This window comes from Halichoerus grypus, chromosome 3 (assembly GCF_964656455.1).
Source record: "Halichoerus grypus chromosome 3, mHalGry1.hap1.1, whole genome shotgun sequence".
Classification (NCBI taxonomy): Eukaryota; Metazoa; Chordata; class Mammalia; order Carnivora; family Phocidae; genus Halichoerus; species Halichoerus grypus.
In genome coordinates this window covers 61,856,051-62,000,229 of record NC_135714.1, presented here as the reverse complement: position 1 = coordinate 62,000,229, position 144,179 = coordinate 61,856,051, and the positions used below count along the sequence as shown (strand labels likewise).

General features: G+C 36.5%; 1 protein-coding gene and 1 long non-coding RNA gene across 5 annotated transcripts; one reads left to right on the top strand and one right to left on the bottom strand.

Moving 5' to 3' along the window:
* Positions 1–25,471: 25,471 nt before the first annotated feature.
* On the bottom strand, positions 25,472–26,438 carry LOC118543592 (uncharacterized). The gene is made up of 2 exons (XR_004921150.2): positions 26,039–26,438; positions 25,472–25,785 (listed from the first exon to the last, which is right to left on the bottom strand). It is a non-coding gene; the product is annotated as an uncharacterized LOC118543592 (long non-coding RNA).
* CNOT6L (CCR4-NOT transcription complex subunit 6 like) lies at positions 26,333–139,447 on the top strand. Of its 4 annotated transcripts, none has more exons than XM_036104728.2 (12): positions 26,333–26,647; positions 68,373–68,494; positions 71,533–71,719; positions 73,204–73,289; positions 94,939–95,028; positions 103,455–103,523; positions 106,165–106,322; positions 108,570–108,724; positions 120,239–120,390; positions 124,794–125,021; positions 127,137–127,339; positions 132,052–139,447. In XM_036104728.2, the coding sequence occupies exons 2-12, from the start codon at positions 68,383–68,385 to the stop codon at positions 132,262–132,264; spliced, it is 1,653 nt and encodes a 550-aa protein (XP_035960621.1). In that variant the 5' UTR covers positions 26,333–26,647; positions 68,373–68,382; the 3' UTR covers positions 132,265–139,447. The 4 variants fall into 4 exon arrangements, with proteins under 4 accessions (XP_035960621.1, XP_035960620.1, XP_035960619.1 ...); XM_036104727.2 differs by lacking the exon at positions 26,333–26,647 and adding an exon at positions 26,819–26,925; XM_036104726.2 differs by lacking the exon at positions 26,333–26,647 and adding an exon at positions 26,838–26,995.
* The last annotated feature ends 4,732 nt before the right edge of the window (positions 139,448–144,179 follow it).

Here is a 144,179-nt window from a genome sequence, read left to right as displayed (position 1 = left end):
CCTCTCTTCCTTCAAAGTATACCTATCAATACCAGTACTTTTTTCAGTAAGAACCATTTCATCAATTTGAAAATGTGAAATTCAATAAAATACGCAAAGAAACCTCAGTAATTCAGATCCATTTAAACTTTGTTCGTATTCTCTCTCTCTCTCCTCTGTTTCTCTCTTCCTAGGCATGGAACAGAAGGAAATTATATTTTGGCACTGGAGAAGAAATGTGAGTTTGTGCATTTAAAGAGTGCAAAGCCAAGAAAAAAAAAAAAAAAAGGAAAGAAAAGGTGCAAAGCCTAGCTAATAGCGATCATGATATTTACCATAGATAAGTTATAAACCAAGACGCTAAACCAAACCTGTAGCAAACAGACATTTCTTATCTGGCTTAGTCTTTCATCTTTTCCGGCCAAGCATTAACAAATGACCCACTATTACTGCCATGGGAGAAAGCTCTGCAATTCTACCTCTTTGTTCCGGGGAGACAACGGGGCTCTGGGACAGTCAAGGGAAGGGCCAATGAACACCAACTTGTCTTTGCCGCTCCTTACCTTCGGGATCTTAAGCAAAGCATTTATTCATTCATCCATCCATTCATTTAATCACTCCCTTTGAACTCAGATAATAGCACCAGAGGAGTAGCTGTGAGGAACAGCTAATTAAATAATACACAAGTGCTTTGCCAACATAAAATGCCTTATTTAATCATTTCTTTAGAAACCGAGATATCATATACGACTTAATTTGTTAAGTCAGATTTTTTTCACAATCAATTTATTTGTTAAATCAGATTTCCCTGAAGATAAGTAGGAAAATTAAAAAGATACCTTTTAGAGAATATTATAAAATCTTTAAGGTTACTAAGGAAAAACAACAACAACAACACTGTTTCAGAGCCCAAATTGGTATCCTTCTGTTTTAAAAGTTTTCCTGATTTCAAGATAGAATAGGATTAAGGTTTATTTAATATATTCCTTCAACAAACATTTATTGATCACTTGCTATGTACCAAGAATATATGTATCAAGTCTGTCCCTTGACAAAATAAACACACAGAAATCTCTGGATACAATAAAATAATCAAATACTTGTGAAGAGAAGGAAGCAAATGAAAACAATTTTCTTCCAACTATCTACAAACTTAAGCCATAGTGGTAAAATCTACTCCGGAAATTAGAGAATAATTCTTTTCAGCCTGAGAATGATACCCATTGCCTGAAATGTCTGGATGACAAGACTATTTTCAGTTTAAGATTGTTAATATAGCACATTAAAATTCTTTTTTTTAATAACAAAAGTAATATAAATCCAACGAGTATAAAAAATATGGAAGTCTCTCCCCAGCAATCCCATTCCCCAGGACTCACCACTATTAACATGTTTATTCATCCAGACTTTGTTTTTCTGTATACTAAATTACAATAGATGACCCAAGAAAGTAGAAATTCCCAAAGTACTGGAAAATTTGACAGTCAAACCTCTCCTACAATTGATGAGAACCCAAGAGAACCTTAAGTTACCCAAAGATTGCCAACAGTATATTTCCAGTGTTGTATGCTTCTCCTAGTTGATGAGTGGTCTATTGTGCTTCCTTGCCACACTGGTGTATGAGTAGCAAGATACAGAGAATTTATATCTTCAGCCCCTTCCTAGTCCTTGGATGACCATAAAAGTAAGAGCTGAAAACTTCAGGATAATCACAGTATCAAAATTTGGTCATCACTCTTCACAGGATTTTAGCTGGTCCTTAATGATTCCTAGACTTGAATCACCTCATGTTGGATACTTCCAGGAGGGAGGACTATAACACGCCCCCTTTCCCAGCCAGTCCTCTCATTCTACTGATATCTGTAAGACCTCCATAAGTCTGGCCAAACACACATGTGAAAACCAGGCTAATATTTATTCCTTCAATGAGTGTTTCTGAACACTTGCTTTATGTCAAAGAATATTTTTGAAGGAATACCCTGAGGGGTGTCTGGGTGGCTCAGTCGGTTAGGCGCCCAACTCTTGGTTTTGGCTCCGGTCATGATCTCAGGGTGGTAGGATTGAGCCCCATGTCAGGCTCTGCCCTTGGTGCAGAGCCTGCTTGGGATTCTTTCCCTTTCTCTCCCTTTCTGCACACTCTCTCTCTTTCTCTCAAATAAATAAAATCTTAAAAAAGAAAAAAGAAGAGGAAGAAGAAGAAGAAGAAGGAATACCTGAGAGGAACTTAAGGCCAAATTTCTCAGAAAACTGAGCTCAAAAAAAAAAAAAAAAAAAAGAAAACTGAGGTCAAAGAGGTGAAGAGATTTTTCCAAAATTACACAGCTGGCTGTTAAGCACGGGACCTGGGTCTGTCTGTAGGTTAGAGTGATATAGCAGGGAAAGAAGTTTCCAGGAGATGTAAGCTTCCCAAGAAAATAAAACAAAATTTGAAAAAAAAGGGTAATATTTTAAGATGAGTATACAGAATATAGCATGATTAGGTGCTTACCAATCCTTTATGACTTACATGAAATTGCGACTGAGAGCAGAAAAATAGAGCAATGTACAAGAAACATCAAAGGCAAGATTAACAATTTAGTCTCCTGAGTAAAACATTCTATGTGCCCCACGTAAACTGCTCATAAGATGTTTTAGATAAAAAGACTTTCCAACAGCCAGAACAAAACCCAGCACTAAATTCTAGGAGTACATGAAGAGACTGTTACATCTACTAAGTATCTTAAATCAGGTTCTATTCTCAATTATAAGGATTACATTGATGCATATTTCTGTTCTAAGGCTCTCTTTGCTTTATGCTAAATCTTAGTCCACAAATGTATAATCTTAGGAATATGATAGAAAAATATGATAAAAATACAGCTGATAGAGATTTTAATCCATATCTTAAAGGACCTTACTGAATTTTCTTATCTGATTTTGGTTGTCATACTACTTGAGTGACAAACATCCAACTCATGAATACCCAGGATGCAAAAATAGGCTGTTAGACCACTATTTTATTTTATTTTATTTTTAAGTAATCTCTGCACCCAGTGTGGGGCTCAAACTCACAACCCTGAGACCAAGAGTTGCTTGCCCTCCTGACTGAGCCAGCCAGGTGCCTTTAGACCACTATTTTAAAACTAAACTTTTGGAAGGAAATTTTTTTTGTCACTTGGGGTCTGGTGTTATGTGAGAGGCATGGGAAAGAAAAGGCTTTAAGAAAATTTGTTTACCATTGGCTGATTTGCAGTTTGCCTTTCAGTGTGGCAGGCAGTTAAGTGCATGAGACTTTTGAGACTTAGTTTTATACAATTTAAACATACGTAAGACTAGTGAAGACTTTTGGAAGTAATATTATCAAGTCTTATATTTTTACTTCATTTTTAGTTTGTCATTTCCATCTAACCTTTCTATTCAAAAACTCTCTGATGATTTCTATTCATTTACCTTGACTTTAAGAAATTGTCAAGCTGCCCCATGCTGTTTCACTGAGACAAATATCTAATGCTACAGAATTTCATTTGAATGAAAAGTCAGATCTTTTTTATACTCATTTAATAATATAATATCCCCTTAACTCTCCAATATTTTTGATATTTGGAGCTAATTCATTGACATGGACAATTGGGTCAGTGTTTTCACTTTATGCAGTCTTAAATAGGGCTCATTAGAAAGCGGTCTTTGGGTCTAATGCAATTATGCAATTATTTAGGTCCATGGAGTTCATCTCCTGGGTTTCTCCAGCCCCTATGCTTCAAATAGCACTATCTCCATTAGTAGTTACTAAGGTCCACATTCCACATAGTGAAAAGTCTAGTCCTACCTGTTAAACATATAAATAATCTATACTAATTTTCTACACAAGGGTTTAGTGAAAAATATTTATAGAATAGAGGTTGTGGTTCAGAAACTTCAAGAGAGAGTAAAACCACATTTAAATTTAAATGTAAATGACCTGATGAAATAATGTATAGCATTATTATTAGAGGCAGAAGAATCAGGTCCTAAAGGTAAGAATGGCTGAATTTGAGATCTAGATTTGCCACATACATGGAGATGTCATCTGGCATCTCTGAATTATCTTATCTGCTAAAAATGACAGTTATGATGATATAACTCTGATTTCTTCAAAACAATACTGTTGTAAAGATCAAATGAGCTGATTGTACATTACAAAGTTTTGTAAATTGTAAGGTGCTATGCAAAATCAGAAACACAGTAATAAAAATATTTGTTAAAAAATGCAAAGTAATATCTCATTTTCCTTACCAAACTGGAGAAAACTGGAGAGGTTTAGAATGTCTTACCTCTATTTATTGGACCTTTGCTGCACACCTCAGATTTCAGGTAACTATGCTTATTGTCTTTTATTATAATGAAACAATATTGTGCCTATGTCCACCATTAAGAATTTCAACCAGCTTCTGTAATATATTATGAGTTAAAGGGAAAAAACACCTTAGGCACAGATTTTTCACTTTACTAATAAAACATTTACCTAATATCTTCTGGGGAAAATATAAAGAGGGCTATTCTATTAAAAGTTAAGAATGGCCAACGTAAAGTACAGAAAAACTTTTTAAGAAATGAAAAGCAACCTAACTTGAGAGATAATCAAAGAAAAGCCTCAGGGAAGTCTTTTCCCCAGTCAAGAAGGATGTATTTAAAGCTTACTGAAAAGAGAGAGGAAAGAGCTATTAGAACAATAAGAATTGTTGATATGACAGAATCTAAGAATGGTGTCAAGGTAGTAAATCAGGCAAGGAAGATGAAGCACAAAAGCACAAGTATTCTTACAGGAGAGAGAAATTGAAAAATGCTTACAAAAAAGAGAGAAAGGTAATGAGCTAGGGAACTTCAGATATCCCTGAAGATACACATAAAAAAATAGTTATTTATGTCTGTGTCTATCTCAGCCACTAGATCTTTAGTTCCTTAAGGCAAGATGCCATGTCTTATTCATAGTTGTGTCTCCTGGAGCAACTAGCTAAGTTCCTTCTTCATAGGAGGTACTAAGTAGGTACTGAGTTGAACCTGAATAAAAGTTACCTGTATTGTATGTTAGATGCTGGTTAGGAAACACAGTAATAGTCACAAAGTAAGACAAAGCTCATTAAGTATATATTGGCTCAATTATTCATTCTACGAATTCTCAGTAAGCACCATGTACTAGGAAGGCTCTGACGATAAAGCAATGAATCGTGTGTTAGGATTCTGTTTTTCTTTACAAAAATATAACCCAGATCTTCCAAGTTTAACATTAGAAGAATTTCCAGATGATCAGGAGATAGTTGGACCATGTGGCCATGCCTTTTTCCTCTGGCCTTCCTTTGGCATGGGGATCGTTAAACTGATTGTCATTGAGATAATCATACTGGGGAGGGGGTGCAGATCCTGCTTTTGGCACTCTGCCCCAGGCGTGGGCAAATGACCCTCTCTGGGTTTCCTGTAATGCATTTAGTTTATTAAAGAGGGGCGCCTGGCTGGCTCTGGAGGTAGAGCATGCAACTCTTAATCTCAGGAATGTAAATTTGAGCCCCACATTGGGGGTAGAGATTATGTAAAAAAAAAAAAACTAAAAAAAAGTTTATTAAAGATTGAGGAATAACAAAAGGTAACCTAAACAATAGCTAAATAATAGTGTGAATTTGGATAATCTGGATTGAGGTTATACCATCCCTCCAAAGCTCATGTGCTACCCTAGAGGGGGGGAAAAAAGACAATTAAAAAACAAAACAGATCTTATCTGTGTCCTTCCTTCTTTGTTCTCCTTTTGTTACCACATGGTGGATCATGGGAGCCATCTTTAACAGGAATCACTCAAAAATACACTTCCAGGGGTGCCTGAGTGGCTCAGTCAGTTGAATATCTGACTCTCGGTTTCGGCTCAGGTCATGAGATCACGGTCCTGGGCTCGAGGCCCAAGTCGGACTCTGTGCTCAACGTGGAGTCCGCTTGTCCCTCTCTCTCCCCCTCTACTTGCGAGGGCTCTCTCTCTCTCTCAATAAATAAATAAAATGTTTTAAAAAAATACACTTCCAAACATTCTGATTCTTTGACCTTTGAAGATCAAATCTTACTTCATATCATTTTTGGCCCACCCACTCAGAAAAATGCTCCTGTCTGAGGAGCAGCCCCTTTCCTTGGCAAGTATCAACGTGGTTGCTCAGACTGCATCACAACACGAGAAGCTGAACATTCTCTCAAGAGATACATACATACCGTCATAGTACAGGTGGGAAAGTTAGTTCTGCATCATGAGGATACTAAACTGTAGTTTCCTCTTTCATCTGTAATTAGGAAAATGGGCTCTGTGTTTATTAAAATAAGAATAATATAAAAACTAAGTTTGTTGATTGATTCTGATATCCCACCAAGTTCCATACGCAGATCACACAGAAAGGAAAAAAGCCTGTACACACACAGGTTCAAAATGTGAACCTTCATTACTTTGGCTCCAAGCACTCTGTGAAGGGGAAAAGGCTGTGAGGAAAAGACAGGAAGAAAAGCTATTCTTCAAATGTCTTCTATGCGCTAATATAGTTCTAGCAACACCCATAAATATCTCATTGTATCTTCCCAACAACCCTGTGAATTTGGCTCATTTTATAGGTGTGGAAAACAAAACACAAAGGATCTAAGTGAAGAAGTCTGTTCATGTTTAGCTTGCAATTATTGTGCTAAATCAGATTGAACTCAGCTTCCTGTAGTCACTCAATGGATATTTACTGTGAATTTACTATGTACAAGCATTACAATGTATCGAAGGGGAAACAAAATGACATACATTCTCTGTCCTCAGATTACTTCCATTCTAGTAATGGAGGAAAAAAATCACTCCACTAATGAGGAGGTTATTCATAACCACTGAAATAATGTTTTCAGATGACAATAGTGGGATTAAAGCAACCATCCAGCAGTTTAAAAAGTGAATGGCTAGGGAGGAAAAAGAGGCAATAAACATGTAATAGGATACTCCCTGGACATGTTGGTTCAGGTTAAAAATTCTCAAGCTCCTTTAAAAATTAAATTTGCTCAGTTATATTGAGTCATTCATTCAGAGACTGCCTGGGGGTAGGGACATTAATTAGAACCAATTGTAGCAGATCCAAATCCAACACAGATCTTCACTTTATTTTATTTTTATTTTTTTAAAGATTTTATTTATTTATTTGACAGAGACACAGCAAGAGAGGGAACACAAGCAGGGGGGGAGTGGGAGAGGGAGTAGCAGGCTTCCCGCTGAGCAGGGAGCCTGATGCAGGACTCCATCCCAGGACCCTGGGATCATGACCTGAGCCGAAGGCAGACGCTTAACGACTGAGCCACCCAGGCGCCCCCAGATCTTCACTTTAAAAGGCCCAGGGAGGAGGGAGTGGCAAACAGGCTCATATTTCCAGAAAAGAACTGTTCTAGAAAGATCAAAAAGGAGGGCGCCTGGGTGGCTCAGTTGGTTAAGCGACTGCCTTCGGCTCAGGTCATGGTCCCGGAGTCCTGGAATCGAGTCCCACATCGAGCTCCTGGCTCGGCGGGGAGCCTGCTTCTCCCTCTGACCCTCTCCCCTCTCATGCTGTTTCTCTCTCTCTCTCTCTCAAATAAATAAATAAATAAAATCTTTAAAAAAAAAAAGAAAGATCAAAAAGGAAAGGCGGGGGTGCCTGGGTGGCTCGGTCAGTTAAGTGGCTGCCTTTGGCTCAGGTCATGATCCCAGGGTCCTGGGATCGAGCCCCGCATCAGGCTCCCTGTTCAGTGGGGAGCCTGCTTCTCCCATTCCTCTGCAGCTCCCCCTGCTTATGCTCTCTCTCTGTCAAATGAATAAATAAAATCTTTAAAAAAAAAAAAAAAGGAAAGGCGATTATGAAGGGAAGCTGCATCAGAAGGTAAGAAAAGCACTGAACAGAAAGAGAATGGCTGCTCTAAGAAGTAATAAAAACTGTATCTGATGGGATGCCTGGGTAGCTTAGTCGGTTAAGCATCTGCCTTCAGCTCGGGTCACGATACCGGGGTTCTGGAATCGAGGCCTGAGTCGGGCTCCCTGCTTGGTGGGGAGCCTGCTTCTCCCTCTCCCTATGGCTGCCACTCCCCCGGCTTGTGCTCTCTCTCTCTGTGTCAAATAAAAACAACAACAACAACAAAAAAACCATATCTGGCAATATGTTGTTCTAGCTAAGCACATGGACCTAAACATTAAAAAGACCTGGATTTGGATCCTGGCTCCCTTGAAGAAGGTTTTTTGACATCTTTGAGCCTCAGGTTTCTTATCTGTAGAATGGGGGGAAATAATACTATTACTTACCTTTATATGGTGGTGAAAAAGGTTAAACAAGCAAATGCAAATAAAATGTCTGGGACATTGTAAACTCTCAGTAAGTGGTTTCTATTACGATTATTTGGTGATTTAAGGAGACTGTGTCCTTGAATTTGGTGAATAGTTGGTAATCCACTAGTGTCATATTAATTCAATGGAATGCTAAGCAATCTTTTAAAATACATTCTACAACTGTAGTTCTTAATTGGTGTGTCCATGGATATGGGCATTTTGAGAGTTTGTATGAAAGGTTTTTGGACAACATAATCATGGGAGTGGCAGTGGGGAATGATACTTGGGATTAGTGGACAGGGGCTGAAGATACTGTATGTCCTAGAATTCTCAGGAAACTCTTCCACATAGAAAGGTGCTGCCCATGCATCCTACACGATTTTTTCTTTTTTTAAAATTTTATTTATTTATTTATTTATTTTTAAAGATTTAATGTATTTATTTGTCAGAGAGAAAGCACAAGCAGGGGGAGAAGCAGGCTCCCCGCTGAGCAGGGAGCCTGATGCGGGCTCAAGCCCAGGACCCCGGGATCATGACCTGAGCCAAAGGCAGCCACTTAACCGACTGTGCCACCCAGGCGTCCCACCTTTTCTTTTTTTCTTTTTTTTTTTTAAGATTTTATTTATTTATTTGAGAGAGAGCACGAGCAGGGGGGTGGGGCAGAGGGAGAGGGAGAAGCAGACTCCCCGCCGAGCAGGGAGCCAGACTTGGGACCAGGACCCTGGGATCATGACCCGAGCAGAAGGCAGAGGCTTACCCGACTAAGCTACCCAGGAGCCCACCTACATGATTTTCAATGTCCCTTTTAGACATTAGTGCAGGTAAAAAAGAAAAAAAAAACCCCAAAACCAAAACCCTGTGTATAATGATGTGAACCTAGAACTGAACTCCATTTTACTTAAAATATAAAAAGATTTTTTTTAAAAAAAAGATTTTCTTTATTTATTTGACAGAGAGAGACACAGTGAGAGGGAACCCAAGCAGGTTCCCTGCGGAGCAGGGAGCCGGATGTGGGGCTCGATCCCAGAACCCTGGGCCCATGACCTGAGCCGAAGGCAGATGCTTAACTATCTGAACCACCCAGGCGCCCCAAAATATAAAAAGATTTTTTTCCCCACGGTTAATACGAATTTTCTAGGAAAGCAGCTATTATGTAAATAGAGGGAAAAAATGAATGTTGTTCTGCTTGGAATTTTACCAAGGAGAGTTCATCATTTTGGGAAAATCCTGTCACTCAACAGTGTTACTCCTATGACAAATCAACACATCTGAATATCAGTCTGCTTTTTTGGCCATGACATTCGAATTAAAGCTACATATAGGTACAAGCATCTAACTTCTTCATTCTGCCTTCTAATGAAGTCATGTCTGAGCACTTCATTATATTATTTCATTATAAATTGCTTTGCTTTTATTATCCTATACTTTACAGCTAATGCATTGTATTGCTTTTAAAAACTTGAGTTCAAGGGGCGCCTGGGTGGCTCAGTCGGTTAAGCGTCTGCCTTCGGCTCGGGTCATGATTCCAGGGTCCTGGGATCGAGCCCCGCATTGGGCTCCCCGCTCGGCGGGAAGCCTGCTTCTCCCTCTCCCACTCCCCCTGCTTGTGTTCCCTCTCTCACTGTGTCTCTCTCTGTCAAATAAATAAATAAATAAAATCTTTAAAAAAAAATAAAAACTTGTTCAAAAAATAAAACTTATTTATGTTCATTGAATATATTACCTATGCATTTCATCTCAGGATAATAAGGAAGGCATTATAAAATATTTGCTATTAGAAGGGAGTATTGGGCCTAATGGAGTTGAAAGCCATGCTCTAGGATTATATTTAATGGCAAGAAAATATATTAATAACATAAGGTCACCACAAAAGACCAAGAATAGCTAAAGCAATCATGAAAAAGAAAAGCAAAGCTAGAGGCCTCATCTGGATTTCAAGTTATATTATAAAGCTGTAGTAATCAAAACAATGTGGCACAAAAATAGACACAGATCAATCGAACAGAATAGAGAGTCCCAAAATAAACCTATAATTATAAGGTCAATTAATCTTTGACAAAGCAGGAAAGAATATGCAGCGGGAAAAAGACAGTCTCTTCAACAAATGGTGTTGGGAAAACTGGACAGCAACATGCAAAAGAATGAAATTGAACCACTTTCTTACACCATACACAAAAATAAATTCAAAATGGATTAAAGACCTAAATGTAAAACCTGAGTCCATAAAAATCCTAGAAGAGAGCAAGGCAGTAACTTCTTTGATGTCAGCTGTAGCAACTTTTTTCTAGATAGGTCCCTTGAGGCAAGGGAAACGAAAGCAAAAATAAACTATTGGTACTTCATAAAAATAAAAAGCCTCAAGGAAACGATCAACAAAACTAAAAGGCAACCTACAGAATGGAAGAAGATATTTGCAAATGACATATCTGATAAAGGGTTAGTATACAAAATATATAAAGAATTTATACAACTCAACACCCAAAAAACAAATAATCCAATTAAAGAATGGGCAGAAGACATGAACATTTTTCCAAAAAAGACATACAGATGGCCAACGGACACATGAAAAGATGCTTAACATCACTCATCGTCGGGAAATGCAAATCAAAACTACAATGAGATTATCACCTCACACATGTCAGAATGGCTAAAATCAACAACACAAGAAACAACAGGTGTTGGCAAGGATGTGGAGAAAGGGGAACCCTCGTGCACTCTTGGTGGGAATGCAAACTGGTGCAGACAATGTGGAAAGTAGTATGGAGTTTCCTTAAAAAGTTAAAAAATAGAACTACCCTGTGATCCAGCAATTGCACTACTGGATATTTACCCAGATAATTCAAAAACACTAATTTGAAGGGATTTATGCACCCCAATTTATAGCAGCATTATTTATAATAGCCAAATTATGGAAGCAGCCCAAGTGTCCATTGACTAATGAATGGATAAGGAAGATGTGGCATATATATTTTATATATATATATATAATGGAATATTATTCAGCCATGTAAAAAATGAAATCTTGGGCTCCTGGGTGGCTCAGTCGTTAAGCGTCTGCCTTCGGCTCGGGTCATGATCCCAGGGTCCTGGGATCGAGTCCCACATCGGGCTCCCTGCTTGGCGGGAAGCCTGCTTCTCCCTCTCCCACTCCCCCTGCTTGTGTTCCTGCTCTCGCTATGTCTCTCTCTGTCAAAAAAAATAAATAAAATCTTTAAAAAAATAAAATAAAATAAAATAAAAAATGAAATCTTTCCATTTACAATACATGGATGGGGCTAGAGAGTATCATGCTAAGAGAAATAAGTCAGAAAAAGACAAATGCCGTATGATTTCACTGATACAGAATTTAAGAAACAAAACAAATGAGCAAGTAGAAAAAAAAGAGAGAGACAAACCAAGAAACAGACTTTTAATTACCAGAGGAGAGTTGGGTGGGGCGATGGTTAAATAGGTGATGGGGATTAAGGAGCACACTTGTTGTGATGAGCACTGGGGGATATATGGAATTGTTAAATCACTATATTGTACACCTGAAACTAATATAACACTATGTTAACTGGAATTAAAAAGACTCTTAAAAAAAAAATACAGGATCAAGTGAAAAAAGAAAACTTCAAAGCATTACCTATGGGTTGATCCCATTTTTTTTTTTTTTTTTTAAAGATTTTATTTATTTGACAGAGAGAGACACAGCGAGAGGGAACACAAGCAGGGGGAGTGGGAGAGGGAGAAGCAGTCTTCCTGCTGAGCAGGGAGCCCGATGTGGGGCTCGATCCCAGGACCCCGGGATCATGACCTGAGCCGAAGGCAGACGCTCAACGACTGAGCCACCCAGGCGCCCCGGGTTGATCCCATTTTTATAAACAAACAAAACCCTCAAGAACTCACACTCCTTCCCCTATAATAACTTATGGAATCACAGTAACCCAACTGAAGAGGCCTCTTATAGTTTGGTAGCATTTTGATCAAATAATTTGTGTGCTTTATTTTAATTAGAGAGTTATAGAAATGTATTGTTTAGGTTCCCAGGAATCACATGGGAAACAAAATATGTGTTCTAATCTTGGCTTTATTATTTACTCCAAGTCATTTAATTTTTATAAGTGTGTTTCTTTATCTGAAAAACCTAAGGCCTAGGGATACATTATCAATAACAAGAATTCCAGCTTTCTGGTCCTATAATTATAAGCATTTCCCCAAGTATGGTCCATGGAATACTGATACAATAGGACATTTACGGGTCTTAAGTAAATAGAGTTCGGTCATCAATGTATTTGAGAAAGCACTGGTTTAAATGAAGTTAGACATGTTTCCTTAGGTAAGACTTTTCACTTTTTTTTGTTCAGCTTAAGGGTATTGTGAGTTTTCAAGAGAAGTACAGTTGTAGCATTTCCTGTACATAATTTGCCACAGATTTTCCTCTTTCCCTAAACCCTGAGAATTTCATGGAAGTAGTGTTCTATATAGCAGGTGTTGGAATATACTAATTTAAGGCAATGTACATTTTATTTTTTTATTTTTTAAAAGATTTTATTTATTTATTTGACAGAGAGAGACACAGCGAGAGAGGGAACACAAGCAGGGGGAGTGGGAGAGGGAGAAGCAGGCTTCCCGCGGAGCAGGGAGCCCGATGTGGGGCTCGATCCCAGGGTCCTGGGATCATGACCTGAGCCGAAGGCAGACGCTTAACGACTGAGCCACCCAGGCGCCCAAGGCAATGTACATTTTAGAAAAGTTTTTATTTTCAAAGTACTGAGTCCCTATGGTTAATTTTCAGGCATTGTAATAAGCAATGAGGGAAATTGTTTTGTGTAGTGATTCTCTTAAATCACATTATATGTTGGAATCCTAACTTGCAAGTTTAGGCTGACTAAACACTGAAGAAGAAACTGAAAAAATTAACAAAAGAACACAAATTAAAAAAAAAAGAACACAGGGGCGCCTGGGTGGCTCAGTCAGTTGAGTGTCCAACTCTTGATTTTGGCTTGGGTCATGATTTCAGGGTCTTGGGATTGAGCTCCACGTTGGGCTCTGCACTTGTCCTCCTCCCTCTCCTCCTCCCCCTACTCGCACTCTCTCTCTCTCTCAAATAAATAAATAAAATCTTAAAAAAAGAAGAACACAAATTAAAATGTGTGATGAGCATGAATCATTTTAGAACAAGAGAGTGAAATAGAAGCTCTTTTCACACTAAAAGACTGTTCTATTTAATAAAATCAGTCCAAAAAAAAACAGGTTTGGCTGGTCTATTCAGTTTAAAATATTATATATAGAAAAATAGGGCGCCTGGGTGGCTCAGTTGGTTAAGCGACTGCCTTCGGCTCAGGTCATGATCCTGGAGTCCCTGGATCGAGTCCCGCATCGGGCTCCCTGCTCAGCAAGGAGCCTGCTTCTCCCTCTGACCCTCCCCCCTCTCATGTGCTCTCTCTCTCTCATTCTCTCTGTCTCAAATAAATAAATAAAAAATCTTTAAAAAAAAAAAAAAAAAAAAAGAAAAAAAAAGAAAAATAATACAATGTAGATATGGAGCACAGTGCAGGTATGCACAGAATATAATATTATGGATGAAAAACAAATAGGACAAAAATTAGATGATTTGAAATAGTAGATATATTGTGCTTTCCTGGTTATTTGGGGGATTGGGCCACCAATATAGACAAACTAAATAAAAAAGTGGAGTGTAATTCTGGAAAGAACACAAATAACAAAATTATCTCTGCTGCAGAAAATAGCATAATCTCTTTAATGATTATTTTAAAGGTCAACTGGTAGAAGTTTGCCAAAATTGTTTTGTGTGGGTGTATCAGCAGTTGGTATTAGTTAAAAAAAAAAACCCAAACCAAAAACCTGTTGTTTAGCACTTTATTTTTTATTTATTTTTATTTTTATTTTTTTAAGATTTTTTATTTATTTATTTGAGAGAGAGAATGAGATAGAGAGAGAGCATGAGAGGGGGGAGCGTCAGAGGGAGAAGCAGACTCCCCGCTGAGCAGGGAGCCTGATGCGGGACTCGATCCCGGGACTCCAGGATCATGACCTGAGCCGAAGGCAGTCGCCCAACCAACTGAGCCACCCAGGCGCCCTACCACTTTTTTTTTTTTTTTAAGATTTTATTTATTTATTTGACAGAGAGAGACACAGCGAGAGAGGGAACACAAGCAGAGGGAGTGGGAGAGGGAGAAGCAGGCTTCCCGCTGAGTGGGGACCCCAATGCGGGGCTCGATCCCAGGACTCTGGGATCATGACCTGAGCCGAAGGCAGACGCTTAACGACTGAGCCACCCAGGTGCCCCTGTTTAGCATTTAAAGAGTTATTCTAGATTACATAAATGTCAAATTTCAAAATGTAAATTATTTAATGTGTGGAATATCTGATGCAAAATTTTAACATCTAGTTTATTTGCTCTGCCATACAATGTACTTCTGGGCCACAGTTTCCCACAGGAGATGGTATATCAAAACTAATTTTAATAATATACAAAGTAAAACTTAATCATGAAGGTAAGTCTACCATCCAAATAAAAACAAAACAGTCAGATAATGGATTCTAAAACCAAATTAATGATTTACTAACATAAAATTCTTAAGGATAAAAGCAATACTGAAGTCTACATTTTACCAAACAGTTATTAAGTCTCTACCTCACAAGTCATTAAGCTACATTTCTGGGTGGGTGAAGGGAATGTCATCACTCTAATCCAGGGTCCACATCAGTATTATTTATTGTGAGTCAACAGACAGTATGTGTCTTCTGAGGAGAGGCAATATGGTATTCAGAACGTACCTATTAAGTATTCTAGCCAGAAATACTTACTTTGAATTCATTAAAACCTTACGTATAACAGCCAATTTACAAAAAAAACACAGGGGACAGTGGAATAAACCAAATGATAACACAAGGAAGAAATTAGACAAATCATAAAGTGTGACATTCTCCAGGATAATTGTCCCAGTTCCTTCAAGTCAAGGTCATAAAAAAGGGACAGTACTAGATAAAGAGAGACTTAGCAATATCAACTCGATGTAATGTGTGGTTCTGGATTGGAGACTAGTTTGGACAAACAGCTCTAAAGGACATTTTTGTGTCATTAGGGAATTTTTAGGACTATATTCTATGTGTTAGATAAAAGAAATATTTACTAAAATAGGTGGACATCATTGGCTGATAAAAGCAGGCTACAAAACAGCATACACAGTATGAATTGATTTAGTTTAAAAATATAGAAAGAGAACCAGGAAGACATACATCACTAAGGTGTTAAATGTAGTGGAAATGTAACATTTTTATTTTGTTTGTCTATATTTTCTACAATGCAATTCATTAATAAAGGGCTATTAACAACAACAAAATATATGGCCCTCAAGGAAATGAGTCTCCCAATGACTTACCAGGCTGTATATTAGGAAGGGAATTTGACAAAAGCTAAGTTTTTCTGGGTCTCGATTCTACAAGTGAATGCTGGACTTCTAGTCTCATGTAAATGTTTCTGTCTCACCCCATTCCTATCCCCCATTCTTCTATCAGTCAAGTATTTCTGAGAGCCTTTCACAATTTAAGAGTAAACTCTTCTTGTCTCCTAAAGACACACAGAGAAAAGGATTAGGCTTCTTTCCCCACTTTAGGAAATGGTGGATGAAACCCTTTTTCTGTTGGGCCCCTTACTCACTGGTGTCCTGAGGACACAGGAGTGGCAAACCAGATGGGCTAGAGCTTGACATTCTCTAGAGCACAGTTTACTGGTGGTAGGGCTGCTGGGTCTACAGTGTAACTCTGCACTTTTAGTTTTTTTTTTTTTTAATATCAGATGGAGGAGATCGGGTTTCTAGCTCTGATGTGCTAGCTGGACATCTGGGCAGAGCCTCCTCAGCAACACACACCATGAAGACATGACCTGTTACCCTCTCTCTGTTTTACCTGTAGCTGCCTGTCCACCATTCTCTCTCTTGCTGTTCCAGCTTCTCATGTACAATGGGGTAAGCTAGCCAACCAGCCATCTTCCTTTCTGTGGGAAGAAACTTTGGTCTCAGCCCAATAGTGTAGTTAGTGCAACAATCTCTTCGGCATAGTAGGGGACACATTTTTAGAGGCTATACTAAATGTACTTTGTTGACAGGAAAAATCCCAGAAAAGTGTAATTGGTTTCTAAAAGAAATATAAAAATGCTTCATAGACATTTCATAGAAATTTTAGAGCACATGAAGTATCCATTCCTCACAACACTTTAGGAAAATTACGGTACTATGCATGTTTTCAGAATAACATGCCAGGTAGTATAATCTTGATAAAATGTACCTGTTTTTCTACTTTTTCTTTTTTTTTAAATTTAATTTAATTTTATTATGTTATGTTAATCACCATACATTACATCATTAGTTTCTGATGTAGCGTTCCATGATTGTTTCTTAATTCACTCCTACTTCCCTATCGAATATTCTGATATTTTAATTAAAAAGCATATAATCAAAACAAATAAATCCAGAGGTTGAACATCTACATTCTCTTAGAAATTTGGAATTTCATAGAAATTTCTTATCTGAAAAATCACCCCTTAAGCACAATATACTAAAAATCACCCCTATAGCAACTGACTATAACTTTTATTAACAGATTCACATATCAGTGTGGGGCCTGGATTGACATTATATAATCTATGATTTCAATCTCTAGCTCATGCTTGGTACACAGAATTGCAGGTTGCCCTGAAAAACGAGAACAAGAAAAACAAAAAAGCAAATCCTCCTCAACGCAGTTAGCATGAGAACACAGTGACATTTGGTATTTTTGGTAAAGCAGTTATATGGGTCAACCCATGCATTAGCATATAATTTCTTCTATCCACGAAAAGAGTTGATCAGGTAAAAATATTAACTTAATTGATCAGACAATTATAAATTCTGCACTATCAAAGGAAACAAGTAAGGAAGAAAAAGGTGAGGTTAGGTGGGTGGGTTTGTTCTGGGGAACTGATTAGGGTGTGTTATCAGAAAACAAGGCATTATAGCTCATAAAGAAGAAATTCATTGCAGGAAGAGAGCCAAAAGAGACATAACTTCTTTTAACCATTTATTTGTCTTTGTTTAATAACATAATTATAAGACATAATAATACATAGCATTTTTTTTATTATTTAGTATTTTTCATAATATTTACACTTGGTATCCTCACCATTAGGTTGTTCAGGGTATATAATGTCTTGATTTTACTCCACTGTTTTTGATAGATAAAGAAGCTGGGAAATGACAATCCTGGCAAATTGCCAAAGATAGCGAAAGTATTTAATGACAATATTGGAAGTAGAACACATCACTCCTGCCTCCTAACTCAGTGTAAACAGATGTGTGCATTTCCACAATTTTTCAGGCTCTGGTTACCTGGAGATTTCTGGTGAAGAAATTTCTTGAAGTAAACACATGGTTTAAGTATTTTCTACTTGTGATTTTGTCTTTTAATTATGTCAGTGTGTTTTTTTAAATGTGTTTTGTTTTTATGATTTTTACTTCTGATAAAATCTAATGGAAGAAAGTATATTAACTGCTCCTTGAAGGTATCTTCGAAAAATTCACATTATGACTCAAAATAATATAACTCAGCACAAACCTGTATACTATATTTATTAATTTAGTCAAGAAACATTGAGTGTCTGACAACAGTTATCATTTCACTTGTTTTCATGCCAACCTTGCAAGTACATATTATACTTATGTTTCAGATGAAGTTAAGCAATTTGTCTGGCATAGTGAGAGGCAGAGCCAGAATTTGTATCCTGTCTTGACTCAAATCTGTCTTACTCCAAAAGCCATAGGATTTTTACTATACCAAATAAAACGTCAGAGTCCCTTCTCTCAAAGTGCTGTGGGTATTCAGATGGGGAGGGAGATACTTCTGGTTGTGGAGGGTACATCAAGTAAAGCTTTACAAAAGAAGGAGCACTGGAACTGGTGTTTGAAAGATGTGCTTGTTTTGATTATGTGGAGATAGGCTGAGAAGTGGAAGCCAAGAACAATGCCAAACAAAGGTACAGACTGGGAGTCAGGGAATATGCAGGGAACAAGTTTGGATGGAATTTAGGGTGCGTGAAGGAAGAATGTGCTGAGTTTGGAAAGGTGTCTGAATCCATTGGCTTAGACATACAGGTATGAATACAAAACACACAGTCCTAAAACTTTAATGGTAACAGGGTGAGGAGTATCACCTTCTTAACGGGACATTTTTCTTTTTTAATTTATAAAGGGTAAGAGAATCCTTCTACTCGACAACTCAGAATTTATATAAAGAGTGTTCAGTGTACCAAAAATAAACTCTACTGGTCTTTTAGAGAGAGATTGATTGATTGGTTTCAAAAAAACAGACCATGAAAATTTTATTGAAAGTGTCTTGCTTCAATTTAGATAAACATAAGTTTAAGTTTGCTTTGTTAGAGTTTAAACTTTTAGTTATGAAACTCAGTACAATGCCTTAGTGTATTTCTTTGGACTCATCAACTATCCAATATTGAAATGATGGATTGTATGTATGCTACACCTATCCTGAAGCTTCCCAGTGTATTTATTTATGGTGGCAGTACGGTTAACTGAAACACTCTTTCCCAGCTTCCCTTTCAGCTAGTTGTGTCCTGTCATTAAGTTTGGGCCAAAGAAATGCAAGGAAATAGGCCTTCCAGGAAAGTGCCCAGACATGGGGGTAATTTTTGCCCTTCTAGGAGAATGGGTGGGATAGCTGGAATCTCAATGGCCATATCCCAGATAACTTACTCTTTGGTACCTTTGAACAGAATAGAAAGAAACACCGTTCCTTGCAGATGAATTAGAAAAAAGTGCCTCTTCTGGGCAGCTGCATTACCTTGCAGTATATAGATCCCACTCACTTCTTGGTCAGGTGCCTTTGCAGTAAACGAAGTGCACAGCCACATGAGGTGACCCTGACAGCTGTATTGGATGCTGAGGCTGGAAATGGAGCCATGTTCTAAGGATAGCAGGGAAGAGACAAATCCCTGCTGAACATGGATGTGCCATTTCAGCCCTGAATTCACTACTCCCATACTTCCTTTATGTGAGAGCAAAATAAAATTTATTTTAAGTTACTGTTATTTCTGATTTCTTGCATAGCAGCTAATTGTGAGTAAATTAAGACCAAGTGGTTTAAGAAGTGCTACCAGTAATTAATTAATTATACAGATGTTTCTTGAGCATTATGTATCACTCTGTGATGTGCTAGGAATAAAAACAGGGCTTAAAATCTAGGCTGTGAAAGACAGATGCATACTTACATAGATAATGACAGTATATCATGACATGGTTGCTCAGTTCGCATTTTGCACATAGACATCTGGCCAAAAAGTGAGTGCGGGCTGGGCTCTGATAGACTGCATTCACGCAGACAGGGAATCTTTTCTAGTTCATCTCCACAAATGAGATGTCTCTTTTTAAAGACTATGATTCAACCAAGAATAATGCCTTATCGTTCAATGATTTCCAAATTTATTTAGCAGCAGTTAGCCTTCTTTGAAAGAACACTCACGCAGAAACAATGTGTTAGTCCGGATGTTTTGGTTGTAGAGGTCTAGCTCAAATTAATTTAGATGTAGAAGAGAATTTACTAGTTAATTTAACCACATACATTGTAATCAAAGTGGGCACAGTGTGCTAAAATACACAGTAGGGCTTTTAAAGATGGCTCCACAAAAGAAGTGATGCTTGAGCTAAAGCTTGAAACATGATTTCAAGAGGACAAAAATGGGAAAGAGCATACCATGCTGACTAAGTAGCTTGTGCAAAAACTCTAAAAGAGCATGTCCTGCTTTGGAAATAAGTGGTTCATTAAAAGCAGGGGTGAGAGAGAGAGGCTAATAGTTAATGGCTCCAGGTGGTGGTGGTAAGGGAGAGGCAGATCATTAAGGGCCATATATGCTTGTGAAATTGGCTTTTCATTTATAGATTATGGGAAGTCATTGAAAGATTTTGAAGAGCAGAGTAAAATGAATAGAATATGTATTAGAAGGATGTTGGGATTATACTTAGTAGGGATGCCTTAACAGACAAAATGCGAAAACTCAGGCAAGAGACAGGCTGACTTAAGACATTAGCAGTTCAGGGGCACCTGGGTGGCTCAGTTGGTTAAGCGACAGCCTTCGGCTCAGGTCATGATCCCGGAGTCCTGGGATCGAGTCCCACATCGGGCTCCCGGCTCGGCGGGGAGCCTGCTTCTCCCTCTGACCCTATCCCCTCTCATGCTGTTTCTCTCTCTCTCAAATAAATAAATAAATAAAATCTTTAAAAAAAGACATTAGCAGTTCACTGGGATGGAGGGAATAGATTAATGAAAGTGTTTAGTAGGTCAAATTGGTAGATTGTGGTGATGATGGGAGATAAAAGTTAAGGATGATTCCTAGGGTTCTGCATTGGGGAACCATTCCTATTAGCATGGTGGTACCATTTTTTTCAAAAGACTATTTATCTACCTAGAGAGAGAGTGTGTGCAAACAGGGGGAGGGGCAGAGGGAGAGGGAATGGGAGAGAGAGAGAACCCCAAGCAGACTCTGCACTGAGAGCGGAGCCCCACAAGGCGCTTGATCCCATGAACCTGAGATCAGGACTTGAGCAGAAATCAAGAGTCACTTAACCAACTGAGCCACCCAGGTGCCCCATGGTGGTACCATTTTAATAAGAGAGGGTTCCCCAAGGCCAGGAATAGATGTTGGGAGGAAAGACAATGAGCTCAGTTTTAAGCATACTGATCTTGAAATACGTACAGACTGTTCAGGTGGAGAGATCCAGGAGGAAATTGACAACGTAGGTCTGAATGTGTGGCGAGAACTCTGGATTGGAAATGTAGATTGGAAATTTTAAGCCTAAAGATGGTGTTAAAACCTGTAGCTCTGACCTGTCTTAGACTCAAAAGAGTGTGTTTGGGCCCAATAGAAACCACATCTAAGAGGCTTAAAGAGGAAAGGCATCTATTATGGCCTCCATGCAGCCAAATAGCTTCTCACTAAGCAGTCAGTAAGTGAAATTGCCACTGTTGTGATTTATTCTTTTAGATTAAGGTTGTTTCTCTAAGTAATTCCCTCTTAAAAATATCATTGGGAGGAATTAAACAGGTGACAGGATAGTGTAACAAAGAGAACAACTGAGATCAGTTCCTAACATTGACTTTGCCATTGACTGCCTGTGTGATGTTTAGCAAGTCACTTTGCCTTAGGTTCCTCGTGGAATATGAGGAATTAGGACAAGGTGACCTTCAACGTTTGGTAGACTATGATTCCACCAATTATAATGTCTTATTATAGTTTAGTTCAGTGACTTTCAAACTTATTTAGCAGCAGTTAGCTTTCTTTGAAAGAACTTTCATGCAGAGACACAATGTATTAGTCAGGATGTTTTGGTTTTGAGGTCTGACTCAAGTCAGTCTAGAAGTAGAAGAGAATTGACTAGTTAATTTAACCGTACTATGTGAAAAGGTGCAGCTGGACCCCATGGGTGACTGGCACCTCAGACTGGTGCACCACTAGGACTTGCTCTACTTTCATCTCTGTGTAATGGCTTCATTCCACAAAAGCAGCATGTGGCCACTTGCCATTATCAAGACTCCCTTCTTTCCTCAGACTACCACTGTAGTGGGATAGCCCTTCTTTCCTTATTTCCACCTGAACACCTCCTGGGAAAGAGCTCTGCTTGCTTTGGCTTGAGTCACATGCCCACTCTGCAGCCAAGAAGTTGGGGGACTGAGCTGCAGCTGCCACTAAAGTCACCTGTTTATAGAACAGGCAGGAATAGTTTCTCCAAAAGAAAGGAATATTGTCTGTAGGAAAAGGAAAGTTACCAGGGAGACAAATAGATGGTCAATATGTAAAACAGAAACTTTCTAGTTGAAGTCCCACCTACCTGGTCCCCTCTGTACCCTAGGTGGTTTCTGGAGTATACCTTTCAAAACCCCATGAGGATCCTTGGAATATAGCATTAAAATAATCGATTGTATTGATTGGATAGCATGCCAGGTGCCTGCAAGTCCTTGATAAACTGAAGTACTAGATATTTACTGATGGTGGTAGTGCTTAATTAGAAAATTTCTGGAATAAGGGAAGTACTAGAAAGAGTGGTGCTGATGTTGATGGGGCTGGGGTGGAGATTCTGAATATTCAGGGATCAAGGAACTTGAGATGGGAAGTATAGAAAGAAAGAGAAGGCAGGAGGGCACCAAGATGAACTTTGTCTGCTTTGCCATTTTATCTAGGACTAACATATCATATGGCACACTATATAATGGTGGAAAATGTTCATCTTTGGCCAGGGTGGTGTGATGGTCCTTGGTGTCATCCATAGTCATTCTAGAGAAAGGAATAAAGGGGAGGTTGATAGTCAGAGAGAGTTGGTGGACCTGGAGAGGGGCAGAGGCAGTGAGTAAAGACACCTTTCTTGGATGGATATACCCATGGTAGATGGTAGCTCAAAAAATATTAGAAATAAAGTAATGAGGATACAGGGAGACAGAATAGGAATAAGATGAGTTAAGATGGGAAGATGGAGAGGAATGTGGTTCAGTAAAGGGTAGAATATGTCACTGGAATATAGTTTGGATGCCCTGTCCGGAGGTCTGGGAAGTAAAAATTCAAGATCATCTTGATTAATACTTGTTTAAAAGTTGTACTGAGTATCAGGTAAAATTACATTTAATTATTTTACCAATTACATCTTACTAAATAAATGTGATACTTTTCTTGAAAAATTATGTAGCTACTAATATAAGTGTATTGAAATCAGTAAAGTCAAATTTAGTTCTTTATCAAATAGTAATGATGTTCTTAAATAAAAAACTTTAAACCTTTGCCTTTTGAGCAAACTGTTCAATAGAATTTCAGAAAACAGATAAAAGAACATAGCTCTCAGGGATCTTATAGGTCCAGTTACCTATACTACTGACAGAAAAAACATGGAGATCAGATATACTCAGATCAAATATTAATTGCTAATTTGGAAAAGACACAGGTGGTCACTAGAACATCAAGTACTTTTTTTTTAATTGGGAAGGAATGAACAATTCTGTAACAATGCAAATAAACGTAAGTGTTGTTTCAGAACAAATTGTACCTACACAGTGCTGCTATTACCAACTTGGTCAAAAAGGCCTTACTTAAGCCAGAAGCTTTCAGTGGGATAAATCACTTTTTTTAAAAGAGAGACTTTTCTATTGTGTTCTTATTTTTAATCTTAATAAAAAATTGCAATGTCTGACAAACATGAAAAATTCCCACCTAATGAGACATCAAAACAGGTTACCATTCTGTTGCAAACTTTGATCTACTATAAAACTGCTTTTTAAAAATGGCTTAAGTGCTAATGTTTTGTTGTTACTGCAATGTATTTTTAATTGGAATCTTAGGAGTTTTTTAGTATCAATGATGATTTAATTTCTCAGCATCTATACAATGCCAACTATTTGGAAAATTATTTCTCTGATCTCAATCTCATAGCAAATGAGAAAAACAATCTGTTTTTGGGATGATATAGTTATTTTTATTAATATATAAAAGTTTTGCTTTCCTTTTGTTTTCAGTGAGTCAATACATTTGCTATGGTATAGAGAGAACATTCCTGAGAGTAGAGGTTATTTAAACTTAACCTGCATTCGATTGGTTTTTTTTAATTAAAAAAAAAACAAACAAACCCACCTACTATTAACTCTGAATGTCACAATTACAATTATTCAATGGATTGTGATCATTTACTATATAAAATTCAGAGACCAACAATGAACATTCCCCATATAAACCTGAGCTTCAAGACTAGCAAACCACACCATTTATTAGTGCTTCCTTAACATCCGCAAAGGCTATCCCCTCTTTCCTCACCCCAGTCGCTACTTGCTAGTCAGCCTGTGAGAGTGGTATCAGAGAGACATAGCATATGGTTCCAGTAAAAATGCTAGTGCCATCAGCCTTATCCTCCTGGGTATTGTTGTGACTATTAATTTTGTGTTACCTTTCATAATTTCATTTCTGGTTGTTCTGTGAGAATTTCCTGTTTAGAGTCTGTTTCCCCTACAACCATTGTGAGCTACATAAGAATAGGGACTATATATGCTTATCTTTGTGTTTCTGAGGCTAAATACAATGTCTGGAACATAATATCCCCTCCATAGATGTTTGTTTATTATATATAAACGAATAGCTAGGAATTTATATATCTATAGGTATTTCAAGAAGCTTAAATCTTTTGAGGATATGCCATCATCACATTTATATTTTTCAGGTGTTTATTTTCCTCTTTTCTTCAGCAGTTGGTAGTATTTCTCCTTGGGGGAAGAGTGTGTGCCAAATAGAAATGCTGTGGCAAAAGGCCATTCAGGCAGGTTTACTAGTCTGGGCTCCTGAAGTGCCTCGTTTCTTTGTTACTTACAAAGTTAGAGATCACTATTCATATATGTCAGCCTAGAGTGAAGATAGTTGGGAATGAGTGAGGCTTCCTCCAAGATTAGGCCATTTGACACCTATTACAGAGGCTGGAATGGGGGTGCTAGAGAGGGAAATAGAAACTTAACACGGAAAAAAAAAAAAAGAAACTTAACACGGTTGGAAAACAAAGTAGCCCACAGTCTTCTATATCTTAAGGGGCTTCTTCACTCACTCACTCACTTTCTGGTGACAAAAATGAAAGTGGTGCAATTGTTCTTTTGCAATGGTGGACTCAATATCTGACCAGTTCTGGCTAAATGATGATTTGTATGTACCACACCTTCCCCGCCCGCCGCCCCCCCCCCCAGGTAATGAAGGCCTTTGGCATTCAATAATAAAGGCCTAATTAATTGCAACCAACACAACATGCTTAGAATGCTGAACAACACCCCTGTGGGGGGAAAAAATACTCTACGCTGCTAATATACCCTTATGCTGCTTGTTTAAGTACGCAAGCCCGGAGCATGCATCGAGAGATTGTGCAAAACTGCAAGCAATAGCAGTATTCTGCCTCTAGAGCTGGTATAATTTTTGGACTACCGGTGGTAAAAAGCAGAAGTTGATCCACAAAAACATAATTAAACCCCAGAAACTTAAAATGTCAAGGCCACATTCACCAAGTAAACATTAATCTTTCTCGTTTCCGTTTTGATCTTTTCATTCGGGTGGGGGAACTGCCAAACAAACGTAATTCTATCGCGAGAGGGGAGAATTAGCAAATAAATAGGAAGGGGATTAACGCAGAGCGTCACAGGTTCTTTTATTTACCTTTCGCGACACAACTTACAGATGTTTTATGTAAAAAAAAAAAAAAAAAACAACCCATCGAAGATGTCAGGAAACCTCTCCTTCGTCACTTCACCTCACCTGGCGTCTCATTAGCTACCCAGACCAGCGCTCAGCTTCGCAGTCAGGCAGCCTCTGGCGAGCATGCAGTAAACAGCGCCGAGTCCAGGCACGAACACAGGGTGAGGAGGGTTCGCCAGTCTCTTCCCCACCACGGCTTTGTGGACGTGGATTTTTGATACCCTACCAGTCTTCCCAGCTCTGCTCGTCACTGAAGCCAAGAAAAGAGAGCAAAAAAGCGGTAAGGGTAAAGGAGAAAATAGGTAAGACCCCTGGCAGCCACGCGCGCACGCGCGCCAAGACCAAACGCCCTGACCAAGGGGCGGGGCCGAGTCGCGGCGCTGGAGCTCCGCCTCCTCCCCCCCACCCCCGCGCAGGGGAGTGACTGACTCTCGCCAGCCCCTCCACGTCAATCAACCCTCCTCCTTCTCGCACTCTCTGCACCTTGTTATTAATCTCAATACCGATATCGCGCGGACGCCTCTCCCCCGGCCTTCGGGGGTGTGAACGTGTGTGAGCGAGAGCGAAGGCACCGAAAGCTGGCGTCTCTGTGCAGCAGCCTTGGGCCCGGCAGCAGCAGCAGGCGCAGCAGCAACCCCCGCAGCGGCGGCAGCCCCAGTGCCAGGAGGCCAAGGCCAAGGCCAGGCTCTGCGCGGCTCTCGGAGTAATAGCCGTGGCTTCGGAGGCTGCGGGGGCGTAGCTTCCTCCGGCAGGGGGCTTTCGCGTCGGCGGCCGCGGGGCCTCTACTGAGCGCCCAGGGTCACCGTCCCTGAAACCCGGCGGCGCGGCCCTCGTCCCCCTCCCCGCCCCCAGTCCGTCTCCTCGCTCCCGTCAGCCGTCCTCTTCGCCGCTGCCTCTGCTGTTCCTCAGGCGGCCCGGCCCGGCCCGCCCGCCCCGCGTCCCCTCCGGCCGGTGCCTCTCCCCCCGGCGGGCTGCCTGCATGTCTTTGCTGCCCTCAGCCCCGCCGCCACCGCCGCCGCCGCCTCCCCCGCCGCCGCAGCACCAGCACCAGCAGCAGCCGCCCCGCCGCCGCCGCCGCCGTCGCCGCCCGGACCCCGGCGCGCTGAATGCAGGTGAGGAGGGGGCGCAGGCCCTCCGCGACCCCAGGCCCGGGCGCCTTGCGCGCCCGTCCGCCCGCGAGCGGGGTGCGGGCCCTGCCTGTCGCGGCGGCTTCCCTTCGGGGCGGGCGGGAGCGAGGCCCGCCCGTGGGTGTTTGTGTTTGCGTCTGCGGCTTCGGAGGGGAAGCATCTGTGGGGGCCTGGTGCGCGCGCGCGCGTGTTTGTGTGTGTGTTTCCCCTGCCGCGGGGAAATGGCTGCTGTTGCCTCTCCTGGGCCAGAGGAAGAGAATGAGGTAGAGTGTTTTTGTGCCTCCGAGTAGATCGAGAGTGGTGGCAAGAGGAGCGCGTCCCCGGGGAAATGAGGTGGGAGAGGGACAAATGTGCGTGTGGGTGTGCGAGTTGGGACTCTGGCGGGCGGGGAGGCGGCCTGAGGACCCAGAGCGAGTGGGTGTGTGTCGGCTGTGGGGCTGACCCGCGTCGCTGTCGGAGGCGGCGAAGGTTCCGGTGTGTGTGTGTGTGTGTGTTGGGGGGTCCGCGCCCAGGGCCCGGGACTCTGGGGGCGGATTTCGTGTGTCTGGGACCCCCCGAGTGGCGTGTCCCCCCCCCCCCCCCTTTTGTGGCCGAGGCTCCGGTGCCTCGCAGGTGAGAGCTGCTCGGCTTCGGCCCGGCCGGGGAGGGTAGTGTGTGTGCGGCACGCGCACAGCAGCCAGGCCGGGAGAGCCGCGGGTCGGGGCCGCGCCGCTGTTCCCGGGGCCCGGCAGGAAGCGCGCCGGCCTGCAGCGCGGCCTAACCGCCTCGGCGCCCGCCAGCCAGCGCGCCAGCCTCCCGCCGCCCTCCTCGGACGCCTCCCGGGACGCCTCCCGGGACGCCGGGCCCGCGGGGGCCCAGGGCGCTGCCTCGGGCCTGGGCAGGTGAGGGTCGGAGGCGGGACGCGCGGATTGCCGTCGCCTCGGCCGCCTCCGCGTCTGCTGAGGAGAGGCGAAGGCAGATTTTGGCGTTGGAACTGCAAGCTCTTCCCCTAGCCGGCGGTGGGACCTGAGGGAAAGTGAATCAAAGCAGTAAAATCTCGGGAATACGCGGTGTTGAGATCCCTTCCCTTCATCTTTCCCTGAAGGCTGGGTGGAGAGACTAAGTACACGTTCTCAGTTTTCGTTGCAAATATTTTCTCTTGGATAATATGTATGCAATTTTTAAGATAACATTTTTCTTGAGAGGCGGGGTAAGAAATGGAGCCTGGCTTCCCTGTCCTGTGGTGTTGGTGGGATTGGATCGATTTTGTGCATTTGAAATTGTTTTATCCTGCCTCCTAGGGGGAAAGGCGTGTACGCGCCGAGCTGAGGAGGTCGGTGAGGAAGAGGAAGTTACTGTAGCTGTCATCGTCCTTAACTCGGCCTATTTAGCTGTTTAGATGGATTGTGTTCAGGGAGTTTAGCGGAGCCGTTTGTACACGTTGGAAGCACAGTACTACATTTTACTACCGTATTGCCTCTACTTATCTTAATTGTCAATCAGGATAGTCACGTACAAACAAACAAGTTTTCGCTCAGAATCTCCAAAACCTAGATCAAGTAGCCTTTATTGTCTACCCAGTGTGTGCTCCTGGAAAGCTATTTTGAGAGTAGTCTAAGCAAAACGGAACTATAAAGATAAAGCTGCCAATAGGTGTACAGTGCATTGTAGACCCAAATATAAATGGTATTTGGATAATTATTTGCTCATCTACTTTACTCCACCCTCTTTCCGTTTGCATTTAGTAAGCTCATCTAGCTAAAACCGTATGGATAAAGTCATGATACAGATTGGATCTTTGCAGCCATGCTCTGTATAATGGCCAGATAGCTCTGTTTCTAAACCTGGTCTCACAAAGAAATGTTCCAGGCTGTTCACTGGGAACAAGAGTGGAGGGAAGAATAGGAGTGGAGGGCTGTTCTCTATGACCACTGCTGGAAAAACAACATATGTAGTTTAGTGGAAAAAAAGGACTTGTTTTACAGACCTCAGAACTCTGGCTGGGCCATTTTTCTTAGCTGTTTGACCTTAGCAAGTTACCTAATGTCTATAAACCTCAATTTTCTCATTTGTAACAAGCAGATAATACATTTATAGTAAGATTGACCTGGGGGTAGAGTGAGAAAACATGTTTGGCACATAGTAGATGCTTAGTTAAATATTCCTCCTCCTGCAACCCTGATTGTGGTCACTGAAAAACATGTATGGAAGTACAGATACCCATTTGATAATTGAGAGCAGTATTATGTAACTGTAGGTTAAAAATGAAGACAATAGAACATTTCAGAGTCCTTTGATAATACATAAGGTATATATAAACAGTTTTAAGTTGTATTTTATGTCTTTCCTAGAAATGAGACTGTCATTAAAGTGGCCTAGTATATTAGTTTATAGAGACTATCTAGTCATACATTTTTACCCCCATATTTTTGAATAGGCATCTCTCAGTTTCACTGCTCTTTATGAATTCTGTCTATGTAGCCCTGGAAAAAATTGTTCACACTGTATGTAGCACATATATGTTCCAATACAATCAAGCATTAAAATGGTTTAGTTTACGTTTATAGATTCACAAAGAATAGTGCCCCCCAAATTGCTGTGTAACTCTTTTAGTTCATGTTGACTGATTTGGTAAACAAAAACCTCTTGGAATATTTTCCTGAATGGTTTAAGGAAAAATCCTCAGTCAGCTTTCAATAGTTTTCCATTTTTATTCTGTGTGGAGTAGTAAATGTGCTGTTCATTTAATTTTAATTGTATTGTGGTGGGAAAAAATGATACGGAACTTAAAGGCAATGGAGAGGTTAAAGAAGGATTTTTTTTTTTTCTGTGAAGGCAGGGTGAAGAGAATGTGGGAGGAGTTTCATTGGGTTAAGTTTGTACTATCTGTTTACTAATGCCAGGTTTCCCAGTTAGGCCTTATTTTTATTTATATCAGCAATGTTAAACTTTAAAAAAAAAACCTGTAAAGCCCTAAAATTTTAACACTTTTGTGAAGCACAGTAGGGAGAACTTTTTTAGAATGCAAAATGTCATGGTTTTGTTTAAGTGTGTGTCTTATGGGTATGTGTACATTTACAGTGAACAGAGTTATCTGCCATATGGTTATATTTAAAGGAAGAATTCTTACCTTAAGAATTATAGATGATAATAAAATAAAGAAATACACAGAAATTATGGATAATTTTTAATACTTTAAGAACAATATAATAGGAATGAATTTTGCCTTTAAGTAGATATTAGATATTACAAATTAGACATTATGAATTACAGTGTTTTAAAACACTTCATAATTTTTTAATTTGGGAAAATTGAGGAAAACATTTCTTTGTAATCATGAAAATATACTGAACTAAAATAAAATATTAAGACATGTGGACAGTAAAATTTATAAACAGTGGAACTGCTCATGCTATCATTGTTTAAAGTAATTATGTTACAACAAAATTAAGGTGGAAAATTGTTTAGATTTTAAAATTTAATGTTACTTAAAGGGCTTTTAAACAGTCTTTCCAAAATATCCCTTACAAATGTCTTTGGGGGAATTGAAATACTTAAGACTTTGTGCATGTATTACTTTGGATAATGCTAATTAGGGTAATAAGTACACCAGAATTTCAGTGGCTTAACACATGTAAGTTTGTATTTTGCTCACATGTAACAGTTCTGTGCAGGTGCTCCTGGTTAGCAGGCTTGTGGCTTTCCTCCATGTGGTATTTGAGGGACCCACACTCCTTAACATCTATGGCTCTAGCATTCTTTAGGGCTTTGGAGCCTTGTGTGTTACTTACAGGCCATTTCTTAAGAACTCCCAGACTTAAAGTGACAAACATCTGCCCACATTGGACTGGTGAGAATTTGTCACAGAGCCTTATTTGAATGCAAGGGGGATGGGAATGTAGTCCCCAGATGGTGGACAGCTTGGGGCATTTCATGATGTTGTTTTAGATGGTAGCGTATATTTATGAAATTATGTCAAAAAGGTGAGTTATAATACTTAAAAATTGCTTTCCATCTTCAAAGAGTAAAATTGGGGTGGTGAGGTGGGGGGGGTGGTGAGAGAAGGAAGGAGTTAAAGCCACAAGAGGAGGAAGAGCTCTCTCCTATGAGGAGTTTGAACGACAAGTGGAATCTAGCTATTTAAAGATAGAAATTTTACAGAGAACATAACAATTGGATTTTACAACCTTTAGTAGGTCTCTCCTTTACTATCTAGTTATCAACTGTCATTGTGGTCTACTGGGCTTCGGCTGTTTGAGTTTTTCTCTTTGTAATTTGAAATCAATTGACTTTGAATTTCAGTTTCTGTGTTACAGTTCCATGGGAAACACAGTTTTGAATTTTCACTCTCTCTTTAGGATAAAATATTATTATTACTTTATCCTTTAAGGAAATATTTAGGTGGACCTTATTGTGTTTTCTTGTTTGCTGTTGCTGTTTTTGTAATTCTAAAGTCATTTTAATTAATATATGTGAGACTTCACTCAACAATAAAATCATCAAATAAACAACAAAGGTTTAATTATTAACTTGTGCTCATGTTTCATGATGAAAATACTACAACTTTCTTTAACTGCACTAACAGTGAGCCTCTAATATATTAAATGAATTTTATCTCTGGGCAACTTTAATTTTAATTAAATCATAACTTATTCTTTCATTACCTAGGATTATTGTAATGTGAAACCTTATCTCTATGTTCTCCACTTATTTTTATTCTGAACAGTTGGGTTAAGGATCTGAGGAATTTTATATATATCTGTATTCCTCCAAAGGAAGTCTTTTTTTTTTTTTTTAAGATTTTTATTTATTTGACAGAGAGACAGTGAGAGAGGGAACACAAGTAGAGGGAGTGGGAGAGGGAGAAGCAGGCCTCCCGCTGAGCAGGGAGCCCCATGCATGCGATGCGGGGCTCGATCCCAGGACCCTGGGACCATGACCTGAGCCGAAGGCAAGACACTTAAGGACTGAGCCACCCAGGCACCCCTAAAGGAAGTCTTCTGAGTAGTCTTGTTAACTACTCCATGGTATATATTTTTAATATTTTGCATTTTGAAAATTCCAGCCCTTATTTGAGGGCCCATTCTTACCCATTATTATACTTGGTTCTAGTATATGTGCTGCCGAAGCGAGCACTATTATACTTGGTTCTCAAGTATGAAAGAAGTAGAAGAAACCCTTGCAAAGCTTGTAGGTTATGAGGAAAGGAGATAAAACATATAATTTATAATTATTTCAAAACAATGAATGAACAAGCCCAAGTCACTACAGTATAAGCTGTTTGCAGACATTCTGAGGGAGTAACGTGAAATGGAATGGTGGGTGGGTCAGGGACTACTTAAAAAATTGGGAGGGTTTTTTTGGTAACAGTTTTTTTGAGATAGAATTCACTTACCATGGAAATAGCCCATTTAAAATATGTAACTCTGGTGTTTGGTATATTCACAGTTGTGCAGCCAGCATCATAATTTTAGAACATTTATATCACCTGAGATATAAATCCTGTATCCTTTAAGAGTACCCCCCCAATACTCCCATACCCTTACTTCTAGGCAATCACTGATCTGCTTTCTGACTATATTTGCCTTTTCTGAACATTTCATACAAATGGAATCTTAATGTAATATGTGGTCTTTTATTACAGGGTTGTTTCACTTACCCATTTTCAAGGTTTCATCCATGTTGTACTTCATTCTTTTTATGGCTGCATAATATGCTGTCGTATGCATATATACTACATTTTGTTTATCAGCTAATGGACATTTGGGTTATTTCTACTTGTTGGCTATTATAAGTAATTCAGTTATGAACATTCATATACAAGTTTTTGTGTCCATAGTTTCAGTTCTCTTGGGTATATGGCTAGGAGTAAAATTGCTGGATTGTATGCCTCTGTGTTTATTTTCTCTATTTTTTAAAGCTTTTATTTTTTAAGTAGACTCTGCACCCAGTGTGGGGCTCGAACTCAAAACCTTGAGATCAAGAGTTGCATGCTCTACCGACCAAGCCAGCCAGGTGTGCCCCATGGTGCCTCTGTATTTAAACTTTTGAGGAACTTCTGTTTTCCAAAGCACCCTCACCATTGCACATCCCTACCAGCAGTGTATGAGGGCTCCAGTTTCTCCACATCCTTGCCAACATTTGTTACTATCTTTTTGATCATAGCTGATCATAGCTCTCCTAGTGAGTGTTAGTTATCTCATTGCAGTTTTGATTTGCATTTCCCTAAAGATGCTGAGTGTCTTTTCATTTGTTTATTGGCCATTTGTATATATATTTTCTGAGAGGTATGTATTCAGATCCTTTGCCCATTTTTAAGTTGTTATTTATCTTTTGATCACTGAGTTGTAAGAGTCTTTTGTATATTATAGATACAAATATTATAGATACAAATATTTCCCCCCAACTTGGTGAGTTATCCTCTCACTGCCCTGATGATGTCTTTTAAAGAATAAAAGTTTTAAATTTTGATGAAAGTTTAATTTTTTGTTGCTTGTGCTTTTGGTGTCATATCCAAGAAAATTATTTACTAATCTAAGGTCATGGAGATTTATCCTTCTGTTTTGTGCTAAGAGTTTTTTAGTTTTAGCACTTATATTTATTTATTTATTTATTTTTTTTTTAAGATTTTTTATTTATTTATTTGAGACAGAGAGAGCACATGAGAGGGGGGAGGGTCAGAGGGAGAAGCAGGCTCCCTGCTGAGCAGGGAGCCCGATGCGGGACTCGATCCAGGGACTCCAGGATCATGACCTGAGCCGAAGGCAGTCGCCTAACCAACTGAGCCACCCAGGCGCCCTAGCACTTATATTTAGATTTATGATCCATTTTGAGTTAATTTCTGCATATGACCTGATGTAGGGAGTCTAACATTATGTTTTTTGCATGTAGATACCTAGTTGTCCCAGTACCATTTGTGGAAAAGACTGTTCTTTGCCCATTTAATTGTTTTGTCATGCCTCTGGAAAATCAGTTAACTATAAACATGAAGGTTTATTTCTGGACTTAGTTTAATTCCATTGACTTATTTGATTTTCCTTATACCAAGTACTGTCTTGACCACTATAGCTTTATTATTGAGAAGGGGAAGTCCTCCAAATTTGTTCTTTTTCAAGATTGTTTTGGCTATTTGGGGTATTTCCTGTTTCCATATGAATTTCAGGATCACCTTGTCAATTTCTACAACGAAGCTGGCTGGAATTTTGATAGGAATTGTGTTAAATCTGTAGATAATTTGGGGAGCATTGCCATCTTAACAATACTAAGTCTTTTCCATTTATTTAGATTTTCTTTGATTTTTTCCCAACAATATTTTTCAGTTTTCAGAGTATAAGTAACTGCATTTATTCCTAAATATTTTATTCGTTTAGATGCTATTATAAATGGAATTGTTTTTTTAATTTTTTTGGGGTTCATTGCAAGTGTATAAAAATACAATTGATTTTTGTCTCTTGATCTTGTGTCTTGCAACCTTGCTGAATTTGTTTATCAGGTCTAATACTATTTTAGTTCATTACATAGCATTTTTTCTATAACAAGGGTCATGTCACTGGTAAAGATAGTTTTTACTTCTTTTCCAATCTGGATGCGTTTTATTTCATTTTCTTGTCTAATTGTCTTGGCTGAAACCTCCAGTACATTGTTGAAAAGAAGTGTCGAGAACAGATAATCTTGTCTTGTTCCTGATCTTGGGGGAAAGCATTCATCTTCCACTATTAAGTATGTTGTTAGCTGTGGGGTTTTCATAGATACTCTTTGTTAGGTTGAGGAAGTTCTATTTCTAGTTTGTTGAGTGTTTCTCTCATGAAGGGGTTCTGGGGTGTTAGGGTTGAGTTTTGAGGGAAGTATGAAATATGGATTGCAAAGTGAAGATACTGTGTCCAGTATTGAGAGGCAGGTAATAATGCTTAACTTGTTTGAGAAAGAGGAGCTAGCTTTCACCACCCTCTTTTCCCTCTCCCTTATTTCCTGCCCTCCGTACTCCTTAAATGTTCTCTAATTGCCTTCCCATTGATCCATATACACATTTGGAGGGCCCTTAATCCTTTACTGAAGATTTTCTGAATAATTCAGCTTTCTTGAGTAGTGGAGAATATTGTTTCTCTTCAAAAAACGTTTAATAAAAACAGTGTGAGGGTTTTTTTTTTCTGATTACATCGATAGCTAGTTCGGAGGGGGACACAGTTAAGCAGAATACTAAACCATAAATGAAGAGCTAACCATAGGATTAAAAAGATGGGAACACATTTTTGTGATTATCGAGGGTATATTTAATGAAGAATTTCATATTTACTTTGAACCTGGTTGTTAACTGACTTTTTCCCAAAATATTTCAGCATGAATGGTTTTGTTTTTGTAAGTTTTCTAAAAAACTTGATAGCTTTCTTAGGAAATTTTGTTCTGCAAAGTAAGGTTATGTTTCATTTGATGTGGTGATTATTACCCTTTAGTTTTTGGAACTTCAATTGTGTGTCCATGCAGCTACATTCTGATTAGATAAATATTTAAAAAAGACTTATTTCTGTCCCATGTTATACATCGCAGAAGTTAAATAACTTTGGATTAGCCAGAATCTTCCTGTTTACAAGTCAAAATTAGTAAGTGGTAATAGATTTTTTGTTCTGTATTCTCTTTTGTAGCAGGATACATTTCATTTTTTTTCAGACCACATTAAAATCTCATTACAGATAAAAACCTATTTTTAATTTTTTTGAAGAAATAAGTAGTTCACTTTGCTCTGTGAGGGACTCATTCATACTGAATAGATGCCAGGTATTTTGGGGCTTTCATATTGTTTATTAACAGTAGAAATTAGTGACACTAATTAGTGACACAAAGTAGAAGTTACAACACTTTATCTTATATTCATTTTTTGCAGAGAGAACCTCTCTGTAATCTTACAGTTTAGAATCTTTTTCTCTTCCCACATTACTTAGATTCCCTAAATGAGTAACATAGATCAGAGTTATATAATACCAGTTACAAATACTACTAAGAGAATAGAACTAAATATAGGCTATACTAACTGTAATGTCTCTTTATACAAAGACTTTCTTGAGATCTTTATGTATATATTCGTTGCTGTCTGATCATGTTTAAATTTAAAACCAAAAAACGGGCAAGAGTATGTTCTGCTGTAGGTTCATGTCAGTGCAGTCTTCTGTAATTTATGAAGTAATATATCATGAATATACAGAATATGATATTGAAACAGTACAAGAATTTTAATCACTTTAAAGTATATCTCACTTAATAAATACTAAGTTTCTGCTGGCTACCAGCTATTGTATTCAGGGTTCTGGGCAATAAAAAGTTTGGAATGTAATCTTTTTTACTAGGAAATGGAACAGGTATTTATTGGACTGCTGAGAACTAAGGACTGCGAAACGCCATCCCCTTCCCTTTAAATAGTAATCTGAACTAGTTTTCATGAAAAGTCTGTGAAGTAGAGTATGATTCTCATTCTGTAGGTGGTTAATAATGTGAGCCCTTGGATCCTTCACTTCCTAGCTCTTGGGGAAATTCCCTACACCATATTTCAGTTCCCTCATCTGTAATAGGGAGATGATAATAGTTCTTATCTTGCAAGGTTGTTGTGAGGATTAAATCAAGTATATCTATAAAGTGCTTAGAACAGTAGTATGTGGCACATCCATAGTAAAAAACAAAACTTGGAACTCAATATAAGTTAGCCAGTACTGTTTCTTATTATTAGGATCCATACAAGTTAATAACAAGTCTTAAATATTGGTGAAATCAGTATTTAGAATAGGATCTGTTTGACTCCAGAATACTTACTCTTACACTACTTATACATATAAGGGATTTAAGCCCTGATAAAGAGCAAGTGTAAGCAGAATATGCTAACTGACAAAGACCATTAAGTGCTATAACATAGAGTACATACCAGTTTGTAATCTACAAGGATAAAGAGGAGGTAGAAGTTGATCTCTCCTTTATGGTTAGGAGAAGGAAGGAAAGGAAAAGGTAGTGGAACACTGCAGCATCCATTATTGCTTCTTTAACTTCTATTCCTTTGTATACATTGTCACCAGAGAAATCCTTGCAAAATTCATTTGACACTGCTTAAGTTCTCTTTTTAAAATCCTTCAATAATAGTAATAGTTACTATTTTTTGGTTGCATACTGTGTGCTGAGGGCAGGAGTTGGTGTTTTATGTAAAGGGCCTTACATAGTAAATATTTTGGCTTTGTGGGTCACATTAAGATCTCTGTCCTGTATTCTTTTTTTGTTGTAGTTTTTATTTATTTTTTTAACAGTCCTTTAAAAATGTAAAACCATTAATTGCTGGCAAGCCAAGCTGTAATTTGCTGACCTCTCTTAGGAGATTTACATGAATTCTTGTTAGAATCCTGGCAAAATTGGTATTATTAATCCCTATTTTATAGTTGAGGATACTGAAGCTCTCAGAGAGGCAAATTTGATGAAACTCACATAACAAGGAAATGACAGCTCAAATTCAGATTTAGGTCATTGGAATTCCTAAACCTGTGTACTTTCCAGGATATCCTGCTGCTGCTTATTTTCTTTAGAAGGAAGTGGAGATTTCATAGGATTATGTGTAAGACCCATCATGATCTTGTCCTTGTGTACTTCTGCAGTTTTACCATTTTATTACTCCTCTCTCCTGAACATATTCCCTAGACTTGTCATACTGAGTAACTTATAGCTTGGTTTATGGTTTGTATGTGCCTACAATACTTTACACTTGATGACCTCATTGACTTTTTAAATAATTCACCTTAGCTTGTTCCTACTCTGAGAAATCTTGCCCGATGATACTTCCAGTCTTTGTTTTATGTTCTTTCTCTGTGCTTCCCTAGCATCTTGTGCATTCTTTTTTCATAACATTTACCATATTGTCTTGTATTTACCTGGTTTCTATTTCTACTTTTCCATTAAACTGTGAGTTTTTAAGGGCAGAGATACCTCACTTTGTAGCCCAAGTTGTTTGTAGGGGTTAAACCCTACTGTGTATCAGTGTACTGAGTGTTTAGTATATAATAGGGGCTTAGTTACTGTTTACTAAATGAATGAATAATCAAATGGCATTGCAAATGGTAGAAATGACATCAACAAATATGTAGTAACAGAAAGGCAAGTCCAGGTTCAAGTTTGAGAGGGAAATTTAGTTAATTTCTGGTTAACTTCCAGAGGTTCAGTGACAACAAGGAGGCTGATAAGGCAAATTGGAACATGATTATTAGGGAGGGGTTTGAATGCCTAGGTAAAGAATTTTAGTGTTTTGTTTTTTTTTTAAAGATTTTTATTTATTTATTGAGAGAGAGAATGATAGCATGAGAGGGGGGAGAGTCAGAGGGAGAAGCAGACTCCCCGCTGAGCAGGGAGCCCGATGCGGGACTCAATCCCGGGACTCCAGGATCATGACCTGAGCCGAAGGCAGTTGTGTAAACAACTGAGCCACCCAGGCGCCCAAGAATTTTAGTTTTATCCTATGTTCAACTCTAGAGCAGCCAAGCGGTTTTTTACATCTATAAATTGAAGTTCTCTTATTAATGCCTGAATTTTGTTATAATGTTTTAAATGATACTTTATAGGACATAGCAATATATTACTTTTGATTAATAGTAACTGCAAATAGGGTTCTAGAATCTCACAATTACCAATATGACTGTTAAACACATTGGTAGCATTGAGTGCTTTTGAGCAGGTTGGTGGCAGTTTGGAATAATATTATTTTTTTTAAAGATTTTATTTATTCATTTGAGACACAGAGCTAGAGAGAGAGAGCATGAGCAGGGGGAGAGGCAGAGGGAGAGGGAGAAGCATACTCCCTGCTGAGCCAGGAGCCCAATGTGGGGCTCAATCCCAGAACCCTGGGACCATGACCCGAGCTGAAGGCAGACGCCTAACCATCTGAGCCACCCAGGCGCCCCTAGGAATAATTATTTAAGAAGATTATCTGGTTGAGGTATGCAGAATCAGTTGAGATCAGAATAGAAGGAGGGAGGCTCTTTTTTTAAAGAGTTAAAACATGAAGTGATAAGTCAAGAAATCTGTGTCAGTTGGGATAGCTAGAGCTTTTAATAAAGTGACGTGATTAAATATGAAGGAAGAAGTCAGAGATGACTGAGAAATCAGAAGGAGGGGGAGATAATTTGGGGAGGAAAATTATGGATTCTGTGTTAGACAAATTGATTAAAATTGGAATGATTTTGGTTTTTCCCTGGATTTAGGCCCTAATTGCTTTATGCCTGAATAATTAGAATATCCTCATGATTGGTGTCCCTTCCTGCCTCTAATGGATGACTGGTATATTTGGATATAGGTGGATGTTTGGTGCTGTCGACCCTTTGGCAGACTGGAGAAGGCTGGAGCCTTTTTAGAATAATGATTTTAAGTGAATGAAAGAAAATAAGGTTAAAAAGGAACCTGTTACATTAAAATACTAAAATGTATAGAAACAAATTTGTGATATATTAATAATGTGCCTCTTATTAATACACTTAAATTACAAGATCTAGTAGTGAGTATAATAATTATCATAATTTTGAAGTTGTGGTACATACAGATGATATTTTGAGATATCTGTAACAACTATAATGTGATATGAAAATATAACTTGTGTTAATGACCAAAATCACAGTTACTGCTAGTATCATGGTAGGTGTTTTAGTTCTAATTGAAAGAGGTACTAAATTTTCATTAGACATTAGTGAAGGTGCTGATGTAATTTTTTTCCTATGCAAATTTATAGATTTCCTGAGGTTTATGGACCCCAGGTTAGTAATCTTTGCTTGTATTATCTCCTGGTTTCCATCTATTTTGTGTATTTTTGTCATAGTACTGTCCTTTTTTTTTTCACATGGCAATATTTTTTCATGTCTGCTTTTGGAAATACATGTTCCTTATATAAAAAAAATACTGAAGAGCATAATTTCCTGGTCATCCTGTCTCATAGAGATCAAGACTGTTAGTAGTATTGAACAATTGTGTGTTTCTGGGCAATATGTGTGTATATAACCACATAAACATATATAAATAGAATGATTCTATATACTATTTTTTACGTTTGTCTTCTGATTCAACAGCATATTATGGTCATTTTTTCCATCAGTAGATATGCCTCATGCTTTTAAAAATTGATAGCATTTTTTAAAAAGTGAGATCACCATAATACAAAAATCACTGTTTTAACGTATACACTTTAGTGGTTTTAGTATTTCACTGTGTTGTGAACCATCACTATTAATTCTAGAACATTTCCATCACCCTTAAAAGGAACCTTATCCTGGGCGCCTGGGTGGCTCAGTTGGTTGGGCGACTGCCTTCGGCTCGGGTCATGATCCTGGAGTCCCTGGATCGAGTCCCACATCGGGCTCCCTGCTCGGCGGGGAGTCTGCTTCTCCCTCTGACCCTCCCCCCTCTCATGTGCTTGCTCTCTCTCATTCTCTCTCTCTCAAATAAATAAATAAAAAATATTAAAAAAAAAAAAAAAAAAAAAAGAAACCTTATCCTTATTAGCAATTCTAATTTGCCTATTTCTTCATCTGCTGGCAACCACCAGTCTGCTTTTCCTCTTATGGATTTGCCTGTTCCAGGCATTAAATATAAATGGAATCATACAATATGTGACTTTTTGTGTCTGGCTTCTTTCACTTAGTGCAATGTTTTTAAGATTATTTCATGTTGTAGCATGTAATAGTACTTTATTACTTATGGCTGAGTAATATGCCGTCATATGGGTATATCATATTGTGTTCATCTGTTCATCAGCTGATAGATATTTGGGTAATTTCCACTTTTTGGCTATTATAAATAATCCTGCTATGAACATTCATGTACACATTTTTGTGTGGACATATGTTTTCAGTTCTCTTGGGTATATACCTGAGAGTGTAGTAACTGGATCATATGGCAGTTCTGTTTTAATTCTTTGAAAACTGACAGACTTTCTCACAGCAGAGGCAGCATTTTACATTTGCACACATTATTCTTTCTAATGGCTGAATTGTAATTCATTTTATTGATGTCCTATAATTCAGTCCCTTACCGATTGGCAATTTATTTCCTTATCTTGGACAATTATCAACAGTAATGCAGGGAAAAGATTCATACGTACACTTCACACTTAGTTATTTATTTTTAAGAGACGGGGGCCTCAGAGGGAAAGGGAGAGAGAATCTTAAGCAGTCTCCACACGGAGCGGGGAGCCTGATGTGGGCTTGATCTCATGACCCTGAGATCATGACCTGAGCCCAAATCAAGAGTCAGATGCTCAACTCACTAAGTACCTACGTTCCCCCTTTCACACTTTTTTAAAGGATAAATTTCTAGAAGTGGACTTGCTGGGTTAAAATGATTGCCCATTTAAAATTTTTGATACATGTTGTTGGGTTACCCTTTAGAATTGTATAAAATTCTATTCACATCAGCTGTGTAATGGGTGCCTATTTCCCCAAACTCTTATTCACATTATTAATCTTTCTGATAATAAAGTCATATGTTTTTTTATTAAAGATTTTATTTATTCATGAGAGAGAGAGAGAGAGAGAGGCAGAGGCAGAGGCAGAGGGAGAAGCAGGCTCCCCGTGGAGCAGGGAGCCTGATGTGGGACTCGATCCCAGGGCCCTGGGATCATGACCTGAGTCGAAGGCAGACGCTTAACCGTCTGAGCCACCCAGGTGCCCCAAGCCATGTGTTTTTAAAATTTGCAATTATTTGATTAATAGGGGGGTTGTATTTCTTTTCACTATTTTTTGGCCAGTCTTTTGTGATTTGCCTGATCATGACCTTTATTCCCAGTTTTTCTATTGGGATGTTTATGGTTTTTTTTCTTATTGATTTATAAAAGCTGTTTATATTTTAGAAACATTACCTCATTATCCATTATAAATATTACAGGGACTTTGCTCCCATTTCCTCTTGATCTTTTGATTATATGACTTTGCTCTTTGCCTTATAGACATTAAATTTTTTTGTATCGTTTAATCTTATGGTCTTTGCCTTGTTTAGAAAAGTTTTGTGCACTCCCAAGATTAAAAGATTATTATTCTGCATTTTCCTCTATAAATGTTTAGAATTAAATTTGTCATAGTGTAGTAGAAGAATCTTGGATTTTGTGGTTGGAGTCATGTGTATTCGAATTTCAGTCTAGTCGCTTATTAACGGTGAGATGTTGGGTGTTTCACAACTTCTCTGTTCTTCGGCTTCCTCATTGGTAAAGTGGGAATTAATAACATGTAGTTTTAATTTTAGTGACATTAAATGTGATAATGTGTGCAAATCATCGAGCACAGTATCTGGACACAGACTGGACATTCAGTACATGTTTTCTTACTCTCCCACTCAAACTCTTGTCTTCCTTCAACCTCTTTATAATTGATTCAGAAGATAAGGAGGGGAGGTTTTAAGAAGTAGAGGGTGGTCCTCAGTTTTTAAAATCAAATCATACAGGATGAGCTGACTAAAAAGGGGACTGAAAATTGATTTAGTAGACTTGAAGTCATTTAGGTTTTTTTTTTGTCATTTATGTTTAGTAAGAACAGTTTTCATTGGAGTGATGAGAGAGAGCCATATTTTAATAGGATGAAGACTAAGTAAAGCCATATAGCATACATGAGGGATGATAAGTGCGTATGGGATATTATCCATCATTTTTTATATCTTTGAAAAATAGTTGTAACGCTTCCTTTTTCTCTTTTTCTTTCATTGTTAGGATGCTAGTAAGAGGACAGGGATAGCAATACTAATACATATATGGTATATGTGTATATAAGTTATAGACAAGTTTCGGTCATTTTTACTGTTAGTTAGAATTACAGTATTTATAGCACATTTCACAGTTAATCCATTAGGTCAGTCAGGAACTACCTCTCCATTTGGATTTTATTCTTCTTAGTAGCCCTTTATGGAATTTGTACACATTCTTCATTAAGTTACACTTATTTGTAAACAGTGTAATATATCCTTTGTGTATTTTAGAAAGAGATGGGAAATACATAAATGTTTATAATACAGTAATCACTGTTTACATTTTTCTTATCTTTCCTAGACTATAAGGTTTTTAGGGCAGTGAACACAGTTCTAATAATTAAAAATAATGGGTTTTTGACAGATGTTTGTAATGCAATAATTTTGACAAATGTTTATAAAGCATTACACTTTCTTTTCTTCTTTTTATAAAATAACCTCAAAGTACGGTTTTAAAAATTGCTAATAAAAATGTTCATTTAGATTTTTCTCAAGTGGAGAAAAAATAGACATGGATTATATGTAATTGGGTTTTAGAACATGATACCAAATTCTATTCCTTGACTCTGGGTAACTGCCTGTTGTTCCTAGTATGTTGCAAGTATACTGTCCTCATTTTGTCAGCCTCAAAACAAGAAGGAAATTCTGTATTGGTTAGCTTAGGAGGAAGGTAATGAGTTTAAGTAACAAAACAGGAAATTTGTTTCTCTGTGACCTTTGATGAGTTTGTCAAGTTGGCATTTTGACTGCAGGATTGAAATTCAGAAGAGTTTTATATTTAGTTTGTTTTTTGTTGCTTTTGCAGAGTTATCTACCTGCCAGGAAAAAAGTAGGAATCCAAGTTAAAGATTCTGCTACCTTTGTGGGAGATGATGAACAATAAATGCTCTTCCTTCTGCTGACAAAATCTGGGTATCTGTGTTTTACAATGGCTGGTTTTTGCTTTCACATAGGGCCAAAGTATCCTTTTCCTGGAACCAAGCTTGACTGAAAGCCTTTGTAAGTTCTTATTCTTTATCCTTTTAATAAAGCAACTATTTTAGGAACTATTTTAAAGCTGACACCCCTTCCCTTCCAACCTTTTCCGCTTAGTACAAAGCACCACTTTCTTGGCAGTCATTTGTATGAGTAGAGTGGTACTCTCCTAGGCATTTATTCATGCCAAAAAGTTACGGATTAGCTCTGTTGTTTGATGCTATCTGTTTTGGATCAATGTGAGTCAGCGTTGGCCCTGCCTTTTAAATTCTTTCATAATTAAGATGCTGTGGCACCTTGGAACCCTTCCTGGATGGAGCTTTTCTTTGTGCCTTATCAAGTTTTAGAGTTTGGTTACTAAGGTTTTTCTGTTTTACTCTATTTTTTTCTCTTTTCTTTTTATTTTATTTCAGTAGGCTCCACGCCCCACATGGAGCCCAACGTGGGGCTTGAACTCAGGACCCTGAGATCAAGATCTGGGCTGAGATCAGGAGTCAGACGTTTAACCTACTGAGCCATCCAGGCACCCCTACTCTGCTATTTTTAATGGAATCTTGTACATTTAGATAATGGCTTTTCCAAATTGTAAACCCTGGTTCTCAGAAATGTCAAACTAGTTTTAACACCTTTTAAGTGTTTGTCTTCCTGAGTATATCTAATGCCGAAGCATTGTATTATTTGGTTTAGGTCAAAAGTATGGGAATAGTTATTTTGGTTACTTGCAGACCTTCATATCAGTCAAGATTTAATTAAATTATTTTCTAAAGAAATAGAAAAGCTAAAATAATTAGAAAAGCTATTCATTATGAGGAGAGATTCATTAGATTCTTAGCTTTTGAGACTATCAGATTCAGTTTTCTAAAAACAGAAACCAGTTTCTTGAATTAGTGTTCATATTTTCTTGATGCAGTGTAATAGTCTTAGTTAATACACAGATGATATTTCAGTAGAGAGGGAAAGCCTGAAATTGGAAGGTAGGAGAAGGAAAAAGGTGAAGTATTTTATTTTGTATGAAGTATTAGAATGTTACTTCAGGATTTTTTCTTTTTCCACATTTAAACATGTTGGCTGAGTCCAGTTTTTCTAGTGGATATGTCAAAGTTGATAAGAACTCTCAATTGTTGATATGCTTGCTTTTTAACAATGTGGCTTATCTAGGTGATCTGTGATCTTTTTACAGCTACCCTTGCAATTTGTCTCGAGTCTGAACATATTTACTCTTAACATATTTACTCTTTGTTTATAGCAGCATAGATATTTTCATTTCTGGTAGGTTTGAAGACACATGCTGTGGATTCGTGTTTACTCATCTTTCAGTTTGCACAGCCAGTTGATTTAGGAGAATACTTTGGGCAGTACTTCTTAATGATTAGCAGTTTTAGAATGCTTGAAGTAAATTTTTCTGATATTGTAGACATCCTTGTGAATATAGTTCTCTTGCTTTTTTTTCCTTCTCCCACTTAACTTTAGTAGGTTTACTGTAGGGAAAAAAATTCAAATGAGAATTTGCCGCAGTCAGATACAGTGACCTTTGATGATCAGTATGCTAAGGAGAATGCTGGAGAATAGACAGATGACTTTCCATGTTTATCCTTGAACACTTGCCAGATGTATTGGATAGATCTGTCTTGACTACATAATAGCATCTTGAGTATATAACAGGGTGGAAACTTTGTTCTCCATCTGTGTGGTCTTTTTCTTGCTTACCTGGATATCTTATAGCTGTGTTTTCTAAGAGGGATGTGAGTATACTCTTTGAGTTAGGCTGACAGTGAATTTGGAGGATAAGAGTATTAAAAAAACCCCAAACCATTTTTTCTTATTTATTTGGATTTGTTTTAGTGAGGAAGTAGGAAATGAAAGAAAGAAACTGCTAGTGTGAGAATTCATTAGAGAAATGGGAACATGGTTTCTCTTGTATTATCTCTCTTGAATAGTCAGCTGCACAGTAATAGGTGTTAAATTTGTTGTTTCTATGTCAGAAAAATGAACTGTTTCTGAGTCATTGTGTAGTCCATTGTGTAGTTACTTGGATTCAGGGTGTTAAGGGTATGATAGTAGTAGGCTGTGGGTATTCCTGGGTCTCTAGCCATATTATCATCTACCCATCTATCCTTGCGGTTTCTGAGGGGGCTATTCATATGAAGAAAAATGAGAATTGAATTACCAACTTCTTAATATAGAAATTGTGGACTATTTTAAAATGAATACTTGTTTGGACCTTCTATTACTTAACTCCCCTGCTTCTAGATCAATTTTTTGAAAATCAATTTGCCTAAAGAATCAGTTTTCTGAAATTATTAAAATTGTTTTCTAAATTTTAATTCCAGTGTAGGTAACATATTGTGTTATAGTAGTTTCAGGTGTACAATGTAGTGATTAAAAAAATTGTTTTCTTCACTCAGCAAAATTATTTTGAAAATTTTCCATGTTCTCGTGTGTATCAATAAGTAATTCCTTCTTGCTGAGTAATATTTCATTGTTGTATTTACTACATTTATTTATCTACCAGCATGTTGATAAGACATTTGGGTTGCTTCCAGTTTTTGGCTATTACAGATAAAACTAAGAACATTAGAGATCAATTGAGTCTTTGGACATATGTTTTCATTTTTGTTGGGTAAATATTTAGTAGTGGATGTCTGGGTCATATAGATATATATTTAACTATTTAAGAAACTGTGAAACTGTTTTCCACAGTTGTACTAGTTTTCATTATCTTCAGTGTACGAGAATTCCAGTTGCTCCACATTCTTACCTGGTCAGTCTTTTTAATATTATCCATTCTAGTAGGTATGTGGTGGTATCTCATTGTGGTTTAATTTTCATTTCTCTAATGACTAATCACATTAAGCATTCTATGATGTGCTTATTTGCCATCCTATTATGTGCTTATTTGCCATCCATATATCTTCTTTTGTGAACTATATGTTAAAATGTTTTGTCCATTGAAAAAGTTTTATTATTAAGAGTTCTTTTTTTATGCTGGATATCCATTGTTTTTTATTAATTTTTAAAAAAGATTTTATTTACTTATTTTCCAGAGAGAGCAGAAGCAGGGGGAGTGATAGGGGGAGAGGGAGAAGCAGACTCCCTGCTGAGCAGGGAGCCCATCTGGGGCTTGATCCCAAGATTCTGGGATCATGACCTAAGCTAAAGGCAGACACTTAACTGACTGACCCACCCAGGCGCCCCTGGATACACATTCTTTGTATTGTATGATTTGCAAATATTTTTTTCCTAGTCCGTGGATTGGTTTTTTGTTTTTTGTTTTTTTTTTGTTTTGTTTTGTTTTTTATTTTTTTTATTTTTTTTAAAGATTTTTATTTATTTATTTGACAGCGAGAGACACAGCGAGAGAAGGAACACAAGCAGGGGGAGTGGGAGAGGGAGAAGCAGGCTTCCTGCAGAGCAAGGAGCCCCATGCGGGGCTCGATCCCAGGACCCCGGGATCATGACCTGAGCCGAAGGCAGACGCTCAACAACTGAGCCACCCAGGCGCCCCGGTTTTTTGTTTTTTTTTTTTTTTTTGATGCCTTTCAAAGAAGAAAAGTTCTTGATTTTGATGAAAGTTAACTTACCAATTTTTTGTTATATGGATCATGCTTTTCTGTTATTTAAGAAATCTTTGCCAGACTTAAGATCACTATTTGCTCGTGTTTTATAATTTATATAGATGTTTTATAATTTTAGCATTTATATTTACAGTTCCTCCTGCTTCTCCAAAATAAGAGATAATGAAAATTCCTACAACCTAGAATAGTTGTGATTACTAGTGAATTAATAAGGCATATAAATTAATACATGTTACTTTTTTTGAGTTAATTCTTGTATGTGGTGTGAGGTAAAGGTTGAGGCTTATTTGTTTTAATATGGCACTGTAATTGATCCAGTACTATTTATTAAAGATTATCCTTTCCCTTATTGAATTGCCTTGGCACCTTTGTTGAAAATTAATTGACCTTATATATGTGAATTTACTTCTAGACTCTCTATTCTATTCTCTCGATCTGTTTATCTTTTTGCTAATACCTCAATGCCATGATTACCAAGAGCTATTTATAATAGCTCTTGAAATCAGGTAGTGTAAGCTTTTAATTTTGTTTTTCCTTTTCAAAGCTAGGTCCTTTGTATTTCCATATACATTTTATTTTTATTTATTTATTTTTAAGATTTTTATCTCTAAGCCCAATGTGGGGCTTGAATTCATGACCCTGAGGTCAAGAGTCATGTGTTCCATTGACTGAGCCAACCAGGCGCCCCTCCATTTACATTTTAGAATGAGCTTGTCAATTTCTACAAAAATTACATGCTGGAATTTGAAATTATTACATTGAATCTGTAGATCAATATGGGAAGAATTAACATCTTAACAGTGTTGAATCCTCTGTTTTATGAAGATGATGCATGTCTCCATTTATTTAGCTTTTTAATTTTTATCAGTATGTGTTACGGTTTTTAGTGTTAAGGTTTTGCACATCTTTTTTTTTAATTTGAATATAGTTGACACAATGTTATGTTTGAGGTGTATAGCCTAGTGATTTAACAAGTTTTATGCATTATGCTATTTTTCCACATTTCTTTTTATATTAATCCCCAAGTATTGTATACTTTTTGATGCTACTGTAAATAGTATTTAAAAATTTATTTCTGGGACACCTGGGTGGCTCAGTTGGTTAAGCATCAGACTCTTGATCTCAGCTCAGGTCTTGATCTCAGGGTCTTGAGTTCATTCCCTGTGTTGGGCTCCATGCTGGCTGTGAAGCCTACTTAAACAAATCAGTTTCTGATTGCTTGTTACTTGTATATAAAAATAAAATAGATTTTGGGGGGATATATTTATCTTGTATCCTGCAACCTTGCTAAATAACTTATTAGTTAGTTCTTACATCTTTTTTCTAGTCTCTGTAGGCTTTTCTACGTATATATACATAATCATGTTGTCTGAGATCAAAGATGAGTTAATTCCTCCTCCCGGGCTCAATGCCTGTTATATTTTTTTCTTGTCTAATTGTGTGGGCTAGAATATTCAGTACAAAGTTGAAAAGAAGTGAGAGCAGATATCCTTGCCTTGTTCCTGATTTTTGCAGGAAAGCATTTAGAGATTAACTATTAAGTAAGTCTCATCAGACCTATAGTTTTTTTTATAGATGCCATTTATCAGGCTGAGTACATTCCCTTTTATTATTTAAATGAGAGTTCTTTCTTCTTAAATAGGAATGGTGGTTGGATTTTTCCAAATGCTTTTTAATCTGAATATAAGTGGATTATATTGATTTTTTTTTTTTTTTAATGTTAGCCCCTGTATTCCTGAGATAATCACCACTTGGCATGATGTATTACCCTTTTTATACATTTATAGATTTGATTTGCTAAAGTTAAAAAAAAATTTCATGTGCTATCTGGTTTTGATATTACATAATGTTCACTTCAGCTTTATGGAAGAGCTTGTATAGAATCATATTGTTTCTTCCTTAAAGGCTGTCCAGGGTTGAAAATCACTGGACTGTATACAGATCATCTGTTTCCTTCTATTTGTAAAATTTTAATTCTGTTCTCCTACAATATGTTGTATGCATTCTCATAAAGAACAACTCCTATGTCTTATTACTTGATGAATGAACCTCCTTGGAGATGGAGTAGAAGTAACTTAAGTTTGCTAGGTACAACAAGGAGCAAGTTGATGTTTGATTTGAATTTTTTGGTGAAGCAGAATTGATTCCAAGGAACTGAGCATCTATGGGAGAGGGAAATCAGGATGTTACATACTTAGTGGTATGCTAGAGTTGGCTTGGGCTGGTTTGAAAGAGCCATTTGCTCATTTTTCCAGGAATTTTGCAAGTCAATTATTGAATCCAAACTATTAAAATTTAGTTACATGACATGGAATTAAACCATATTAGAAACAAATCCTGAAAACTCATAATTTTCTTCTTATTTTGCTATATCTTACTGTTATAATTTTGAGGTTACTTTTTTCTGAAATACAGTATAATTATAGTTACTGGGCATCCTGTTGACAGCTTGAAACCTGCCTTTCAAAATATGGGTAATTTTGTACCACAAGAGCACATGGGGTATTTGCGCCACAGAAATAGGCATATGCTACAAATAGAAATTAATTTGTTGATTGTCTAGTCTTAAGAAAGTGATGAGGAAATATTAATAATCCAGCTTTTTTTTTTTTCATGTATCATTATGCAGTCAGTTATGTTCTTGGGAATGAGGTAAATCTCTGCAAATTATAAAATGTAAATATTTACACTACACTTTTTTTTAAATTAAAATTGTTAGGTGATATACAGTGTAATATTAGTTTCAGGTGTGCAGTTTAATTTTTTCGGTTATTTAAATTCCAGTTAGATAACATACAGTGTAATATTAGTTTCAGGTGTAGATTCTAGTGATTCATCACTTACAATACCCAGTGCTCATCACAAGTACCCAGCTTAAACTTTATTATGCTCTGAGTCTGTTGTGAATAGCACAAAAAATTAAGGAAATATTCTTCCAGTATTAGACAACCATTATTGGCAAAGAAATTGCTCATGTTTAGTACCCATGACCTCTACTTACTACATGCCATTAGCCCCATTTCCCCAGGTGTGACAACCAAAAATGTCTCCAGACATTACCAAATATCCCTTAATGAGCAAAATCACAGCTGGTTGAGAACCATACTTTTAGAGAGGATTTCAGTGTGTGCTGTAATATGAGACTGATTTCTTATTTTAGTATTTCTTGGAGTCATGACAGTTATATATTTATCAGTACTTACTTTTTAGCCATTAGTTTTACGCAATAGATCTTTCTTTCTTTTTTTTTTTTTTTTTTTAAAGATTTTATTTATTTATTTGACAGAGAGAGAGATAGCGAGAGCAGGAACACAAGCAGGGGGAGCGGGAGAGGGAGAAGCAGGCTTCCTGCCGAGCAGGGAGCCCGATGTGGGACTCGATCCCAGGACCCTGGGATCATGACCTGAGCTGAAGGCAGACGCTTAACGACTGAGCCACCCAGGCGCCCGCAATAGATCTTTCTTATTTTCATTTTAGTATAGCTACTTGATTTAGTTGTGCTACTGGGATTGGTCAGTTGATGATTCCTCAAACTGGTGGCTTAAAAAAAATCCTTTCTTGCCTTCTATTGATGTGTATTGATGTGTGGATTTATGGAATTGGGCATCTAGAGTGATTTTCAATGGATAACATAACACCCAGGCCTAAGCTTTTTTTGTATGTTGCTACACTTTGGTTTCAAAAAGGAGAGACAGGGAATCATTTCTAATTTACTTCTAATGGTGTGCTCAGAGGTGGTTGGGGAAACAAATATTTTCTTTTTTTTTCTTTTTTTTTTTTTTTTAAAGATTTTATTTTATTTATTTGACAGAGAGAGACAGCTGGAGAGGGAACACAAGCAGGGGGAGTGGGAGAGGGAGAAGCAGGCTCCTGGCCGAGCAGGGAGCCCAATGCGGGGCTCGATCCCAGGACCCTGGGATCATGACCTGAGCCGAAGGCAGACGCTTAACGACTGAGCCACCCAGGCGCCCCGGAAACAAATATTTTCTACCCCAAGAAAGAAAATTACTGCTTGGAGGTGGACTGTTGTCCTCAGGGACATTTGTAAGTGACTTTTAGGCTCCTCAGGAAAAAAAAAAAAAAAAAGGTAACCCAGGGTATTTTATTTGAATTAAATATTGAATAATTAAAGAATAAGTACATAGTGAGGAGTTATCGGTAGTTATTAAAACATCCTTTTAAATATAACGTTTATGTTTCAGATGTGTGTGTCTATATTCTGGGAAGAATATGGTTTTGAATCTCTAAATTAAAAACATCTGGCATTTCCTTTAGATGCAGTTTGCTTTATCAGAATATTTTTCACAATTTTTAAAAAATACTGTGTTACATGTGTATATGAATGATTTATAAAAGAAAATATACTACATAGCTTAAATAATGCTCAAGGAAAATCAGGTTAATTTCCTTAATCAGAATATGGAAAAAGCTTTAGGAAAATATTATGGGTGTAACAGATGAGTAAACCTTAGAGAAACTGTATGCCATAGTATTACTTCTATGGCTTTAGGCTTTTAACAACTAAACATTTCACAGAAATGCTTAAAAATATTGCCTTTGATCAGAGAAAATGTGGATGTTTAAATGGACAGTGATCGCTTTACATAACTCATTAATTTTGTGAATCTAAGTTCTTTTTAAATTACCTTTCTTATTTGGCAGGATTCCTTTTATTTAACTGTATTTTGTAGAATACAAGATTGTTATTTATCTTGATATTTTTGCAGCTGTCTGTAGGTAATATATAACTTTCTCAGTATTGATAACATGCTAGGTTATTAGAATTATGACAAAGATTATTTTTTAAAATGTGAAAGTCTCACGTGTATCTTCAAATATATGTCAGTGCCTTTTTAGTTTTTAACTAAAAATAATAACAAAATACCACATACCTATTGGAATGGCCACAAGCCATTTGCAGCACCAAATGCTGGAGATGTGGAGCAACAGGAACTCTTTCATTGCTGGTTGGAATGCAAAATGGTACAGCCACTTTAGAAGACTATCTGGCAGTTTCTTCTAGAACTAAACATAGTCTTACCATATGATCCAGCCAGCAGTCATGTTCGTTGGTATTCATGCAAATGAATGGAAAACTTACATCCACACAAAAACTTGCACACAGATGTATATTAGCTTTATTCATAGTTGCCAAAACTTGGAAATAACCAAGATGTCCTTCAGTAGGTGAGTGGATAAATAAACTCTGGCACATCCAGATAATGGAATTTACTCAGTGCTAAAAATAAATGAGCTATCAGGGCGACTGGGTGGCTTAGTCGTTGGGCGTCTGCCTTCGGCTCAGGTCATGATCCCAGGGTCCTGGGATCGAGCCCCTCATCGGGCTCCCTGCTCAGCGGAAAGCGTGCTTCTCCCTCTCCCACTCCCCCTGCTTGTGTTCCCTCTCTCGCTATGTCTCTCTCTGTCAAATAAATAAATAAAATCTTAAAAAAAAAAAAAAGAAAAAGAAATGAGCTATCAAGCCATGGGAAGATCTAGAGGGACCCAGATCTAGGTTATTACTAAGTGAAAGAAGCTAGTCTGATAAGGCTATATAATGTATGATTCCAACTATATAACATTTCTGGAAAGGGCAAAACAATGGATGCAGTCAAAAGATCAGTGGTTGCCAGGGGTATAGAGCACAGAGGATTTTTAGGGCAGTGAAATTATTCTGTATGGTGCTACAATGGTAGATGTCATTATAGATATGACGAAATCCATAGGATGTAAAAAAGCAAGAGTGAACCCTTTTGTAAACTGTGAACTTTGGGTGATGATGTGTGAGTAAAAGTTCATTGATTGTAGCAAATGTACCGCTCTGGTGCTGAATGTTTATAGTTGGGGGAGGTTGTACTGTTGGGGACAAGGAGAGTTTATGGGAACTCTCTAGTTTCTGCTCAATTTTGCTGTGACCCTAAAACTTCCCTAAAAAATGAAGTTTATTAATAAAAAGTCCTTTCTTCATAAGAACAATATATTGTCATTGTAGAAAAGTGAATATAGCTAAATAAGAAAAATTACCCACAATCCTATCATTCTTTCCTACCTTTTTTTCATACATGTTGGTACACATTTTGTATATATATGTTGTTTTGTTACAAAGATGGGATTTGGTATATGTCATCAGTTTTTGTTTTGAGTTAGCAATACATCTTGAATGCTTTCCCACATACTTATTAAATGTTCAACGATTTTTAATAATTAGTGCTCATCCACAATTGAAGAGTAGACTGTTCTGGTTTTTAGAGAGATGCTTTTTACTAAATATAGATTACCAGTTTTCTGGTTAGGCTACAAAAATGTAAATATCCACACTATACTGATTGCAACTTAATGTTTTTCTTTGGGATTATTTATTTCACTGTAAATGAGCCCAAATGGTGGGTATTAGAACCAACTGATAGAATTCCGGGTAAACCAATTTTTGTAGTATTTTATATTTTATGTAACTTTGAAAAACTCATTACTTAAGTCCCATATGTTTAAAAAATAATAAAATTTTCAGGTAGTTGTTAAAGGAAACTTACAATAGTTATTACCAATACAAAATAGTTATTAGCAAATTACTGGTTTTATTGGAGGCTAGTTCTTTAAAGCAAGGAGAATAATAATTTGAAGTTAATTGTAGTAACATTGTATAGAATATATAGCCTTTTAGTTACTCTTACACATATTTTTGTCACTGTTTTAGAATGACGGGCATCACTTCCTAATCATCACTGGAGAGTTATTTTTTACTTAACTCATTTCAGAACTGTCTCCTAAGAACATGGGGGTTTATTATTTGGTATATTTCTTGTACTCTAATTTCCCATCTTAAAAGAGAATCATGAGGAAACTGAATTTTAGGAAATTTTTTTCCCTTAAGGCAATTCATTTGTCTGCCTTAGTTTTATGGAGCTGAATTGCTATAGCTCTTTTTCTTGCTGTATTTGATGTATCCGTGTTTAAAAATTAAATTATAGTGTCTTTTATTAAAAAGTATTAATTTAAACATTTTATGGTGTTTTTAATGCAGCCATTCATATATGCATTAAATTACTGTGTTTTTCATTAAATACATGTTAATTCTGAAATTTTTGAATAGGAATTTCAGATGGCCTAATAAACATTTCTAAAATTATAGCCAAGTATCGCTGAGTAGGAATTTTCAATTAACTCTCATAAAGCATAAATTTGGGAGTTTGTTGTTTCTTCTGAGGTATAAAATCATTCTTTTAGATGGAATAGTCTAAGTCTAGATTTCCTACCTTATATTTATTTCATGTAGTTTTTCACATATGTTTTCAAAGGTAGATTTATTTTAGATCTAGACGATAGGCTAGTTGCTGACCCTAAAGAATCCTGAATTTAGAGATTATTTGTTTTAAGTGGATTTTCTCAATTTCAACGAAGAGTATGAGTACACATTTTAGAATTGGATCTTATGCAGATCTAATTGGATCTTATTCAGATCTAACTGGATCTGTTCACTAATAATTGTGCAGGCTAAAAAGCTTGAGTTAAATGTGATGACAGTCAATGCTGTGCTTATGTTTGCTTTTATGATGGGAAGTGACAAGAATTTTTTATATATCTTATATATACTTATATTTCATATAAGTACAGGGCTTTTAAGGCATTTATAATTTCTTTAAGAATGTGACAGCTGACTTAGTAGAAGATATGGGCCCACTTGGAAGTGTGACTAGAAGAAATGCTATTGAGCAGAAGAAAGTAAAAGGGAATGAAAGAGGGAGGCAACCAGGATTAATAGTATCATGTTTATTATTAGACTCTTATGGCTGGCAGTTCTTTATATTAGGAAAACAATCTATAGGATGGAGTCAGGAAAGCAAAACAGACTTTTGAACTTTCCATGATTTTTCCTCTGCTCTCCTGTACAACACAATTTCTCATTACTTGGTGTGATAATTTTCAGTGGTTCTGAACTGCTTGTAATCCCCCTTTCTTCTGTGTGTTGGGTGCAGGGGAAGGAGGGAGGGAGGGAGGGATTTTACTTTTCAGATGACCCAGGTCACATAAACCCTGTTGGCATTTATTAGTCAGTAACAAAGTTGACTTATTATGACTCTTTGACATTAAGTTACCAAGAGTCTGCAAAATGCTGTGAATTTAAGTTATGTGATTTTACTTGCTGGTCAGTTGATGCTCTTTTTGGGCTAACATATTTATAAATGCCTTGAGAAGTTAGAGATAGGGAAATCCTACAATCTGTTAGTTTATTTTCCTTTTTTTACTCTCTTAATGGTTTTTGGATGGTAAAGCAATTTTTTCCCCAAGTTCTGCTTTACCAAGAGACAAGAAGGCTTAAATTATTTTATATCGTGAGTGTATTTCTGATGGTAATATTACGAGTAATTATAATTAACCAGTATATCTAGTTCACATCACAGAAAAATTCCCTCATTCCTTTTTCAGTCTATCCCTCCTTCCAGCCCTAGCCTCTGCCAGCCACTTAACCAGTTTTCTCTCCCAATAGTTTTGATTATTCTGGAATGACATATAAATGGATTGATACAGTATATAATCCTTAAGGAATTGAGATACAATTGACATATAACATTCTATTAGTTTTAGTTGTATGGCATAATGATTTTATATATATTGTGAAATGCTTACCACAGTAAGTCTAGTTAACATCTATTACCACACAGATTTTTCTTTGATGATAACTTTAAAGATCTACTCTCTTTTTATTTTTAAATATGCTCCATGCCTGATGTGGGCTAGACTCATGACCCCAGGATCAAGAGTCTTATGCTCTACCGACTGAGACTCCCAGGTGCCCCTAAAGATCTATTTATTCTCTTAGTAATTTTCACATATATAGTACGGTATTAACTATAGTTACCATGTTGTACATTATATCCCCAGGACATTACTTTTTTTTTTTTTTTAAGATTTTATTTATTTGACAGAGAGCGAGAGCAGGAACACAAGCAGGGGGAGTGGGAGAGGGAGAAGCAGACTCCCCGCTGAGCAGGGAGCCCAGTGTGGGGCCCGATCCCAGGACCCTGGGATCATGACCTGAGCTGAAGGCAGACGCCTAATGACTGAGCCACCCAGGTGCTCCAGGACATACTTTTTAACTGGAAGGTGCACCTTTTGACCTCCTTTACTCATTTTGCCCATCAGTCTATTCTGTGTCTATAATTCAGTTGTTGTTTTTTTAGATTCCATGTATAAGGTCATATAATATTTGTCTGATTTATTTCACTTAGCATAGTACCTTTAAAGTACATCCATATTGTTGCAAATGAGAGGATTTTTTCCGTTTTTATGGCTGAATAAAAATGCACTGTGTGTGTGTGTGTGTGTGTGTATGTATGTATGTATGTGTATTATACCACGTTTTCTTCATGCACGTATCTGTCAATAGATAAATAGTTAGCTTGCATGTCTTGGCTATTGTAAATAATGCTACAGTGAACATGGGGGTACATATATCTTTTTGAGATAGTGATCTTGCTCCTTTGGATATATACCCAGAAGTGGAATTGCTGGATCATGTGGTAGTTCTATTTTAATTTTTTTTAAAGATTTATTTACTTATTTTAGGGAGAGAGAGAGTGGGGGGGGGGCAGAAGGAGAGGGAGAAAGTCTCAGGACCCTGAGATCATGACCTGAGCTGAAACCAGGAGTCGGATGCTTAACCAACTGCACCACCCTGGCTCCCCCTATTTTTAATTTTTTTGAAGAACTCCATACTGTTTTTTCTAGTGGCTGCATCAGTTTACATTTCTACCAACAGTATGCAGGGGTTCCCTTTCCTCTGCATCCTTGCCAACACTTGTTACCTTTTGTCTTTGTGATGATAGCCATTCTAATAGGTGTGAGGTGTTATCTCATTGTGGCTTTGATGTTCATTTCCCTGATGATTAGTGATGTTGAGCCCCTTGTCATGTATCTGTTGGTGTTCCTTGGAAAAATGTCTATTCAGATTGTCTACCCACTTTTTAATTGGATTGTTTTTTCAGTTGAGTTGTATGGGTTCTTTATATATTTTGGATATTAACCCCTTATCAGATACATGATTTGCAAATATTGGGTAGGCTCCCATTGGGTAGGCTGTCTTTTCATTTTGTTGATGGGTTTCCTTTACTGAGCTGAAGGTTTCTAGTTTGATGTACTCCCACGTTTGTTTTTTGTTGCCTTTGATTGTGGTATCAAATCCAAAAGTCGTTGCTAAGACCTGTGTCAAGGAGGTTCCAGGAATTTTATGGTTTCAAGTCTTATGTTCAAGTCCTTAATCCATTTTGAGTTGTTCTTGGATACATTGTAAGATATAGATCCAGTTTCATTTTTTTGCATGTGGCTGTTCAGTTTTCCCAACACAGTTTGTTGAAGAGACTGACCTTTTCCTATTGTATAGTCTTAGCTCCTTTGTTTTAAATTAATTGATCGTATATGTGTCTTTATGTCTGGACTCTATTCCATTCCATTGATTTACATGTCTTTTTATGCCAGTACCATGCTGTGTTGATTATTATAGCTTTGTAATATAGTTTACAATCAAGGAGTATGATGTCTCCAGCTTTGTTGTTCTTTCTCAAAATTGCTTTAGCTATCAGTGTCTTCTGTGGTTCCATACAAATTTTAGAATTACTTGTTTTATTTCTCTGGAAAAGTGCCATTGGAATTTTGATAGGGATTACATTGAATCTGTAGATTACTTTGGGTATTATGGCAATTTTAACAATATTCTTCCAGTCCATGAGCATGGACTGTCTTTCCATTTCTTTGTGTCATCTTCAGTTTCTTTCATCAATGTCTTACAGTGTTCATTGTACTAATCTTTCATCTCCTTGGTTAAATTTTTTTTTAAAGATTTTATTTATTTATTTGAGAGAGAGAATGAGAGACAGAGAGCATGAGAGGGAGGAGAGTCAGAGGGAGAAGCAGACTCCCCGCTGAGCAGGGAGCCCGACGTGGGACTCGATCCCGGGACTCCAGGATCATGACCTGAGCCGAAGGCAGTCGCTTAACCAACTGAGCCACCCAGGCGCCCTCCTTGGTTAAATTTATTCATAGGTATTTTGTTCTTTAATGCAATTGTAAATGGGATGTTTTCATAATTTCTCTGTGATAGTTTATGAATGTATAGAGATAGAGTTTTGTGTATTCTGTATATTGCAACTTCACTGAATTTATTAGTTTGACAGTTTTTTGGTGGAGTCTTCAGGGTTTTCTATATATAATGTCACGTTGTCTGCAAACAGTTTTACTTTGTTTACAGTTTGGATGCCTTTTATTTTTCTTGCCTAATTGCTTTGGTTATGACTTCCAGTACTATGTTCAATAAAGGTGGCAAGAGTGAGCCTCCTTGTCTTATTCCTGATCATGAAGAAAAAGCTTTCAGTTTTCACCATTGGGTATATTTGCTGTGGGCTTGTCGTATGGCCTTTACTATGGTGAGGTACGTTGTACATAGCCTTTTGGTAATGGTATTTTTAATTAAGCATAATGCATTTGACATTCATCCATATTGTTTTTATCATTAGTTCTATCCTTTTTATTACTGAGTAATATTTCATTGTGTGGCTGTACCATAGTTAGTATCTAATTGTCAGTTGAAGGATATTTGAACTTGTTTCCAAGTGTGATGGCTTATAAATAAAGTTGATGCAAACATTTATGTACAGGTTTTTGTGAATGTAAGTTTTTATTTTGCTTGGGTATATACCTAGGGATGGAATTGCTGGTTGTATAAGAGTATGTTTAACTTGGTGAGAAACAACCAAACTCCTTTCCAAAGTGGTGGTACTGTTTTGCTTTCCACCATCGAAATGTGAGGGTAGGTGTGTGTGTATGTATGCATGAATATTATTTATAAAAATATAAATGAATATGTGTTTACATATAGATATAAACATACGCACAAGAATGGGTGTGTGTGAGGCATCCTTGTTGGCCCTAGATAATGTAAGTTTTTAATTTACTCATTCCAATAGGCATGTAGTGATACCTCATTGTCATTTTAAGTTGCATTTCCCAAATGCCTACAGTTGAGCATTTTTCCCATATGCTTATTTTTTATCTGTGTCTCTTCTTTGGTGAAGTGCCTCTTGAAATCTTTGGCCAATTTTTTTATTATGTTGTTTTTCTTATGATTTTGTTTTGAGAGTTATTTATATATTCTGGAGTGCTTTTCCAGATTTGTGTTTTGTAAATATTTATTCTCAGTCCTGGGCATGTCTTTTCATTCATCTTTCAAAGAGAAGAAGTTTTAAATTTTCATGAAATTCAGTTTATCAATATTTTTCTTCTACAGATCATACTTTCTGTGTTTTTATCTAAGAATTATTTGCCTAATCCAAGGTCATAAAGATTTTTCTTTTGTGTTTTCTTCTATAAGTTTTATGGTTTTTGGTTTTACATTTAAATTTAATGATCCTTGTAAGTTTGTTTATAGTACAAGTTATGGATTGATGTTTGTTTATTTTTGCATGTGGATGTCAGGTTTTTCAACAAATGCTGCTAGAACAACTAATCTCTATGGAATTACCTTTGCAAAATCTATTGGTTGTAAGGTGTGGTTCTATTTCTAGTTCTCAGTTCTATTCCTTTGAACTACATGTGTCTATCCCTTCATCCATACAATACTGTCTGGATTACTGGATCTTTATAGTAAGTCTTAACATTAGATAGTGGGTACACCCAAGTTTATATTTCTTTTTCAAAAATGTTTTGGCTATTTTAGATTCCTCTGTATAAATTTTAGAATTAGCTTGTTGATTTTTAAAGGGGGAAATATTCTGAAGAAGAGGTGACCGATGACTTGAGCCAGGAAGGGTGGATAGGAATTGAAAGACGTGAAAATGTATGTATCAGAGGAAATAGAAAACAAAAGCTACACCAAAAAAAGTGGAAAGATAAGAAGGGGTAGGGGAAAGAAATCATAGTCCTGAAAAAATTGATGTGAAAATTCTAATCTAGTCCAATAACCGCCCCCCCCCCCCCCGTTTTCTGCGGGATAATTAGATTGTATTCAATATGTTTAGATAAGTGGGAGGAAGTAAGTAAATACAAGAGGCATTAAAGCATAGTGACTGTTAGGTAGAAACTAAGACCTAATTTGGAATGATAGAGTTGTAAGCTTTGGTTATCCAAATTGGTAGCTGATGAAATAAAATGAAACTTGTCTAATTATTTTGGAATTTTGAAGTGATTGATAGATTTATAATCCCAGGTCTCTGTTTTTCCTTTTAGCATTTATTTGTTTTGTGTAGCTGCTGTTGTTTTCTGGTATCCCACATATGAGAGAAAATTTCCAAATTTTCCAGAAAAGGAGTTATATTCTGATTCTTTTGGGGTTTTTTTTTTTTTCCTCTTCTCGTAGTACTTTCTTTAGCTGACAAGTAGACTGTGCCCTTACTCCTTTATAGAGTTAGAAGCTTCCTTTAGTTATCATTTTGGGTTACCATAAGATTACCTTTGGATTACCTTTAGATAGAAGTATAGCAACTATTATGACATCTCATTTTCATCCACAGGTTTTATTGTCATATATGCCTATACATTTTGTTTGGGTAGGTAACTAGTTTAGCTTGGGATTTGAAGTAGATTCCTAAGAATAAACCAACTAGAAAGAAGAGCTATTGAGTTTCAAGTATTTTTATTTTTTAAAAATTTATTTAAAATTTATTTTTTTAGTAATCTCTACACCCAACATGGGGCTCAAACTCATGACCCCAAGATCAGGAGTTGCATGCTCTTCTGTTTGAGCCAGCCAGGCATCCCGAGTTCAAGTATTTTTAAAGACCAAAAGAATCCTTGTTACTGCTGTTTTTTTAAGATTTTGTTTTATTTTTAAAGACCAAAAGAATCCTTGTTACTGCTGTTTTTTTTTTTTTTTTCTTTTTTTAAGATTTTATTTATTTGACAGAGAAAGCACAAGTAGGCAGAGAGGCAGGCAGAGGGAGAAGGAGAAGCAGGCTCCCCGCTGAGCAGGGAGCCCGATGTGGGGCTTGATCCCAGGACCCTGGGATCATGACCTGAGCTGAAGGCAGATGCTTAACCGACTGAACCATCCAGGCGCCCCAACTACTGTTATCTAAATATTTGGTTTCTCAGTAAGGGTCATAGAAAAAATAATGTCTCTGGGTTAGGAAAGTATTTGCTATCACCTTATATTAAATGTACTAATAAGTTTTAACCTGGTTATCTTTGGTCAATTCCCCAGTATTAAAACTTGCCATTCTTGCCCTGGGAACTGTACTCTTCTCCACCTGTCCTTGACCATTCTATAGATTACCTGTTACGGTTGGCCCTTGAATGACTTGGTGGTTAGGAATGCCAATCCCCCATATATTTAAAAACTCATGTATAACCTTAGACTGCCCTAAAACTTAACCAGTAAAAGCCTACTGTTTGTTGACTGGGAGCCTTACTGATAACATAGTCGATTAACACACTTTTTACATGTTATATGTATTATATACTGTATTCTTAAAGTAAGCTAGAAAAGAAAATGCTATTTAGAAAGTCATAAGGAAGAGAAAATACATTTACGGTACTATAAAAAAGTCTGCTTATAAATAGACCTAAGCAGTTCAAACCCAACATTGTTCAAGGGTCAGCTTCATTACCCTCATCCTTTGTGATAAGGATGTTTTATTTTCCTTTTAGTTGTACTCTTTCAGCATAGTGACAAGAGGGAGCAATGCAACTACCTGATATGTGGGGAAAAAGTAGTTAACAAGAAATGCCAAATTCTTTATAGCGTTGTTTGAGAGTAAAATATATATTCTATAACTTTATTTTTCAAGTAGTGCTATTAAAATGGTGTAAGCTACATGAGGGCAAAGATATTGTTTATCTGTAAAAGTTCTGTAGTAGTTCTAGTGCTTGGTATAATATGTGGTATAATACGTGATGGTAGTAGACCTGCAATAAATATTTGTTGAATAAATGTTAAACTGGTCAGAAACATGAAATTCCAAAGATCCGAGGTTATTTTTTTTCCATAATGATGTGTGACTTTACTGTCATAAAACATGGGTTTTGTTTTGCTTTGTGTAGAGTAGTGTTTAGTGTTTTGTTTAGAGTGGGAAATACTCATGAACACTTTGGGGTTCTTTTTGAATGTTTGCATTCTTATCATCTATGGACTTTAGCTGAATATGTCATTGCAGACAAATGCCATCCAGAGAGGCCCTTGGTATAGAAGTAGAGTGGGGAATGCTAATGAAATCATTATTTATCTCAGGGTGTCCTCTAAGCTCTTGAGTGTCAGTCTTTATTTTTAACAGTATGATCCTACTATATGTAGTGTGATTTGCTAGGTACTGTTTTTTAGTATCGGGTGGTGAGCCCATTCAGGGAAAGTATAAATTTTATGTGACAGTTAAAATGATTAAGAGTTGTGTAGAGTTAAAAATAGATACTGATGAGGAAATAGAAACTTCAGAAATGCTGCAGCTCAAGGGGTTATTTTGCTTCACTATAAAAAAGGTGAACTTAGATTTATTTTCTCAGAAAGGAAAATAGTCTTAATGCTTAAGACCAGATGGGAAGGATGGATGTTAGGTGGTTATTCATGAAATAACAAATAATGTGTTTCATAACCTTTGGGAATAAATGCCAGTCATAAGACAGATTTATTTGAGAATATATAAAATACAATAAATCATTGACATCTTGCTCTAAAATGTAAGCAGAAATATCTAATGTGGGCTTAATTTTGTCTTCCTCCAGGGGTGCCTGGGTGACTCAGTCGGTTAAGCATCTGCTTTGGGCTCAGGTCATGATCCCAGGGTCCTGGGATTGAGTTCTGTGTTGGGTTCCCTGCTCAATGGGGAGTCTGCTTCTACCTCTACCCTTCTGCCCTGCTCAGGATCTCTCTCTCAAATAAATAAATAAAATCTTTAAAAAATTTTTTTTGTCTTCCTCCAACTCTGGGAAATTTGCTAGCAGTATTTCTGCCCACTTAATATTTGTATGGAAATAAGTATGTGTCTAATGATTTGTATTTTAGGGTTGAGTAGTTAGAAGTCTCTGATTCATAATGAAGCAGTCTGCGGTAGTTGTAGCATTCTTTTTTTCTTAGACTGAATTCTAAGTGAAATAATAGTAATTGTGGTGAACTATAGATGTGGATAAAATGACCTTAAATTTAGACAGCATGGTGAGAGGGAAGCTCTGGTTTAACACTGTAAGAACATTTTCTATGTACTGTATAGGCTGTTCTTTTATTATAAGTTGTTCTAGATAACCACTATTAACAGAAGTCCGGATTAGTTTTTTTGTTTTTGTTTTTGTTTTTGTTTTTTGGAGGGGGAGTAGTTGTGTTATTTTATTAGCCTCAGATATAAAATCTGAGATTTGGGATTCTTTAGCAATAGTATATTTGGGTGTATTTCACATATATTTTATAATATGCTATTCACTGAAACAACATGATACATAAGTATTTTGCATTATATTTATGGTTTTGGAAAGTCCAATTTAAATTTTTCTAGGGCAAAGTAGGTCTAGTGCTGTGTGTAATATTGCTTGTAACTGGGCACCTGGGTGGCTCAGTCGGTTGGGTGGCCGACTTGATTTCTGCTTAGGTCATAATCCCAGGATCCTGGGATCAAGCCCCACATTGGGCTCTGCGCTCACAGGGGAGTCTGCTTGAGGATTCTCTCTCTCCTTCTGCCCCTCACCCTGCTTGCTCTTGCAAGCTCTCTCTCTTTCTAAAGTAAATTTTAAAAAAATACTGCTTGTAACTGAAAAAAAATTGGAATACATTTCCCATACAGTTTGTATTTTATGAGTTTACGTGAAGTTTTTTCTGTGGAACAGAAGACTGAGAAATAAACTAATGAAAAATGTCGTATGTGGTAGTGATTAAATAGCCTTAAGTGGTGGAGATTAAAACTAGTTTACTTTTAGGATAGTTCATGTAGGAACTAAGAAGTATGACATAATCAGGTTCTTGGTCCAGGACTGATGGTAACTCTCAGAAATTTTGCACTAGAATCTGGGAGGGTCATGTAGATGATATGCTAATTTTCAACGAATGAAAAGTGGATGGCAGGTTTAAAGAAGCTTATGTAGTTAGCATTTGGGGAGCTAGGCGAGTATTTTTTTATAGTGTTGAAATGGGGTTGAAGATTGGGAAGTTAAACAGGTTGTGATGCCAAAGGGGCTTTTATTGTACTCTTACATGATCAGGATCCCTAGTATAAATTAGGTTGATGTAACAGGAGGATCCTTTGGGAACTGATGTAAGATGTTGTAAAAATTAGAACTTATGGAAAAACCAGTTCAAAAATGTACCTGTTTCATCAATTTGAAAAAGAAGATAAAGAATTAGCTGTTAGGCTTTCCAAAAGAAAACATTTCTATTTTTTGGATAAAAAGTATTAATCACTCATTAGTTAAGCCTTAGAACGACCTATGAGACTACTAGAAACCACATTACCAGTGTCACGTTCAGAGAGTTAAATTACATTTGAATTATTATTTTATCTTTTACAGTATTTTGAAGTAGGTTTTTGTGGTATGTCTCAATGTGAAAAGTTGATGCTGAGGAACTGAGAGGGGAAAATAAAGCTGAATAGGAGGCTTCAGTATTACCAATTTCCCAAATTTGAATTCTCTTAAGTCTTTAGTAGCATATTTGAAAACCTGATGTTTGAGAGAGTAATGATCACCAGAACTATAGACTCTACTAAATTGCTTGTTAGTTAACCCAAATGTCAGATGTTAAAGCTTTAAGGAGACAATCCAAATCTATATTCGTTTTGCATTAAGTGACTTGTATTTTCATTGGCTTCCTAATCAAATTTGAAAGAGATCTCTGACCCCTAATATGACACTATTAATATTACTTTGGTTTTACATATAAACACTGGTAAACATTTCATGGATTTGGTTTGCAGGAACAGATTTTGTGAATTTTAGTGGATTTAGGAAGGTGGAAATTTATGAAAAAAGAAAAATTCCATATAGTTGCTGTTTTCAAAATAAGAATTAGAGGACCAAGAAGAGATAGTAATAATTGACCTGTCTAGATTATTAAAATATTTAGGGGAATTGAACATGTGGATTAATTACCATTTCCTGGGATTAATTTTTAGAAAAGCATTGACTGAAAATTGTGAGATGGAAAAGGTGGGAGGAAAGGAAGGTGGCAGATTTTAGGATTATAAAGCATATACTCATTCCACAAATTTATCTTAAGTGCCTACTATGTGGTAGGAACTATACAGCAATATAAAAAGGACATGCCTCCACACAGAAATAACACATAGTCCCCTTAAGGAACATACCATCCGGGCACCTGGGTGGCTCAGTTGGTTAAGCGACTGCCTTCGGCTCAGGTCATGATCCTGGAGTCCCTGGATCGAGTCCCGCATCGGGCTCCCTGCTCGGCAGGGAGTCTGCTTCTCCCTCTGACCCTCCCCCCTCTCATGTGCTTGCTCTCTCATTCTCTCTCTCTCAAATAAATAAATAAATAAATCTTTAAAAAAAAAAAAAAAAAAGGAACATACCATCCAGTGGGAGCCATGATTAAAAGCCATATTAAGTTGACCTCTAATCCTAATGTTCTTTTTTTTTTTTTTTAAGATATTATTTATTTGACAGAGAGAGACACAGCGAGAGAGGGAACACAAGCAGGGAGAGTGGGAGAGGTAGAAGCAGGCTTCCCGCCGAGCAGGGAGCCCGATGTGAGACTTGATCCCAGGGCCCTGGGATCATGACCTGAGCTGAAGGCAGACGCTTAACAACTGAGCCACCCAGGCACCCCACTAAACCTATGTTCTGTGGTTTAATGAAAATGATGTAAAATTAATGAAACAGTTTTTTATTTTTGCATATTTTGCAGTCTTTATTTTTTACCTATCTGCAATGTAGTGAATGGATTTGTAGCATGTCATTGGGTTTGGATCTGTTTAATTTGGCTTTGCTTAATCTTGTGTTTTTGTGGAATCTTATATTAGTATGCAGAAGTACTCAAGAGATACACATGCCTTGTGCACAGTAGAAATTCTGAAAACCTTGTCCTCTAAAAATTTTACTTTTAGAAGTGGGACGCCTGGGTGGCTCAGTTGGTTAAACGTCTGCCTTTGGCTCAGGTCATGATCCCAGGGTCCTGTGATAAGAGTCCCACATGGGGCTCCCTGCTCAGCGGGGAGCTTGCTTCTCCCTCTGCTGCCTGCCGCTCGCCCTGCTTGTTCCCTCTCTCTCTGAGAAGTAAAATCTTAAAAAAAAAAAAAAAAAAGTATTTTACATAGATTGAATGTGGTAAAAATTAATTTTTTTTCCTGTGGAAAATGATCCTATTCTTTGTGCTGTATGACGATCTGGGATATGTATGGGAAATAAAATATAGGTTAGTATTAACCAAATTGTATGGTAAGATTAAAGCAGAGGACTTAACCTGGAAACTTGGAAGTAAATTACTGTTAAACCGGTTGAATAGATCTGGAAAACTTTCTCTTTTCCCCTTTTAGTAAAGGGGAAAGTGACTATTTTACCTTCAGAAATATGAGAAGTAGATATGGTATGGGAAATTTTGATTGTATTCTTATGAACTACCTGTGTTTTTGAAACAATTAGAATACCACTAATTTTTCTTTATTTACCACCTGAAAGTAAATTCCATTGAATTATAGGTTCTAAACTCTACTTGGAAATACTCCCATATTAGGCACTTGGTTTTGGTGTGTGTGTGTTAAATGTGAGCAAAGAACCAACTATTAAAAAAAAAAAAAGGCAATTTACAGATAGCATGCAGGATTTTAATTAGGCTCAGGGCTTTGTCATTTGCTTTTCTTGCTAGATCTGAACTAGATTTTATTTTCTGCCAACTACCAAGTAGTAATTCTTGTGTTGTACCCCTCGAATGGTTACTTTAGGGCCATTTGTCATACGCTTCATATATTGCACACTTGAGGATTTTTATATCTAGTTGTCCTCACTCATGATCATTTGGTGATTATTTTTGCAGTTACATAAAGAAGACTATAATATTTCAATTAAGGTGGCCATGTAGCTCCATCATTCAAATTTGGACACTTTTTTTTTTTAAACTATTTTTTTTTTTTAACTTTTTTCTTTTTTTTTTAAAGATTTTATTTATTTATTTGACAGAGACAGAGATAGCGAGAGCAGGAACACAAGCAGGGGGAATGGGCAAGGGAGAAGCAGGCTTCCCGCTGAACAGGGAGCCCAATGTGGGACTCGATCCCAGGACGCTGGGACCATGACCTGAGCCGAAGGCAGACGCTTAACGACTGAGCCACCCAGGCGCCCCTTAAACTATTTTTAAGTAGGCTCCATGCCCAGTGTGGAGCCCAACATGGGGCTGAACCTAGGACCCTGAGATTAAGACCTGAGCTGAGATCAAGAGTTCGATGCTTAACCAACTGAGCCACCCAGGTACATTTCCCCGCCCCCCCCCCCCCAAGTTGGACACTTTCAAGAGTAAAAAGAAATGGTATTACTTAAGAACAACAGATTAAACCAAGACTGGCTCATACTAAGAAAATATCATTATGTAGGATTTTTTTTTTTTTTTTTTTAATTTTATTTATTTGAGAGAGAGAGAGCACATGAGAGGGGGGAGGGTCAGAGGGAGAAGCAGACTCCCTGCCGAGCAGGGAGCCTGATGCGGGACTCGATCCAGGGACTCCAGGATCATGACCTGAGCCGAAGGCAGTCGCTTAACCAACTGAGCCACCCAGGCGCCCTATGTAGGATGTTTTTGACTGCAAGTAACAGAAAACACAACCTAAACAATAAGGGAAGTATATTGGCTTGTGTATCCAAAAAGCCCAGTGTTTGGGAGTCCTACAGGTATGATTTGGTGAGGGCTCTTTGTTACTCTATTTTCTAGACTCTGACTTCTATGGCTGTCTTCCCTTATTATTGTTGAATGGTTGCCAATAGCAATGTGGACTATATTCTTCTTTTATGACTAGCAGGAGAGAGAAGCCTGCTCCTTCCATAAGCATAGAATGAATCTTAAGCCTCATGATTATTAGATACTTCTGAACTAATCTCTGTGACAAGAGGAATGTCATGTGCTGATTGTCTTAGATATAAGATATTTGAATATCACTGAGGTAAGGTGGTTGGATTACTTTGATATTCTTAGACTAGTCAGTCCATTCAGAAAACTGGTGTAGGGTCAGTCTGTTTAGGAAAGCAAGGCAGCTAAAGGAAGGAGAAGGGAATGGATGTTTGGGATAGAATGGATGTTCCGGAAGCAACCACAAAGTTCAATGTGAAATCCAATGTCATTGTTTGCATTCTTCCTTAGGCATCTGTTCCTGAGTTCCTGCAAGAGCCTAACATACTGTGTTTTCCTTCTAGTGAGAATTTGTAGTAAAAAATGACTTAGTAGCCTGGCAAGGGGAGAGAAAAAGAAAACTTACCATGCCATTTTTCTTTTTTTCTCTAAGACTGTAGTAATTGATGATCATCTTTTTTGTTTGTTTAAACAGACTAATAGGGATGCCAAAGGAAAAATATGATCCTCCAGATCCTCGCAGAATTTATACCATCATGTCAGCAGAGGAGGTAGCCAATGGGAAAAAATCTCACTGGGCAGAATTAGAAATCTCGGGTGAGTAGAATCTGAAGCATTTAAACCAGGATATAATAACAATAATGAATACAAATTGAATATTGTCATATTTACCTCTTTGCTGTACATTTTTAAATAGATGAACTAATTGAGAAAATACGAGATGCAGAGGTACTAGTGTTTAATTTACCTGTGACTAAATATCTTTGTTTCTGTTCATTCTTTTGAGGTAATACCTTGGGCCAGGGTTGGCATCTGTAATTGAGGACATTGGGAGTTCAGTTTCTGAGTAAATCAGGTTCTTTGATATAATATATTTTGTTTTGGCTATTGCAGAGTAATTATTTTTGCAAATTGAAATCTTTGCTATTCTTCTGTCATCCTAGTGTTGGCAGAGTAGGAAACCTAGAAGCTATTGGTTTATTCTAACAAGTAACTAATAACTGTGTTACATGACCGTTCATGTTTAGGATTTGTTAAAATAGAATATGATTTCTAAAAACTTACAGCCCCAGTCTACTAGTGAGAAAAAATCAGACAAACCCAAACTGAAGGACTACAAAATACCTAACTAGTAATTCTCAAAATTGTCAAAGTCATGAGTAACAAGGAGAGATTAAGACTCTGTCATAGCTGAGGGGACTAAGGAGATATGATGACTAAATGCAAAATGGTATCTTGAATTGACTCTTACAACAAAAAGGTGTAAAAACTGGTGAAATCCAAATGAAATCTGTAAATTAGTAATGTACCAATAAAAAGTAATGTACCAATATTAGTTTCCTAGTTTGGACAAATGTACCACGGTAATATAAGAACCTAACGTTAGGGGAAACTGGATCAGGTGTATATAGGAACTCTATTATCTTGTTAACTTTTTTGTAAATCTAAAATTACTATAAAGTTAAAAGTATTAAAAATAGAATATAATTACTCTCTTTCTTTTATGAATTGGTATAATACAGATAATATGTAGAATGGGTTTTTTTCCTCCAGTAGGCTTTCATTTGGAAGCATTAAACTCACAACCTAGTGTCAATAGCAAGAATTACCTGTACATTTAGCTAAAAGGTAACCAGGTGGATAGGTGATGGTAATCAGCAGAATGAATATATGAGTAAATCCTAATGGGCTAACCCAGGGTTTCTCAACTTGGCATTGCTGACACTTAGGGCCAGATAGTTCTTTGTGGTTGGGGGCGGTTGTGTGCACTGTAGGTTGTTTAGCAGCATTCCTGATCTTTACCCACTAGATGCCAATAGTGCTACTCTCTCTGTCTCTTTTTTTTAAAGATTTAATGGACATTAATTTCATGGTAGACAATGATATTTCATTGGTAGACATGAATTTTGGCTATGAAGATAGTTATCGAGCAATTTGGGTCCATAATATGATAGTTTCCCATATATATGTTTAAATATAAGTTAATATTAACGTATATTAATATATTAAGCATATATTAAGTTTAAATACATATGAATATTAACATGAGATATTACCATCTTGTAAAGAATTCCATTAAAACACACATGGGATAAAAGATTGCTGTAATACATAGCAGTGGAGATCTTAAGGACTATAATTTACATAAATTATAATTATTTTAATTGAAGTATAGTTGACACACAGTGATACATTAGTTTCAGTTGTACAGCATAGTGTTTAGCAGTATTCCTGGCCTCTGCCTATTAGATGCCATTAGCACTCTTCTAGTTTTGACAACCAAGAATGTGTCTAGATTGCCAAAGTCCCTTGGGGAGTAAAACTGCCCCTGGTTGAGAACCACTTGATTAAATCCTGGGTACAAGTGAAATAGTTTTCTTTTACCAGAACCTCTCTTAACTTGAAAACTTTCTTTCCTATAAATACAAAATCCTAGTTGTTAAAATGATGGCACTTTAAGCCTGCTTATAGACAGTATGAAGGAATCTGTGACAGAAAGAACCCTGGACAGATGTAAGCTTGAGTTTACTGCTTGATAGCTGTGTGAAAAATAACATTTACTGTTTGAGATTTTGTGCCTTCTCTACCTTCCAGTGCTCTTTTAATCAAAATCTGTTGTTTTGATAGTGATATAAAATTAAATTCTATTTTACTTTTGTAAAGTTTATAAAATGATCTTCACATAAATTATTAAGATAATATCACATTTTAGAGCAGTTGTAGCTGGGTGATTTGTCCAGGTTTATATACCTAGTAAGTGGTAAAAATCAGGACTCTGAAATAGGTTTTCTGACGTTTTCTAATACATGTTCCACCATTGAGCTGTCAGATGCTGACTGATTGCTAAAGCTTAATGTGTGACCATTTTACTTGAGTATATTGCATTTAATGGAAAATCTTAAACCAGAGTTGTTAATTGTACCATCAGAAAGGGGAAAGCTATCTCCTTTAGGGGTAAAATGGTTTTCTAGTGATCAATCTAAGGTTGGTTCTAAATCTAATTGTACCATCAGAAAGGGGAAAGCTATCTCCTTTAGGGGTAAAATGGTTTTCTAGTGATCAATCTAAGGTTGGTTCTAAATCTAATTGTACCATCAGAAAGGGGAAAGCTATCTCCTTTAGGGGTAAAATGGTTTTCTAGTGATCAATCTAAGGTTGGTATAATACAGATAATATGTAGAATGGGTTTTTTTCCTCTTATCTATTTAAAGTTTGTAGAATAATCCAGGCCCAAAATATGGATAAATCTTGCACTATTAATTTTTGTGGAGTATGTAAGAAATACTTTTGTTAGGACTGTGCCTTAAAATTCAAGACTGTTCTATCACAAAAGCTTATCAGCCCCATGTTTTTCTTGAGACCTTATCACCCTGACTCCAACGGTCTCCTCATTATGCCACATCTCATTTAATACATGGAAAGTTCATGAGAAATATTTGTTGTCAGGCAGAAGTGGCATGAAATTAAAGAAGGGCCAAGTGTGTTTGGAAGCAATCAAATGGCATTAATACAAAATTAAATGTCAAAGATGGAGTATCTGTATATATTGCAGTCTCTTCTACCACTTTTTATTTCTTGAAGTTGAATCCTTGTCTTTGGCCTTAAATTTAATGCTTCAGTGTTTTGCCTTTTAGGTAGAGTGCGGAGCTTAAGTACGTCACTTTGGTCATTGACACACTTGACAGCACTGCACCTAAATGACAATTACCTTAGTCGCATTCCACCTGATATTGCCAAGCTTCATAATCTGGTTTACCTGGATCTGTCATCCAATAAACTCAGAAGTTTACCAGCAGAACTAGGAAACATGGTGTCTCTCAGGTAAGAAAATATTATAGCTATGACTCACTATATAAAATTCTAAATTTACCAAGTAAGAAAATTATGGGATATTACGCCTCTTACAGGAGGATTTCCATATGTGTTTAAAGAACAAATGATATAAACTGTCTAAACAGTGCTTGAGTTGGCTTCCATTGAACATTTCCTTTAACTTGAAGGTTTCTAGCTAGAATGCGCTTATATTTCTTTTGACAGACTCGAGGTGGGGTGGGGTTAAAATACTAAGTCTCACTTTAGGCTCAAGTGTGTGATAATTGTAAGTAATTGGGAAAATAATCTGTTCTTGTAGTAAACTTTTAGGAACATATCTTTGTTCTATAAGGAAAAGTATACTTATATATCACAAATCTTTAAGGAAACCTTTAAAAGTTGATAATAAATGGATTTATTTCTAGTCCTTCAGGATTCTTTAAGAATTTCTTCATAGGAAAAAATTTTGTAGGTCCCTTAAGACCTTGTATAAATGTTCTCAGTATCAACAGGGATTGCTTTTCTATGTTTGTATGCTGAGGAGTAATTTTTAAAAATTGCTGTCATATATTTAAAATTAAACATTTATATATTGTTTTAGAATCTTGCTCCTCACCATCTCCTTATTGTATGTTTTTGTTGGTTTTCTTTCTTTTTTTTTTTTTTAAAGATTTTATTTATTTATTTGAGACAGAGAGAATGAGAGAGAGAGAGCACATGAGAGGGGGGAGGGTCAGAGGGAGAAGCAGACTCCCTGCTGAGCAGGGAGCCCGATGCGGGACTCGATCCAGGGACTCCAGGATCATGACCTGAGCCGAAGGCAGTCGCTTAACCAACTGAGCCACCCAGGCGCCCTGTTGGTTTTCTTTCTTTCTTTCTTTTTTTTTTTTTTTTTAAGTACTTTTTAGCTGTCTAATGAAGGGTTGTTTATTTCTTCTGGAGTCTGGCCAAAATTTCAAAATCATAAACATGGATCTTATCTATATTATCCTATTATCTGTATTATCTTATGCTTTATTTTCAGTTTTTATGTTCTGTGTCAGTGATTGTTCATCATAGTATCTTAATGTGATAACAGTTGTAATCAATTTTAAAATTGGTAAAGGTGATTGGCTATTTTTTCTATGAATTAGACTGGATTCAAGGATATCGGTTGTCTTTGGATACTAAGAATACCTGTCACTCTGATTTGTATCTCTTAAGACATTTGGGTGAGAGAGAAAAGGGGATGGATTTAGCCCGAGAATGATATACAATTCTTACAACTTTAATAATCAGTGTTAGAGAATGAGTAAACTATAGAAACACTGTTAACAGTTGTGGGAATTACACATTTTGTGGTACTTTAATATTGCACAACATTTTTGGATTGAAAGTATAGAAATATGCCTTGATTGTAAATATCACTCATGGTATATTAGGGAAGGTTAAGAAAACAGTTGCAGATATTAATAAAGTTTGATAAACTAAACAGTTTGTTTTTTTTTAAACAGGGAATTGCTTTTAAATAACAATCTGTTACGGGTTTTGCCTTATGAACTTGGTCGGCTCTTCCAGCTACAAACTCTAGGTTTGAAAGGTGAGTGATTTTTGACATGACAGCATTAACACTCAGTATTGAAGTGTTTGTGATGCTTTTAAAGACAATTTTGGTTACAATATAGATCAGGTTTAGCATAATTTTAAGAATGTAAATATGCTTTCTTTTGAAATAAAGTGGTTCTTCATTATCAAATTGAGTTTCAGAATTTTAGCATGCTGCCATCATTTTAACAAACTTGTTTGGGGAAATTTTTTTTATGTATATGTTTAATTTTCTATAAAATTCTGACATTTCTTAGAGGAGGTATTTTAAATTTAACACTGTAGTTCCCCCACCCTTTTAAAAGAATGACTTAATAGAGTAAACCCTAGCCAGAATGACCCATGTCAGATTTTGGTAGAGTAGATAAAACAGCATCGACATGTTGTATAAGGGAGAAAAAATGCTAACCGTAAAAATGAACTATACCTAATAAGTCTGATTATTCTAAATAAACTGTATAATCCAAAATATATGTTCCTTGATAATCTCATCTCAGTCAGTTTGGAATGAAAGTCATTCTCAATTCATATAAATACTGAAACTTGTTGTAGTTTTCTCTTATAGCATAGCATAGGAAGAAGGGTTTATTTTGAATTCAGAGTACTAAATACAGATGTACTGTATTGGTTAAACATTTTATTCTGTGCTCATAAGGAATGAACATTAATCATAGCCTTAGAAAGTAAACCCTTTTGTTATTTTCCTTCTTCAAAGACAATTTGAGTCTCTGTGAAAATGTTCTGTTTGCATTTGCTTATGTCATATAATGGAGTATTAAGAATGAAGCTTGAATATGAATGGAAAGAATCTTGACATTATTAGTTGAAATGACAGAAATGGTATTAGACTTCTTTGTACAGTTAACCCTTTGTAAATTACATAATTATATGAATGATCTGTCCTGTGTTTTTAGTTTCTCTGTAGGACTTTATTGATACATTTTTTTATTATATGAAGTGGACCAGGGGATACTTACCTAAAATATTTTCTTGAGGTTGAACCCAGGGCAACTGTTGGGACATTTCACCTTAATCTATAATATGCTAAATCTTATTTTTATAAAAATAGTTGAAATAACCATCCAGCTAGAGTTGGAGTGGGAACAGGTTTGTTCCTTTCTATTAAATAATATTATGGAATGGTTGTCATTATTTATAATCTTAGATTCATGAAGTATGAAATTCACATACGATTTCATACTGATTGTAATAATTTTTTGTCTCTAAGAATAACATTGTTTCTTTTAACACCAGTTAGAACAGCTATTTTCCTCCTGCTAATATTGATGGAGAGCACATCAGTGACAAATGGATAATTTACTGCTGAACTCCGTGATTTACCCTTTGTACCATGTAATGTTCCCGAAAAAGCAAATATTATATATCCTACTGTTTCATAACTCTATTCTCTGTTATCTCACATAAAGATACATTCCCATAAAATTTATACTAAGCATCAACTGAATGAATCATTCTGAATATCTGTTATTTCCTCAGGCCCTCATTCTGTTTTACTAGTTAAAATCTTAATCTTCCAAACTACTATTTTTGCTGGTCTTAGATCCTAGTGTCTTTTTGTCTCCCAATTCACATTTGTTAAAATCTCTTCTTAGACCTCTAGTCTTTCAGATTAGGCACCAGCTCTGCCTTGTGAACTCTAACTTAGCTTTGTTCATGCCTGTAAATAGTTTTCATTAAACTACAGTCCTTTTCTTTTCTTTGAGAATCAGTTTTTCTGCAAGGCTACTTTCCATTCAGGTGATCTGGTATAGAAAAGCCAGGGACCTTTCAGAAATGAAGGAAACTCAGAGCCTTTTCTGCCATTTTTCAAAAATTTGAGATGGTAAAAACAGGATTGGTTTAATGAAGCAACTGAACAAGTAAAATGTCCCTAATGAATGGTAGCTTTATATTCTTAGGAAGGTAAAAATTGAAATAATTTTCTAATCTATTTTAGTAGTCACATAGTGGTACTTTGTGTCTAGAAAGGGGGAGGGAGTGGAGTGGAGCATTTAAAATGGCACTGTGATGTATTTAAAAGAAACAGAATGCACAACCTCTGAGATGCCATTTTGTCTTGAAACAAAAAAGGAGCACCTTTTTCCTATTTCCTTGTCTTCCTCTGAAGCACAGATAGGGAAATACTGATAATAAGTTTGATCATCCTGGCCCAACAAGCTAATTTCTAGAAATTCTATTTTGACATTTGAGGACTGTGTGTGAAGGCTATGTACGGTATTTGAGGAGTTAGGATAAGAAGACCAATTTAAAAACTACAGACATGGCCAGTCAAGTAATTTGGAAGTGTTTCCTTAAGTCACTTAAAAGAAAAATCCAGAGTGTATTAATTTTATAGAAGAAGTAAGTAAAAGCAGTTATTCTATAGTTATTTTAAATAATTTAGAACTCACTCATGTCTTAAGGTGTAAGGCAATACTTTCTCTGACATACGGGCCAGAGTTGTCCTCACACATTAAACATTGAAGTCCCAGGTTGTAAAGTATTTAGAACTTCAGCAGATGTGAAGATTTCTAGCTTGCTTCCAAGAATTACTTATCTCCCTTAAAATAAAATGGACCATGGCAGTAGAAGCTTCTTTTACTTGTGAAATTTATTCATGAAATATAAAAGAATAACACGTTTTTGTATTCATGAAATTAAAAAGAGTACCTTTTTAAGAAATGCATTTTGAAAATATGTCATTCATACAGGAGGCAAAGTACTCATTTCTGTGTTAAATAATGAGCTTCTAGAAATTGGTAAGAAAATCTAGTAGAGGGAGGGGGGAAGATGGCAGAAGAGTAGGGGACCCTATTTCAACTGGTCCCCGGAATTGAGCTGGATATCTACCAGACCACTCTGAGGACCCATGAAACCAGCCTGAGATGTAAGAAGATCTGGTTCTCTACAACAGAGTATCGCAGGCGGTTGGTTTTGAGGTAGAAGTGGGGAGCCGTGATTCCGCGGGCAGATATCGGAGGATAAATGGCAGCGGGAGGGTGCCTGGCAGTGGGGATCCTAGACCGCCGGTGAGCGACAGCCTCGCACGCTGCGGATGGGTACAGACACGCAGACCGGTAGCGGAAAGGATTTTAGGGCAGCCCCTGGGGGCCGAAACCCAGAGGGGCGGGGTCGCGCGTGCAAACTGCAGCCCCCAGGGCAGAAACCTGGAGCGGCGGGGTCATGCGAGCGAACTGGGAGCGGCTGGTGGTTTTAGAAGCACAAAGGGCAGAGACGTGCTCTGACCTGGAGGCAGGACTGGGCCCACTGCAGAGGGGCGCACAACCCAGGATGCTGAAGTTGATAGCAGCACGGATAGAAACAGAGACACTGTGGCCTGGAGAGCTCACTGAAGAACAGACTGCGATCTCTCTGCTCTGAGGCAGAGGGTTGGAAACGGTCTCTTCTGCTCAGACTCGCGGAAGAGAGTGCAAAGCCGCCAGTGAACAAAACCCCCAAAGACTGATTCCCGCCGAGACCATCCCCCGCCACAGGTGGGCAGGGCAACTCTGCCCAAACAGGGTTGCCTGAGTAACAGCCCGGCAGGCCCCTCCTGCAGAAGACAGGCTGGGAAAACAAGAGGCCAGCAACCCTAAGGTCCCAAGAAAACAGGTGCATCTTGCTTGGGTTCTGGTCAATAATTTGGACTCTATACATTCCCTCAAACACCCATCAACAGAATGACTAGGAGGAGGAGCCCCCCCAAATAGAAGAGGCTCAGAGGTTATGACCTATGCTGCAGATTTACAAATGGATGCAGATATAACCAAGATGTCGGAGATGGAATTCAGGCTAGCAATTGTGAAGACAATGGCTAGAATGGAGAAATCAATTAATGGCAACATAGAGTCTCTAAGGGCAGAAATAAAAGGTGAATTGGCAGAACTTAAAAATGCTATCAATGAGATCCAATCCAATCTAGATAATCTAACAGCTAGAGTAAGTGAGGCAGAAGAACGAATAAGTGACCTGGAAGACAATATAATAGATAAAAAGGGAAAAGAGGAGGCCAGGGAAAAACAACTCAGAATCCATGAAAATAGAATCAGAGAAATAAGTGACACCATGAAGCGTTCCAATGTCAGAATAATTGGAATCCTGGAGGGAGTGGAGAGAGAGGACTAGAAGATGTATTTGAGCAAATCGTAGATGAGAACTTCCCTAGTCTGGGGAATGAAACGAACATTCGCATCCTAGAGGCTGAGAGGACCCCTCCCAAGATGAAGGAAAACAGGCCAACACCCCGGCATGTAATAGTAAAACTTGCAAATCTTAGAACCAAGGAAACCATCTTAAGGGCAGTTGGGGGAAGAGATTCCTTACGTACAGAGGGAGGAACATCAGAATAACGTCAGACCTGTCCACAGAGACCTGGCAAACCAGAAAGGCCTGGCAAGACATATTCAGGGTACTAAATGAGAAGAACATGCAGCCAAGAATACTTTATCCGGCAAGGCTTTCATTTAGAATGGATGGAGAGATGCAGAACTTCCAAGACTGGCAGAAACTGAAAGAATATATGACCACTAAGCTGGCCCTGCAAGAAATATTAAGGGGGGGTTCTATAAAAGGAGAAAGACCCCAAGAGTGATATACAACAGAAATTTACAGGGACAATCTATAAAAACAACATCTTCACAGGCAACATGATGACAATTCGTATCTTTCCATAATCATTCTCAACGTGAATGGCCTAAACGCTCCCATAAAATGGCACAGGGTTGCAGATTGGATAAAAAGACAGGACCCATCCATATGCTGTCTACAAGAGACTCATTTTGAACCTAAAGATACATCCAGACTGAAAGTGAAGGGATGGAGATCCATCTTTCATGCCAGCGGACCTCAAAAGAAAGCTGGGGTAGCAATTCTTATATCAGACAAATTAGATTTTAAACTAAAGTCTGTAATTAGAGACACAGAAGGACACTATATCATTCTTAAAGGGTCTATCCAACAAGAAGACCTAACAATTGTAAATATCTATGCCCCCAACATGGGAGCAGCCATCTACATAATACAACTGTTAACTAAGATAAAGAGTCATATTGATAACAATACGTTAATTGTAGGAGACCTCAATAGTGCACTCTCAGCAATGGACAGATCATCTAAGCAGAAAATCAACAAGGAAACAGCTTTAAATGATACATTGGACCAGATGGACCTCATAGATATTTACAGAACATTCCACCTTAAAACAACAGAGTACTCATTCTTCTCGAGCGCGCATGGAACTTTCTCCAGAACAGACCACATACTGGGTCACAAATAGGTCTCAACCGATACCAAAAGATTGAGATTATTCCCTGCATATTCTCAGACCACAATGCTCTAAAACTGGAACTCAATCACAAGAAAAAATTTGGCAGAAATTCAAACACTTGGAAGCTAAAGACCACTCTGCTCACGAATGTTTGGGTCAACCAGGAAATCAAAGAAGAACTTAAACAATTCGTGGAAACCAATGAGAATGAAAACACATTGGTCCAAAACCTATGGGATACTGCAAAGGTGGTCCTAAGGGCGAAATACATAGCCATCCAAGCCTCACTCAAAAAAATAGAAAAATCCCGAATTCACCAACTAACTCTACACCTTAAGGAACTAAAGAAACAGCAACAAACGATGCCTAAGCCACACATTAGAAGAGAAATAATTAAAATTAGAGCAGAGATCAATGAATTAGAAACCAGAAACACAGTAGATCAGATCAACGAAACTAGAAGTTGGTTCTTTGAAAGAATTAATAAGATCGATAAACCACTGGCCAGACTTATCCAGAAGAAAAGAGAAAGGACCCAAATTAATGAAATTATGAATGAAAGGGGAGAGATCATGACTAACACCAAGGAAATAGAAACAATTATTAGAAATTATTATCAACAACTATATGCCAATAAACTGAGCAATCTGGATGAAATGGAGGCCTTCCTGGAAACCTATAAGCTGCCAAGACTGAAACAGGAAGAAATTGACAACCCGAATAGGCCAATAACCAGTAACGAGATTGAAGCAGTGATCAAAAACCTCCCAAAAACAAGAGTCCAGTGCCTGATGGATTCCCTGGGGAGGGAATTGTACCAGACATTCAAAGAACAAATAATAACCTATTCTACTGAAGCTGTTTCAAAAAATAGAAACAGAAGGAAAACTTCCAAACTCATTCTATGAGGCCAGCATTACCTTAATCCCCAAACCAGGCAAAGACCCCATCAAAAAGGAGAATTTCAGACCGATATCCCTGATGAATATGGATTCCAAAATCCTCAACAAAATCCTAGCTAATAGGATCCAAAAATACATTAAAAGGATCATCCACCACGACCAAGTGGGATTTATCCCCGGATGCAAGGGTGGTTCAACATTCGCAAATCAATCAATGTGAGAGAACACATTAATAAGAGGAGGGAGAAGAACCATAGGGTCCTCTCAATTGATGCAGAAAAAGCATTTGACAAAATACAACATCCTTTCCTGATTAAAACTCTTCAGAGTATAGGGTTAGAGGGAATATTCCTCAAGTTCATAAAATCCATCTATGAAAAACCCACAGCGAATATCATCCTCAGTGGGGAAAAGCTGAGAGCCTTTCCCTTAAGATCAGGAACACGTCAAGAATGCCCACTCTCACCACTGTTGTTCAGCATAGTACTAGAAGTCCTAGCAACAGCAATCAGACAACAAAAAGAAATAAAGGTATTCAAATTGGCAAAGAAGAAGTCAAACTCTCTCTTTTCGCAGACGACATGATACTTTATGTGGAAAACCCAAAAGACTCCACCCCCAAATTACTAGAACTCATCCAGCAATTCAGTAATGTGGCAGGATACAAAATCAATGCACAGAAATCAATTGCTTTCTTATACACTAACAACGCAACTGTAGAAAGAGAAATTAGAGAAACGATTCCATTTACAATAGCACCAAAAACCGTAAGATATCTCGGAATAAACCTAACCAAAGAGGTAAAGGATCTATACTCTAGGAACTACAGAACACTCATGAAAGAAATTGAAGAAGACACAAAAAGATGGAAAAACATTCCATGCTCATGGATCGGAAGAATAAACATTGTTAAAATGTCTATGCTACCCAGAGCGATCTATACCTTCAGTGCCATCCCGATCAAAATTCCAGTGACATTTTTCAAAGTGCTGGAACAAACAATCCTAAAATTTGTATGGAATCAGAAAAGACCCTGAATCGCCAAGGAAATGTTGAAAAAGAAAAACAAAGCTGGGGGCATCACGTTGCCCAATTTCAAGCTATATTACAAAGCTGTGATCACCAAGACAGCATGATACTGGCACAAAAACAGACATACAGACCAATGGAACAGAATAGAGAACCCAGATATGAACCCTCAACTCTATGGTCAAATAATCTTCAACAAAGCAGGAAAGAATATCCAATGGAAAAAAGACAGTCTCTTCAATAAATGGTGCTGGGAAAATTAGATAGCTATATACAGAAGAATAAAACTCGACCATTCTCTAACACCACACACTAAGATAAACTCAAAGTGGATGAAAGACCTCAATGTGAGATAGGAATCCATCAAAATCCTAGAGGAGAACATAGGCAGTAACCTCTTTGACATCGCCCACAGCAACTTCTTCCAAGATATATCTCCAAAAGCTAGTGAAACAAAAGCAAAAATGAGCTTTTGGGACTTCATCAAGATAAAAAGCTTCTGCACAGCAAAGGAAACAGTCAACAAAACAAAGAGGCAACCCACAGAATGGGAGAAGATACTTGCAAATGACACTACAGATAAAGGGCTGGTATCCAAGATCTATAAAGAACTTCTCAAACTCAACACCCAAAAAACAAATAATCAAGTCAAAAAGTGGGCAGAAAATATGAAAAGACACTTCTCTGAAGAAGACATACAAATGGCTAACAGACACATGAAAAAATGTTCATCATCATTAGCCATCAGGGAAATTCAAATCAAAACCACACTGAGATACCACCTTACACCAGTTAGAATGGCAAAAATGGACAGGGAAAGAAACAACAAATGTTGGAGAGGTTGTGGAGAAAGGGGAACCCTCTTACACTGTTGGTGGGAATGCAAGGTGGTACAGCCACTTTGGAAAACAGTGTGGAGGGTCCTCAAAAATTTAAAAATAGAGCTACCCTATGACCCAGCAATTGCACTACTGGGTATTTACCCCAAAGACACAGATGTCGTGAAAAGAAGGGCCATATGCACCCCAATGTTCATAGCAGCAATGTCCGCAATAGCCAAACTGTGGAAAGAGCCGAGATGCCCTTCAACAGATGAATGGATAAAGAAGATGTGGTCCATATATACAATGGAATAATACTCAGCCATCGGAAGGGATGAATACCCAACTTTTACATCAACATGGATGGGGCTGGAGGAGATTATGCTAAGTGAAATAAGTCAAGCAGAGAAAGTCAATTATCATATGGTTTCACTTATTTGTGGAACATAAGGAATAGCATGGAGGACATTAGGAGAAGGAAGGGAAAAATGGGGGGGATTGGAGGGAGAGATGAACCATGAGAGACTATGGACTCTGAGAAACAAACAGGGTTTTAGAGGGGAGGGGAGAGGTGTTGGTTAGCCCAGTGATGGGTATTAAGGAGGGCACGTACTGTATGGAGCACTGGGTGTTACACGAAAACAATGGATCGTGGATCACCACATCAAAAACCAATGGTGTATTGTATGGTGACTAATATAATAATAATAAAAAAATCTAGTAGAGAGTATATTAATAGTTCATATAAGAGGATGTACACAAGACTTTAAAACATAGGAAGTTCATCAACTTATGCATAATAATAACAATGCAAATTGGAACTATACTCAACTTTTACTTGTTAGATTGGAAAAATTCCAAAAAGCTGATAAAGTAACTGTTGGTGAGATTATTGGGAAATAGGCACAATCACACCACGTTGGTGTAGATCCCCTGTACCTTACAATTTTCATGTGTGCCTTTTCGTGGTTACGTTTTCATCCCTTCTCCCAGAGATTACTACCATCCTGCCTTTTGTGGTGTTATTTTACTTTTCTTTCAATCAAAGGACAGGTATTGATGAGCACCTACTATGTGCCAGATGTGTAACTATTACCAGTGTTTTAACCTTTATAGAGATAAATGAAATCCTACTGAATATATTTTCTGCGACTTGCTTTTTTTCAGCTTTATGTTTTTATGATTCAGCCATGTTCCTGCATGCATGTAATTGTAATTTAATTGCTTTGTTGTACTCTGGTATATGAATATGGTATAATTATTCATTCTACAGTAGATATTTAGATTATTTGCCCTTTTTTTGCCTCCTATAAGCAATGCAGCCATGAACATTCTTGTACATATCTCCTGATAGAGTTCTAGGAGTGGAATAGTTGGGTTGTAGAGATCTGCTTGTACTTCCTTAGCTTTATTAGGTAATGCCGTAATGTTTTACAAAGTAGTTGTACTAAAATATACTCCCCAAAGTAATATAGTTTCCATTTTTCTGTCTTCTTCCCAACACATAGTATTGTCAGCTTTTTAAAGTTTTGTCTGTTATTGAGTGTGAAATAGCTTCTAGTTCTCTTAATTTGTGTTTTCCTAATTGCTCGTAAGATTGAGCACCTTTTCATGTATTTATTGGCCATGTTTCTTGTTTGAAGTTGCTGTTGATGTCTTTTGCTCATTTTCACTTTAAGTATTTATTTATATGGAATGAATTAAGTTAGGAGAATAAAAAGTACATCATAGGAAATACAGTCAGTGGTATTTAGTTACATGGTGACAGATGGTAGCTACACTTGTGGTGAGCACAATATAACTTAGAGTTGTTGAATCACTATGTTGTCCACCTGAAACTAATGTAACATTGTGTGTCAAGTATACTAAAAAAAAAAAAAAAAAAAAAGGACCTTAAAAAAGATACATGCATCCCTGTTTATTGCAGCTTTACAACAGCTAAGATACGGAAACAACCCAAGTAACCAATGATAGATGAATGGATAAAGATGCAGTGTATATATATGCAATAATACTCAGCCATAAAAAAGAATGAAATCTTGCCACTTACAAAAACATGGATAGGCCTAGAGGGAATTATGCTAAGTGAAGTAAATCAGAGAGAGAAAAACAAACACCATATGATTTCACTTAGATGGGCCCCTGTCTGGCTTAGTCCATAGAGTATGTAACTCTTGATCTCAAGAGTCTTTTTTTTGTTTTTAAGATTTTATTTATTTATTTGAGACAGAGAGAATGAGAGAGAGAGAGAGCGCACATGAGAGGGGGGAGGGTCAGAGGGAGAAGCAGACTCCCTGCCGAGCAGGGAGCCCGATGCGGGACTCGATCCAGGGACTCCAGGATCATGACCTGAGCCGAAGGCAGTCGCTTAACCAACTGAGCCACCCAGGCGCCCTCCTTGGTTAAATTTATTCATAACTGGGAGTCCTCACCCATTTTGTCCATTGGCAATTATCTGGCAACCATCACTTTGCTCTCTGTATTTATAGGTCTGATTCTGTTTTTTGTTTATTCATTTGTTTTTGTTTTTTAGATTCTGCATATGAGTGAAATCATATGGTATTTGTCTTTCTCTAACTTATTTTACTTAGCATAATACTTCCTAGGCCCATCCACGTTGTCAGAAATGGCACGATCTCATTTTTTATGGCTTACTAATATTACATTGTGTGTATGTATATGTGTGTATGTATACGCGTATATATACATAGACACACACACACTACATCTTCTTTATCCATTCATCTATGGATGGACACTTGGGTTGCTTCCATATTTTGGCTATTGTGAATAATGTTGCAGTGAGCATAGGACTGCATATATCTTTTTGAATTAGTGTTTTCATTTTCTTCTCGTAAATAACACAGAAGTGGAATTACTGGATTGTATTGGATTTCTGTTTTTAACTTTTTGAGGAACGTCCATACTGTTTTCCATAGTAGATGTACCAATTTGCATTCCCACCAACAGGGTTCCCTTTTCTCCACATCCTCACTAACACCAGTTACTGTCTTTTGAAATTAGCCATCCTGACTGGTGTGAGGTGATATCTCATTGTGGTTTTGATTTGCATTTCTTTGATGATTAGTGATGTTGAGCATCTTTTCGTGTGTCGGCCCTCTGTGTGTCTTTTTTGGAAAAATGTCTATTCAGGTCCTCTGCCCATTTTTAATCAGATTTTCTTTGGTGTTGATGTATTTGAGTTCTTTGTATATTTTGGATATTAACCCTTTATGGATAACAGCAGTTGCACATATCTTCTCCCATTCATTAAGTTGTTTCTTTGTTCTGTTGGTGGTTTCCTTCACTGTGCAAAAGCTTTTCAGTTTGATGTAGTCCCAGTTATTTATTTTACTTATTTTGTTTACGTTGCTTGAGGAAAGAGCTTCACAGAGATATTAAGACCCATGTCCAAGACTTGACTGCCTGTGTTTTCTTTTAGGAGTTTTATGGCTTCAGGTCTTAACACTGAGGTTATTAAACCATTTGAGTTCATTTTTGTATATGGTGTGAGAAAGTGGTTCAGTTTCATTCTTTTGCATTTACCTATTGCGTTTACTACCTATGCCTGAGGAGAGAGCTTCACAAAGGTAATAAGACCCATGTCCAAGACTTGACTGCCTATGTTTTCTTTTAGGAGTTTTATGGCTTCAGGTTGAGGTTATTGAACCATTTTGAGTTCATTTTTGTATATGGTGTGGGAATATTACGTTTATCTGCTGCATTCCAATACCATTTTGGAACCGGTTTTTTAATATGGTATGACGGGTCTCATTTAGGGAGTGATGTAGTCACTTCTATGAATAATCAACTGTCTCACTATCATTTAGTGAATAGTTTTCCCTTCTCCCACTGATCATCAGCAGAGTCACTTATCACCTATGTCACGGTCTGTTTTTGTATCTCCATTTTATATATCCAGAAGTCAATTTGTTGAACCTTGCACTAATTACTACATTATCATAATCATTATTATGGCTTTATATTAAAACTTGATATCTGCTTTGGGAATTCCCCTTACATTTTTCTTTCATAGTGTCTTGGCAGTTTGGCTGTCTCGGATACCTCATGCATAAGAAACAGCTTGTTATGTTTGATAAAAAATGCTCTTGGGACTTCAGAATTGCATTGAATGTGTAGAACAATTTAGGAAGAATTGACATCTTAATATATTGAGTCTTCCTATCTGAATTTTGGCATCTTCATTTATTTAGATCTCATTTAATGTCTTCAAATAAAATGTTATAACTTCACATCTTTGCTCAGGCACTTCTTTTGTTGGATTTGTTTCATAGGTACCTTATACTTTTTTTTTCCTATTACAGTTATTTTTAAATTTGCTTTTTCTGCCTATTTGTTGTTGGGGTATAGAAATACAAGTTAGAAAAAAATTGATCTGTAGTAGGCTTTCTTGGTTAAATTCTTACCTTTCAGAAAATTTGTCTGCAAATTTTTTCAGGCTTCATATGCAGATGATCATTTCATGTGCATGTTTCTTATTTTAATGTCTGACCAGAATGTTTAGTACAGCATTGAGTAGAAGCATTAATACTGGGTGAGCATGCTTCTATTCCCAATTTTAAAAGAAATGCTTCTAATATTTTTCCATATTTGCTTTGTATTTTTGGTAAAACACATTTTTTTTAGTTTCTAGAAGTTTTCTTCTGTTTTGCTAATCTGTATGTGAGGGCTGAATTTTATCAAATGCATCATCTATTGTGGGATAATTTTCTCATTTCATAGGTTGATTAATAAATTATATCTATACATTTTTCCTACTTATTTGTTCATTTTTTAAAGTTTATTTAAGTAATCTCTACACCCAATGTGGGGCTTGAACTCATGACCCCGAGATCAAGAGTCAGATTTTCTTCTGACTGAGCCAGCCAGGTGCCCCCATTTTTTCCAGTTTAAACTCACTTGCATTACTGAGATAAATCCATCCTGGTGCATTTTGATAATGTTTGTCAAGGACTGTGAAGGCCCTGAGATTTTTTTTTTTTTTTAAGATTTTATTTATTTATTTGACGGAGACAGAGAGAGGGAACACAGGCAAGGGGAGTGGGAGAGGGAGAAGCAGGCCACCCGCTGAGCAGGGAACCTGATGCGGGGCTCGATCCCAGGACCCAGGGATCATGACCTGAGCCGAAGGCAGACGCCCAACGACTGAGCCACCCAGGCACCCCAAGGCCCTGAGATTTTACTCTACTAATAAGTTAATAAGTTAGCCAATTTTTGTTTGATGGATAGTGGCAGAAGACAATGAGACTCCTGGGTCAGAGACAAAGAATGGTATCACTTCAGACAACAAGATGGGCCCAGACATGTGCTTTGTACACAGTGAGTTTGCATTGGAACTGAGTAGTTCATGTCCAACACTCCAGCACTTTTCAAGCAAGCACCGAATATTGTAGTGAGCAGCAAAAAACTAGTTCTGATTCCCCAGGGGGGCAAAGAGTTACATGGAAATATTGCTGTGGTTGCCTTAACCTGTTTAGTTGCCTATATAACTAGCTATAGAAACTGCTCAGTATCAGACTCATAGGCCTCAGAATCTGTCACACTCACCAGGAATGAAGAGGGAAGCACAGGTCCCTGGTGGACTGCCTCTCCCAACAAAAAAAATTTTAGGAATTTTAAACATATGCTCATGAACAAGACAGACCTAAGTAAGATGCATCTAATAGATGATGCATCAGTTCTCTTAAAGAGTTTGTATAAGATTGAACTAATGTGTTCCTTGAAATTTTGGTAGAATAATTCTATAAAACTCTCATTGCCAGTTGTTTCTTTGTGGAAGATACTTAAATACCACCCCAGTATATTTGTAGTTACAAAAACCATTGACGATTGTTAGTCAGTTCTGTTGGACTCTATGTGTACTATTGGAATTTGTTAGCTTTTTAATTTTTCAAATTTATTTGCATGAAAGTTCGTAATATTGTCTTGATATATTTTTAGACTCTGTTCTGTTTATAGCTGTATCACCCACTCTTCATTTCTAACATTGCTTATTTGTGCTATTTTTTTCTGGTGTAGCCTCCCCAGGGATTTTGTCAGTTATGTTATTTTCATTGAATCAATGTTGCCTTTTATTTTTCAAAAACTGGTTCATTTCTGTGTTTCTTTATTCTGTTTTGTCTAGATATATATTTTCCTTTTTTCTCTTTTTAAGTTGGATATATGGTTTAGTTTATACTTAGATTTTCTTATTTTATGTAAGCATTTAAGTAAGGCTATAAATATGCCTATTTGGCTCTTTTTGTTGTTGTTGCATCCCACAATTTTGATATGAAGTATTTTCATTTTTGTTTTGGCCTAAGTACTTTTAATATAGGTTATCATATCTTCTTTGACCCATTAATTATTTAACATTTCCATTCATACATGATTTTAAATATATATTTTTTTTAATTGTTAGCGTTAAAGTTAACTGCATTATACGCAGTTAGGGTAACCTGTATGAACCCATTCTTTGACATTTGTTGATTCTTCTTTATGACCTAGTATGTGATCAATTTTTGTAAATGTTTTACTGCATCAGAAAGAATATTGTTTTTCTAATTGTTGGGCACAGGTCTATATATTTGTCCATTAGGTCAAATTTGTTGCTCAGATTTTTTATCTCTTTGCAAATTTCTGACTCTTTGCTCTTTTAGTAATTAAGGTGATTAATGCTAAAATTTCCACTAAAATTGTGGATTTGCTCATTTCCCCATGTAGTTCACTCAGCTTTTGCTTTATATCCTTCGAGATTATTTTATTAGGTATATCACCTACACCTATATATTGCTGTATATTTGCTGTATTGTATATATTGCTAAACCATCTAGTGAATAGAATCTGATATTAGGTAGTGTGAGCCTCTTCCTCCCTTGTTAAATATTTTTATCTATGGTCTATGTTGTCTAATATTACAGCTGTGCAAGTTTTCTTTTGGTTAATGTTTGTCTAATATATCTTTTCTCATTGTTTACTTTCAACCTTTCTGTGTACTTACGCTTAGGTGTATCTCTTACAAATAGTATATAGCTGGACTTTGCCTTTTTTTTTTTTTTAAAGATTTATTAGAGAGAGAGCACGTGTGCAAGCAGGGGGAGGGGCAGAGGGAGAGGGAGACAAGCAGACTCCCTACTGAGGCAGGGGGAGCCCAGTGTGGGACTCGATCCCAGGACTCTGAGATCATGAACTGAGCTGAAATCAAGGGTCCAGTGTTTAACCGACTGAGCCCCCCAGGCACCCCTGGACTTTGTTTTTAATCCATTCTGACTTTATTTTGTTTTTAATGTGGGTTCAGATCAGTTGCCTCACATATATTGTAATTATGGATTTTTTAAATTATACTATCCTACCTTTTGATATCACTCTGTGGTTATGTAGCATGAGATCTCCAACTTTGTGATTATTTTTCACGTTTGCTTTTATACCTTTAGATGCTATACATTTCCATACAAATTTTCAAATCAGCTTATTATTTTTGCAAAATATCCTGCTAAAATTTTTTTCGGGCTTGTGATGAACACCTAGATCAGTCTGAGGAGATTCATTCAGTTTCTTAATCTTGAGACTTAAGATTGTGTTTTCCAATCTATTAATACAGTATATCTCTTCATTTATGCAGGCCTTCTTTACTTTCTTTAATGCTTTATAGTTTTCAGCATGCGGATCTTATAAATATTTTGCGGTATTTATACTTGATATTTTTGATGCTGTTGTAAATGGTAGTGCTTTTTAAATTTCCTGTTACTCATTGATGTTATAGAATTAAAATGCAGTTGATTTTTAAATATATTGACCTGGTCTCTCTCAACATTTGTAAACTTTTACAAACTTTTAGTCTGTGAATAGAGACTGTTTCAGTTCTTCCTTTCTGTTACATATTCTTTTAATTTGTTTCCTTATCACATTGGTGATAGTATTAGGAGAGTATTAAATACATGTGATGAGAGTGCACATCCTTGCCTTGTTCTCAATTTTAGGGAAAAACACTCAGTCTCTCACCATTAATATATCAGTGACAAGTTTGTTGGTAGATGCTTTTTCAGGTTAAATAAATTTTCTTCTATTTCATATTTGCTTGAAGGTTTTGTCATTGATGCAAGTCGAATTTGGTCAAATACTTTGTGTGTGACTGTAGAGATGATCATGTAACTTTTCTTCTTTAGTCTGTTTATATGTTGAATTACATTAATGATTTTCAGATGTTGAACCAGCCTCTATTCCCATTTTAAAAATGACTTGGTGATTATGTATTCTCACTCTAATATATTGAGATATATTATCTAAATATATACACTAGTATATATCTAAATGTATACTATTTTATTGAGGATTTATACATTAATGATCATAAGCCATATTATGTAGTGCTTTTCTTACAATGTCTTTGCTTTCAGAATACTGGTGACCTCATAAAATGAGTTCGAAAGTGTAACTAACACTTCTTTTTTCTGGAATAGTTTGCATAACATTTGTATTACTGCTTTCTTAAATGGTTGGTAGAATTTTCCAGTAAAACCATATGGACCTGGAATTATCTTTGTTGAAAAGTTTTTAACTAATTCAATTTCTTTCATCGATAAAGGACATTGAGATTATCCATTTCTTAGTATAGACACTCTAGCTCTTTTCTGTTTGCGTGGCATACATTTTTCTATTCTTTTACTTTCAATCTACTTGTGTCTTTGAATGTATAGTGTATCTTTTGTGGACAGCATATAATGAATTATGTTTTATTCATTCTGCTAATCTCTGCATTTTAATCAGAGTTTAATCCACTTATACTTAATGTATTTGCTGATAAGGTAGGATTTTTGTCGCCATTTTGCTATTTTCTATGTCTTAGTGCCTTCTTGTTCCTCTGCTTCTCAATTAATGCCTTTTTTTTGTGTGTTAAATGAATATTTTCCAGTGTACCAATTTCATTCCCTTTTTTCTTTTGCTATATTATATTGAGCTATTTTCTTAGTGATTACTCTGGGGGTTGAAATTAACATCTTATTTATAGTATTCTTAATTTGGATTAATATCAACTTAAATAATACAAAAAAACTTTGCACCTGTAGCTCCATTCACTTCTCATTTATGCTGTTATTGTCATAAGTATTATCTTTGTACATTGTGTGGCCATCAACATAGATTTATCATTTTTGCTGTATGCAGTTGTCTCTTAGATTGAAAATGATAAAACCACTAATTATATTTATGCTGTCTTCATAGATACCTATGTAGTTACTTTTATTGGTACTCTTTATTTTTATCATATGGATTCAAGTTACCATCCAGTGTCCTTTCATTTCATCCTATAGGAATCCCTTTCATATTTTCTGTAGTGCCGATCTAGTCACAAACTCATTCAGTTTTTGTTTATCTGGGAATGTCTTAATTTCTCCTTCATCTAAGAAGGATATTTTTGCTAGATATAGAATTCTTAGTTGACAATTTTTTTCTTTTAGCACTTTGAATATGTCATTCTTCTACGTTTTGGCCTCTGTAGGTTTTTGTTTTTTGTTTTTTGTTTTTTTAAGATTTTATTTTTAAGTAATCTCTACACCCAACACGGGGCTTGAACCTATGACCCTGAGATCAAGAGCTACATGTTCTACTGACTGAGCCATTGAAATCTGTTCAGTTTAGTGTTCAGCTTCTGACTTGTGCAAGCCTCAAGATGAGGAAGAGGTGAGAGCTTAGGCTGTTTTTAGGTCTTTCCTAAGCATGTGCAAAGCTGGCCACATTTACAGTTTTCTAGATAACCTGGAATATATCAGAACTTTTCAAAGCCTTTAGTGACATCTTACTCCCAAGCTTTTCTTTTAAGCATTTAGGTTAGTCTTTTGTTTGCCTTACCTGTTTCCATGACCTCAGACAGCCATAAGTTAAATCATTTACCAGTAATAGTTTCCTCAAACATGCCCTTACACCCTCTCCCCCCTTCAGGTGGAAGGCTTTTAGCACTTGGCAAGAGTCAAGGAACTGCCACCACACAAGTCAGATAAATGGCTACTTTTGGGAATGAGGTTTTGAAAGGCTCTAGCTCAATTTTGGTTGCCAGGTTGCCAGGCTGCCTTGGCAGTGAGGGACTAGAAGAAGGCAAAACTCCACAAATTACTGTCCTTACCCATATTCTGCCATTTTGCTCTTATGAAGGAGCACATTTTTGGAGGTCCTTACTCTGCCATTTTTGGCTGAGTTTTCTATCCATTTCTTTTTGAGTGAGGTGTGATATTTTCTTTCAAGGAATTTGGTCATTTTTCTGTTATTGAACTTAAGAACAAAGTTTTCTTAGTATTCCCTGTCTTGATGTCCCAAGATCTATTATTTAATTCTTGGTATTTATTGAGTTGTGTCTTTTTTTTTTTCTTGATCAAGTGTAGGTTTATCAATTTTTTTTGTCTCTTTTTCGAAGTACCATGTTTAGGTTCAGTAGTAGGCTCATGTTTTTGGTTGTAAATTTTATCGATTTCTGCTCTTTATTATTTCTTTCTGGTTTCTTTGGGGTTCATTTGCTCTTCTTTTTTAAGATTGTTAATATGGAAGTTAAGTCATTGATTTTAGATTTTTTTTTCCAGTATAAGGATTTAATGCTATAAACTTCCCTCTAGACACTGACTTAGGTTCATCTTACAATTTTGATAATGTATTTTCATTTAAATTAAAATTTTTTGTGACTTTGTCTTTAACCCATAGATTACTTAGAAGTATGATGTTTAATTTCAAAGTACTTGGAGATTTTCTAGTTCTCTGTTGTTGTTTTCTGGTTTTTTTTTTATGGTCAGTATGCTCTGATTTCATTTCTTTTAAACATGTTACAGTTTTTCTGGCCCAGAATATGGTCTGTCTTGGTGAAATGTTCCTGTACACTTGAAAAGTTTGTATATTTTCCTCTTTTTGAGTACAGTATTACATAAATATCAGGTCAAGTTGGTTGGCGTGTTTTTCTGATCTCCATCTTTACTTCCTTTGTTTACTTTTTTGTTAACTAGTGGAGGAGTGTTGAAGTCTTGAATACCATTTTGTACCCTTTGAAAATACTCCCACTGTATTCCAGCTTCCATTCTTGCTAATGAATTTGATTGCCATTACCATGTTTTTTGTTTTGGTTTTGTTTTAAGTAATTGGTTATTTTCCTTAATAGGTTTTATAGTTTTCTACTTGCAATTGGCATTCTTTAGTTTGCAGTACAAAGTAAAATGAAGTCCTTTCATATACTTCTTTGTATACATTGTGCTGCTTGGGTCAGTTTATTCTTTTTTTTTTTTTTTTCCCCAGTTTGAATTCTTTTTTTTTTTTAATTTTTTTATTGTTATGTTAATCACCATACATTACATCATTAGTTTTTGATGTAGTGTTCCATGATTCATTGTTTGTGCATAACACCCAGTGCTCCATGCAGAACGTGCCCTCTTTAATACCCGTCACCAGGCTAACCCATTCTCCAACCCCCCTCCCCTCTAGAACCCTCAGTTTGTTTTTCAGAGTCCATCGTCTCTCATGGTTCATCTCCCCCTCCGATTTCCCCCACTTCATTAGTTTATTCATTTTTAAAAAGTTTATCTTTTAAAAGTTTGCAGCCTTTTTCTTTTTAAATAATGCATCTTCTCACTTCTTTCCAAACTCTCTTTCTGGCTAGGACTTAGGCTGTGTTTACTGTTTGCTGCTGTTGTATATCAGAGTCTAAAATTTCCTTCATTTTTCTTGTTTTTATCTCCTCTGTTGCCTTTGGGTTTTCCCAGAGACTCTGAGGCTTATAGTTCCATTTACCATAATCATCTTATTACACAGGAGCAATACTGAAGTGGTTGTAAGATGTGGAAAGAGAGGAAGAGTCCTGTAGTTTTATGGTTAGGTCTCAGTCTTTTAATGGGCCTTTGAGTTAGATATGCTCCTTTCTACTCTCTCTGCCCCAAATCAGGCTAGAGGGGGCTGGAGTGTGGGGTATTTACTTGAAGTTAAATGGTAAAGCCTCACCTGATTATATTCTGGTAAAAAGTTTTCCTTGCATGCAGGACTTGTTAAGGAGAGCATTACCCCCTCCCCCCCGCTTTCCCACCAGAAGCACAAGGGGAATTTTTTTCTAGTCTTTATATTAAAAACCTGGTGGGGCTCTTGGAGATAAAACTCAGGGAAGTGTTAGAGGCTCCTAAGATTGGGTCCCTTTGATTTTTTTTTTTAACTCTCAAGCTAATTTTCTCCAAGCCTCCACCAGTTTGTCAGTTATGACTCAAAGTGTGCTAACTGATACTAGTTCCATTTCTGGGCTTTTGTATCCGGACTTTTGCTGCCACTCGGCTGTGATTTTCTATATCTGCTTGTTTGTGTTCAGGGCAGCAGTTTGCCTTATGACTTCAGTTGTGGAGTTCTTTATATGTTGAGCCAGAGACCCAACTCCTGTTCTCTATTTCTAGAGCTCTAATTTAATATATGTTAAGATTTCTTATCTAACTCACATATCTGTTACTGTCTCCTACTTTATATCTTTTTGACTCTTGGTGATGCATTTTTGGTAGTTTCTTTGAATGTATTTTTTCTCTTCACTAATTTTATTTTTAGTTGTGCCTGATGTACTGCCTAACTCATTGATCATAGTTTTTTTCCCCCTAATACTTTGAGTTATAGTTATATATAGTAAAATACGAAATGTTTTAGTACGTACTGTGACTAATTTTGATAAAAGTATACACGTGTTACCACTGCCTACCTTAAGATATAGAGCATTTTTGTCACACCAGGAAATTTCCTTTTTCTCTTTCAAGTGAATTGGAAACTGCCAACCAGATTTTCACCACAGTTGAAATATACCAGCAATATGAGAGTTCCAAGTACTCTACATTTTTTTTTTAATCACTTTCTGGTCAATATTTTTAAATTTTAGCCATTCTGCTGAGTTTGTGTGTTGAAGATTTTGTTTGCTTCAGTAGTTAAAACCTTTGTTTCTGGAAGTTCCATGGTTTTTGTCTTTTGAAATCTGTTTGCAAGACTGTTGTTTCATGCCTGTCTCAACAAATTCCTCCTTTATTTCTTAAGGGAATATATAGACTGTTAACAATAGCTTTTTTTTTTTTTATATTTGATACATCTGTACTGTTAGTACTCAGATATTCCTGATCACCATAATGAAAAAATTCTTATTTTCTTCTCACATTTCACTAACTCATGTTTGTACAAGGTTTTCTTTTCACTTGAAATGTCTTCCTTTCTCCATATGTAATATAAATATTCTAACTAGGAAGACCCTCCCTTTTTTTTTTTTTATGATAGCATTCATTCTTTCTCATATAGGACTGTTTTGTCTTCAAAGAATAATGTAGAACTTACAAAGGTTAATTCAGGGTGTTGAATTGTGATATTACTTCAGAATTGACTAAGATTAATAAGTACGTTTATATATGTGATTTTGGCAAACAACTTGTAGATATATAGTATAAACAGTGAAATCGAGAAAGAACATTTTTGAAATCTTACGACGATCTTAACAGTATTTCTTTAGATTCACATAATTTCTTTAAATTTATGTAACCGACTAAATACTTTAAAATTCACTTTACAAAATTAGTATTTTATTGTGTACATTTGTCTGGTCTTACAGTTGTTAAGTCTTACAGATTTTATTTTTTTATTCTGCTTTAGGCAATCCTTTATCACAGGATATTCTCAATTTATACCAGGACCCAGATGGAACCCGAAAGCTACTGAACTTCATGCTTGACAATCTTGCAGGTAACTCTTTTTTTTTTTTTTTTAGATTTTATTTATTTATTTGACAGAGGGAGAGATAGCGAGAGCAGGAACACAAGCAGGGGGAGTGGGAGAGGGAGAAGCAGGCTTCCCGCGGAGCAGGGAGCCGGATGTGGGACTCGATCCCAGGACCCTGGGATCATGACCTGAGCCGAAGGCAGACGCTTAACGACTGAGCCACCCAGGTGCCCCATTGCAGGTAACTCTTAATGATTAGTCAGTGAACTCTACGTGTATTACTACTAGCTAATATGTCACATGTTGCTTAAGAGCATCTGACTTTTTTTTTTTTTCTAATAACTTCTCATAGTTTTAGAATTCTTCCTATTATGGGACATTCTTTTCATATACTGAGTGCTTTCTATTTACCAAGCAATATATTAGGAGCTTTAATTACATTATCTCATTTAATTTTTCTAAGAACCTAAGAGGTCCCAATTTTTACTGGTATTCTACAGATGCAAGTTCTGAGATTGGGAGAATAAATTAATTTTCCCAAGTTAACATAGCTGGTTAATGCCAGAGCTGTGAACCCAAGATTCTCTTGCTCTTAATCACAAATACATAGTTATTAATTGTTTGAATTTGATGGAGATTACGTGGATCCCATACACTGTACACATTTTTTGTGCATGATATTATTAGTTTGATTCACTACACAGTTGTGAAATTTTGCAAGCAGGATTTTGATCAAGAACACTAGAGCTATCTGACTAAAATAGTTATATTCCAAATGGAAATTTTTCTATATAAGGAATCTTTTAAGTATTTGACTTAAAACCTTTTTTTTTTTTGCTTAAGCACTCAAAATATGTATGTATGTATCTACACTCAAAGTATGTAGATGCTTAAATTCAGATCTTTTTCTTGGAATAATGTCTTTCTAAAATACAGAATCCTGAAACAGTGAGAGAGATCTAGATTCTAGCATGAGGCCATCATCACAGTATGTTGTCTATACTCTTTTTTTTTTTTTAAAGAAAAGGGTGGAATTTAATCTTTATTTACAGGATATGTACTCTTTTTAATTCTCTCCATTATAGAAGACACCTACATACAAAATTTTTTTAAAATAGTAATATTTACAATAATGTAAAACTAAATTAATATCCTCTAAAATTTTTTGGCTATAAAGACTAAAATTTGATTGATGGGAGAGAGATAATAAACTTAAGGGGTCCTTTTAGTAATAAATTAAGAATATATGGCTAAGAGTTTAATTTAGCTATATGTGTGTGTGTGTATATTTATATATATATATATATAGTGTGTATATATATATATATATAGTGTTTGTGTGTGTATATATATAGTATGTGTACGCTATTTCCTTCCTGCTTTAAAAATACATATCTTCATTGTCTAAATAGATGTAGCCACTTGATCATTCATACGGCATGTATGTGGGGTGTATGTGTGTGTAATTTTTAAGGAGTTCTTCTATACTTTAGATAGAAGACATTTGTTGGTGTATATATTGCAAGTATCTTCTCCCATGCTATTGTTTGCCTTTCCTCTTTCTTAATTTGTCTTTTGATGAACAGAAAACATCTTAAATAATTGAATTTATTGATCTTTTCTAGTACGGTATTGCTTTTGTGTCCTGTTTAAGAATTTTTCTCTACCTCAAGCTCAAGGATATATTTTCCTGTATCTAAAAATTCCATTTTTTACTTGTAACATTTAAAGCTAGTATCTTCCTAGAATTGCAATTTGTGTAACACAGGAGTCAATTTTCATAACTTTTTCATGATAATAGATTAAACTGACCTTGAGCCATTTATTGAAAAGACTGTCCTTTCATTACTGTTTTTTAGTGTCATCTTTGTCATAAATTGTCATTGTATGTATGGGTTTATTTCTGACGTTTTGTATTCTCTATTCATTTCTAGTAGTCTTTTTTTTTTTTTTTAAAGATTTTATTTATTTATTTGACAGAGAGAGACACAGCAAGAGAGGGAACACAAGCAGGGGGAGTGGGAGAGGGAGAAGCAGGCTCCCCGCTGAGCAGGGAGCCCAATGCAGGACTCGATCCCAGGATCCTGGGATCGTGACCTGAGCCGAAGGCAGATGCTTAACGACTGAGCCACCCAGGCGCCCTCATTTCTAGTAGTCTTTATGGCAATATAACAGTGTCTTTAATTATGGTATTTTTATAAAATGTCTTAAGATTCAGTAGAGTAAGTCTCCCCTCTTGATTTGATTCTAAAGTCTAAGCTAGTTTTGCCCCATGCTTCCTTTACCTTGTATTTTCATTAAAATTGTTGGAATTGGCTTTTCTAATTTCTCCCCTCCCCAAAAGGTAGGGATTAAGGTTGAGAATATATTGAATCTATAGGTTGCTTTGGAAAGAATTGACATGTTTACAACACTGGATTTTCTAACCTAACAATGTTGGTTATTCGTTGATTTATTGTGCTTTCTCTAATTTCTCCCAGGATTGAGTTTTAGGTTTCTGTGTAGTGGTCTTCACAGTTTTCATTACATTTATTCTAGGTATTGACTTTTTTGATGCCCTCATAAACAGTCTTTTTGGAAATGAATCTTAATAAGATTATTATTGCTTATTTATGGAATATAATTGGGTTTTGTATATTTATTGGTATTTAGGTACCTTGCTGAACACTTGTAAATGCCTTTGGTAAATACATATTCAGCCACTTTGCTAAACTCTTTTTAATCCTAGTGTATTTTTATTTCAGTTTCTACAATTGTATCATCTGTGAATAATGACACTTTTATTACTCTCTAATTCTTGTATCTTTTATTTCTTTTTCTTGCCTTATTGCCCTTGCTAAAATCACCAGTAGATGCTAACTAAAAGTAGTGATAATTTGTCTAATTTCAAAATTTATTAGCTTTTAATAATTACAAATAAATGTGACATTCACCATAATTTTTACATAGTTAACGTTAAGGAAGTTTATCAGATAAGTTTTCTTCTGTTCCTAGCTTGTTCTTCTATTCCTATTCTATTCTCCTATTCCTTCTATGTTTTTAATTTTTTAGTATGAACAAATGTTTAATTTTATCAAATGCTCTTTCTCTATTAAGATGAGCATATATTTTCTGTCCTTTATTCTGCTAATTTGGTAAATGTATTTATTTTTCATGTTATACCACCTTTGTATTCTTAAATTCAAGTAGGTTGTAATATAGTATTTTTATATATCCCTTTATTCAGTTTGCTAATATTTTACTTAGGATTTTTTTGCATGTGAGTTTGAGTGAGATTGGCCAATAATTTTCCTTTCTTGAATATCCTTGTCAGGTTTTAATATAAAGATTATACTGGCATCATAAAATTTATTTTCTGTTATTTGGAAGAGTATATTTGAGATTGGTGTTTTTTTGTGTTGTTGTTGTTGTTGTTTTTAAGATTTTATTCATTTATCTGACATAGAGCTCCCCCTCTGATGTCCCCCTGCTTCATTTTTCCCTTCCTTCTCCTAATGTCCTCCATGCTATTCCTTATGTTCCACAAATGAGTGAAACCATATGATAATTGACTTTCTCTACTTATTTCACTTAGCATAATCTCTTCCAGTTCCGTCCATGTTGATGTAAAAGTTGGGTTTTCATCCTTTCTGATGGCTGAGTAATATTCCATTGTATATATGGGTCACATCTTCTTCATCCATTCGTCTGTTGAAGGGCATCTCAGGGATATTCAAATCAAAACCACATTGAGATACCACCTTACACCAGTTCAAATGGCAAAAATTGACAAGGCAAGAAACAACATGTTGGAGAGGTTGTGGAGAAAGGGGAACCCTCTTACACTGTTGGTGGGAATGCAAGTTGGTACAGCCACTTTGGAAAACCGTGTGGAGGTGCCTCAAAAAGTTAAAATAGAGCTACCCTATGACCCAGCAATTACACTACTGGGCATTTACCCCAAAGATACAGATGTAGTGAAAAGAAGGGAAACCTAGAGTTCTGAATTGAAATTCTTTTCTTAGTGGTTGGTCTAGATATCACAACATACATATTTAGCATAGTCTACTGATAATGGTTTTATCACTTCAAGTGCATTATTGCTGCCTAACTTCCATTTATGTGCCTTCATACTCCCCACTTTTATTAAAATGTAATTGTCTCCAATATTTCCTCTACCTACACAGAGTACCACACAGATGTTATAATTTGTGCTTTAACTCTCAGATATGATTTAAGAAGCTCATGTGGAGAGGATAATCCATTGCGTTTACCCCTAATTTTACTGCTTGTTCTTTACTTTTTGATGTTCTAGTTCTGTTATTATTTCCTTTCTGTTTAGAGAGCTTCCTTTAGCCATTTTTTAAGGGCAGGTCTGCTAACAACAAAGTTTCATGGTTTTTCTTTTATAACATTTTTATTTCCCCCGATTTCTTTTTTTTTTAATTTTTTAAAAGACTTTATTAGAGAGAGAAAGTGAGCACAAGCAGGGGGAGGGGCAGAGGGAGAGGGAGAAGCAGACTCCCTGCTGAGCAGGGACTGGATCCCTGGATTCAGAGATCATGACCTGAGCCAAAGGCAGACACTTAACCGACTGAGCCACCCAGGTGCCCCAATTTCCCCTTGATTTCGAAGGGAACTTTTGCAGGATACAGAATTTGTGGCTTGACAGTTCTTTTCTTCCAGCACTTGAAAATGGGCTACTTCCTCTGGCTGCCATGGTTTCAGAAAAGAAACCCATTGTTCCCTGATAGGTAATGTGTCTTTTCTCTTTGATATTTTTCAGATTTTTTTTTTTGTCTTTAGTTTTCAGCAGTTTATGATGTGTCTTGGTGTGGACTTCTTTGGGTTTATTCTACTTGAAGTTTGCTCACCTTCTTGAATTTGTAGGTTTATGTCATTTACCAAATTTGAGACATTTTAGCCATTATCTCTTAGAATACTTTTTAAGCCCATGCTCTTTCTTCTCTTCCTTCTGGACTCTGATGATATGAGTCATAGAGCTTTTGTTAACAGTTCCACAGGTCTCTCAAGCTCTGTTCATTCCCCCCCCCCCAGTTTATTTTCCTTTTAACTGTTCAAATGAAATACTCAGATTCACTCTTTTTTTTTTTTGGTTATCTTTATTTTTGTGCCCTTTTGGTGAGTTTTGTTATTTGATTATTGTGTTTTTCAGTTGAGTAATTTCATTTTGGATCTTTTCAAAAAGTAGAACTTACGCTTCTTTGGGCTTTTTATTTTTTCATTTGTTTCAGGAGAATTTGTAATTACTTCTTGAAGCAGCTGTATGATGGCTGCTCTAAAATCTCTGTCAGTTTCAACATCTGAATCCTCTCTGTGTTGGTCTCTGTTGATAGTCTTTTCTCATTTAATTTGTGATAATTCCTGGTCTTTGGTATGACCAATGATTTTCAGGTGTATCCTGGATATTTTGAATGTTATATTTGGAGACTGTTGATCCTTTTAAAATTAAATCTCAATTTTAGCAGGCAGTTGCCCAGTTTAGGTTTAGCATGTGGGTTCTGTCAGCTCTTCCAGGCTCAGCTGACACCCTTACTGTGGGCAAACCAGGCCCAATGCTGCTGGTTACTGGAGTGTTGGGATGGGTTGTCTCTCTTCGGGCTCTGTTAGAGAGATTGCCATTAGCATGTTGGATTACCACTGCCACTAAGTGTGTTTCCCACCTAATGCTTGCCGTACGTCTCCTTTTTGGCTTCACTGGCCAGAGAAATCAGGATTTTCTTGCTGCCCTACTCCCTGCCCCCAATCTGTTCCTCATGGCTCCAGGGCTGGTGGCAGTACTGTCTGGCACCTGGTGGGGCATGTATGGGAGATAAAAATGGGAGGATTACTGTTCTATCACATTTTAGGTATGATCCTGAGAGACATATTACTATGTTAACTGCTGTCTCTTCTGTTCATGAGAACAGACTTCCATATTGATTCAAATTCTAGTACTGTGTCTAGGACCATATATATATCTGTTAAACAGTCTTTATTTGATGGTTTGTCATATCACTGACATTGCAGTTTCATCTTAAAAAACATTAATTTTAAGTATATGTCACACATGAATATATTATTCTCCTTATAAAAATTCCTGTTAAGACTAAAATTTTCTTTGACCAATATCTTTAATTCTGTGTCCCCTCTATGGTAAGTAAACACACTTGTAAGTTGGGTGTGTGTTCTTGTAGATATTTTGATAGACATTTACATATAAAAATTATACCGGTAGAAATGTTATGATACTACTTTTCATGTGTGTTTTTAAAATGTTTTCTAATAAACATATTCTATTTTATCATGATGTATATATTTGAGAGAGAGTGCATGCATAAGCAGGGAGAGGGGCAGAGAGAGAGAGAGAGAGAGCGAATCCTCAAGCAGACTCCCTGCTGAGCGGGGAGCCCAATGCAGGGCTTAATCCGAGGACCCTGAGATCATGAGCTGAGCTGAAATCAAGAGTCATCTGCTTAACTGACTGAGCCACCCAGGCGCCTCATCATTGTATATTTCTAGTTGTTTTCACTCAGTATTTCTTCTATAGCTTTCCACTTTAGCACACATGTATCTATCCTTTTTTTCTTAAACTATAGCATAGACTTCTGTAAAATGGATATTAGCCATTTACCCTTGTTTTTGCTGTTATAAACAATAGTGTAATATCTATTTGAATGCTTCTTTAAGGAGATAGGGCTGATCCCAGGAAATAGAATTGCTGAGTCACAGGGACATGGATGTTTAAATTTTAAAAGATGATCCAGCTTGTCCTCCCAGATAGCTCCCAGTTTATATTCTTACCAGCTATATATGCAAGTATTCATATCTTATCACCATCATCAGTTCTGGATATATTAAAATTTGGGGGACAACCTGGATAAAAACATGCTCTCTCATCTTTTTATTTTTCCTGGTTACTGGTGAGATACAGTGTTTTTTCATAGGTTTTTGGCTCTTTGGGTATTGTTGGTGAATACTATGCATTTTACTTATACTGGTATATTGTGATGTATTAATTAAAATATATTAGTAAAGTTTTGGGAAGCACCAGAATGTCAGCATCACCTTATTTTATTTTGAGGATTTTTTGATTTCTGAATTTTTAACCATTTGCTGATAAGGAACCCAACAGCTAGAAAGTTCGTTTACACTTCATTGTATTTATATATTGGGCTTCCCATTTTTTAGATAGTTGTCATGATTGTGACATGGCACTCCTGGCAGGCATGATTTTTTCCAGGATTCAATATGTTGATTCAGCTGGATGGTTTGTCATCTTATGATAACCTTCATTCCTTTCCTGTCAAGATATGGACTATGCAAAATAATGTTCATTCCACGTTGTGAAAAGTATGGATGTTAAAACATGCATCCTTTAGATAGGCTTTTGGAACACCAAAATGGTTAGTAAAGTGAAACTTTTAAAGATCTTAAATACTCTGGGCAAAATTTCTGTGGCTGGATGAAGATAAGAGTTTTGTTTTAAAGGAATACATTTCTCAGCCACTGCATTCCCTGGGAAAATCTGCAAACTTAGAATCTAATTGTCCTGTAATTGTTAGTGTTCTTAAAAGGAAAAAGTAAAAGCGAAGTTAAATCTTAACTTAGTGAATTTTCTCTCATCTGATAGTTGGGTAGCTTTTAGTTCAGTGGTATTGATAACCATATCTGAGGAATTAATGTTTAACCAGGGCCTTCCTTTTTTCTGTATAATGTAGTTCTAATCTCTTGTTTTACATGGATGTTATAAAATAAAGTTTAAAATTAGGAAATGAAAGCCCCATTATAAAATTCATTAATTTCTATTATGCATTCACATGTGTTTTTTTCTATTTTAAAGATATTTGAATATTTCAGTTTATTAGTATTTTGGAATTTCACATAGCTTTGATTTCCCAGCAGGGAAATTTACATTGTTTACATTTGTAATTAAGACATAAGAGTTTACTTAAGGTTGTGGTTTTTGTTTTTTGTTTTTTTTTTTTTAAGATTTTTATTTATTTTAGAGTGAGAGCAGGGGGAGGGGCAGAGGGAAAGGGAGAAAATCCCAAGCAGACTCCCTGCTGAGAGTAGAGCCCATGGCTGGGCTCATTCCAAGACACTGAGATCATGACCTGAGCTGAAATCAGGAGTTGGGTGCTTAACCAACTGAACTACCCAGGCGCCCTGATCTTATTTAAGGTTTTAAATAGGTACTTCTCATAAATAGTGTGTAAATGGAAATGCCAATAATGAGTTTCCTAATGTTCTTTTCATATGTTCGTTATGTGTTTTCTGCATAGGTCTGCTTAAACTTCCTTTGGCTTCTAAATCTTCTTTATATTTCAGTGTTAGATTTTTAAGTCAGTTGTGGGCCATTATAGCAGAAGAGAAAACAGAAGTTGGTTTTACATTATAAAGTAAATGATACTGATTTTAGAAGCACATGAAATTAACTTATATTTAAAAAAGATTTTTCCTCCCCCCAGTTCATCCAGAGCAGCTTCCTCCGAGGCCATGGATTACATTAAAAGAACGAGACCAAATTCTGCCATCAGGTAAATAGTTTTTCTTATTTTTCTTTGATTTTTTTCAGAAATACTTGAAATGCCATTTGGGCTTTGTGAATACAATTATAACTAGTCTTCATTTTATGTCCACAAGGTAGATGAGCTTCAAAAAATACTGACAGATTTGAAAGTATAAAACCCACTTTAAGGCCGTGTGTAGGATTCTCCTCTATCTTTCACAATGATGTAGCTCTTAGTTTTACAATTATTCCTTGTAATAAAGCCTTCCAAATAAGAAAATAAAGCCTTCCAAATGGCCTCTTCACACAGGGTATTGGGTGACTTAAAAAGAAAAAATGAAAAATAATGAATTTTCTGAAAATTTTAAACTATTTGAGCACTTTATCTTTCTTCAGTGGGTAGAGTGGTAACACTTGTGAAAGAATAATTTAGACTGAGTCTGTATTTGCAATATTGGAAACAAAGTATGATACCAGGCCAATGGTGTAGAAATGGTAGAGTGTGAGTGAGCAATTTAAGGATATAGTTTAGCATTTCTAGAACTGCGGTAATATAGAAAATATAAACCTTTATCTCTTTGTGGAGACTAGTAATGATTTGACATCATTTATAGTGCTTCTTACTGCTTATTAGACATTTTAGGATTGGGAATTCTACTTAAGTTGTGAATTAGTATTTCTCCAAATGCCTTCTTTTTAATCACAAGAGTAAGTTTTCATTATATCTAATTTCATTTTAAAATTAACAAATGAGAATTTTATTGTTTTAATACCAAGGTTGGATCAGTCACTGAATACTGACAACTTAGTAATTTTTAAAGGGTAAATCACAGAACTTACGTACTTTTAAAGTCCTTCTGTTTGTGTACTTTTTTAAAGTAAGAGGATTCAGAAAAAATTATTTGCTTTGAAATTGGGAAATGTAGGAAGTGTAACATCTTCATGGTTCTTTTGCATTTTAATAACACTGAGAAATAACAGCATATACAGTACATTTCTGTGTCTTCCAGAGGCAGTAATTTTAAAACTAGCACACTCTTAGAGTCACAGGATCAGCCTTTCTAGGAGGCACTGTGTCAGTGCTCCATTATGAGCAACACTTCTATTAACAGGATGCACATTGATGGTCTGAGTAAAAGGAATATTTAAGGTTTTCTTCAAAGCCTTAACTTAGGTGGATTTATTTTGTTTAGCCTTCCCTAATGCATAATTAGTTGTTCCCTTTCTGATTTTAAAAACGCCATTTTATGGTTCTTCAAAGTAATCCTCTCTCGAGCACTAGTGAACATAATCTTGAAGAAAAGCTTTCCTAATACTGCATATGTACATTTTCATTAAGAAAAAGAACAACAGAAACATGATTTCATCACTTGTTGAATTCTCAAAGTAATGTGTTCTTGGGTTTTCCTTATTGAAAAAACAGTATGGATTTTCCTTGGGGTGTGTTGTACTTTCCTAAGTAGAATCTGATGCTAAGTAAAATGGCTTTTACTTCTGGTGAGTAGGGAGATGTGTATAATAACTTATGATTTATAGCTACAAAACTGTCTGTAAGAATCAGTACCAGATAGTGAAAAAGTGAAGAGTGTACAAAATGGCCTGCAGTTGGATCCCCAGGGGACCATTGAACTGAGTTTCTCTTAATACTTTCCCCATTATCTGAATCTTAACCAACTTCAATCAAATATTATTACTTCATTATTTGGATTCCTCACCTTTTATTTAAGTATGTGATTCACAACCATCCCTGCCCATTATAATCATCTGGGATGCTTTTTAAAAATACTAATATCTAGACCCTGAGTACACTAACTTATTTCGTCTTGAGCAGATCCCTGGATATGAGCACGTTTAAAAAACACTGTACAGAGTGATTCTAATGGGCAGCATGGATAGAGAATTACTGATAAAAATCAGGGCTTTTCAAACTAATGTCCATGTGAATCACCTGGGGATTTTGTCAGCCTGCAGGTTCTGACTTAGTAGGTCTTTGTGGTACCAGAGAGTCTGCATTTTTGAGTTCCTAGGTGATAACTGATGCTCTTGGTCTTCGAGCACATTTTTGGGTAGCAAGGCTATAAACTTTGTTCTCCTGTTCACAGTTCTTTTATTGTTCAAGGGCATTTTAAAATGAGAATTCAGTTTCAGAAGTGATTATATGATTTGGCAAAAAGGATTCTCTTATAACTAAACTTCTGTTAGTCCATATCCTTCTGGCTTAAAGCAATAAGAGCAGTAAGAGGCTCCCAAAAGTATTAAATAGTGGGTATTTTGTTAATAAAAATTGATGAAGTTAGAGTCTTTTAATGAACAAAAGTAAAAATCACTTTTGTTCCACTTATATAGAGCTTTGCTCAAAAAATTATGTGCAGAAAATTAGCATTCTGACTTATAATTTGAATTTTTATTAAAATAAATTTCCTAAAAATCTAAAATATGAACTCTAAGTCTAATTCTAGTGAAAGAACTTTGATGTGATGGACTCCAATGAGGTCTTAGTAGATATAGTTAACAGAATTTTGCCGAAAAGGCATTTCACAATGATGATATTTGGGATAGGTTTGTGTGCCATCTGTGCTTGTGCAGGTATACACATGATACTTCTTTTTGAGAAACTTGCCTAATTTTCTCCCTTTTGTCTTTTGTTTTTTTTTTCTCCCACTTCTTAGCATCATTCACGGTTATGTGTTACAATGTGTTATGTGATAAATACGCCACCCGGCAGCTATACGGCTATTGCCCATCCTGGGCATTAAACTGGGAATACAGGAAAAAGGGAATTATGGAAGAAATTGTTAACTGTGATGCAGATATCATTAGTCTTCAGGTAACACTAGAAATTAATTGTCTGAGGGCGCCTGGCTGGCTCACTCGGTGGAGCAAGCAGCTCTTGATTTCGGGGTTGTGAGTTCTGAGTTCCACATTGGGTGTAGAGATTACTTAAAAATAAAATCTTAAAAAAAAAAAAAAAAAAAAAAAAAGAAATTGTCTGAAACTTAAAGGTGAACTTAATAGATCTTACTTCCAGGAGAGAGAGTCTGTGTTCAAAACAGAACTCAAAAGGAATTGTTTTCTCTCCTCTTAAAAAGGGCAATTTTAATAAGCAGGTAAGACATTTCCACAGTGGAACTGTTTTGCTAAGTACAGCCATCCACCTATACTCATTTACTATTAAGTGAAAATAATCTCATCCATTATTCATGTTAACAGTTCATCTTATGAACATATCACTTGCATTGTTGAAAGAGAAAACTGCAGAAGGTTGTGTCTTTTAAGAATGTGAATTTAACTTATGATGGAATGTTTAAAAAATATTATTTGTCCATTGTTCCTTAATGGTAAAAATTGTAAACATTTAAAAATATTGTGCTGTAAGTCATGCATTTTTGCATTATTTTAAAAACCGTCTCTGAAATTTAGACTTTTCTGTCTTATAACACTTTATTATAATAAATTTAACTGAGCAAACACCTTTTTGTTGAAATACGTGTTTCAGCACTTCAGCAGTCAACTAGCCAAGGTTTCTAGGTAGTATTTAATAACTTTTTCGTAGCAACTTTCAAAGCATATTACATGTTTATGAAGGTATTTTAAAATTTTAAGTATTAGAATTTTATAGCTGCTTTTTAGCATAGCCTGAGAAGGAGGGTATTACTTTTTTAAATAATTTTTTGTACTAGAGTAGCTTGATAATTTATGTTGTCTATGGTTCATATGACTTCCTGGGAAATAATAAAAATCTTTAAAATTAAATTTTCTTCTAAACACAGAACTGACATAGAATTGGTGGAGAAGGAGGCAAACAAAGGTAGTTACTTAGTTGTCCTCTTTTTTATTTAGTATTTGTAGTAATGATAGCCTCACATTCTTCTAAGTATAGTTTGAAGGATAAAAACATAATTTAAAAAGTATTTTTTGGGGCGCCTGGGTGGCTCAGTCGTTAAGCGTCTGCCTTTGGCTCAGGTCATGGTCCCAGGGTCCTGGGATCGAGTCCCACATCGGGCTCCCTGCTCGGCGGGAAGCCTGTTTCTCCCTCCCCCACCCGCCCCCGCTTGTGTTCCCTCTCTCACTGTGTCTCTGTCAAATAAATAAAATCTTTAAAAATAAAAAAATAAAAAGTTTTTTTTATTGTAAAGGTGATACCATAGTATAAAATGTTCATTCTAGAGAAATTGAGTATTTTGAAAAAATACAAGGAATGATGGAGGAAAACACCTAATCTCATAATCCAAAAATAGTTTTTGTGTTAAAACTTCTGAAATATTTGTTGTACACTTTTTAAAATTCACTTTCCTATTTATTTACAGATCTATTTTCAAAATAAAGTTGAGATCACACTGTTGTACTTAATGCACTTTCCATATTACTAAAATTCTTCAAAGCCAATTCATTATCTGAATATATATTTATTGATTTAGCATTTTCTCTACTGTTGAACATTTAGGCTGTTGTTTTTACTGTTATAAAATCATGTTCTGAGCATCATCATAGATAAATCATTATCTTGACATTTGATTATTTCATTTGGAAAGATTGATTAAAAATATTTTATGGGTCAAAGAATAAAATAGTCTAACTTAAAAATACTTGATTAACAGAGACCATTGGATGATTGGTGTTCAGGTACCTAAAAATTCCTTAAAGTAGAGCTTTTTGTTGATCTTAAACTTCTCAGTCTTGGGTATCATTCATTTCCATTGCAGTTGAGAAAGATAAATAATTTTAAAAATTACCCCTCTAAATAAAATTTACTACTCCTTAGTGCTTAATCTATAATATGTCCAATTTTACCAGTTTTGAGCAATTGATGTATAGTAGGATGAACTCTAAATTGGAACTAAAGAGACTTGGGACCAACTAGCTGGTAAGCAAGAGAAAATCATGCAACAGTTCATGTTCTTTCAGGTTTAAAAGCTGCCATTATCAAATGACTGCTGCTAGTGGTAAGGTAGGATAGATAATATTTGTTATGTGAATTATTTTAACTTAGTCACATCTTATACTGCTAAACATTTTTATATCTTAATCAGAGTTTTCCTCTGTCATGTCGGTGACAACTTTTCTTTCACCTCAGGAAGTGGAAACAGAGCAATACTTCACTCTCTTTCTGCCAGCATTGAAGGAGCGTGGATATGATGGATTTTTTTCTCCAAAGTCACGTGCCAAAATCATGTCTGAGCAGGAGAGAAAGCATGTGGACGGTTGTGCAATATTCTTCAAAACAGAAAAGTGAGTTAAGGAAACAAAGCATAGTAGTGTATACTTCTTTAATACACAAATTAACAAAAGCTAGCTAGAAAGTAAGCAATGTAAAAATTAAAACTGTTGGTAATGTTATATTTCTTAGGCTGTATTTTTAAGAATGTTTATTATACTTTATGCTTTATTGCCAAATTACACTAAAAATTTTGAGAGGTATATACTTGAATATGGTGTTATCATATTTCCAAATATATTTTCATGAAGTAAAATACTAATTCAGGTGTAAAAAAAAAAAAAGCATAGTGCCTTTTAAGATTTGAAATGAGTGATCTGAGTTTCTTTCTGTGATTTTTGTTTTGGTAGTTGGCTTTTTCAGAATCATTCATTTTGTTAACCTTTTTCATCCTTTTCAATTAACATTTCATATATATAATCATTTATTCACTAAACGTTTACTGAGCAGTTGCTTTGTGACAGGTGCTATGCTAGTCAAGATAGACATAAAGATAGACAAGACATAGTTCCTAATCCCACTCAGAGCTCTGGTCTAGTAGGAAAAGGTAATTGTATAAGAAAATCAAAATAAAATAGAGATGAGGGAGGATGGAAGAGGGACAATAGAGTTAAAGGATTGACTGAGATAGGACAGTGGAAAGCAGTCATTATCAAACACAGAGAAAACATGATTTGTGTTTTTTGGGGGCTGTTGATATAGTTGATTAAAGTAAGTCAAAGGTGAGAACGTCACGAATCTGCTTATTAAAATACATAAATGATCTTGTAGAAGCCTTTGTTATCTTGTGTGCATTGGATTTAGGAAACTGCATCTCCTACTCGAAGGTGGAGTGCCACAGCACACTCAGAAATCTTTGAATGCTGGCTGAGTAGCTAGATGATTACAGGCATATTTAGTTATTATCTTGAGGAAAAGAGGGAAGCATATTTTTGACCCAGAAAGGCAAATACAAAGGAATCTCCAATAGAAGACTGAAATGTGTAAAATCTGATAGAGGTTGAGTCCCATGGTTAATAATTTGGGTTTGATACATTAGATTAGGAATCATCTACTTACAGGATAAGCGTGTACTATTTTCCAGTATTGCCCCCTTTTTATTACCAGTTATCACAAAGCCAGTTACATGTTTTTACTGATACGGGCATATTACTAGCATGTTATGTTAAGTAAATGAATTAAGTGAATTTGAAAGATACTTGGCCTACTTTTTCTCATTTATTTGTACCTACTTTCCTGTCTTTTCTCTGAATTTTTATTTATTCCCTGAGATATTCTCATTTTGGCTAATACTTAATGGATAGGCCTACAGTATTTGAGGTTAGAATATACTAAATTCTTCTAGTTGGTTGGTGATTTTTTTTTTTTTTTTTAACTAATTTCAGACTAACAATAGAGATTACTTTCATATACTGGTAGGCCTCTTATGGATTCTCTTGTTGAATTTTTAAAGCAACCTCAGAGCTAGAAGTAGAGCTATATTCTCATTTTTATACATGAGGAGACAAATGTACAGAGAGTAGTGTGGCTTCATAGTCAGTGCTTTTAACCATGGTGCTAAACTGAATTTTTAGGTTTCTTATTGAGCTTTTGGTATTACTTGTACCTCTTAAAAGGTTACCTCATTTGGAAAAATTGCCTTGAATTTGATGTTTGTTACCTATATTCATAAACACATTTCCTTGAAACACCATAATTGAAAAAAGAGTACTGGTAATATTGAGATAAAACATCAAGTTCTTTTTCCATTTTCCATTGTTTCTTCCCAAAGGAAGATAATATAATTTTTATCATCCCCATCACAGTTTGAGAGGAAAATCTAAAATGCCTTGATAATTTACTAGAGGTAGTTAAGATTTTGAACTAACAATTATAACTAATATCTAGGAAACTTTCAAACACTTCTAAAAATTGATGCTTGAATTAAGTGAACACATAGGAAATAATTAGGTGCATCATTTGGTTTTCTTCCATATGTCAACTCTTTTTGCCTGAATAGTAGCATGAATCCAGTAACAGATGAATCCTTTGAGTATATATATTCTTTTGTGAGCAGTATCAAATACTTGTTGATGTTGTATGAGCTAACTATCCAGTGCCAAACTATTTGAAATTTTTTTTTTAAAGATTTTATTTATTTATTTGACAGAGAGAGAGACAGCGAGAGAGGGAACACAAGCAGGGGGAGTGGGAGAGGGAGAAGCAGGCTTCCTGCTGAGCAGGGAGCCCGACGTGGGGCTCGATCCCAGGACCCCGGGATCATGACCTGAGCCGAAGGCAGACGCTTAACGACTGAGCCACCCAGGCGCCCCCAAACTATTTGAAATTTAACACAAAGTATACTACCATGCCTTTACTCTATTCTTTCTTCAGATCGGAGAGATAATACAGTGCAAAGAAAAGAATTGTGAAGCCAGGTGGTTCTCCTGCTTACATAGCTATATAATCTTGAATGAGTCACTTACCCTTTCTGAGCTTATTTCCTCATTTGTATTTATTTGTATGTTACCATCTAAGATAATTTCTTTATGTAGTTAACAAAACTGACAAAGTCAAAAGATAGCTGTAGGAAGAGTACTTGAAGTCTCATTCTCAAAGTCTCATTCTTCTAAAACCAGAGTATCTCATAATTCCTAATCTTCATTGATGAGTTTTTCCCTTCATGGAAAATGGTGATACAGAGTAGGTAACCATAAATAGAAACTATAATAATTACTGTTTTTAGCAAAATGCTGTGATAAAAATTTCTTATCCATTGTGATGAAAGGATAGGATATTGCTTAGTAAAGACTAGGACATAGATTACCAATTTTCAGAGAACTGGAATACAGTAAAATAGTCCCTTGCATCATATTCATTGTAGTTTAATCTTCGGGGCTTCAGAAGTTACTTCAAGATTTGGCAGGACCTTTTGGTCATCATTATGACACTTTTTGGGTAGTTAGATGCATGGAGATACCAGAAAATAGAAATTTCGATTCATAAAATGCTAGAAGTAGCTTTTGCTTTGTCCTTTATCTCAGTAACTATCACTATCTTCAGTGCAAAGATTTTATAAGATACATGTATGTATTTTTTTTGTTGTGTGTGTATGGAAAGACTTACTATAGATAAGTTTTTTAGGCTCAGAAATTTAAATTTCCTTTTGCCATATTTTGTCCTATAGACTTAGCAGTTAGTAGAAGTAGGCTTGGATCCAGGTACACAATTTGAAGAAATTGAAAATGGAGAAAAATGGAGATGAAACAAGGCCTAGATACTAGACTTACTTGCTGCTCCTGAAGTTAATAGTTCTGATCTGATCATGACAGCCAGTGAAAAAGGAAAAGATGAGACAGTGTTAGAACAGGTGACCATTACACTGGAGAAGCAGTCTCTTCCAATAGAACTTAGAACTAGGTTGTCATGGTTCTCAGTCCTTGCTGTATTGTCTCTGCTTTCTAACCTGCTTCCAGTCTCAGATTTACCAGGTAAGGCCAAGTTTTTGCTTTTCCTTCCTATGTTATGACGGTAATTTTGTGCTTGAGAAGAGGGCATCCAGAGGTTATAATAGCATTCCAAAAGGACCTAATGTGATAATTCCTTCTTACTGGTTTCTCAGATACTGATTTCCTGTGTCATTGGTGGTGGTTGCGTTTAGAATTTGTGTGATTTTTAAAAAACAGATTGTGATTTCTGGTTTCTGTTGTTCACTCTCCCATAAATTTAATCTGGAACATAAAATTACTGCTTTGTGCCACCACTGGCACAATATAGAGAGTAATGACTTTCACCTAATTTGAGAGGTTTCTTCTGGGGCTAAAATGATTAAGAATGTAAAAGCGGTTTCAGTGGTTCAAAGAGTTGTACAGAGATAGGCAGGACAGTGCATATCTACTTTTCTTCCCAATTTATCCCAGTGTCTAAGCTTACCTTTTTAGCAAGTTCTTTTCCATTTTAGCAATCACTCCCATGATTATTTAAAGGGACCCAAGAACACATTTTATAGCCTCTTACCCTAAATATACAGTAAAAACTTCTGTTTGGTTTAGGTTTAAGAGTGCTGGAATATGATCCAGAAAGGGTCATAGTTTACTTTTGTGTGCTTATATTCTTTTCTTGACTATGTACCTTTTGTTCTTTTGGCTTGTAAATGAATTCAGGGAGGGACTATTACTCAAGTCTTATATATTGTTTCGCTTGCTCATAGTTGGCATTCACTGTCCTCTCTACCATTGATTTAATCACATCACAGCCCATAAAATTACTTCTAGATCCAAGCTAGTAAGAAATTGAGTTATCTCATTGTTCTGTTTGAAGGCTGTATTTGAAACATTCAACCTAATAATCTTCCTCAAATCATGTAAGAAGGGTGGGGTCTTTGTTTTTTGATTATAGCATATATGATCTCTCTATGCCCATTTGACTTTCTATAAAATAAGACTTTCACAAAGATAAAAAGAAGAATTCTTAGACTAAAATAAAAAAAATAGCATGAGGATTAATACTTACAGCATCTGTGTACTCGATATAGAATAGGAATAATAAAATGAATTGAAATAGAGACACGTTATAAGATTTTACATATTAACCAAGGATTGATGGTTTGGATTGGTGAATGGAAAGTAACGTAAACCAGTATGTTTTATTCAAAACTAACATCTAATAGAAAGAATGAGGAAGACATCTCTGTATGTCAGAATGTCACCTATAGGTGAATCTGTGAGACAGAAAGTCGAAGCAAAGTGGAGTGTGTTTGGTTATGTGTAGGAGGGAGAATTAAGAAATAGTATTGGTCAGGTAGTATGAATAGAATATGGATAATTATTTCTTACTATACTATAAATGTATTATAAATACCGTATAAAATAAACACAAAAACGAGACAAAGTGTAGGAGACTACAGCTATCTGTACTAGTGCTGGAGATTTTCTTAAGGCAGAGTACCTGAAAAGTTCTTACCTGCAAGAAGCCTATCTTACTCTTGCTTAATTCTCACTGTAAAGGAGGAACTTTCTTTGGTTCCTTAGTTCTCAACTATCTCTTTGGTTCTTCAACTCTTGGTGAAGGGGCACCTGGGTGGTGCATTTGGATAAGCATATAGCTCTTGGTTTCGGCTCAGGGTTGTGAGATGAAGCCCTGCATCAGGCTCCACGTTCAGCTTGAAGTCTGCTTAGGACACTCTCCCTCTGCCCCTGCCCACGCCCCACCCCCCCATGTGTGCTCTCTCTAATAAATAAATCTGGAAGAAAAAAAAAAACCCAAAAACAAAAAACAAACTATTGGTTAAGCTGAAATGTTAAAATTTGAGAGTGTGACCCTGTCCTCTTTAGTATTTGTAAGGGCCAAGGAAGGGAGTGTTAGTTATAAGGATGTCTGTACTCTGTTTAGGAAAACTGCATTTATTTTTCTGAACTTTTTGAAACCAAAGATATTAAAAAGCTGATACTTGAAGTTGTAAAAGTCAAAAGTGAGGCAATACAATCATTAATTATACCAATTAGGAAGAAAGTTGAAGGGGTAGGTGGAAGAATTAATAAACTGAATAATTGTCAGGATTCATTTATAAATGAAGAAAAGTCAGTAATCAGGCATGTGTTTTAAAAAGAAGTTGACTGAACCTGTGATCTTTGCCAAGAAGACTAAGAAGCAGAGGCTTGGTGAAAATGCTAAGAAGGGTATTTTAAATACCATGCACTTAAAGAAGGGATATACCCATTGTGGATTGTGTAATCACTAATTGAGGATCAAGGTATAAAACAGCTGTACAACTTCTATTTTGCTTTCATGATCTCTATTGAGAATTTTGTTCAAAGTGGAAAGACTAACAAAGACGAGGTGAAGAGGAGACTGGTAAAGCAAGAGAGTCACTAAACTGCCTGAACTAGTTAGGTTTCCAAATCAAGATAATTATATCACATGGTACTAAAAGATCTTGTGAAAGTATGATTGCAGAACTGGCATGGGTAATCTGTTATGAATGTTGCAGTGTAGGAGAAGTTCTAGGATATTGAAGATGAACAAATCACCTCATTTTTCGAAAAGATAAGGTAGTTCGGTGTTCCTTTGTGAAAGGGAACAGGGAAGAAATAGAATTGGGCATAGAGAACAGAGTTGTTCTGTTCTGTCAGCCTGACAACCTCAGCTGACCCTACCTGTAGCTTTGGAACTGAAATGGCCTGTGAGAGTTAACCCAGGAGGGACCAAAATCCATAAACTTTGATGTTTTGCTTTTGATCTATAACTGGATGTAGGCCACTCCTAGAAGTACTTGACCTTGGGTGATGTATCTCTCTGCAGCTGGAGCAATTCCTGAAGGATTGATGAGGAATCTCGGTAGTGTGTTTCCATATTCACCCCTTCGCAAATTTTTTGCAAATTTTAGGACTAATATGTATGAATTCAGTACCTATCACAAGTCTTGATACAAAGTAGATCCTCAGTAATGGGCAGCATATGTTATTTTTATTATTGGTTCTGTCCTATTGAGAATTTTGATTATTTCAGAGAAGACCAATATGTACACATAAGATTGATGAAAATCAAAAGGTGGCAGGGATATTTAATCTTCTGGGAAAAAAGAATGAAATTTCAAAGTGTCCTTTATCAGGAACTTCTCTGACATCAGCAGTAGCAACTTTTTTCTAGATAGGTCTCCTGAGTCAAGATAAACAAAAACAAAAATAAACTATTGGGACTATATCAAAATAAAATGCTTTTGCACAGCAAAGTAAATAATCAACAGAACTAAAAGGCAAACTACAGAATGAGGAAAGGTATTTGCAAGTTACATATCCAATAAAGGGTTAGTATCCAAAATATATAAAGAACTTACACAACTCCACACCCAAAAAACAAATAATCCAATTAAAAAAATGGGTGGAAGACATGAACAGACATTTCTCAACGAAGACGTACATATGGCCAATAGGCACATGAAAAGATGCTCATCATCACTTATCAGGGAAATACAGTTAAAACTACAATGAGATATCATTCATACCTGTCAGAATGGCTAAAATCAACAACACAAGAAACAACAGGTGTTGGCGAGGATGCGGAGAAAAAGGAACCTTTGTGTACTGTTGGTGGGAATGCAAACTGGTCCAGCCACTCTGGAAAATGGTATGGAGTTTCCTCAGAAAGTTAAAAATAGAACTATCCTACGATCCAGCAGTTGCACTACTGGATATTTACCTAAAGGATACAAAAACACTAATTCAAAGGGATGCATGCACCCTATGTTTATAGAAGCATTATTTACAATAGCCAAGATAGGGAAGCAGCCCAAGTGTCCATTGATTGAAGGAACGGATAAAGGTGTGTGTGTGTGTGTGTGTGTGTGTGTGTGTGTGTGATGGAATATTATTTAGCCATGAAAAAGAATGAAATCTTGTCATTTGCAACGACATGGATAGACCTAGAGAGTATAATGCTAAGTGAAGTAAGTCCGAGAAAGACAAATATCGTATGATTTCACTCATGTGAAATTTAAGAAACAAAACCAATAAGCAAGGGGGGGATAAAGAGAGACAAACCAAGAAACAGACTCTTAACTGTAGAGAAGAAGCCGATGGTTACCAGAGGGGAGGTGAGTGGGGGATGGGTGAAATAGGTGAAGGGGATTACGAGTACACTTAACCTTGATGAGCAGAGTAACGTGTAGAATTGTTGAATCACTATATCATACACCTGAAACTAATACAAAATTGTATATTAACTAACTATAATTAAAATAAAAATTTAAAAAGTGCCTGTAATATGTGAGTGGGCGAACTAATGAACAGAAACTCATGAAATGGGGGCGCCTGGGTGGCTCAGACGTTAAGCGTCTGCCTTCAGCTCAGGTCATGGTCCCAGGGTCCTGGGATCGAGCCCCACATCGGGCTCCCTGCTCAGCGGGAATTCTGCTTCTCCCTCTCCCACTCCCCCTGCTTGTGTTCCTGCTCTTCCTGTCTCTCTCTCTGTCAAATAAATAAAATCTTTAAAAAAAAAAAAAAAACTCATGAAATGATACTCAACAGAAATAAAGTGTGCGGCACTTAGATTATTAAAGGAAGTGAAAGAGGGAGGGATAAAATCATTTGATAGTACAGAAAAATATTTATATGTAGAAGTGTTTATAATGGCATTAGTTATAATAGCTCAAATCAGAACTAATTTAAATGTCTACCACAAAATATTAAATAAATTATGGTGAATCTCTAGAGTGGACTATAGTACAATCATAAATATTGATTTTGAATAATTTTATAAGTGCTCATTCCTTATAGAATGTTTATTAATAAACCAAAATATAAAATTATAGAGTATTATAATTGTATAGAAATATTTGTATGCAAATGCATGGGGAAAAGTCTGGGGGAAATACATTGACTTAGTGGGGATATTTCGTTGCAGGTAACTTTAAAAATTTTCTTTATATTTTTCCTTATTCCCAAATCTGTATAGTATGTTTATTGTACGGTCATTTTTTCTGCTTGTTTGTTTTTAAGCATCTATGAAATGCAGGACTGGTTTAAGAGTGAAGAAGTCCAGGAAATTTTAGTTACATCTTGGTTCTTATTTGGCTTATAATTAATACGGCTTTCCCCAAAGTGCAATTTCAGTTTTTATTAATAAAAATACAGTCTAAAATGAAGAAGGCACTAGTTCTTTTATGCCCAGTTCTAGGTACTGTACCTTTGGGTAAACTTGAGTTGTTCAAATGAACAAACGTCTCACACCATATATCATATAAAGAATTGGCCATTTCTTTTCTTAGGAAAGATGTGATGGGGAGATATTTAAAGGGTATTAAGGAGGGCACGTACTGCATGGAGCACTGGGTGTTATACAAAAACAATGAATCATGGAACACTACATCAGAAACTAATGATGTACTGTATGGTGGCTAACATAACAATAAAATAAAAAAATTAAAAAAACAACAGTGTCAAGTAGAAGAGATACTAGGTTTTATTTATGGAAGAAAGGTACAGGGAAACAAATTGTAGTTAAGGAAGACATTTCTAATTATTAGATGCCCCCCTCTCTCGCAACGGCCTGACTTTGGTAGAAGTAAAATATCCCAATACTAAAAATATTATTTATTAAGCAGGATTTTTATACTTTCCTACAACGTTCCTGTAAATAAGCCTTAAGAGTTCTGTAAATATTTAGAAGGTATTTTAATTAAAAAGTAAATACAAATAAACTGTAATTTTAAAATAACATGTTCACTCAAATGTTTCAAATACCAAATTTTAACACTTCAGAAATTAATAACATGTTTTGGAGGTGCTGCTTAGTTGACTTGTTTTTGTGCAGACCTCTGAATCAAGTTTTTGCCTGCTTGCTTAGGTTTTCTGAGTTCAAGGTCAGTTATTTATCAGTTGTATCTCTGTGTCTCTGTGAATCAGGATTTTTATTAATACTCTATAACCAAAACCAAAAATACAGAAATAAACTGGATACAGAGATGGATATAAGATTATAATCATCTATACCCTCTGATTTAAAATTTTTATATTCATCAAAACAGATTCATTGTTTCCAGTGACTTAATACTACTTAAATTTGTTCTATGTATGGGAATCTTACCAGAAATTGTTTGAAAAAGATGTCTACTGCTTAGATGTTTGGAAAAGTCTGGTATGGAGGATGGTCAAGTCTACCTATAGAACATATTTTGAATCTTCCTTCTTCTCTTTATTTCTCTTGCCTTAGCCCAAGCCATTATCATCTGTCATTCATACAACCTCAAAAACTTTGTTTGGTCTCACAGTTCCCGCTTTAGCTCCTGTTATCCATTCTCCACCAAGCAGCTGGAGTGATCTTAAAACATATGAAGTAATATGTTCTTACTTAGAACCTTCCATTGTTCCCTTTCGTCTCTAACATCATTTCATACCCTTCCATTCTTTTCAGTCCCATAAATGTGCAGAGGTCTTTGCTGCTTCAGGATCTTCTTCCTTTATCTGGAATGCTCTTAATCCCATTCTTCACCTTGGTAACTCCTCATCCTTTATGTTTCAGTTTAAATGTCACCGCCTTAAAGTAGAGGGTGAAAACTATGCTCCTTTTTATCACTCTGGGTTAGAAATAAGCATTTGACCTGACCTTTTATACTTCTCAGTGCAAGAGAACTTCAGAATTGGGGCAGGGAGAGGAGTACGGTTTCATCTAGCAGTGTCCTGCAGCATAGTAAGATTTTAGTCCATATTTATAAAGATATGAGTGCATGCTTCTGTTTCAAAGCTAGGAGGAAGATGGGCTGGAAGCCTGTTAAAAGAACAAAGGTGTCTTCTCTCCACGTAATACTTAGTGAAAAGTAGTATATTTAGTTAGTTTTGGCCATTTATAAATATTTTACAAATCAGTAAAACTAGGCTGAAAGAGGTTAAATGGCTTGACCCAAAACAGTATGACTTTGTCATATGTATGTTATCAGTATGACTTTGTCGGTGCTAGGCTCAATTCTATTAAGTCCTATAAATCTACAGTACTTAATTTGGAAGTAAAGAAAATACTATCCATGCAGAAACTGTAGTCACATGGAGAGCCATTTTTCACCTTACAGAAGTTGTTCCCCTGAAGCCTTACATACATGTAACACTGCTTTTTATTTTAGTAAAGGCCAGGTGGAAAAATTGCCTTCTCCTTAGTTAAGGGTGTAACACATCTCTTGAGCGGTAAGAATAAAACTGCAAACAGGGTAGGTAGATTTTATTCTGTTCTTTGTCGTCAGTCTGCTGACTGAGTTAAGGTTGTGTTCACCTTTAAATACCAGAAAGTTCTAACAGTAACTTAAAGAAATGGGAGAAGGACAGTGTTCTCACACAAGTCCAGATATGGCAGTCCAGAACTGGTTCAGCTGCTTCCCAGTCCATAGGGGGTTGGTTTTTGACCTCCTGCTTCTTACCACAGGGATAAAGCCATAAAAGGGCAAAGGGATATATATGCAGTCTTTGCTAGGCCGATTTCTAAGAAAGTTTTTAAAGATTTTATTTATTTATTCATAAGAGACAGAATGAGAGAGAGAGAGAGGCAGAGGGAGAAGCAGGCTCCCCACTGAGCAGGGAGCCCAATGCAGGACTCAATTCCAGGACCCTGGGATCATGACCTGAGCCGAAGGCAGACGCTTAACCATCTGAGCCACCCAGGCACCCTCTAAGAAAGTTTTTAATCACACTTCTTTTTTTTTTTTTAAAGATTTTATTTATTTATTTGACAGAGACACAGCGAGAGAGGGAACACAAGCGGGGGGAGTGAGAGAGGGAGAAGCAGGCTCCCTGCAGGGCAGGGAGCCCGATGTGGGGCTCGATCCCAGGACCCTGGGATCATGACCTGAGCCGAAGGCAGAAGCTTAACGACTGAGCCACCCAGGCGCCCCTTAATCACACTTCTTACGTCTCACTGGCCAGAACTGATAGCATGTCCCCTTGTAGATGGAAAATGACTGGGGAGACAGTGAATAGTGTCTCTGTCTTGTGCTCCCTCATTTAATGTCTTTTAGCATGATAGTCCAAGTACCTAATACCATACTAATAATGCATTGTACCTTTTAGATTTACATTGGTGCAAAAGCATACAGTGGAATTCAACCAAGTGGCAATGGCTAATTCAGATGGATCCGAAGCTATGTTGAACAGAGTGATGACAAAAGATAATATTGGTGTCGCTGTGGTATTAGAGGTCCACAAAGAACTATTTGGAACAGGTGAGTGCAGTTTAAAATATTCTTACTAAAAATAAACACCATCTCATGCTTTCTCATCTCAAGCATACAGACTCTTGCCTTATTTATTGCACAATTTTTTTTTGTCTTTGAGGAAAGTTAGGGGAGATGGGCAGGAAAATAGCACTAATTATGTAAACCATCATATATATATCTAGGGATATTACTTACCAGGTAATCTGTGAAAAAGGAAAGCCTTTGATACGCCATTATTTCAAAAAGGTTATTTGAAGTAGGAAATGCTTTAGTTAGGCCGAATTTGGAAGTTATGATGAGTTGGTTCTCTTTCTAGCCATATTTTTAGCTTCCTGAGTGTGAAATCTTTTGTCTTTAAGGTTAAGTACTTGGCAAGTTTCTCTAATTTTTTTGTTATATCTCAGTCATTGTCAGGTAAGAGCGGGATCTTTTATCTACCTGGTACTTAGCTTTTGCATTTTAGATTATTTATAGCTTCCTTCAAAGTCAAACTCATTATGTACTTTGCATATCCAGACCTTTTTTTCCCCTTTCTCCTGCCTGCCTTTGAGCATTTCATTGTTTACTTAACTAGTATATTTTAGGCAAGAGCAAGGAGAAGATGTTAAGACTACATTAGGGCTTTATTTTTAAACTTTTTTTCTGTTCTTACTGTAGAAGAAAAGATGTTTGCCTTGAGTATTGATTTGAATTATTCAGACCATGCCTATCTGTGAATCCTCTCCTTTTCTTTCTGTTATTAATTTTATCCATCATCAGATAATCTTTGATATGATATTTTAAATTTCTTCTTCTTTTTTGATCTTTCCATTTTTAGCTACTTTTATGTCCTTTCCAGTCTTACTCTTTTCAAAAGTTAGGTACCTCTTTTTCTGGTAACATGAAAATTGAATTTCTTTTGGAGTTTTTTTCTTCTTTTAATTTTCAGAAAAGCAATTAGAAATTATACAGCAGATACTTTCACATTTTGAAATACATTCCTACAAGAGGAATTTAATATTATAGAAGGTGCTGATGGCCCTTACAGCCAGAAGTGACACTGTAAAATTTCTAGGAAAAGAGTGGAGCATAGAGAATTTTGTCTATAAGATTTTATCTTGTCCAATTGCTTTAAAAATGACTTTCTATATTTATAAATCATACATCCAATAAGGGGTTAATATCCAAAATATATAAACAACTCATAAAGCTCAATAGCAAGAAAAATGAACAATCAGATTAAAATACGGGCAGAGTGTCTGAATAGACATTTTTCCAGAGAAGACAGAGATGGCCAACAGGCACATGAAAAGATGCTCAACATCACTAATCACTGGGAAATGAAAATGAAATCAGAACCACAATGAGATACCACCTCATACTTGTTAATATGGCTGTTATCAAAAGGACAAGAAATAACAAGTCTTGGTGAGGCTGTGGAGAAAAGAGAACCCTTGCACACTGTTGGTGGGAATGCAAACTGGTGCAACCACTATGGAAAACAGTATGGAGGTTCCACAAAAAATTAAAAACAGAAATACCATATGATCTAGCCATTCCACTTCTGGGTATTTATCCAAAGAAAATGAAAATACTAACTTGAAAAGAGATACACACCCCCATGTTTATTGCATCATTATTTACAGTAGCCACCACATGGAAGCAGCCTAAGTGTCCATCAACAGATGAATGGATAAAGAAAAGGTAGTATATATACACAATGAAATACTATTCGGCTATAAAAAAGAGTATCTGCTATTTGCAGTGACATGGATGGACCTTGAGGGCGTTATGCTAGATGGAATAAGTCAGAGAAAGAGAAATATTGTATAACCTTACTTATATGTGGAATCTAACAAACAAATGAACAGAGACAACAAAACCAAAATCATAGATACAGAGATTATAGAATTGCCAGAGGGGAGAGGGATTGGGGAGTGAGCAAAAAGAATGAAGTGGGTCAAGAGGTACAAACTTCCACTTACAAATAAGTCATGGGATATAATGTACAGCATGAGGGCAGTAGTCATTCATATTGTGAAGTGTACTTGAAAGTTGCTGAGAGAGTAAATCCCAAGAGTTAACTTTATATGGTGACAGATGGTAACTGGACTTACTGTGGTGATCATTTTGCAATGTATATAAATATTGAATCATTATGTTGTACATCTGAAAGCAATAAAATGTTATGTCAGTTATGCCTCAATGGAATTTTTTATTTATTTTTTTAAGATTTTATTTGTCAGAGAGAAAGAGCACAAGCGGGGGGAGCGGCAGGCAGAGGGAGAGGGAAAAGCAGGCTCCCCGCTGAGCAAGGAGCCCGATGCAGGACTCGATCCCAGGACCCTGGGATCATGACCTGAGCCGAAGGCAGATGCTTAACCAACTGAGCCACCCAGGCGTCCCTCAGTAGAATTTTTTAAAAATGACTACTGTCACATATAGCAGACACTTCAGTTACTTGTTTTTATATTCAACATTGAAGATAATTATATCTTAGTAAGGTGGAAGGAAACTTTATCAAAATAGTAGACTTAAAAAATTAGGTCTTGTCTGTAGAGTTTATATTTTCAATAGAAAAATTTAAGACATTTCTATAGAGGTTTTTTTTGTAGTTTTAAGATTTTATTTAAATTCCATTAACATACAGTGTAATATTAGTTTCAGGTATAGAATTTAGTGATTTATAACTTACATACAACATTCAAGTGCTCATCACAAGTGCCCTCCGTAATCCCCATCACCAATTTAGCCCATCTCCCCCCCCCACCCCCCCACCCCCAGCAACCCTCAGTGTGTTCTCTATAGTTCAGAGCCTGTTTTCTGGTTTGCCTCTCTTTCCCCCACCCCCCCATGTTCATCCATTTTTTTTTCTTAAATTCCACATATGAGTGAAATCATATAGTATTTGTTTTTCTCTTATTTCACGTGGCATTATACTCTCAAACTTCATCCACATCATTGCAAATGGCAAGATTTCATTCTTTTTGATGGCTGAATTATATTCCTGTGTGTGTGTGTGTGTGTGTGTGTGTACACACAAACCACATCTTCTTCATCCATTCATCAATAGGTGGACATTTGGGCTCTTCCTATAATTTGGCTGTTGTAGATAATGCTGCTATAAACATTGGGGTGCATGTGTCCCTTAGAAGCAGTATTTTTGTATCCTTTGAGTAAATACCTCATAGTGCAATTGCTGGATCATAGGGTAGTTCTGTAGAAATTTTAGTAGAAATTAAGAAAAGTTTCCTTATTCATACTCTCTAGAAGTAGCTCTTGGTAATTTCTTTACTCATTACTAACAGAGACTGTATGTGTATAGTTTTATTTAAAAGACCTCATACCATGCACATTGAGCTTTATGTTTTAAATATTTTATGGATGTGTTTCTGTGTCTGTACCTGTTAACCAAATTTAATTTTCACAATTTTTAACTACCTTATTTTCCATTTTGAAAGTTAATACTATGTTAATACTTATTTTGACAAAATTTATAAAACAGAATTTTGGGGAGAAGAAAGAACCTTACATTTTCTAGTTGAATATCTCACTTGCCAAATGAACTTGAGCACCAAAAAAGTTAAGTGACTGTCCCAACACCAAAATAAACAGTAAAAAAGCCAGGTCTAAAACCCACGTGTCCAGATTTTGAGAGCACACTATTACCTGTGTCTCCTTTTTAAAATAACTTTATTTGGGTGTTTGGAATGAATTTGTTTTGGTAGGAAACTTCCTTCCTTACTTAATTTGTGTAAGTTAATACAGTGTTACTGCCTTTTATTGATTCATCACTGATGTGCTCAGGAAATGCAAGGTGAATGAGTACTGGGCAGTGGGAAGAATTTAAAAGTTTAGGTCATTCAAATAACTGAAAACCTGCCTCACTAAGTAATTGTGATCTTTACATGACAGAGATATTTAAAGTGCTTGTTGACACTAAGAACTCAGCAAATCAAGGTACTATAATCAACTGTTAATTATATCATGATATAATTCTTAACTTGGCATATAGAGCAGAAGTTGACAGACTTTTTCTGTAAAGGGCCAGATAGTTAATATTTTAGTCTCTGTGGGCCACATTCAGTCTCTGTCACAGTCTTTTCAAAGAAATTTTTGTAGACTCCTTTAAAAATGTAAAACGAGGCTTAGCTCCTACAGGCTGTCCAGAAACAGGTGGTGGGCCAGATTTAGCCTGTGGCTGAAAGTTTGTCTACCCTGATCTAGAGGAGTAATTCCCATGTTGGGATTATCAGAATCTTAGCACTTTAGTGTCTAAAAACTATATTATGAGATAAAAGGGAAGATACAAATTAATGGAAAAAAAATAAAGAAGGGGCTATGGGTTTTTGGGAGAAAACCTTAAGATAATTGCTTTTTTGATCCGTAAAGCATAATCTTACCCTCTTTTTTATAATGTTTAAATTTAGGTATGAAGCCTATTCATGCTGCAGACAAACAGCTGCTTATAGTGGCAAATGCCCACATGCATTGGGACCCAGAGTATTCTGATGTGAAACTCATCCAGACCATGATGTTTGTCTCAGAGGTTAAAAACATTCTGGAGAAAGCCTCTAGTAGGCCTGGCAGCCCAACTGCAGATCCTAATTCCATCCCGCTGGTGCTATGTGCAGATCTTAACTCATTGCCAGATTCAGGTATTTATAACATTGCCTCATTGCTTTCAGTTTTGCTTTAACTTCTAGTTGAGGGGCTAGCTAGCTCCCAACTTTTGAGTGGAGAATTTCTCTGCTAAATTAAGGGAGTGCATTAGTATGAATCCAGGGATAATAGGACATGGGGTAATTGAGAGTTTAGTAAAGAAGCTATTTCCAAAAATGTGTACAGGGCTAAGGTTACACAAAATAATGGGTGATGCAGTACTCTACTACAAAGGGAATTAGGGACCCTTTACCACACCTATACCTAAAGGTTTGAAAATGGTGGGAACTGTTAGCAGAACTTGGAAAAAGTAGTTATAAGGAGAGGATTATGTAGTAGTAGTGAAGGCTTGGAGTTAACTGATGCTATTTGGCATCAACAAAATGGGAGTCTCACTCTGCTCTCCTGTCGATGCTGCCCATTGACCAAATCCAACTAGAAGGGAGAGTGGGAGGGAGGTTGCCATTGATGCAAGTAAAAATCAGCCTCCTGAGGCACAGAGTGCAATGGAGAAGAGGCAGCCAGGAAATAGCATGGGTAGTTTAATAAGGTTGGCAACTTTTCTGTGAATTCATTAAATGATAAATGAATACTGATAATTTGGTGCAGAAGACTGATCTGTATTCTCCTTGGATTTGACATTACTTCTTGAACTCCACTAAACTATTTTATGTCTTGACTTACAATATTTTAGATCTCTGTAAAAATTAATTCTGCATTTTAGGTGTTAAAGTTCAAATGTAAAAACATTTAAGTATTAATGTTTTGCTATTACTGAAGCATATTCTAAATTTTTTATATTTTCAATAAGCTGTTTTAACTTGTTTAAAATAATCCCTCAACAATAAATGTGAAATAACCCAAATACTTGCAGTTGGAAACTTGTCACAAATCTAGAAAATATCTTTACTTTTTCTCCTTAATAAATAAATGCTGAAATCATCCTTTTACAAATACTTGTCTTCAGCCCCCAGCCCAGTTGGCACCTTACCCATGTCTTCCTTTCTTAGTCCTTTTTTTGAGTTGAAATGCTCTCAAGTACAAGTTTCTCCCATTTCATTTGATTTTTTTTAAGCTGGTGAGCTGTCCTTTGACAGCACGGCACAGCCTGGTGAGGTGGTTATGGAGCCAGACTGTCAGGGTTGGATCCCGGTTCTACCACTTACAAGCGCAATCTCCAAGTTCCTAATTTTAAATAAGGGGATAATAATTTCATCCACCACATAAAGTTGTTTGTGAGGTTTAAGTGTATAAAGCACTTGAGACAGTGCCTAGCATGTAGTAAATGCTAGATAAGTGGTAGTTGCTTTTCACCCGTTCACAGTACTGATAACTGTGCTCATCACTTAACTCATGATATGTTGCTGTCATTCCTGATCACAGATAGAGATGGTGAACAGTGTTCACTGATCATCATCAGAAGGGTTGCGATACATTTTTCATGTTTGCTTGTTAAATGGAAGCAATGTATTTTTTGAACGCTTCTACTCTTTTTAGCTTTTTATACATATCTAATATTTTTGACCAAGTAGCATGTAATGTCCCTTATAGTATGAGACTGAAAGAACCTCACTGTAGTTCAAAATAAAGAATATTTTCTACCTAACCTAGACATCAAGGTGTTGAAGATGCAAAATCTGTTTTTGTTGTAAATGACTTTTTATTATGTATGCTATATTTTACATATTCCCAAAGTTGTTAATTGACTGCATAGAATAGTGAAATACTAATGAGACATAGTGGTTTAGGATAATATTCTAAAAGCTTTCAGGGTTAAGACCTTCTTGGTGAATGCCACCTTGGGCTCAGGGAATCATCTTTAGCTTGAAGTATCATTAAGAAAACTGAAGATATTTCTGGATGATCCTGGTACTTTGTTCCTAAATAGGCAAATATCCTTCAGTTTGATTTAACCATATGAAATTGTTGGTGTTTGATTTTTTTTTTTTTTTAAACAGTGACAACCACAAAAAGACAATTGCATATGGCTCAACCTAATTAAACCACTCCAAACCTGGTATATCCACCTGACAATGAAATTTTGGTCATAAAATCTTAATATAAGATCTAAATGCTAAATGGTAGTGTTTCTTCCTTCTTTATTCTACTAGGTGTCGTGGAATATTTGAGCAATGGAGGAGTAGCTGACAACCATAAAGACTTCAAGGAACTAAGGTACAATGAGTGTCTTATGAACTTCAGCTGCAATGGGAAGAATGGAAGCTCAGAAGGGAGAATCACACATGGCTTCCAACTGAAGAGCGCCTATGAAAATAACTTGATGCCTTACACCAATTACACCTTTGATTTCAAAGTGAGTGAGCCTCTGGGCTGATACAGACATTATTTCAAATATAAACATAGGACAAGAAAGATATTATTTATAATGCTTACTTATATAATCTTCAAGCATTTTTAGATTCTCAAAATGTCTTGACTAAGTATGCTTCTAAATGTCAGATTTGTTAGCTTTGCTTTTTGTTATTATTGATTTGAGAAGTTTTTAAAACCCTAATATTTTCACATTCCAAGTAATACTGATAAATAGCAAAAACTTCCAAAATGCTTACTGTGTGCCAGGCACTGTTGAAAACACTTTACATTTATTGATATAGTTAATCTTCACTTGTCCATATCGTCCCTAACTTTCAGTAAGGATCTAAATAATAAGTAACCTGATATGGGTATATGGGTAAGCTCACCTTGAATGAATTTACATAATATTGTCTCAGAATTTTTTTGTACTATTGATGTCTTATTTATCTTTAAATTTTCTAAGTTTCTTTGGGAGATGGTTGTACTTAGGGTCTATTTTATATATATATATATATATATATATATATATAAATATATATCCATGTAGTCAAATTAATATATTACCAGGCAGTGGAACATTCCAGCTTAATAAAAGGAAAAAGATATTTTTTTCAAAATAAGAAAAAAATTTAGAGGACCTACTGTACAAGACAAATTGTTCTTTAGAAAGATTGAATGTAGTGGTTTTCTGTAGGTAAGATTACTTTCCCTTTGCCAATTATCTGATCAGTTAGCTCCTCCATTGTACCTCTGACTTTCTGGCATTTCAGGCATCTATACTAAAGTCTACACTATCTTGAAAAAATGCAGATGTTAGAAAGTGGTATGATGTAAGAAGCCTAGAGGGAATATAATAAAAATACCAAAGGAAGTTTTCAAAACGGGCTCTTCACATCTCCAGTAACCCTTTTATATTTTCAGTGCTTGTTAGCCCCTTTCTAAGGAGCAAATAGGAGGAAGAAGGGAAATTTGTGTGATGTTATTAGTCGACTTTCGTGATCATGAAGTGGAGGAAGAAATTGCGTAAATTGAATCTAATTTTAGTATTTTTGCTGTCAGAGTAGATAATACTATCCCTAGTGACTGTCTGCTATCCCTGTCTCTGCTATCCCTACCCCTGTTTTTGCTGTTAGAGTAGATATACTATCCCTAGTTTTATTCAAATCACTCAAACGCAGTAATGTGCTGGTAGATATTTAATAACCAGCTTCCTGAGAAAAAGAAACACTAACTTGCAGTGTTTGCTGATTTCTGTGTGTAAGTATTCCCACTGTGGTAGATTTCAAGCTCCCAACATAGTACCATTGAATTCAGAGTGGAGATGAGGCACTTAAGAAAGCAGGTACCAGCCGACTGTAGCACAGCACTGCTCTCTTGCAGCCTTAGAGGAAAACCTGTAGACTTCATGATGCAAGTTTACTGTAGGTTAATTCCTATCCTTGTGACTGTAGTGGTATATAATACATCTCTGCCAGCACAACCCAGAAAATCTAAATTAAAGTTCCCTAAAATAAGTTACTGTTGTTTTGGTATGGGTGTGGTTAAAAAGACCAAATCATTTCTGCCTCATCTAGGCTTTGATAAATGTTATTTTTCCTTGTCCATCAATGGAAATTGGAGAAGCGAAATTGGGGATATTAATCTGAGTCATCTTTTTTAACCATCTGAACTGTTTTAAAATCCTTTGTTGATACTGAATCAAAAATCTTACTGAACCATTTACATTGTCCAAAGAAGTACAGGTAAAGAACCAGAAGGGCATGACTCAGAGAGTGTTTGATGTTTGAGTATGTAGGATAGGATGAGACAGAAGGACAGAGCTGTAAATCCATGAGAGACAGGCGTGTATGGGAAGATAAATATACTGGCTGGCCCGATAGATGGGTGGTGGGGGAGGAGGAGGGGAGGGGATGGAAAGACGGGATGACCAGAGAATAAACTATGGGCATACGTAACAACAGAGAATGAAGCTTTTAGTCCAAATAACAGTGACTGTTTTCAGTTTTATGTAAAGCATTTTATGCCATCCCATTACTGAAGTCAGTAAAAAAAGGATAGGTAATATCAAATATAAAAATGTCATGTAATTAGCATTACATACAGATCTAAATACAGTGTTCTGCCATTGCATCAGCAGAGTGTTGTTAAATTTTATTCACTTGGCTTAGCATTTGTTTACTTTCTTGGTCCTTGAATAATTTAGAAATGTAGAAGAGTGATATTTAGAATCCAGAGTCCCTTAATCTAGAACTGATTTGGAAGATACCAAAGGGTGGGTAAGCAGTTAGGAGAATTACTTGTAGACCAGGTGTCTTCAGGATAGCTAACAGAATATGGGCTGTAGACTGTGTGGCTTATAAATAACAGAAATTCATTGCTCACAGTTCTATAGGCTGGAAGTGTAATGTCAGGGTACCAGCATGGTTGAGTTCAGATGAGGGCCCTCTTCCAGGTTGCAGACAGTCACATGGCAAAGAGTCTGAGAGAGCTCTCTGGGGTCTCTTTATAGAGCACTAATCCCATTCTTGAGAATGCTACCTTGATGACCTCATTACCTCCCCAAAGCCCCACCTCCTACTTCCATCATGTTAGGGAGTTAGGATTTCAGCATGTGAACTTTGGGGGGACAGAAATCTTCAGACCGTAACACCAGATACCTTGAATTAACAGCTTAATTCAGAATTTTCGCTGCAGCTGTCCCCCCCCCCCCCCCAGTCTAAGGGTGTGCCTGAGCCAGTTAGTGAAGAGGGGAAGGACTCTTTTCCTGTTTTGTCAAGAAGTAAATCTTCTCTTTTACATTATGAAATTTATAGTATATAATTTTCTTAACATTCTTTTATAAGACAAAACTTAGCATAATGCCAGCTCATAAACTATTTTCATTATTTTTACTTTTTTTTCAAATACAGTTCTATAGACTTATTACAGAATTTCCTAATATAAAGACTGTTTTCCCACATTACAGCTTTTTAAAAAGTTTGAATCAAAACAAGGTTAGGAATCATTAGTCTAATAACCTACTTTGTGGATATGACAGTATATAAATGTAAATACAAATGTACAGATATTTGGGTGAGTTCGTAGATACGTCCTTGCTAAGGGTTTTGATAAGAGCTTTTACTCTGGATGTTTCACACTAAGAAAATAGTTAACAAGTGATGCCTCCAATTAAATACATCTTACTTTCTAGAATGTTTAATGTCTTCTTGGGGCCTGTGTTTGCAAAGGATTCTGTAAGTCTAGCAGCTCGTGTGCATAATGGCACTCTAATAAAGTGATACAGGAGGTTTATTCAACCTAAGTAACAGAGTATTTCTCTTGTGTTTTGTTTACTTTATAGTTGAAGCAAAGGGTGGTCTCATAAAGGCAGATAAATCCACCCTGACCCTTGTTAACCCTTTTCCTAAAATGTCACTCTAAAACTGGGCATTAGCCAAAATGAAAGGATAATACCTTGTACTAATATCATTTCTTAACTATTTGGACTTGGAATATTAATGGCAGAAAGTCCTTTCTTGGATTCAAGTAGGTACCCTAATTTGTGGCAAGGTTAAGGTTTCTAAATGTTGAATGAGGCCTTCTTCCTGATTAACATAATAAAATAAAATTTAAAAAAATCTCGTTATTTTGGTCTTGGTCATGTCAAAACCAACAAACTTGAGGTAATTATTTCCAAATTTCATAATATAAATTTTTTTCATTAAAATTTTTTTTTTTTAAGTAGCCCATTTCATTGTGATAACATTTAAAATATTACTGGAACTCATTATGTGTAGCATTTCTAAATAGATACTTCCAGATCTGGAAATGTTTCTCCACACTTGGGCTCAGGCTCTCTTGACATGGATAGAAGAAATTTGACTTTCTCCCCTCCTCCCCCTTTTAAGTAGGCTCCATGCCCAGTGCTGAACCTAAGGCAGGACTTGAACTCATGACCCCGAGATCAAGACCCTGAAATTAAGATTTGAGCTAAAATCACGAGTTGGGTGTGTGTGTGTGTGTGCATGCGCGCGTGTGTGTGTCCCTGCTGAATATTTTTTTGCTAAGCAATCCAGAATTTACAATATACCAGAATTTGTGAAAATGAGAACACATTGTGAAAAAGAACACATTAGAAAAATTAACTGTATGTAGTATTTTGTATGTATGTAGCATATGTGGGAAAGCTGAACTAGAATTGGCAAATCTGAAAACATGCTTTACCATGGCTTCATTCAGATGTGTTTGGTTATCTTGATGTGCAAATAATTGAAAATAATGCCAGTTAACATTAAAAAGTTAATTTGAGTCATACCTTTTCGTTATGCATTTATATAAAAACAGCTTGTTGTAACTGATACAGTGTAGTTCCCAAAATGTTTATACTGATGTATTAGATTTCACTAACCTAGGCAAGCCATTTTTAAAAGATGCCTAGACATAATTTGGTGTGTTTAGCTTCTCAGTTTGCTTACCATTTAGGCACAAATGCAGGGCTTTATGACTCCAGTAGGGTCCTGTATTTCCCTATTGAGCCATCTTTATTTCATGTAATACCCACTGAAGACTTGAGTCCTGTTTGACCTGTTGTCAAGACAACAGGTACCAAAAGTACAGGTTACTCAGGTATTTAGCTTTTACAAATAATGGGTTGTTCTTTATATATCTTGAGTTTTTCTTTCTTTCTAAGCATATATTTTTCTTTTTCCCCAACCCCCAATCTCTTTCCAGGGCGTGATTGACTACATTTTCTATTCCAAGACTCATATGAACGTGCTTGGTGTCCTGGGGCCTTTAGATCCTCAATGGCTGGTTGAGAACAACATCACTGGGTGTCCACACCCTCACATCCCTTCAGACCACTTCTCACTGTTAACACAACTTGAACTCCACCCTCCACTTCTGCCTCTTGTCAATGGTGTTCACTTGCCTAATCGGAGGTAGTGGAGTACTGCCCCGCAAAGACGGGGGGATCTGTTGCTATGGACCTGTACAGTTGTAAATCAAAGTATGTAGGAGTGAAGTATGGCCATCCTTAAGCTGCTTCTTCAGGTTCCTTTCATTATGTGTTTGCTCTAAGATTTTGTACATTTTTGTGCATATTGGTATCATTTGGCACTAGGGCTGGAACCAAAGTATTACTCTTTCCAAATTTTTAATTTAACATGTTTTTAAATTGGACCTTCTTCATATTATATTAGGAGTCAACATTCATAAATAATAAATCACCAATTCAAGGCCCAACAAGAGTGTGTTTTTCCAAAACAAATATTTTATTTTGAATGGTTTCAAATGAGCCAACCATTTTTGTAAAAGACAATTTTTAAAAACTATAAAGACGACATTTTAAACTGAATGATGGCATGCCTTACAGGAAAAATTTCTTGGATTTCTGTTTTCCATTATAACAAACTGATTTTTGGCTCCCCAAGTCTTTTGCACATTAACAAAGCACTTAAATTTGCTAGACCTGTACATAAACTATGATATAGCCTTTAACCATAATACGAAAAATAGAGAAATTAAAGATGGTTGCACAATATGCTTTCGAAATCAAACATTCAACAGCACATGACAGTTTGTTGGGCAAGTGCTAGTTACTGTTTTTTTTTTTTTTTTTAGGAATCACTCTGTATTTAGTTCCTCTATTAGTTATAACCTCATTAGAAGTATTAATTTTAAGCCTTTCTCTCCATTTTATTTATTGGGAAACAGTGGGTAATTTCTACTGCCACAGATCTTGAAAATAGAATTTGTTATATTTAGGATGCCCACAAAATTAGTGTCCAGTATTTTTCATTATTCTCATCCACCTTTTTCTGCCTGGTTGTGCTAGAGAAACAGGTATTATATGATCTGTATAATAATTTTTGCTGTTATAGTCAAATGTTTTAAAAACAAACAAACAACTACTGAATGAAAAGGCCCTGATCAAAGTTTTAAAAGGGAAAAGCGATACAAATATCTCATTTGTTTCCCGACATAGGACAAGTGGCTATTGGTTTTGGCTTTTTGAGGTAACGATGGAAAGGATTTGCGGGGGGAGAGAACAGGGAGTAGCTGAAAACCTCGGATCATTTTTCCTGACTCTAGTTGCCAAATGGCCATTATATGCTTTTAATCTTTGTTTCCGTTGTCTGTCAGGGTTGAATTAAGAAGCTACTGGTTTATTCCCAACTGTTGATGCTCTTTAGAAATGTTGGAATCCTTTTTTTGCCCAGGAGGGGCCAGTTGAAAATGTGTGACTCGAGGCAGTTAACATAATACCGTTTTCTGGGGGAAAAATTGGTTGGCTACTTGATGTTAATTATGGCACAGTTAACAGGAAAAGGTTGTGTCTGTGTTTTTAAGTTTTTCTTTATTCTGCTTTTTTGCTGCTATAAGAGTTTTCTGAAATTTATATTTTAAACTTTTCATGCACTTTACTGTTTCTAGTCTCAAAATGTGATATTTTTAATAAACAAGAAATTTTCCATTATGTGAATGAAATTTTAAAAGAAAATAGCCTATATTTGTGTCTCACTAATATATAAAGTACAGGTCAAATTTAAATTATTTAATTAGTTTTAAATATATACAATTTGCCTCCTCTTTCAAACCTAACATCTTAGGCTGTTTTATTAGTCTTAAATGATGCATTTCCTTTGGTCATTTTATACTAATTTCTTCCATAGTAAATTAATCAGGCTATATAAGATAATATTTCCCCAGAAGGATAATTTTAGTGGGATGAGGGTGGTGGGATGATGTAATGTCATAATGGGATTGCATCAGAAGGGTTCTGTAAAGCCAGTTAAACTCCCTTTTAAAAGTGCCTAGTGATAGAGGCGTTGTTTGTCATCTATTATAATTGGAATGTCATTGTAGTTGAGTGAAGTTTGATGTAAATAAAATATTCTTTTAAAAAGGGTAAAGTACCAGAATAAACAAACAAACAAACAACCTTTAAGGTGACAGATTTTCCTCAGTGTGCAGGTATCCCTTCTTATATACCTCAAACATTCAACATCTAGCCATGCAAATTGATTACCTGAACCATAGTACTGGAAAGTAGAATAGCATGAAAAACTTAATTTTGTGGACATTACCTTTTTTTGTAATCAGCTACTGTATGTTTTATTTGAAATCTTTTGTTTTGGGTGGGTTTTCTGCTCTGGAGGTATATGCACTAACAAAACATTTTCCTCCTTTCATATACGCATGTTAATTAGCAATGTGAGCAATATTTCCTACCATACTTCACTCCCAATATTTTTTGAGATGTTTGTATAAAATGGAATTTAAAGTTCACTTATGATTGTATATGAACCACAGAGGAGCCCATTTATTAATAAAAAACTTTTTTAATAGTTAAATGTAGAGGGAAAAAAATAAAAAAAAATTGGGAAACATTGTAAACAGCTTAAGTTTATTTTGTGTATGATCGAGGCACTCTGTTGCAGGAAGGTGTGTAATTGGGTTCTCTCTGCTTCCAAATGCACTCTTTCAAACCATTCATTATCCTGTGTATTTTTAATGTGGTTTTAGTAAATGTTGGTAGTAGCTCTGTTGAAGTAGGTAATTGTGTTATGTTTTGGGTGGCACACACACTTGGGGCATGGTAACCCAAATTTCATGTGCACGGTTTCCCTTTAGCCCACTGCCCAAATTTCACACACCTTTCACCCTTTGTTCCCTTTGTAAAAGGAGTGGTATCTGTTTTGAGCTGCCAATTCAGATGATCAGAAATGCTGCTCTCCTCAGTATTGTCTTGTTAAAACGCATGCCATTTGGAACTTTGGCAGTGAGAAGCCAAAAGGAAGAGGTGAATGACATATGGTATATAGTCAATGAAAGTAAATATTTATGCTTATATACTTTCTAGTTCTCAGAATAAGTTTAATAAGCTTTATGCCATGGGGCTGCTGCATATTTTATCTGAAGTTAAGAGAAAATTTGGGCATTTTTAGGTTGTGATAATGTGTTTTTTTTTTTTTTAACTGTTAAATATGATTTCTGGTACTTGTCTAAGAACTGGAGTGTTCTTTAAATTTATTAAAACAGTGTTGTTTGAGGAAGGGAAAACTGCACTGTTTGCTATTACAACAGTCATACAAGTGCATGTCAAGTCACCCACTCTCTCAGGCATCAGTATCCGCCTCATAGCTTTACACATTTTGATGGGGAATATTGCAGCATCCTCAGGACTGACATCTGGGAAAGGCTCAAATCCACTTACTGCTCCTTGCTTGTTGACTTTGTTTTAAAATATTGTGCCTGGTGTCAACTTTTAAGCAACAGCACTGCCTAAAAGCAAGCAGAGAACAGAATCCCAGCACCATTCTATAGGCAACTTTTTAGAATTCAGATAATAGTAAATCTGTTCAAGATTTATGATGTTTTATGTAAAAAAAATTTTGTACAACGTAGCTGAATATTTTTGTTTCATTTCTTTGATGTAAGGCGTGTGAGCGTTCGTTTGAATATCACATGTAAAAGTCAGGTAATGGCACAATGGGTTTTGAGACCAGCTTCCCTTCCCCCCATTTGCCTTGTTCCAAGCTCTTTCTTTTCAAATTACTCTTCTGATATTCATAGGCAGATATTTAATTTTACTAATAAGCATCCTGTGTGAATGTATTAAAGAAGCCACTGTGTTTTAGTGTTGTAGTTTGCAGAAATATAAAGCTTCATTTCTTATTTGTCCCTATTATTTGGTGTGTTACAGTTATGTATTGAATCACAGAGAAGGGAGAAAGCTGAAAGATACCTAAGGCTCGTATCACTTGATTTTATGGTGGGTTGTATTAGAATTGAGGATGTGGCACATTAAAACTGGGACATGGGCAAACATAACTGTGTTCCATTTTAAAATTGTATCTCCTAAGTATCTGTTGTTAAGTGGGTGAAAAATTAAGTTTGTATTTGCGTTTCCAAGAGTTTCTAAAAATCACAAATGCCATCTATACTTCCAAATCAAATAGCAAGAAGTAGAGAAAGCACAAGACAAAATAGGTTAAATAATGTTCTTTGATGGAACAAGAGGCATATGGTTTTCATTCCTAATACAGAGCTAGGTTTTCTAGCAAATTGATTGTGTCCCAGTACTTACAGTACTTATTTGTTTTTAAGTCTTATATTCTGAGAGATTTTAATAGCTTTGTAAAATGCACTGACTGAGCAGTAGCTTTGGTCACAGAAAACATAACCGGTTTCTGATACATTTGGCAGGCCATAGAATAATGGTTATATAGCAAGCAATGACTTCATGGCACGTTTTCAAAGTAGCACTCATAGATACTTATATTTTGACAGAAATGTGAATTCTCACGTTTATAAGGTACTCTCCGACCTGCCCTCCCCTTTAAAAAAAAAAATCAACTTTCTAATGTGTAGATTTGTTTAACCTTTTCCTTCTGAATTATATCATGTTTGTAGAACTCTGAGAATTACAGGTAGACAAATTAGCTGGGAAAAGTAGAATATTTTTCTAAGCCAGGAACTTCAGCTAAAGTTTTCAATTTGTAGACAGATGAGAACTTTTATACTTATGGTTGCTTTGAGTGATTTTAATTTTTTTAAGGCATCATGATCACCAAATTCAAATTGAAACTTAAATAAATTAGTACATCCTTAACCTGGCTTATTTACCAAAGTTGTAATCTGTTTAAGAACAGGATGCCAAGAGCATCTTTCATTTTACAGAATGATTTGGAAATCTGTGTTGTATAAGTGTCATCCTAAAACTTAAGGGTGAGAAGAAAAAAGAAAGCTCTTATACATATACTGCAGGGTGTACTGAATAAGATCCACAAAAAGAAAACAAAAAATAGTTCTTTTCAGGAAGGTGGTAAGGGAGAGCATGCATGTTCTCTTATTTTAACCAAATACCTTCTTTATGTAAGTTTCTCTGTTGAATTACTCAAGTCCTACGGCAAGAAGTAGGGAGATACTAGGAAAAACAAGCTTTGTTAACCTACTTAGTAATTTCTTTTGGCATAAGTTTGTTTGGGTTATTCTTGGAACCAAAGGAAAACAAGCATGTTGGGGCTTTATTCAACATACATTATGACATTGAAGTAACGGAATGTTTTTAAGTAAAATAGATTTTACTTTCAAAGCATATGAAATAAGGACATTTCTGCCTATTAAATGTTCATTTTTTATGGCACTTAGTATAAACTCAGTAGCGTTGTCCCGAAATTAGAAATTGTGTTATCAGAAACCATAATAAATCACATTTTGAAAAGGATATGTAAATGCCAAGTGATATGACTCTTTTTGGCATAGTAGCTTGGTACATGCAGCTTTCAAAGACTTTGAGAAGGCATAGTTTGGCACCTATTAGTAGTACTTTTTGTTACAACAATCTCCCCAGATTTAGATAATTTTCCTACTATGTATCTGTCACTTTTAAATCTAAAAGCATAAGAATCATGATAACCCTCTCAGAAGTGGTCCTTTCTTGCTCGTTTCAGTTTTGTGTTAATTTCTAGTTACGTGACATATAAGTGTATTTTCTCTGACGCTATCAGTGGTTATATGTACCACATTTGTTTAATTGTCTTAACTCACACAATTGGCTCAGCATTGATGTGTCAAACAATGGCTTTGCTTCTTAACAGGCGTAGTTTGCTGCTGCTTGTTTCAGTCTTGATACAGGAAGTGATGCAGCCGTCTGGGTCTGTATGTATTGAGAAGCTGCGCTGTTCTTCGTGCTTCACTTACTAAAAATATATTCCCTTACCTGTGAAATTCCTGAGCGGTGCTCTGCCAACTTTTTTTGGGGGGGGGAGGAGTTTGGATGGCTGTATTACTGCACACTGGATCTGGAATTGTTCAGTGTTGTGAGTGGCAAATTTCTTAAACACCAGCAGCACTGAGAAGTGCACTATGGGCATTCGTACAGTTGTCCACATGCAAGCATTTCTTTCATCTAGGAGAAGTTGAGAAATAGCGTTCATTGGAGTACTTGGAATATTTTGAGGAGGATGAACATTTCAAACTTTGGCTTTTTTTTTTTTTTTACCTCTGGTTGGGGTGGTATGGAGGGAGTTTTTTTTTTTTTTTATTAAGAGAAAGAGTGTGTCTGTACCTTCTCTTTCGAAAGGCCAGGGTGTTGGTCATATTCACTATGGTTCTATTGTGATTTCTTTCAACCATAAAACAAATGCCAACTGAATGTCCATGGCATGATCTACTCTTCAACTCAATTTACCATTTGAATAGGGCAGGGTTCATTTATTTTCATTATTTGGCATTAAATAAATAATTCATTGTTTTGCATAAATTTGAGTTATTCTGTGGCCTATAAAGTGTTTTTGTAACTAATTTAATGGTTGGAAAGCAAAGCACTTCAGTTTAAAACTGAGCAAGATATTTTGGTAATTTTCCCCCTGAATACTTGGGAGTTTCTATTGATACTATTCCAGAACAAATTCTCCTGTTTTGGGTTGTATATTTACTTTGTGTTTGTCCTAAGAAAAAGCCAAGCACTAAATCAATTTGTTACTGTATTCCAGTAATCAGTTTAAAATCTAAGATTTTCTTTTCTTTTTCTTTCTTTTTTCTTGTTTCTTTTTTCATTCATTCTCTTTTTAATTAGAAGACGTAATGAAGTGCCATGTAATTGTAGCTTACTAGTGTTTAATGTTTAATAGACTGGTTCTGTGGTGTTTTAATCATTTAACTGTCATCCTTGGAGAAGGTGGTTCTGCTCTTAACTGAACACATTCTCTCTGACAAAATCACCAGCTGCTTTATTTTTCTATTTATTACAGTTAAACAGTTGATGAGGTCTGAAACTTGACCAAACTGCTCAGCTGAGATGTTTTTCACAATAGACACTGTACAAAATGTGCGTGCAAAAGGACACAGTTGGGTGGTAGTATTTTTTCATTAATGTGAACATTGACTAAACAAGCAGTCCTGCCTTTTAAATCTTGTGGCAGCTCAGAAGGGAGGTGCTTAAGAACCTTAACTACTATGTCAGATGACAAAATACTTTTTTCCATTTTGGAGATTGGGTACTGCTCACACATGATGTATAGGGCTAAATATATGCTTGTTTCCTTGCACCTGTGTACTTCCTCTTCTCTCCCTCCCTTTCCTTCCCCTGTAGGCAATAAATGGCCATTTTGCAACTGCATACCTTTGTCTTGGTTTTTTACTCTTTATCTGTGCAGTGTGTGTCTGCTTTTAGGTCAGTACATCTCTTGGAAAGTGAAGTAAGAAGCCAAGGTAATTTAGGCAAAAAGTTAGAAATTCATGCTGGTTTTTCCTCCCCCTGCTGAAAACTATATTACTGCTTAAATAGTACTTTGTTTAGAATAGATTTGGAAGTTAGCCATAGTTACGGCTTGCTTTGGCTGAAGAAATCTGAGCGGACGGATGTGTGTCACTTTGGGGCAAGGCTTTAAGGGCAGTGTGCAGTTTGCCATATTCCCTTTTCTTGCCTTGGTGATAATGGGAGCATATATTGAGATTCAGCTTCCCATCCTAGATCTTTGACTTTGATGAACAGAGCTTCCCTACTGACCTACACAGAAAATGAAGTGTGAGTGAGAAACAACAGCCAAATCTCAATGTCTTCATAAAGTAAAGTTTTGTTATTGCAGCATGATCTAGCCCATCCTGACTGACAACCATCAGATCTGCTGAGTTACAGCATAAACCGGTCTTAGTAAGTGGACCTCCCAAGACCTAGAGTAAACTCATTCAACAAACATTTCAAGTATCTACTATGAACAAGATGCTTTGGGGATGTAAAGTTGGGCAGGTTCCCCATCCTCCAAGAATTCACTTTCCAAACACTCTTCTATCTAGGACACACAAAATATTGAAGGGTTTTAGTCATAGTAAAGGTATCTTAAATTTTTAGAATCTTGGAAGGGGGAGGGAAAGGCACACCGAAATAGCAATTTTGAAACTCTGTTTAGGGATATTCAGCTGAAAAATGATTTTAAGATACGGTGTGGTTGAGACCAGATTATTCTTGAAGAGCATAAAACAGCTGTCCAGTTTAATAAGTGCTTAGGGAAGGTAATGGGAGGCTTATTAATAAGATACTCCTAGAATAGACACTAACCAAGTGTCCTTTTATTCCATCATGTGGCCTTGATAAAATACCCTAGCTGGTAAAATGGGTGTAAGAAACTGAATCTCGTGAAATGATAGAAAAAAGCAGACACCAAGATGAGCTTGCATGCAGGTAATTTATTTGGAGAAATGATCCCGAGAAATGATCCCAAGAAAAGTGTAGGCATGTAACAATAACAATAGAGAAAGAGGGAAAGCCAAGTCAAGGGTGCAATATTAAGCCTATCACCTCTGTGGGCAGCTGGGACATAAACTTGCCACTGACCCTTTGAGGAGCTGAGTAGAAAGCACCTCAAAATTGTCTTCATGAGGGATGGGAGAGGAATTTATGGGCTCCCATGAGAAAAGGGTGTTAATTCTTTTTCCTGTCTGTGCATCTGTTAAATTCACTAAGTAGATTCCTGCAGGAATCCCATTTAATAATAGTGGGGAAATGCAGTGGGTGGTACAGAAAGCAAAAGGCAAAGTGCTATTAAGTTACACTTGTGTGCAACTGGTTGCCAAGCTATGATGGCAGTAAGGAAGTGAGCTGAGAGGATGTGAGACATCCAAGGAGTCTGACATAATGATGTGCTGTAATCTCAACAAAATACAGAGGAGTAGGAGAACAAGGTACAGCATTGCTGCAGCTGATTTTGAGGCTATGATTAATATATGTCACCTTCTCTCTTTGTCATGCATTCCAGATTTTACTCAGCTTTGCACCAGCACACCAGTGGATCTAGATTGCTTTCCTAAGGTTTGGCAACCAAGACCTTCATCCCAACAAGATGTTTTGTGCTTGTTGGGCATGGTTGGTTGAGTTTGCCCAGCCATCCCTGGACATGAAAGAACCAAGAGCTGCCCCATGAATCCCTTGGGTTCCAGATATGCTTATTCTTGCCTCCCATTGTGTAACAGCAACCCTACTTTCTCATGCCAATATGATGAATCTTTGTACACCAGCATCGTGAGCCCCAAATGACCCCTTCCTGGGGGCATCCAATGCCTGGGAGATAGTGGTTATTAAGGTTCAGTCTAAGTCCACCTCAGCACCTCTGAAACGCTGTCCCATCTTCAGAGTTTCCCACTCATTGTACATTAATCTCTATTTGAGTATGCTTCCCAAGGTTACCCCACTAGATCAGCCATCAAGAGCAGTAGAGATGCTAGTTGAGAATGACAGGAAGCTTAGGGTGGGTTGATAGTGGAGGAGGGAGATGATGAGTATCAACTGTAGCCCCAGAACAGCTGCAACACAAAACTAGCTCATCTTACTAATCTTTCCCTTGTAAGTTTTGGGGGTGGGGCAGAGGATGGAGATACTTTCAAAATGTATTATACAAAACAAGTGACTGGCTCAAGGTAGTGGTGTGGTATACTACTATGATTACCCTCTTCAGGACTGAAAAACTTACTCTTTCATCTGGGAGTGGGCTGTCCACTGAGAATGTTCCTGATAAGTACCCTAGACTGAGGAAGGACAGCTGCCTTGCCCAACACCATGCCCCATTCTGGGAGGAGATACCTATCTGTGGCCAACGGCTGGTGAATGTGGGGTTAATAAGCTTAGCCCCTCACATAGACCTGTGACAATTCTGAATGGACATGGCCAGCTCCAGAGCCCTCATGGCAATTGCTGAGGTCTTTGTTGTGACTGCATTGCTTCCTTCATAGGTTTGATCTTGGCACTCTCTAAAAAACTTCCTGAATGCCAATCTCCATCTCAAAATCTCTTTCCTGGAATATCCACAGGGTGGGTAATTATACTAGTTCTCCCGGATTCTAAGAATCTTACTAAAGAAGACTATAGTACTTGACATATATGATAAGTTCCTAGTATGTATGTGTGTATATATGTGTGTATATTTCATAAATGTATATCAAACACTTAAAGCTGTGCAAAACAGAAACAAATTGTAGACCTTATTTTAAAAGGTCTGTAGATCTAGGGCGCCTGGGTGGCTCAGTCAGTTGAGTGCCCAACTCTTGGTTTTTGCTCGGGTCATGATCTCAGGGTCATGGGATTGAGCCTGTGTATGGGCTCTGGCTCTGTGTTCAGTGGGAAGTCTACTTAAGATTCTTTTCCTCTATTTCTCCCCAGCTTGTGTGCACCCTCTCTTCTTTTCTCTTTAAGGTAAATAAATCTTAAGAAAAAAAAGGTGTGTGGGTCAAATCGTACAATTTATGGGGATTTATGGTCTCTTCCTATGGATTTGGTTTGGAAGTCTCTATAATAAAAGATTGTATTAGTTAGGATTCAGTTGAAAAAACAGAAGATAAGCTATTTCAATTAAGGTGAGTAGAATATAGGGCATGAGTTAAATGGGGGAGGAAAAAATGAAGTCAAACAGTGGATTGTAAGGCAAACCAGAGATTAGCAACTTCCAATAGCCACTATAGCATTTAAGCTACTGGAAATCAGGAGAAGATGGGGTTCCCAGCTCTAAGAAAGTGGGTTCACTTATCAGGAGCTAGAACCATGGCAGGCACTGCCTGTGGGAGGTCGTGTCACAAAGGGAGGAGCTATCTTTTAGGGGCTGGGATCCCAGAGAAGACTCAAGAGTCTGTTGGAAATGCTACCTGTAGCAGTAAAAGAGAAAGATGCTGGCTTTCTCTCTCTTCTTCCTTAGAGTTTTCTACCATGTCTCTCATTGGCTGAACCTAACCAGAAGTGATTGGCAAAGAAGCCTGAAAAATATTCCCATGGTATATTCAGAATAGAGGAAAGATTGAGGAATGCACATGCAAGCAAGCAAGCAAGCAAATCATTAGCACACACTTGTTTTTACCACTCAGCATCTGTTCTCACGCTTTAACCAATCTTTTTTTCTTGCACTTTATTTACATTATCTTTTTTTTTTTTTTTATTGTGGTAAAAAACATAATATTTGCTGTCTTAACCATTTTTTAAGTGTTCGGTGGTGTTAAGTATATTCACATTGTTATGCAACAGATCTCTAAAACTTTTTCATCTTGCAGGCTGAAACTCTATACCCATTGCATAACAACTCATTATTCACCCCCCTTCCCCCCAACCCCCTCCCCAAGCCTCTGGCCACTTCCATTCTATTTTCTGTTCCTATTTAGTTGACTACTTTAAATACTTCATATGAGTAGAATACAGTATTTGTCTTTTTGTGACTGGCTTTATTTCATGTAGAATAATGTCATCAAGTTTCATCCCTGTTGTAGCATGTGTCAGAATTTCTTTTTAAGACTGAATAATATTCCATTGTATATACACTTTTTACTTATCCCTTTTTCTGTTGATGGACACTTGAGTTGCTCCTACATTTTAGCTATTGTGAATAATGCTGCTCTGAACATGTATATACAAATATTTCTGAGATCCTGCTTTCAATTCTTTGGAGTCTGTACCCAGAAGTGGAATTGCTGAAACATATAATAATTCTGTTTTTATTTTTTGAGGAACCACCATACTGTTTTCCACAGTGGCAGTGCCATTTTACATTCTTACCAGCAAACACAATGGTTCCAGTATTTTCACATCCTCACCAACACTTGTTATTTCTGTTTTGTTTCATTTTGTTTGACAGGAGCCATCCTAATGGGTGTGAGGTGGCAATGTCTCATTGTAGTTTTGATTTGTGTTTACCTAGTTATTAGTGATGTTGAGCATCTTCTCATGAGTTTATTGGCCATTTGTATATCTTCAGAAATTTTTGAGTCTTTTGTGCATTTTAGATTGAGTTGCTTGGTTTTTTTTTATTGTTGAGTTTTAGGAGTTTTTTATATATCCTGGATATGAATTCCTTATCAGATATGTGATTTGCAAATAT

Bases quoted from the DNA above. Each gene is read 5' to 3' on its own strand.
- CNOT6L (XM_036104727.2), top strand. The intron at 71,720-73,203 runs GTAAGAAAATAT...TTTTTTAAACAG, and splicing joins GGAAACATGGTGTCTCTCAG to GGAATTGCTTTTAAATAACA. The intron at 127,340-132,051 runs GTGAGTGAGCCT...ATCTCTTTCCAG, and splicing joins ATTACACCTTTGATTTCAAA to GGCGTGATTGACTACATTTT.